Genomic DNA, 121,896 nt, shown 5'->3' with positions numbered 1-121,896 from the left:
AGCTGTAACTAACAGCTAACAACCTCGGAGAGGTTTAACATTCCTTCATGCAAATCTCTATCGTCCAGGTAAATGCAAATTTGCAGTTGCTGCAAAGTTCCTATTGAGACTATGAGCTGTTGACTCTGGCTCCGCAACAAAGTCACTTCCCTCTATATGTTTTCATTTGGTTGCTATTTGTTTTTAAATGCTTTTACTTTAACTATTCTTTATACTTAAACACATTGTAGTTCCATTTATATCATCTTATTCACTTAGACTCCCTTAACAGTCTTATTATTGTGGCTAGACTCTTAAAAGAAACTGGGAGACATGGTAAAATGTAAACATACTGTGTGATACTGTGAAACGTAAAAGGGACAGGTTATGCTGGTGTTCTGAGAAAAATAAGAAGTTAGTTATTGAGATCTGGCCCATTGATTAGAACCACTTATCAACACGATCAGCAGGCGAGGCTGCAGCAGTGACACACAGCTTGTGGGGGCTAGGTACTTGTTAAAAATCGTACTCCTTCTTTATTCAGTTAAATCTGAACACATAAACATGATACACATATTTCTGGATTTAATGTCACAAACACTTTCCGAATACATAATCTTATCTGTTATCAAGAATCAATGTCCATAAATCCACTTACAAATCATAGAGAAAAAGGACACTCCTTAATTCCAGGACTGTGAATCATGATGTGAAGTTGTCTTCAGTATTAAAGTACTACAGTGATAGTTGTATGTACATTCATGGGTGCATTACAAACAGGAGCTACTAATAGCTAATTTGGATTTTAAATGTGCAACTTTACCAAAGTATAAACTATAGGCTAAAAAGAACTGGCTGAAGTTGTAGCCCACGGACCTAAAACATCAAAGCTGCTTACACAACTCATTTCTTGTTCACATCTCATTCAAACCTGAAGTCACCAATCACTTGGTTAATTATGAATCCTTGTAGACTATTTGTACGGTAATTAAAATCCACTTGGTTGCTACTGACTTACTATATATCCCTTTTGCTAGTGATAACCAGTCCTGTCAGCCCCTCTGAAAAAATTAGTTCACAGTTCTTTGTCAGTTTCACAGTTTCACTTTTATACTGATGACACTTTTTGTTTCTAATCTGGGACTCTGAAAACATCTTTCAGAAAATTTTATCCATCCAGAATTGTCTTAAGGACAGTTTTTCAGAATTTCGTAGAGTAAATAATGATTAGACAGAAACACAAATTATAAATCATCAGTGTACATGTGTTATTCTCAGACTCTCTTAGCACACAGCGTCATTCAGCAACTCTGTACTGTGGGAGTCTTGGCCCGCAGCCTTAGTTTAGACAAACACTATTATTAAAGAATAGGTTGTTTCAAGTCTGTCTAAAAATACTTCATGTTTTTTTAACTTTATTATTTATTTATTTACCAGGGACAATGCACAGTTATCAACACTGCAGTTAAAATTCAATGTAAATGTACGGGAGCAAGTTAAATAGCTCATTTTGATCCGTTGTCCCTGTGTCCTCATGTACATTGTTCATGTTAGCCATTAAAACCTTCTTTCCTAATGTGCTTTCAATCTGCGATTTTATCCTTCATCACTTACATTAGTAGTGCATTAGGAAAGGGATCTCTTTTGTGGCCAGTATGAACAGGAAGAATACACTGTTTCAGTGTACATATATGCACCTGACTATTGTTTTAAGACTCAAGTCTTTAAAATATGTGAACCTGTCTTTCAGACCTTCCTTTTGCGTGGGTTTCCCCCGGGCGGTCGCACCATCAGAGACATGAATGCTAAAATTCAAAAAAGTAATTGTTCTTTTCTACCACAGGAACCTCAGGGGGATCATAAAGCAAGACGCTTATTGAGACGTGCCCCCACCCTGAGTCTAAACCCCTGGCCACCATGACCCAGATCAACCCCCTTGATCCCTACCTCCTTGACCCCTTCATTCCTACCTCCTCAACCGCTTCATCCCTTCCCCCTCAACCCCTTCACCTTTTCCTTCCTGCACCTTCTCCCTTCTCGTCAGACGACGTTGCAACCATGAAATAATGGTTTGGTCAGCTGGGGAGTCTCTCCCACTCCTGACCAGACGTTGGCTGTGATGAAATTTTTTTGCGATATCTGTTATTCTGTTGCGTTTCTCTGTAGACAGAGGTCTCTACAAACAAAACCTGGGAATGCTAGTATGGATGCAAATGTTTGTCATGAAAACATTATACACAAAGCATTTTAAAAACAGATGGCCTAGTGTAGATGTTGTTTCAAAGACAAAGGTGACAGAGCTTAGGCGGGGCTCCTAAACTTGAAATGACTTGTGCTAGAGATCAGGGCAGCAAACTCTGTTTTTGTCTTTTAAACCTCTTATAAAAACCTACAATAAAAATAATTTATACTTTTTATTGCTTTAACTTAGTTTTACGTTGTGTTTACATGTTGTTTTAATTTGTCTTGAGTCTGTATTTAAACATGTTTTATAAATCTAGTTATAATAAATTGTTACATAATATTTAGATGCATTGTAAAAATGCCAAGAAAAAAACTGAACTTAAAAAAACAGGCGGTGCAGTTGGGCAACCACACCTATTCTCTCTGCTGCGGTCAGGAAGGTGCTACCGATGCCTCAAGGCCAAAGCAGGGAGGTTGAGGAGGAGTTTGACAAATTAATGTGATTTGATTTGAAGAATCTCCTTTTTACATAGAAATAAAACATTATAGAAATATGGCGTAAGAAACATTAAAGGCAGAAACAAACATAATATGTTTAGGTATTTTTATCTTAATCACAGATGTCTCAGTGACAGAGGGACTGTGTCCAATAATCCCAGCTGTCACAATAAAGCTGTTTCAGCCCTGACAGCAAAGTGTTACGTCACCATCAATCAGTCATCCTCTCTGCAGTATTACATAATCTTATTTACAGGATGTAATATTTTAATCCAATTGTCAACAAACTCAACAGTCCATAGGTAGGAGTAAACCAGTCTGAGACCAGAGAGAGAGAGAGGGAGGGGGGCACTACTAGGATCCAGGGTTGATAAAACTTTTTATTCTGGTCGTACAGCGTGAGCAGGTAAAGCATCATCAACAACACATCTGAGGTTTTTGAGGGTTATGTGAACAGGAAGTTTGACATTTTGGGTACACACTTGTTTTCTTTCTGAGAGTGAGATGAGAAGCTCGGTATCACTTTCATGTTTGTGTGTTAACTACAAAGCTGATGTCAGACATCGTTAGCCTAGCTTAGCATAAAGAGTGGAAGCAAGGGGGAAAGCTAGCCTGACTTTGTCCAAAATTCACAAATACATTGCATGCTGGAATAATTAATTGACAAACAATTTATTAATCTGCCCAGTTTCTGGATTGGTAGCGTTCTCCTGTCCTTCGGGCCTGTGGGTAATAAGCGACTACAACTTCTTCTTCAATAATCTTCTTTAATGGACACCAAGATGCATGACAGTAACTACACATACGTTGTAGCACGATGTCACACTCCTCAGACTCTGTCACACTTCTCTTGCCCCTCCGGAAACATGCAGGTAGGAACCAAAATCTCGGAATTAACAAATTATTATGAAATAATTACTGTGTGCTCTAATAAAGTTAATTCTACAAGTCCAAATAATATTACATTACTCCGTAACATAAATTTTACCACCTTATACTGCACAGTTTCATAAGCACAATAAATTATTCTCAGAAATTAGGTAACCAAAATCTATAGTGTATACAGTAACTAAGGTTATCATCAGTTGCAATTTGCAGTCGGCGAGCACAGCTTTTGGTCTCTGTACAGGCACAATGGTACCAAACATGGCAACCTCATTGTGACGACAACACTTCAGCAAACTGCATGCAGACTGTTCGTCATGAATGAAGTAGCCTGCTTAATAACTCTACAAGGTTTACCCCCATTACTAGGACAGCACCCCTCTAAGTCCTGTCCCTGTCACAGCAGCTGGATTTCTATGGGGGCAGCTGTTGTAAAGTCCTTCTCTGCAACTGAGCAACACTGCCTCTGGGATTAAAGACAATTTACCTCTTACATAACCCCTCTGATTGGAGACTCCAGAAGGGCTTTTTCATCTGTACTTCTGGCCTCACCAAGTCAAAGGAAGAACATAGCTGCCGTGAAACTGTATCTGTGTGGGTTCTCTTCAAGTGCTCCAGTTTCCTCCCACCATCCAAAGACATGCAGGTTAGGTTAATTGGTGTCCTTGTCCTTAGGTGTGGATGTGAGTGGTTGTTTGTCTATGTGTGGCCCTGCGATGACTGGTGACCTGTCCAGGGTGAATCCAATATAAACTGGGATTGGCTACTGAAAAGTCAGAAGCTAAGGAAGAAAAGCTATGTTTTAATGCAATAAACCATCAAAACCATCATAATGAAGCTTATAATGCAACTGAATATCTTCTAATACACCTAGAATGCAATTGTAACTGTAAATCTGATGAAAATAAACTAAAACACATCATACAACATTTTCAAAATATACCACGCAAATGTCCATATTTTGGTAATATTTACTGTTATAAAATGTTTGATTTTTTAAAAACACTTTTTCTGTCCATACAACCAAGTTCCAAATGACAAAACATTGAAATATTGATAAAAACAGTGAGTATTCATCAACATTCCTGTCACCAAAAGCACACCCATGCTTTACAGGCCTGTAGATTGAGAACAAAACTGTTTGGGTCTATGTATCTCCAACGGATCGGTCACAAAATGGCGAAAAACACTGTTCTCAAGCGGCACGTTTCCTCTCTGCAGAAATGTCGAGAGCAGGCAGCGCGCAGGTATTGCGCAATAATCAAAATGGCGCCCGCTGAGACTCGAAGCAACAAAATTTGCGGGTTTTGGAGTTAAAACGGCGGAATTGGGTTTTTTTCCCCAGTAAGTAATTTAGACCACAGCACAGCTGCCGTCGGTAGTGGGGGCGTCTGTTTTCAAAAGAGTTGCATTTCCCTGTCAATTACTCTTTTATTTGAGTCTTTTCTGTACATTCATTAGAAAATATCTACTCGTGGCAGGCTGAATAACGAAACACAATAGTCTTGTTTGTACATTGTGTACAAAAGCATATCCATACAATGACGTACTGAAACTGAACCATTAATTCAATTTCAAGATCAAGATGGCAACACTGGTTTTCAACACAGTCATACTCAAATCCTACAATGAGCATGCGCAGGGGAAGAACTGAGATTATAACAAATCACATCTGTCATATCATATATCTAGTCCAGCATATTCTGTGAGAATATTACAACAACTAAATTAAATTAAACAACAGAATTATCACTCCCTGGTGTTTCCCTTTTAACCATGTTTGACAATGTAGCCTGTCAGAGATGCTGTGACATAACGTCATGTGGAAGTTTTCTGCTGTGACTACTACATGTAAAGGAATCAGCATCTTTGTAACTTTAGAGACTAATACAGAGAGTAAATTTAGATACTAAAACAGTATAAAATTGGAAAGTAATATATGTTATGTATGTTAATATCCCTTAATTGCACACTTGAGGCATACTGCTTAGACTCTTCTACTACTTCTGGGTCATCAAGTGGGGGCACTCTTTCCTCGATGTTTCGCTGATAGGCCCACAACACCTCCAGAGGGTTCAGCAGTGATTCCCAGCGTCCCGGGCTCAGCGACTAGTTACCATCTCCTCACTTAAGGGCCCAAGTTGAGTCTTTTCTCTTCATCCAAAGCCACTGACTGCTATTTTTAGCAGCTCTAAAGAGGTCTTTGACTGCTTGCTGGTGGGCCTTCCCTCGTATTCCCATCTCCCGTAGGAGCATCGATATTGATGTGACTACAAACCCTCAGCAGCCTACCGGTCAGACTTCTGCTTTCCAGCCGCGTTGTTGTGCATCGGCTGCAAGCTTGGCGTACCTCAGCTTCTTCCACTCAAATGCCTCCTCCACTGCATCCTCCCGTGGCACTGTAAGCTTGATGTGAGACTGACCATAGCACAAGGTTTGGTCTAAGGTTGGTTGACGCAATCTCAGATAGGAAGCAGAGCCTCTGGCCTAATAAATTAATGTTAGTGTTCAATGTTGAATCTTGAGTCCTGTCTGACATCTTACAGCGTATCCTCCTCATGAGCAGTTAGCGAGCCACATTCATGTAAAATGTCTTACGCGGCACATCCCATCCGTTGCTGTTTTCTTTTGGCTTTGTGAAGTTTAAAATCTGTACCTCACTGTGTCCCTGTCTTGTGCAAATGTTCCCTCTGTTCCTGGAAAAAAATCAGAGGAGGAATGTTTTGTGTACTTTTAACCCTTCACAGGCCCTTTTGTCTTGCTCTGATCTCTTCATCCCCTGCCTGTGATCTCTGCTGTTGAAAGCAGATCCCGGTGACGTTGGTGCTTGAACGTTCACACACAGACCAAAGAAAACTTCCTGGACAGGATTACACTGTGACTCACAGACGGCCGTTGGGTTTCCCAAAGGTATCTTTAGACTCACGCTGCTCTGCTTTCACACCAAAGCCTGTCGAAGCATTTTATTTGTAACTTGAAGCATTTCCTTTAGGTGCCAAATATTCCCATTAACCATATCAAGAATAAAAGTTTCTTCAGCATGTTGCCATTTCTAATTCATCCAGCTGCAGCTTTGATTACTTGTTTAACTATGTTTAAACTAGTGACTTTCTGCATGTTCAGGATAATTTCAGGTTTAAAGAAACGTTAACTACTAAATCTAACACCATCACCAAAGCCACACATTGCCTAAAGAGTATAATCGTAACTCCTAAGTTCTTATTATAATTCTGTATTTTTGTCTTTTATTTGTGATACAATTGAGAAGTAAGGTACAACAGCCTATTAGAGCCATTGTAGGTTTAAAAAAAATGATTAGGTAATAATAGCATAAGAAAAAACTTTCACATTAAAGTGGTACAATTATGAGAAACAATTCTCAAAGTTACAAGAAAAAAAAGGTTTTGGTTTTGGGGTTTTGTCAAATTGTACTTTGCAATTAGATTTACCAAGAAGGAAATACTTGCCATTTAGGCCACAATCAACATATTATCATAAGCATCAGGACTTTGCAGACATTTGTGCCTAGATATTTGCTGCTTATCTACCACCCCACATAGTTCTACTTCTTCCTGTGTTGTCTGGAGATTTACAGAGACACAGGGGGCCTTTTTGAAACTGCTTGCTCCTCCCACTCCCTACCTACTTCCACTCCGTTTGCGTTTTAATTCGGACGGTCCACCACAAGGAGTGCCATCTAACACCAATGAGAGTGAAGTGGTAGTGGGTTGTTAAACCCTCCAATGCCGAGTGAGCACTGATGCTGGCTTGTTGAAGGTGTGTAACACCCTTTGCTGCACGATGGGGGACCTTTCTTTCAAAGGAGTTTTAAATTCCGAAACTACACTAACATTTCATATCACCATTCACAGGTTATCAACACAGGCTGTACTGTGTTTAATAAAAAATGCTCTTGTCTGATAGACAATACACATGTTGTTTTTACTGAATTTTATTAATACAAAAATCTTCATCCGAAACTAAATACCCTACATTAAACAACAGAATAATAGAACATGGCACAACTAGATACACAGGGGGATCACGCAACAAGCAACAAAGGCATTAAAGAAACATACATTTGAACTGTTTTAAATTCTTCAGACTATATAATGCTTCTATAAAATGTTTGATTTCTTTTGAAATGTTGTATTTGTGAATGTAGGCCTAATGTTTTTTAAATAAGATAAAGAGGTTCGAATAGGCCTTTCTTTTACAATGAATATCAATTTTTTCATAAAACAATATATTTCTTTTTCGTAAATATCTAAAGTCATAGTATAATATTCACAATATAACCACAATTGGTTCATTCGAAAAGCAAAATCCAAGATGAGATCTCACAGTTGTTTCCTTCTTTTCTCCTAGACACAAATGAGCTGCTTTTAATACCAAGATGAGACCTCCCACTTCTCAAATTCATCTCAGGAGACACAACCATATAAAATCTAATTTATGTCTTACTCTGATCAAAACAAGAGATCTTTAACTGATCTTAAATAAGTCTTATATAAGTCCCCTGAACATTGGACCATGAGATCAGACAAAGAGCTCAAAGAAAACAAGGGTATGACTCCTGGGATCTCATGATTCTTCTTAAATATGTCTCAGTTTTCTCATATTGGCCTCAGGAGCAAAAAACTCACCTCTGTCTTACTCTGATCAAAAGATGAGATCTCTACAAATAAGTGTAATTTCAGCCTCCATAATGTGGATCAGAAAAAAAGCTCCAAGATATTTCTCAGTTTTGTCTTATTGACCCCACTTAGGGGTTATTTTACTCAAGTACTTTACTTACGTAAAATGTTGAGGTTGAGTATTTTCTTTTTATGGAGGTTTGTACTTTTACTCCCTTTAATTTTAAATCTTTATTGTATTTATTATTAATTATACGGGGTTCAAATCCAGCTCAGGGAAAGCCTCCAGCATGGTTCACCAAGCATAGACTAATGTAATACAATCAAGCTCAGAGAACATCTCCCCAGAGCTCCCAGCTGCTTTTTAGGAGCAATAAGCAAGAAATTAATGAACTCAAAAAGATATAATGATGAGATCTCATCTGTTACTTTCATTTATCCTGTTGTAATCTCAATTCAGTATCCATTTGTCTTACCCAAGTCTCAAAACCTCTCACATCTCACTTCATCTCGTCCTTTTCTCCTAAGGGGTTTTAGGAGCAACAATTCAGGTTGGAGTGATCTAAAAAAGATACACTATTGAGATCTTTGTGTTTTCTCAAGAGTTAAAGAAAAGACTATTCTGAGCAAAAGATTTTTCCTCTGGGAAGTGACAAATGCTTACACATACACATTTTTCCTCAACATCAATCTTGAATCTTAATACAACTGTTTTTCATTTGATACACATTATAGTGCAGCGGTTACATCAGATCCTATTTACGCTTGTGAGAGGGTAGTTCATCCGAAAGTTGGCCACTGTATTTAAACCCTACGCGGGTTAGGGAGCTCAACTTGGCTGTGAGGGTGACTCTGACCAGAGTTCACTCCGTGTCGGAGTGGAAGTGACGAGGGTCTAGTTTCGGAAAGGCAGAGTGTCCGTTAAACCACAGTAACTTACTCACAATCCTGCCTGCAAAGGAGAGATCATGTGCTGCTGCCAGATGAACTGCTGACTGAGATTTCTCAGAGCAGCATGAAGAGGAACAAATTAGCCTATATTGTAAGACACTTTTTCCTCACTTTCATCATATTCACTGCTGGATCAAAATTATTGTTAGGGACAATGAAGTAGTTGCTGGATAAATTGTATGCCCACTTACTTACTGGTATAGACTGCTGATAATGTGGTGGTGGTGGTACAGTGGATAAGACAGATGATTTGGTGTGATAGACCTGGGTTCAACTCCCCACTGTGACCATCCACCATTGTATTCCTGAACAAGACACTTAACCCCTTGTTGCTCCAGAGGCGTGCAACCTCTGACATATATGGCAATTGTAAGTCGGTTTGAATAAAAGCGTCAGCTAAATGTAAATAATGGTTCTGTCATTTTGTACTGCATCCACATTCATGTTTTTGCCATTGTAGCAACATGGCTCTACTGAAGGGAATATCGGTCAGTCCGCCCTATCCTTTGGTCCACTCTGAAACATCAGTTATTTGATGGACTGTCATGTTTTGTACAGAAGCTATGGTATACAGAGGATGAATCCATTTGACTTTCCCCTGTTATGTCAAACCAACCCCAACCAAAGTGAATACTTTTCTGTGTCTGCTCCCACTCGCTTCGTAGTTGAACATGGTGCTAAAGGGAGGCATCGGGTTTCCCATACTACCTCTGCTGACTCCTTCCACTGAGAAGAAGCAGCGGCTCTACTTTAAGCTACCTGATCTTGGACTCAAGTCTAGCTAGTGTCACAGATGGTCAACGGAAGGAAAACCAGAAATAGAAAGCAGACACAGAGGCCAAACAGTTTTATGGTGTTTTATTAAAAAAAACAAAATGGTACAAGCCAACACAGCAGTCCACATTGGCAAACAAATCCAAGAGGGAGCAGGCAAGAATAAAAATCCAAATAATCCAACAAGTAAATTGAAAAAAATCACCAAACACAGGGAAGGGCTTGAACACTTCATAATATGTCAAAGACAAATTGGCAATAGACAAGAAGAGCACAGACTTAGACACACGATAACGGAACAGGTGAAACTATTTAGGAAAAGCAGACAAACAAGTGGGAAAACACAGTAGAAAGTCAGGTAACAAGACACACAAAGAAGGATCCTTTTATAAGGAAACAGGAAATAAACTTATCCAAAACCATGACATTTTCTTTTAGTCTAGGTAGCATTCGGCTGTATTGCTGTAAGTCTCAGGTCTGTGTGTTAATGTCAAATACCAACAGACTTTGCCTCTACAAACATGGTCCATCATCACCACAGGGGAAAAAAATGTGTTTTGAGGCAGACAGAGAGGAAAGAACGAATAAGGAGATGTGGCAGCTCTTAATATCACGCTGCTGCCAGTGTTGACTCTTTGGGTGTGTTGCGTTTTGGATCGTGTCAGAGGCCTCGTTCTTTTAATGACACCAGTCCGGTGATGCAGCGGGGTGCTAAAGCAGAGGATCATCTGGCAAATATAACACTATGAGGAACAGCCCTGCGATGGATTGCCGACCTGTCCAGGGTGTACCCAGGACGAACTCCAGCCCCCCACAAACCTCTACGCAGGATAAGCGGTTGACGATGGATGGACTATGAGGAACACATGCTTACATGATGGTGAGGAAGGCAAGAGTCAAAACCAGAGAAGGCAATCAAAACAAACAAATCCAACAAGGAGCAGGCAGGAATCCAAAGTCCAATAAACAGGTAAAAGGAAAAGCAGACAGAACCGGGGACCCGAGACATGAAGCACACAGCAACATAACAAAGAACGATTTGGCAAGGAGTGAGTGAAAAATGGCTGTTTAGGGCTGATGAGCGAGAGTGGAAACAGGTGAGCAGGGAAGGTCAGGTTACTGCATGGCTGATGGGAGAAGTGCGAACAGGTGTGTAAATGGGTGGAACAGCCAGGTAATGTGGAAATGAGGGAAAGTCTGAGGGCAGAACAGATAGAAGATGGCAATAAAAGGGCCTGGGGAACCAGGAAAGTGGCTGGTAAGCGGACTTTATGGAAATTACTTTATGTGAATGGTGCATTTCTACTGTTTGCCTTGTGATCAACGTGATGAAGGATAAAATAATTGCAACTGTAACTACTTTCCATGGTCAGTTTACACCTCTGCTAGGTGTTCATAGTCACTAAAGGATAAAGAGTCATTTTTTCAGGACCCCCTGACTTTTCCTTTTAGCACCACAACATCAAGTGCCAGTTGACCAACCTTTTCTCCTGTTAGTTAAATGTCATGCAAAGCTAAAAAACTCTTGATTGCACTCTGAATCAGAGGGCTTTTGGGCGTATTAACATGTCTCCCATATGCATACAGCCAGTGATGGTCTTATATATTCTGATCAGAGATTCGCTCCCTGTGGTTTTGCTGAGGTGACCCAACCAATGAACAAACAAAGTGATGAGAAAAGCAACGCAGCAGCAAGTGGGCAGCCTGTTACATAATGATGGAAAGAGCCAGAAACCAGTGGCAGTGAGACAGTTTAACAGGTGGTCCGTGCAGAGTATGCTGCTGTCAATCATGAAACTGTGATAACAATGATACTTAATAGATGACTAAACCAAGAAATAAAATATTAAAGGGGGGGGTTGTCCAAATTTTCCACAAGTGGGATGATGAAAAATACATCAAACTACTCTGTCAATGAACACAACATTAAATAAACATTTTTATATTCCTTTTCAGTTACAAAGTGGCTCCATAATAAAAAAATTATTTTTAATAATTGTATGCTCACAATACAAATGTTAACTGTTACAGCTGAGGCAGATGGGAATGTAATTAATTTTGCAAGTTACTAACAAAATATTGGACAAGTTGAAATTTTGACATAATGATGAAAAGTGAAGGGATCACCAGAGTTATTATAATTCATCATGAGGGGAACATGATTGTCAAAGTTCAGAGTATTCCATTCAGTATTTATAGAGACATTTCATTCAAAACCAAAACAAAATGTCAACCTGCTCGTAGTACAAGAGGAAAAGTCAGTAGATCATCAACATCGTTAGGATTTATCATCTGGGAACCACGAATGGCGGCGCAAACTGTTCTGCCAATCCACTGAGCAGAGACGTTTCACTGGATAATTTTAAACTTTGGCCAGCTGGTGGTGCCAAGTCAGTAAGATTCATCCTCTGGGAACCACGAATGTTTGCACAACATTTCAAGACTAAGATTTTGACTGTATAATTTTAACAAAAGCTAAGTGGAAACTTCTACAACATATATCCCATGACAGAAACAACATCAGTAGCCATGTTTCCATCCAATTGTCTTGGGAATTTTAAGCGGACTTTTGAAATGTTGCTAAAAAAGAGAGAAAAGGAAACTGCGAATTAGGTACGTTTCCATTAGTTGGTTTGGAGAGAATAAACCAGGCTACGGCAAGCATAGTTATGTCAGTAGTTGAAACAAGACATGGATCTGAGAAAAATGGAGAGAGATCTTCAGGAATGTGTTTAAAGCAGGCCGGACCAGCCATGTCTCCGTGCGTAATCGGAGTAACCGGCAAGACGCAGACTGCGGAAACAGCTGATCGGACTTGAGCTACATGTTCGCTACATCAGGACTTATTCTTCTTATTATAATTTTGCCGTTTCCTCTAACCTTTTCTAAAGCGATACTTCAAAATGTGCATAAGAAAGTGTTTTGTCTTTGTTCCTCTTTTAGTGTACGTTCTTCGTAATTAAACAAAGAAATTAAGCTATGACCAGACAAACGGTCTTTAAATATATAAACAGAAAAAGGTTGCATGAAAATTGACCAAACTCTTATTAAATACTGCTCTGCCTCAGTCTGAGAGGAGAAGAATTATAAATAATTGCAGCAAAATATCTCCTCATGCTACGAACTGAGGACAACCAGTGGAAACTCAGACTAGACAGATAAATATATTAAACAATTGTTCTATAAAATTTTCTAATTATTATTTTCATTGTTATTTTAGTAATTGTTCCTTTTTATTTTTTAATTTCACATTGATGTGGGGTTTTTTTTTAGGTTTGTTTTAATATATATTTTTACTTTTTACTCACACAAACACTTTTACTGTTTTATTTACTTTAGTTGATGAACTATGAAATGAGTTGTTCTTTTGCAATTTATTTGTAGCTTTGGCAATATAGTTGAACTGAATTGAAAGAATTTAAGATACAAAAAAAAAAAGAGCCCCTGCTCTGTTTAAATTTCATATGACATACAAAATAACTTAAAAACTAACTTAAAAAATATAGTGAAATATTAATTACAGTTTTTCCCTCTGAAATGGCGTGGAGTCAAAGTAGCAGAAAAATTGAATACTCAAGTAAAGTCAAGGTACCTCAGTACTGTGCTCAAGTACAGTACTTGAGTATGTATGTGTGTATTTAGTTACTTTCCACCACTTAAATTCAATTACATGCATTAAACCCTTTTTGTTGTAAAAAGTAGATTTTTATGTTGAACTTCTCTACTCTTCTTGGTCTGAACTCTTTTTCTTCTATTTTACTTTGTTGCAAGAAAAGCATTATAGTGTAAAAGGAACAAACAAAATTCTAAACGCAACACTTTTTTGTTTTTGCCCCCATTCATTCTGAGCTAAACTCAAAGATCTAAGACTTTCTCCATGTACAGAAAAGGCCTATTTATCTTAAATATTGCTCACAAATCTTTCAAAATCTGCATTACTTAGCACTTCTCCTTTGCCGAGATAATCCATCCACCTCATAGGTGTGGCATACCAAGATGCTAATCAGACAGCATGGGTGTGCCTTAGGCTGGCCACAATAAAAGGCCACTCAAAAATGTGCGTTTATAATTTTGTTGAGTGTAAGTATACAGAACAATATACAAGTAGGGTACATAAAAATACACAAATAACAAGAATTTTGCCACGGTTAGTCTATATTATGTATGGTTATTTAGAGAGGTCCACTTACGTTTTCACAGCCGTTTTGGTATTGGATTGAGAAATTTAATTTATATAATAGACAACCTCCATGGAGGAATAGTACAAAGAAATAAATGCACTTCACAGTATACTTTTATTTTCTTTGGGATATTTTGCTTTTATAAAAGTCAATCTCCCACATCAATGCAAATTTCCTGTAAACATGGTCAATAATGAATCTGCTGAAGTTTAGCCAGAAGTTGGTGGTGTGCTGGTGGTGTGTAAATGAGGTCAAAAGAGGTGCAGAACAGTTTCTATTAACAATCAAGAATTTGTGAGGAATCATCCAGACCTTTTTTTAGAGACGGTGTCATTTACACTTTAAATACAGTCTATGCAGTTACAAATCGGTTCCAATATGATACAACATGTGTAATATGTACAATTTCTTTCTGAAACAAGGCACATGTTAATATTGCTAAAGGTCGGAGATTTATAAAAAATTGAATTCATCTCTTACAAAGATCTTTAATCAAAACAAAAGTACATAAAATTGCAAAATAATAGAACAGGACATATACTTTATAAACAAAGAACAAGGGGCATCATGTAACAAACAACAAAGGCATTAAGAAAAATATTTAAAGCGTAACATACTGTATACACTGTTTTGAATGCTTTACTATTCTTTGAACCAAATAAAATTTCAACATTATGTTTCATTTTTTTCATAAAATGTGCTAATTGCGGTTTCTTCTCGGACTATTTACCGTGAATGTAAAATTTTCTACATAAAATAAAGAGGTTCAAAATATATATTAATTTACAATCTCAATTCAGTTTTGCTTTATTGGCATGAATGTCCAAGAACAATATTGCCAAAGCTCAAAAGATAATACAAAAGAACAGTTCATCTCATGCAGTTCATTAAATAAAAAATTTAAAAAAACGTAAGTGTGTGTGTGTGTGTAATTTTTTTAAATGATTAAACATCTAAATTAAAAATACTAAATAAAAAATATTTGTAAAAGTAAACGTGTGTTTAAATTAAATATAAAAATAAAAGTAAAAACCGTAAGCGTGAGTACATTGTGAATTCAATTCATACAGTTCATCAAATAAATAAATAAAATAGTAAACGTGTTTGTGCGTGTGGAAGTAGGCTATTTTAGTCTTTCAATCAATATCAATCTTGTTATAAATAAATTACAGGTCGGAGTTCTTCATCCCAACATCACGCCCGTTACGTCATTCTCGTGTCGTCACCATGTCGCAGAAGAGGGAGGGGTGAGAGACGAGGGTGCTCGCTGCTGATTGGTCGGCTGTCCGGACTGCCTGAAGCGGTATATAATCTGTGAGTACAGCTCTGAGCGGCAGCTCGAGGTTTGTGTAGCACACGTGCGGAAGAAACCGGATAAAACGCGTGGAGCAGAGCTGCGAAATGACTGACTGAGAAGCAGCAGGGGAACATAACATATAAACATATTCTCCCCTTTTGTGTAAGACTCCGATAGCTGGAGGAGGACACAGAGAGCCGCATCACCAGGAAATATCTGTGAGTCACCTTCATCTTGAATTCATAACGTTAGGTTGTATAAAGAGATAGATGCGTGAAGCGCATGCGGGACGGTATGCGGGTCTGAGATTAGCACGTGTGTCATCGGGGTGTCGGTTATTACGCTTGTTTTATACAGTAGCTTTGTGTTAACGGTACTCAGTGAGTGCAGGTCTCTGTCCTCAGCTCACACTGACGTGATGGGAGTCGTGCAGTTCACCGGCGGAGGGGGGGGGGGGTCTCAGACAAATTTCCAGTCACACACTTTGACGTCTCTCCATGTTTCCGGCTAAAATCTGCCTTTAGACTGTGGTGGAAGAAGCATTCAGATGTTTTAACTTCAGTAAAAGTAGCAATACCACAGTGTAAAAATACTCTGTTACAAGCGAATATTGGCACCAAACTATAGCCAACTTCGCATTGCAGCACCCATGCTTAATGCATATTATATTACAGGATTATAACAAGTGATGCATTATAAGCATCGTTAATGTTGCAGCTGGTAGAGGTACTGATTGGTAGTTTAAATAATAAAGTATACATCATAATATATTTTTTATTAATGTAAGACATTAATCTAAATCTGCAGAAGTGTAATGTAGCATACAATGGAAATACTCATGTGAAGTAAGTACAAGTAGGCCTAGTACAGTAGCCTGCTTGAGTAAATGTTACTTTCCCCTAGAGATGCTCACTTGATCAAATTTGTCTCCCCAGGATTTATAATGGGAAGACTTAAGTTTGTTGTCCGGGTCAGTTTGGGAATAAGAATTTAGATGTTTTGACGTAACATTTAGTCTACAAGTGAAAAAATGTATTGACTTAAAACGGTATTAAAAGTAAAAAAATATATACGCTACATTATCCAAAACAGCATGAATAAGTAGCATTTTAATGTTGTCATGGTGGAGCTAATTTTAACAACCTAGTTAAATCTAGGTAGTTAAATGTAGACAACAGTGCATCATAATGTACTAACTGAATATGTTTTAGATGTAAAATCTTAATTCAGTGAAGTAATTTTCCCCTCTTACATGTGGTGAAGTACAAAAAAACACAAAAAAGTGAAGACAATGCAGAAGTGTATTAAACCTGCATTCATTCTGGCCTGCAGGGGGTGACATTTTATTGCATAGGCATCTATGACAAAATTAGCTTACTTCTCACTTATTACCTCAGTAAACATTTCACTAATGAGTTTATGGTCTCAATCTCTAGTTTCAAGTCTTCTTTAGCATTATGTTAAGTAAAATAGATAAAGCAGGATGTTTTAGGGCGTGGCTACCTTGTGATTGATAAGTCGCTACCACGGCGGCATATCAGGCATAGCAATGCATATCCGTCCCCAGCTACACCCTCTTGTGTTTCCAAAAAAAAAAAAACAACCCAAGATGTTGGCAGCCAAAATGTCAAACTCGATGGGTGATGTCCTGGTACCTACATCCACTTGAGTAAATGTATGTAGTTAAATTCTAGGGCTGCTGGATTATGGGAAAAATCATAATCACGGTTATTTAACACATACATTTACTAAACTTTTGCAATTAAATGCTTAATTCTTTTAAATTATTATATATGAAATAAGAAAATTTAATTCAGCAGTATTGTCTTTAATTAAACAGCATGTTAGAGGATGCTCAGTGCTTAAGAGGGGCGGAGTGGCTGCCTGGGGTCTCCGTGTATGTGTGCTTAGCAGGTGACATGTAAACTACTGACAACAACTTGTTACGTTTATATAATGCTGAAATCCAACCGTGGTGTTTTGTCAGGATATTCAGTTACTTAAACCAGCAGGGAGTAAGAAAAGAATATGAGTAGAGGAAAAGTCCACTAGCTGCTAATTTATGCAGTGTAAGATGTTTTAGGCTTGAGTTAGTAATAGTGACTAGAAAGTTAGCCAGTCACCAGTGAGTCACCAACCAGTCAATGTTTGTCAGTTTTGATTGATAACGTTGTACCCACCTACTAATCGACAACTTTGTTAGACTGTCTGTATTACTACACACCAGTTAATTCGGTTTATAAAGAACAGTTTCTGCACAGATTCCGGCAGGCGTTTTGCTGTTCAGTGGGCAGATAATTAAAATCTCATTAGCCGTCTGGCTTGTGCAGATGGCAGATGGGCCGTCCAGCCGCAGGATGACTTCAGAAGGGCAACAGTACAGGTGCCAGATGGAGCATTCCTGTGTTTGCTGTTGTGAGTCATGGGGGGCGTCACTTAACACAAAAGACGGCTTAAATTCAAAGAAGTGTCTGCATTAAAATAACAGCAGCAGCTGGATAAGATTTGACTTTGCTATATTTGCATCAGAGGAATATGACTCCTGTGAGAGTCACGTTGACGACTAGGGCCGGATCTTCCTTTGTTCATTCCCCGGACAAACTTCAGCAGCGCTCCAAGACATGGATGCTCACTATCTCACTTGTTGTTTGCCATTTTTCATGAACCCCTTGTTTGTCCCATCCGACAAAACCATGAAAGAAATTACTTTGGCTGGGCGTTGTTTAAAATCTTTTAATAATAGAGCCGACACAACCACCAAAACTGTTTTTTTAAGAAACCTTTTTGAAGCATATACACATTTTATTTACACTCATTTTTATTAAAGAATAGATGACAATTATTTTATTTTTTCAGTAATGGAGAAGTTATAAACCTAGAAGTAAAGGTCACAGTTGGCTCAGCAGGGATTATTTTACTATGTTAATTGCAAAATATCTGGTAAAATTTAAAAACTCTTTGTTGAAATCCTGTATTTGATTCCGAGGTGTTGAAACAATGGCTTGTTTTGTGAATTGAGCTTCTTTTTATTTTTTTAATATGCAGTTATATGATTATGTAAGTGTGTTAGCACTGATTATCCAACTGATCTGAAACGTGGCTTGCATCATCACCCAGCACATATGTGTTTACGATTGTTGACTAATTCACACGCACACACTCATTGTGCACGCCTAAGGAAGAAGTGCGGTGTCATTGTTGTCATACGGTTTTGATAAGTTAATCACGTGATGCGCCTGAAGGATAAACTTTCACTGGCAGTAATTGACTGTTACTACTGCCAATATCTGGCTCATTGTAGAACTTTCTTGTCTTCCCAGGTGTGTTGATGCCGCAAATAAATAAAACTGACAGCCTTTGGTTTGAAAATTACTTTAGCTAATCAAATCTGAGTGTGGCTGCTAGGTTGTAACAAGATGTGGTATTATCTGATTAAGTTTAGAAATCAGTTGACGAACGTTGCAGTGTAAACCCGAAAGAAAAAACTTACCTTTGTTTGCAACATCATTATTATTAGAAAATTTCCTCGTTGCTATTGAGCCATGGAGATAGAGATTTAAATTGTAATGTAAGGTTTTGAGACAGTGAAGCTGAATGGATGAATTCTCTTCTCAGTCCATAAATCTAAGCAGGACACATTTTGTGTCTCTTACTGAAGTTTGTTGCACAGAGTGTAAAAACCTGAACATCAGGTGTGTTAAATGACAAAAAGTTGTTGCATATTTTCACTTTAACTTCTCACCAGATTTGATGCTCCCTTTTCTTGCAGCCAGAGGAATAAACATGGTCTGCAGTATAGAATATGTTTCCAGTTATAGTACATGAGGAGGACAATGAGAGGCAACAACACGAACAGTGAAATTGCCAACAAGTCCTCAAACCTAAAGGACAAAATAGGTCTGATTTTCACAACATGTAATTACTTTTAATCCACTTTGTTATTTAAAATAAACACAACAAAATTACAGTTTCTTAATGAATAAACACAGAAAGCATTGGGCTCCTCTGACTCTCATGACTGTGGTTCTGTACTGTAAATCAGGCGTTAGTCACCTTTTCTTGGCAGATATGCTCAGTACTTTCCAAAAATGAAAGAAAACTAATTATCCTGTCAGTTCAAGGAAAGTGGGCTAGTAGGGTTGCACGTAGTCATGTACAGTGTGTGTGTGTGTATGTCTGAGCTCTCCAGTAAAGTCTTTGGCAATGAAACATACTCTAGGCCGGGCTCTGTGCCAAGCTCTGCACTGCACTTATGTAACCCTCTTTATCTCTCTCCCAACCTCTCTCTCTTTTTTTCATCACTCATTCTGCTTCATTCGTTCCTCTTTTTCACCTCCTCCCCTCGCTCTCTCAGCTCTTGACTGTGTGTTTTATTTCCTGTCTGCTTGTGTAAGCATGACTTTGCAGATTGTTAAAACCAGCCGACACCCGCCGCTTAGCGCCGCTGTACTCATCTCAACTTCCCCCGAGTGACAGTTGACATCGTGATCTATATTATGTTTCACACTTTTCTCGGTCTAAGCCCTCCTGCCACTTTGCCTATTTCAGACACTATTATTAGGTTCTTTTAATGTTTAACATTTAAGAACTTTGACTTCTTTATTACTTGAAAAAAAAAATTGTTGTAGAAAAACCTTTACATTTCTGAGATGAACGTATAAAAAAACACTAAAACTCAGGTCTTTATCAGGGCTATTACTGAAAATACCAAAAAGTTACAGCCCCTGTTTTATATCAGATGGTTCAAGCAAGAAGTTCAATAAAAAATGCAAAAACCAACAGAGTGTTAAGATCAGGTGACACATGACTTGGTATTTCTTGAGAAAGTATTTGCAGCAGAACAAAGAAACCTTTTAACGTCCTACTCATGTGCTTTGGAATTGAGTCAGAGGCTCACATAGGCTATTTACATTTTTTACTTACTGTCATATACATATCAACCATTATATTGAGTTAATCTTAATGTCTTTAGTGATGTGTGACACATGTGTGGCTCTTTATAGACTCTTTATAGGCTAGACAGGTTTTCGGATTAATTTGAAATAAAATGTCATGTCTTTAGGTTCTGGACAATAAATAGTAATTGATTGTATCTCATTCTTTCATCCCTGCCTATGTTCACTCCTTCACCTCTCTTTACCGTCACACACACACACTCTCTCTCATTTCATATGTTGGTTGTGTTGGGAACTGTGATATCGGTCTTTGTTTAGTTGAGGTCATGTTGCTATGTTAAACAATGAGGTCAGACAGAGGTGTGTGTGTGTGTGTGTGTGTGTCTAAGGGGTCAGTGGAAATGTACTGACTGACCATTGTGACCGTTGACATGACTTGGAAATGATTAACTAATTCACCCTTACTGCACTTTCCCAGCTTTAGATAATAGTGGTAAAAATGGAAATGATAATGATGTTGCAGGGCTAATAAGACACATTCTAATAATAATAATAATAATAATAATGTCTTTCTCTTCTCAGTCGAAATGGATCTTCATGATAAAGAAATTATTCCCGGAGAGATTTTTCCTGTGGTGATCATCGGTAAGAAACACACACAAAGATGTCATAATTGCACTTCATCACGTCATTTTGATTGTGCAGTAGGAAAAAGCAGCAGCTTGCTTGGGTGGTTGGAAACTTTGTGCTTTTTTACTACCTTCTCAGAAACACTTGAATGCACCAATAAACAATAGATGTCCATATAGTTTAAATTAGGTTAGGTAAACTTGACAAACATAGGATGTATTAACCATTTTAAGTGCAACTAGACGCAAGGAAAAAATATATTTTTATTGTCTTGCAAATAAGAGTGAATTGAAATGTGAAGTGGCACAGAAGTGAGAAAGGAGGGTTTTTGTCCGGCTGTGGAAAAATGTCTGGGATAGAAGGATCATTATTAAAGTCTTTCTTTTGCACCTTGGCTCCTGGATTACAACATACCAAAAACACAGCGGTGCGTGGAGTTAAGCAACACGTTGACGAGGAAAGCGCTGGGACGAATACTCACAAAGTGTTTACTAATAATTGATTACAGGCTAAAAGCTACATAGTCTGAGAAAGTGTTCACATTAGCCACAGCAGGAAGAGGGAGATGCAGTGTTGCACAAAGTAATGATGTAGAAATTAAAACTGTTTATTTAGAAAGGATTCTCAATGTTAGAAGTGTGTTTACTTAGGAAAACTACACGCTCCTGTGGTCAAGTTCGTAGCTCATCGGAAAAACTACTATGCACTAACCTTTATCTTATGAAAAATGTATCTTATTTTTTTTACAGATTAAAGACAAACAGACAAATTTCAGGGTAACTATTTTGTTACACATTATCACGATTACAACATAATGTGTTTTATTTGTCTGCAAATGAGGTCAGGATTTATTTTGTTGGCTTAAAAAGTAAATGTGTGATATCCTTTAGTCATCGTGAGCAGGCGAGGTTTTACTGCTTCTGTGTGTGTGTTCTTGCTGAGTCATAGGCTTGTTGTAGGGTTTGATATGCAGTATTCAGATTTGCTGAGTCATGTTACAGCCCCGATGAGTTTCATGTCGTATTCATCCAGTGACTGAGCAATGATAGTATATATTTTTTATTTAGCTGTGGCTGTTTGTTACTTCAGAATATAAAATAAATGCAGATTACTGCAGGTAGAAGCATATAAACCAAGTAATAATAATCTTTATTTATTTTATTACCACCTAAGTATAGACACTCTTTGCCAACAACCAGAACATTATATATGGGAAGAATATCATGCCATGTTTGAAACTCTGTCTTTAAAAACTTGACATCCAACAAAAAGGTTTTGCAAGATTCAAACTACATTTTGAGTGCTTGCATTGTGTTTTTAAAAAAATGAATCTCTGCAAACATTACATTATTTTGTATTTGAGTTTTCCTTTTTTACAGCTGTGGCACTTTTTTCACTCTTAAGTTTTTTGTCTCTTTCTCTCTCTCCGTCTTTAAGGTAATGGCCCATCGGGGATCTGTCTGTCATACCTGTTGTCAGGTTACACCCCCTACCTGTCACCTGAGGCATCGCACCCCAACCCCCTGCTGCACAGCAAGCTGGGAGAGCAGCCTCACCTGTCGCTGCTAGAGCAGGTAACACACACACACACACACACACACTCTCTCATATTAGGTTGTTTCTGTTTCAAAAAAAATAAAATACAGTGGTTTCAATTCAATGAAGGATCATAAATGCGAACAGTACCCTCACAGTGTCTCTCCTGTCTCTCCAGGATCTGGAGTTCCTGTGTGAGGGGTTGGAGGGGCGATCGTCCAATCCGGTGGCCGTGCTCTTTGATTCGCTGCTCCTCCCAGACAGTGACTTTGGATTGGACCACACATCTCCGTTGGAATGGCGCTACGAGCCGGAGCGTGCCATCCCTCACCTGGTGCTGGGCAAGGGTCCGCCTGGAGGAGCCTGGCATGTATGTAGCTAGAATAAGCTCACTGACCATCTTTAAAAAAATAAATATATATATATGAGAGAGAGAGAGAGAGAGATGAACCCACATTTCAGGCATCAGCATCATATGACTTTTGTTTTAATTGATAGTAAAATCTTTCTTTAAATTTCCTGGCATGCTAAAACCCAACAAGGTATTTGTATTTGCCCATGTTCCTGAAAACAAATTTACTTACCAGAAATTATGGTAATGTATGCAAACATGTTCCCCCTTGTCAGCTGCTTATTTGCACACACTGTCAATACAATGTGCAACGTGACTGCAGCTTGACATTTGAATGAAACAAGAGTTTAATTAGGTTTAATACCTTTTACTAGAATATATTGACAACAATACAGGTAAATACAGCTGAGTTTTTTGTTTTAATTTATTTTTTATTTTGTGTGTGCTGTTCGCAGGCTATGGAGGGCTCCATGCTAACTCTGAGCCTGGCTAACTGGATGGAGCTTCCTGGACTCAAACTGAAGGACTGGATGAGAGAAAAACGCAGGTCTGTCCACCATAAAACCAGCAGTACACGTGACTCACAACTCTTGTGTGCTAAATACACAACAGGGTTAATAAAATTTGATACACATGCATGACTTTAAGTCGATATACATTCAGAATAAACTTCTCAACTAGCTGATGTTTTAGCTAACTTAAAACTTTGAACTTCAAAGTTTTTTACTAGCTGACAACCTTAAGAAACTTGTTAGCTAACTGACAACCTGAAGCTATTAAAGTGTTCATGACATTGTGAACAAAGTTGTTTAGTGCGCTGATACTTCTGACACCTGCACTTGAAAGTTGTTGCCAAGCTGCCAACTTCAACAAATCTTTTAGCTAGTTGACAACCTGAACAAAAAATTGTTTGGTAGCTCACACTTGTAAATGCTTTGTGCCATGACTATCTATTTATCTATCTATCTATCTATCTATTTATAAAAAAGGGTCCCATGTTGTATTTAATAACACATCTGTGTATACATTTTGCATTTAAAGATAACGTCATGTTTATTTTTTTCCAGAAATGTACGAAACGACCGGGCCACACCAGCAGAGATAGCCTCCTACTACCAACACTACGTTTCCCAGATGTCCCTGGAGCAAAGCTTTGCCTGTGGAACAACCGTCACTTCTGTAACCAGACAGCCAGGCAACCAGGAGGGGTCGCCGCCCTGCTGGAGAGTGACAGGACTGCAGCGCAGAGAGGGGGAAGAGCTGGGAGGTACAGTGAATTAAAACACTTATTAGTGTTACAGCATGTTGTTAAAAATTTAATCAAGTGCCACATATTCACCTCCTGTTTCCTCCTTCTGCTAGATGGTTCTTCAGTTTCGGAGGAGGTGCCTTTCTCGCTGTTGGCACACAATGTGGTGTTGGCGACGGGGACCCACGACATCCCGGCCAGGCTCGGCGTGGAGGGTGAGTCCCTGCCCTTCGTCTGCCACTCTTTCTGGGAGCTGGAAGCAGCCATCTCTCGCGGCGAGCTCGACCAATCTTCAGACCCGGTGCTGGTGGTGGGGGCAGGGCTTACAGCGGCTGACGCAGTACTGGCCGCCCACCATCTCAACACGCCCGTCTACCACGCCTTCAGACGCTCAGTCACTGACCCTGACCTCATCTTTAACCAGCTGCCCAAACTGCTCTACCCAGAGTACCACAAGGTGAGGAGACTTTGATACCTGCAGCTGCTGATGGTTTTCCAATATTACTTAATTAACGTGTTTACAACCTGCAGAAAAGTCACATGCTTGATAAATGACTTAAAACACCTGGTTATTCAAATTATTGGCGATTTAATTTCCTGCTGACTGTACTTTGGCCTCCAGGTTCACCAGATGATGACTCAGCAGCAGTACCAGCCGAGCCCTCAAACACAGGACCACGTCCAGAACCACCATGACCACTCCACCCCTCCCTCTCGTGCCTCCCTCTCTCCATCCTCCTCCAGCACTTCTTCGCCACCCTCCTCTTACCCGGGGTACCTGAGCTTCCCACGCTATAGGGTCGTGGCATTCAGACCCGACCAGAAGTGCGTTCTGGAGTCAGACTCTGGCCAGCGTATGGTAGTCCAAGTCTCCAAGGCACTCGTTCTGATCGGCGCCCACCCCAACCTTACTTTTCTGAATGACAATGGGCGTCCACTTGGCATCAACCCTGAGGAGCCAATCACGTGCCGGAGGAACCCAATTGAGGTTGACCCATTCACAAACAGCGTGGTTGCGGCAGATGGGCCGGGCATGTACGCCATGGGGCCGCTAGTTGGTGAGAACTTTGTCAGGTTCCTGAAAGGAGGAGCGCTGGCTATCGCTAGCGACATCGCCAAGAGACAGAGGCGGGGAGGGGGGGATTTGACCACAGACAGATGGTTGGACAGACGAGTGACCACACTGACAGGAGCAGAGGTTTGTGGTCTGGATTCCTAGTGGGTTTCCTGGGACAGGAAGGTTGAGTCAACTGAAGCAAACCGACCTTCTCTGATCTGATCCAAGCCAAAAGCTCAAGACAAAACAGGAACTGCTGCTGATTAAAACCACGGGGCATGTTCACAGAGAAGAAATCAGACACGCTGCTAAGTTGTTTCAGGGTGTGAAACAAGTGGCCTTCACACCTGGACTGGCACCCTGAAGGCTGAAGCAGCTTGAGAAAACCTACAGAAATACAGACCAGTCATGTGTAAGTTTGATAGATGGAAGGAGGAGAGACAGATTTGTGTTTGGGTCTTTTAAAAAAACAAAGTTACAAAATACTTTTACATGGTTGAACAAGGATTAAAACATTTCAGGAGTGCAATGAGGCAAATAATATCAGAGATTTAAATAATACAAACATTTAATAGAACAAAGTACCAAACAATAATATAAGATAAAAGAATAAAATTGAATAATAAAAATAAAAGTTGACATGTTTACCATTTGATTATTAAAGAATTGTGATGATGATTAGTGAGTAAGACTTTTTACAGTAAAGAATTGATTGCCCTCCAGTGGTCAAATAATGGCAGCACTTCATCAAAATGACCTCAAACGGATCAGCCACATATTTGGATTCTCTGTAAAGCAGCTCTTAAACAGTCAAACACCAGAGTTTATGCCTGACTCCTCTTATTTACATCCTGCGGTAGATTTTTCATTGGTTCAAATCATGTAGTAGCAGTCATAACCTGTAAATACAACTCGGTCACATGACAGTTTTCTAACTTTGTGAGCTGATGAGGACCGACACAAACAGAGGCGGTGAAGGAGATCGAAAAGGGTGGAAAAAGAAGGAATCGAGAGGCGGCGAGGGAGTAAGATGAAAATATGACGCAGCTCTGGTTCGGTTGTTTATCACTAAGAGAGCCTTGATCACTACAGTAACTTCATGGTTAAAGTCTATCATACATGACCTAAATGATGCGCGTTGCCCCAGCCTTGCTCTTCTTAACACGTTTCCATTGCAATATGTGTAATATGTGGGCAGTCGTCTGTTTGCAACACTACACTGTTACACTTGCTGTTTCCAAAAGCTGGTAAAAAGTTAATTCCTTCTTTTTGTTTTATATAATTTTTTACGTATATGTCTGTATATTATGGGTTTGCTTGTTTTGTGAATCTATGGTGCTTTATTTTCCTATGTTAATATACTTTTTAGTCATCTAACAGCCAACTCTACCTACCTGATGTCTTTGTAAATCTTTGATTATGAAAAGATTTCATACTTGACAAGAGAAACATGTATAAATATATTTTGTATAATTCTTCTCACTGAAAATGTTTAATTTGCAACTGTAACGTAAAGGAAGCCCGGCTTCACTGTGAACTTCAATATGAATGACAGATGACCGGCACTGGTATTTAAGCCCTATTTGCATTGGTTTAGTATTACTATTATGTTATTTCCACATTAATATGGAAACAAGAAAAATTCTCTTCACATGAGTAATATTGTGATATATAATGACCATTGTTATTATCATGGACAACTAAGCAAATAACATTTGAGAAGCTGTAATTGGACAATTTATGGCATGTTTGCATAAAAATATTACTTGAACAACCAATTGATCGTCAAAATTGGTGACTTAACTTTTTGTCAAGCAAAGAGTGAATTAATTGGCAGAACGTTTCAGTTCATCCACAGGCAGAGTTGCAGTTTTTTTTTTTTTTTTTATCAGTTTGAGTTAAAATAAAATTGCCTTTTTAAAACACACTACATACTTATTATTTCATGTCTGTTTTTATTTAAGGGTTAATACACATCACTCTGAGATAGATTTGACAACTAATGCCTGAATGCTGATGGTGAAGTCTACAGGAGCCAGCAGTGTCTTAAGACAATTCACAGCAATAGATTTAGTTTCACAGCAGAATAAAAATGGCTCCATCTTTTTATGCAGTGGAAATCTTGTCCAGTCTTTTTTAACGCAACTTGCTTGCAGATGTTTGTTTGAATGGGGTGATTCATATCATCATAATAACTTTCCATCTGTACTGACAGTCAAATCTTTTCCATATTCATTTGTCAATGGGTTTCTATTAAAAGGACTTTTTTCAGAAGACATGTTTTGTTGTGCTTTTTACTCTCTTTTTGGACTTTGCTGTATGTCATTTCTCCTGCATGTTATAATGCAAAACTTAAGATTCAAATCTTGCTTCTTTAGACGTTTAAGGCAAGTTAGCACATTCATGTTCAACATGTGCTTTAGGGGGAGGCCAGTGAGGCAGCACAACTTTATCTTTTATTGTATTTTTACCATATTTCCGCCCTCCACTCCATGTAAAACTAGTTTTTGAATAAAAATGTTACCAGATTTTAACCACAGAAATGTTCAAATGTAGACAAAACCATAAAGTACAGAGACAAACACACAATAAGGAATTCATATCAGTAAGGAATTGTTTTATTAATAATTTAAATGTTTGTTGTTTAATTCATGTGACAGACAGGTGTCCCAAGGCAGATGCAAGATGGTGGGCCTAGCGTTCCCAGCTAATAGCATGGAAGCATTAGTCAGCAGTAGCGCAATGACACGGCAAAAATCAACTTAACATTTTGTTGTAAAAAAACCCCCACCTGATTTTAATATGTTTAGACACAATATGGCACTTAAAGATTAGAAATGACATGTTTTAACCTTTAAACTTGTTAAATTGTTAATACTGATGAATCAATGCAGTTTTAGTGGTCAGTGGAGCAAGTTTTAACTACCTTATACAGTAAGGTCAAGTAGTTTAGTTCAGTGGCTCCCAACCTAGGGTTCAGGCCCCTCCAAAGGGTCACAAAATAAATCTGAGGGGAGAGAAAAAACAAGTTTCTGATCCATACATTCCTATAAAATGAAACAACTGAACACTTAGAGGAGAAAAGTTCCATCCACGACATCTGAGACATGACAATGGAGTAAAACTGGACCAGCCACTGGTTTAATCTGTAACTGATTGTACTTTGTGTGCTTTTCCATGTAAAATCTTAATTTGAAAAGTAACTAGTAACTGCAGCTGTGAGATAAATGTAGTCAAATAAAAGTAGAATATTTCACTAAGAAAAGTAGTGGAGTAGAAGTAGCCTAAAAAGTCGCACAGCTCTTTAGACAGGATGAGATGTGGATTAGCAGTTTGACAACTTTCCTTTGTTCAAGTCCAGATGAACTCTTTTCCTCTCTGTGTGTCGGGCCTGGACCTTGATGTGTTCTGCTGTTCGATCACAGTTTCCTTTAACGTGTTCAAAGAGCTTCAGTTTCTCCTGTAAGGGTTTCAGGGAGCTCCTCTCTGTGATCCTGTGCAGCTTCACCAATTGTCACAGTTCTGTCTGCTTTGTTATTTTAACGTTCTTGATCCTTGTTTGGGGGGTTTAGTTTAATATCTCTCCCTGTGTTGTTGTTTATTTGATTTTGGTCTGTCTACTGTGTTCATTGTCCTTGATCCTGTTTTCTGTCTGTTCCCTGTCTTGTTTGTGATTTGTATCCTCTGTCAATCAGCCTGCCTGCCCTTGTTCTGCCCGTGATTGCGCTGATTTGTATCACCTGTTTGTGCTCCCACCCTGCTCGTTTGTCTGTGTATATCTGTGTTGTCATTTTTGTTTCTTTACTTGCATTTGTTCAACGTTTGGATTATCTTGGGCTTTGGGGAGTCCTTAATTGTCATTTGGCCTGCTTTTCCTTTTGAACTGCCACTGTAAGTGTGTACACTTGGGGTTGTTAAAAAGTTATTAGAAGTTAACCTGCTAAGTTACATGTCCTGCATTTGGATTTAAAATCAGTTACCTGTATGAGGACATAACACAATCCTGACAGTAATGGGTCTGAATCTGTGGTTGTGTGTTTTTGAAACTTGACAGACCAGACACACTGACTGCTGATGGTCCAGACAGAAGAGTTCGAGCTTCTCGGAGTGTAGAGAGCCTCAGACTCGAGTGAAGAAAGAAGGCCGGTTCTAATTCACCAAACTGTGCTTGACCCTTTGATGATCTTCTCTTACAAATTGTAAACTCCAGTATTTGTTACACTTTCCACCATCTTTACAGACAGACTCTACAGAAGCTTTTGCTACCTGACAGAACAATAGGGTCTATGTCATGGCATAAAGTAAATTGGTTAAGCCCCCCTGTTTACATTCAATAATAGTTACTTCACCTTGAATTGTGTTTTTAATAAAAATAAAACTCAGTGTTTGGAGTTGTAGCAGGTTGAGGTTGCAAAGCTCACATTTTCCCTACTGTGGCTGTTCTCTCCTTGGAAGTTGTGTGTTTTGGTCTGATTTTATTGTCTGTTGGAGGATCTCTCCTTTGGGGAAACATTTTTTTTCCTTATTTGTCTTATGAGTTGGGTGAGAGGTGGAGCCTTGACAGACCTTATCTGCAATACAGCGTTGTGTTACAGTGTTGCTATGGCGCCCACTCAATACAAAACAATTATTCTGGACTCCTCTGCCTTAGTATTATCTTTACAAATGCCCAGATAAACTGTAGCATCCATTTTATTTCAATGCTTTGGCAGCATTGATAAAGCCTTTTTTTTCTTTTTTTTTTTTTAAAGGTAATTGGGGGGGATTGACCAACCAATATGGGAAATCATCAAAACATAATCATGAATGTCACTGCCATTATTATCAGAGATCACTGGCAGTATCTTCAGTGGGAGTTCATTCCCAGTGGTAACAGGAAACCGCTTCTCAGTGAAGGGGCATGTGTTGGTATCAGGATCAAAGAATGACAACTTTCCTTTGTTCAAGTCCAGATGAACTCTGATCCTCTGGAGTTTCTTTACTAAGGGAACTGTGTCTGGACCTGGTAGTGAGCATGTTGTGTATTCATCTTTATGCATCCCCATAATCCAGACTGTAAGCGGATGTCTCCCTTCCTCTCTACAGACTCTGCAGGACCCAGTGTGTACTGTCTCCAACCTCAACATCCCAGCTGTGAGTCCCTGAGTTAAAGCCCTCAGAGCCCAGGACAATGTGATAGTAATCAAACCCCTCTGGGTTTTCAGGAAGCTTCTGTTTCTGTCCAAGTCTCACGCTGGTCAGATCTCCAGACAGGATGAGTTCTGGATGAGCAGTGTTTGGGTCCATGATCACAGGAGTGTAGGAGACCATCTCCTTCATCTTGTTCCAGATGTTGAAGGTCAGGTTGCCCAGGTGTTTGGCCTCGTCAATCAGAGCTCCTGAGACCAGCTCTGGATCCTCCAGCAGGGGGCGCTGCTGGACTCTTTCTACTGCAGCCTTGTAGTTGAGCAGGAATGAGACGTCTTCAGCTCTCAGCTCCTCCTCTGTGGCTCTGATTGTGTCTGAAAGAGCTGCTATCTCTCTGCTCAGAGCCTCAGTCTTCTTCATCATCTGACTCTTCTGCTCCTTAAGTAAGAAGGCCTCACCAAACTAATAGGTGGTTGACTCTTGAGAGGTGGAGCTTTGATTAGACCACTTCATTTTATTTTTCTGCCCACTGTTCTTTGTACCTACAATGTGCTTAGGCGTGTTAAAGGATGACAATGTCCAGTAGTGGGAAGTGTATTGTAAAAACTTCTTTTTTTTTTTGTTTTGTGCTACAAAAATGGGACTTGCAAAGCTGTTGAAAGGTTGACCATATTTATGACCTCCATAAAAATGGACCCATTTTATACTCTTCTTTCATATAAATTCAAAATAAGCATCCTCCATTTTAAAGTTGGTGGCACACTTGATTCAAATCAATTGTTTGTTTTTTTTGTTTGTGCTGGTGGATTTACTGTTGTGAGGTGTTATGTCCACCCTTTTAAATATAATGTAGTGGTAAAGGCAAGTCGACATGCAGTACAACACATGGATAATAGCTGAAACTTTCCATGTCATTGTCGCAGGTTCCAAATCTTAACTGATTTGTCATATTGGCTGTTGGCCATAGACACTTTCAGTTATTTAGAGCAACTGCAATATTAAACAAGTTTTAAAGCTTTACCAAAAATTGAAGACTCTTTAAAAATTACACTTACTCGTAAATGTACAGCATTCTTTAACAGTATGAAGATGAAGGCTACAACAGTTCTGATATTTCATCCTCACTGGAAACAGATGCTTTGTTGTGTACAGGTCTTGATGATGTGCTATTACTAGTGTAATGTTTGCTTGTCCCAATAAGCTGCTTTTTATTGCACTTGCTGCGACACAAACTTGTAAAGTGTGACAGAAGCTATAAAATAAAAACAAAGTGAGTACTCAAGCCTCCAAAAATGATGCAAAATTTTGCAATTACTTATAGTAGAGATAAAACATGTCACATCTACACACTCCCTCAAAACGTGCGACATCTGTGGCATTGTGTTGTGTGAGGGAACTACACATTATCGAGTGGCCTTTTATTGTGGCCAGCCTAAAGCACACCTGCATCTTGATGTGCCACACCTGTGAGGTGGATGGATTATCGAGGAGAAGTGCTCACCAACACAGATTTGTGAACCACATTTGAGATAAATAGGCTTTTTGTGCACATAGAGAAAGTCTTAGATCTTTGAGTTCAGCTCTGAGGAACGGGTGCAAAAACAAAAGTTACGTTTTCAATTTTGCTCAGTGTATGTAAAGCCCTGATGTGAAACACTGTGGTGCTGTTCTTTTGGCACAAACCAGGAGAAGGAAGTGACAGGGAAGAAGTGAGGGAGCAGCAAGTTTGGAGTTGGCGGAAGTGAGCGGAGAAGGTCGGAATTGTGTTTGAGCGTGCTGCTGAGGACGAGCGTTGGTATTTGGCGAATTAAGCAACAACTGTGCCGTGAATGTAATTATCATGGGTAAAAGTACGGATGGAGATAGTGATAGTATGCCATGGCAGGATTTAAATAATAACAGGAAAGTTCAACCTATGATGTGGAGGTGAGCCACATGTCCAAAAAAGTGAAATAAATGTGAGAAAGGAGGATGAGAACAAACTGAATGGAAAGTGATGATAACATTCAAAAAAGAAGGGGGGCATTTTCACCCACTAAAACTAACAAAAGCAATTGAGAAAGAAATGGGTAAGGCCAAATATTTGAGTAATAGGAGGCTGCTGATCTTTGCTACAGACCAACTGCAAAGAGAGAGGTTTCTCTGCACAGAAACACATAATGGGGAAAGGATCAGCACTCATATCCCCGGGAATGCAGCAAAGCTTAGAGGTATTATTTATGATGTTCCTTTGGCAATGACAATGGAGGAGATAATTCAGGAAGTGAAAGGAGGGAAAGTGGTGAAAGCCACAAGACTGCAAATGCAAAGAAAAGGGGTGAAAACTGACAGCCTGTCAGTAGTCCTGTAGTTTTAAAGTTTTTATGCCAAAGAGAGTAAGAATGGGACATCTGAGTTATGATGTAAGAGAGTTTATCCCAGCACCACTTAGATGTTTCACGTGTCAAAGAATGGGACACACTGCTGGACAATGTAAAGGAAAACAAAGATGTGCTAGATGTGGAGGTGAACATGAATATGGAAAATGTGGTCAGGATACAAAAGTGAAATGTTGTAATTGCGGCGGTGAGCATAGCGCTGCTTTTGGAGGATGCCCTGTTCAAAGGCAAGCTAGAGAGGTACAGAAATATAAAGTAACTAATCAGGTATCTTATGCTGATGCAGCAAGGAAAGTGAAAGTAGTAAATAGAGCCCAAGAGTCTGAGAAGAGACGAGTAATTGAGGTTTCATCTCCAACACCAAGTCAGAGGCAAACAGAAACAAATCCATGGATAAAGGATATTAATGAAGATATGCTGATTGTGGGTAAAACCAACTTTGTTGCTTTCATCTGTAATACTGTAAATGTGGCAATACAGCAGAAGAAAAAAAGTGATAGAATCAAGACAATTGTAGAGGCAGCCATAGAGTTACTGGGGATCACAGAAGTTGTTGAACCAGACTAATTATGATGGAGTGTCTTAAGGTGATTAGCCTCAATATGGTATTTCATATCCTCCACTGGAATGCCAGAAGTTTAATTGCAAATGGACAAGATTTCAAGAAGGTTGTAACTGATCTGGAAGTTAGACCTGATGTTATGTGTATACAAGAAACTTGGTTAAGACCACATTTGGATTTTGACCTACCAGGCTACAACTCGGTTAGATGTGACAGAATTGGAAAACAAGGTGGAGGATGTGTAACATTTATTAAGGATACTTTAGCATATAGAAGGGTAACTGTTCCAAATGAGTATGAATGTGTAGTAGTAGAAATGTGCAGTCCCAGAGGAAATATCAAAGTAGTCAATTTTTATAAACCGTGCAAGAAATTATCAATGCAAACATTCCATGAGATATCAGAAAGTGTTGATAGAAGAGAAATATGGTGTGGAGACTTTAATGCTCACAATACTCTGTGGGGAAGGGACCATACAGACACTAATGGAGAAGTAGTTGAAGAACTAATCGAGGAGAGATCACTTTCTTGCCTTAATGATGGAAGAGGTACCAGGGTTAATGTTACAAGACATTAAGTTTCTTGTATAGATCTTACTTTAGTCACAGTAAATATGAGTAATTTTGTGAATGGAATGTAAAGAATGATACCAACATAGGGAGTGATCACTTTCCAATATATTATGTAATAGAGAGATGGTGTTTTCATTAAGCTAACTGGGAAAAATTCAGAGAACTTTGTATTCTGAAAGAATAATGATGGAGGGTGATGTAAATAGGTGCGCAGTGACTTCCATGATTAAATTAATGCTGCAACAACCTGCATCCCTAAGGGCACAGTGAATAAGAAAAAGAAAATTTGGAACGATGGATGTAAAAATGAAGAATGAAATAAGAATTTTAAGAAAGCATTTGAGCCAAGACAATCTGATTGACTATCAAAGAAAGAGGGCTATGGCACGGAAAATAATTAAGTCATCCAAGAAGAATGCATGGAGGCAATTCTGCTCCTCCATTGGTAGAGAAGTTAAATTGGGTGACATTTGGGCAATGATCAAAAAGATGAGTGGGAAAAGAAAATCAGTTAAAATCCCAGTGCTGATAGATGGAGAAGGAGAAAGCTGAGCTACTAGGTAAGACGTTTGCAAGTGTACATAGCGGGAGTGATTTAGATGAAATACATAAACAACGGAAAAAGGATATTTTCAGAACAAATAGTGATGGAACTAAGAAAAAAGATGTGATGAATCGGCACTTGACATGGACTTTTCATTACGAGAGTTAAAAAGGGTCCTAGAGGGAAGTGGATATACAGCTCCAGGACAAGATCAACTATGCTATGCTATGTTTAGACAATTACCAAAAGAAGTCTTGGAAATTATACTAAAGCTGTTCAATAAGATATGGAGAGAAGGTGTAATGCCTGATGGTTGGAAAAGTGCTCTGATACTACCTTTTGGTAAACCTGGTAAAGATACAACTAATGCAGGAAACTACAGACATATAGCCTTAACATCGCAACTGTGTAAATGGATGGAAAAGATAATTGTCTGTAGATTGTCATATTATTTAGAGCAAAGAGGACTGCTAAACAAATGCCAAAGTGGATTTAGTGGATAAAGTGGTAGACGCTTTAGTTAAAGTTAGCAATGAGGCAGAAAAGGCGGTTAGTATGAAAGAGTTCATGGCTACAGTATATTTTGATATTGAGAAAGCTTATGATTCAATGTGGAGAGAAGGACTACTGATAAAAATGCATAAAATAGGTATTGGCGGAAGGCTATACAACTGGGTTTTAGACTTCCTGTCTAACCGAACCTTCCGTGTTAAAGTTGGAGATGCTGTGTCGGAGGATTCCTCAAGGGAGCGCTATAAGCCCTATTTTGTTTAACATCATGATAAATGACAGTTTTGTAAATGTTGATAGAGATATTGGGTCATCACTTTATGCAGATGATGGGGCTATATGGAAAAGAGGGAAAAGCATTAGACATGTGACTAATAGCATACAGAGCGCTATACTAAAAGTTGAAAGATGGTCATATGATTGGGGATTTAAGATGTCAGTCGTAAAGTCATGCTATATGCTCTTTACCAGAAAGAGAAATATTAATAACACACAGCTTACATTGTATGGACAAAATATGAAAGAGTGAAAGTATCTAGGATTGTGGTTTGATGAGAAATGTGTATGGAGGAATCATGTTAAACAGGTTGAAACAAAATGTAAAAAGGTACTGAATCTCATGAGGTCATCTGGGACGACTCAAATGAAAATAACTTTATAGAGAAGTAAGTGAAGTGGCTAACTTTTTGTTTTTGGCGCTTTTTCAGCGTTGACGAGACAAAATGGTATCATTAGAGGAGGATCTTTCCTGTCCTGTTTGTCAGGACGTTTTTAGAGACCCCGTTGTTCTGTCATGCAGCCACAGCTTCTGTAAAGACTGTCTGAATACTTGGTGGAGAACAAAACACACACGTGAGTGTCCTGTTTGTAAGACTGAATCTCAGAGTGAAAACCCGCCTCGTAACTTGGTGTTAAAGAACCTGTGTGAGACCTTCTTACTGGAGAGAGATCAGAGAGGTGAGGGAGAGTCTGGTGATCTCTGCAGTCTGCATTCTGAGAAACTCAAACTCTTCTGTCTGGACCATCAGCAGCCAGTGTGTGTCATCTGCAGAGATTCAAAAACACACAACAACCACAGAAATCCCTGAAACCCTTACAGGAGAAACTGAAGCTCTTTGAACAAGTTAAAGGAAACTGTGATCGAACAGCAGAACACATTAAGGTCCAGGCCCGACACACAGAGAGGCAGATTAAGGAGCAGTTTGAGAAGCTTCACCAGTTTCTACAAGAGGAAGAGGAGGCCAGGATCGCTGCTGTGAGGGAGGAAGAGGAGCAGAAGAGTCAGATGATGAAGACTGAGGCTCTGAGCAGAGAGATAGCAGCGCTTTCAAACACAATCAGAGCCACAGAGGAGGAGCTGAGAGCTGAAGACGTCTCATTCCTGCTCAACTACAAGGCAGCAGTGGTAAGAGTCCATCAGCGCCCCCTGCTGGACAAGACTTGGCTGCCCTCAGGAGCTCTGATAGACTTTGCCAAACACCTGGGCAACCTGACCTTCAAGATGAAGGAGATGGTCTCCTACACTCCTGTAATTCTGGATCCAAACACTGCTCATCCAGAGCTCATCCTGTCTGGAGATCTGACCAGCGTGATACTCAGATCGAAACAGAAGCTTCCTGAAAACCTAGAGAGCTTTGACTGTCCCATTGTCCTGGGCTCTGAGGGCTTTAACTCAGGGACTCACAGCTGGGACATGAAGGTTGGGGAGAGTACATACTGGTTAGTAGGTATGGCAGCAGAGTCTTTCCAAAGGAAAGGAGACAAATACTGGATTATGGACACTAGTGTTTTGGAAAGGAAATATACACACTCCCCACTCAAATCCCCCACTGATCTCTCAGTGAAGAAGAAGCTCCAGAGGATCAGAGTTCTTGATACTAACACACACATACACACCTTCACACACACTTTCACTGAGAAGCTGTTTCCAGCTGTTACGTCTGGGAATGAATTCCCACTGTGGATATTACCAGTGGTCCCTATGGTAAGTAAGGCAGGGAGTTTATTTGGTGGTACTGGTGTTGATAATGATGACGCGATGAAAGTTGAAAAAGTGACATGAAACATTAACTTCTACACCGGTGTTTTTCCATGTTCCAAGTGTTGTTAACTAACAAAGACCTGTGTTAGTGTTCTTCAAAGACCATGGGTCTACCATGAATGTATTTTACTGTTATTCATAAGAGCTTTAAGAAACTTTTCTGATCCTGGCGATTTATACTTCTGCGTCAAGTCTATGGCGTAGACTCAACGCTGTTCTTCACTTTCAGGGTCCTCAACCCCTCCCTGTTAACGTCCCTAAAGCCCTCTTTGCATTCATAATGTGAATTTACGTTACGCTAAATATTTTTCTTAAATTGTGTACTTAATTATCCGCCACACCGACACAAATGTAGAAACAACAGGGCACCTATTTTATGCTTGTGACATGATCCAAAACAAATCCTTGTATGATGTGATGGCAGTTCTTGTTTAAATAAACACTTTGAGGCAAGCACGTCTCTTTCTTGGGTTTATTATCTTTTCTCACAGCAACACACCTACTTCATGCAGCCTACTTGTGTGTTAGAATGAATGCAGCTGAGAGAGCCTGTTATTTATCCAGCTTCAGGGTCAAGCATATGTTCTAACAGAGACAAGTTGTCCCCGAAGTCTGAATAGCACAGCAGAGATGCTTTCTCTGTTACATTATACACATTCCTACATGACTGAGTCCAGGCATTACATGAATCAATAAAAATGGTCAATATGAATATATTTGGACTGCTATTACAATGATTAGCTGAGCTTTGAAACCATAAATATAGATTTCTTTACTTTTTAGTAAATCCAGTTCAGAGGAATCCTAAAAAACAAGCATATTGACTTTAGTTAACAATATCATCATCATCATCATAACAAAATAATATAAAGGCCTACACAAATGTCATTAAGCCCTAATCTCTTCTTTTTATTGCCTTTTCTTTAAAACTGCCTAGAAGGCCAGTGTCCTGGAGTCACTTCTCCACTGTTAATGTTGAGACTGGTGTTTTCTGGGTATTATTTAATGACTGTGTCAGTTGAGGACCTGTGAGGAGCGTTTCTCAAACTAGACCCTCAGTTGTGCACCGGGGCCTCGCACTCCTCATTCTGGTCTGGTTAGAGCCACCCTGCGCTGTTCTGTGAAGGGAGTAGTACACAGGATTGTACAAGATCTTCAGTTTCTTGGCAATTTCCCACATGGAATAGCCTTCATTTCTCAGAACAAGAACAGACTAACGAATTTCAAAAGAAAGCTATTTGTTTCTGGCCCTTTTGAGGCTGCAATGGAACCCACAATTGTTGATACTCCAGATACTGAAGTAGTCTAAAAAAAGGCTGGTTTTGTTGTTTCTTTAATCAGCACAACAGTTTTTAGCTGTGTTACCATGATTGCGAAATGGTTTTCTAATGAACAATTAGCCTTTTGAAATTATAAACTCGGATTAGCAAACAGAGCGTGCCACTGGAACAAAGGGCTGATGGTTGCTGATTATAGGCCTCTGTAGATATTCCATTACAAATCAATACAAGTTTGCAGCAACAACAGTCATTTACAACATTGACAATGTCTGCACTGTATTTCTGATCAATTTGTAATATGTAATTTAATATAATGGACAAAAAATGTGCATTAATTTCAAAAACAAGGCTATTTTTAAACATTTCCAAACTTTTGACTGGTAGCATGTAACGTTTATTCAAGTAGGAGATTAAAATTTCTTTTACAAGTGAGGCCTAGCCAAGACAGGGTCAAATAGCAACATCAAACTTAAAACAGGACAACAACGGCAACATTAGGTTAGGGCTGGACAATAAAACAATAACAATAATTATGGTGATAGTTTTTTCAATAACAATATAACAAGTGTTCAATAAATATTCAATAAACGCTTGATTTTATTCATCCTTTGCAAATTAGCATTTGCAAATTAGCATTTGCAAAGGATGCCAGGATCTCTGCTGTGAGGGAGGAAGAGGAGCAGAAGAGTCAGGTGATGAAGGTCAAGATTGAAGCTTTGAGCAGAGATATAGCAGCTCTTTCAGACACAATCAGAGGAGGAGCTGAGAGCTGAAGACGTCTCATTCCTGCAGAACTACAAGGCTGCAGTGGAAAGAGTCCAGCAGCGCCCCCTGCTGGAGGATCCAGAGCTGGTCTCAGGAGTTCTGATAGACGAGGCCAAACACCTGGGCAACCTGACCTTCAACATCTGGAACAAGATGAAGGAGATGGTCTCCTACACTCCTGTGATCATGGACCCAAACACTGCTCATCCAGAACTCATCCTGTCTGGAGATCTGACCAGCGTGAGACAGAAACAGAAGCTTCCTGAAAACCCAGAGAGGCTTGATTACTATCACATTGTCCTGGGCTCTGAGGGCTTTAACTCAGGGACTCACAGCTGGGATGTTGAGAATTTGAAAACCAGAGATTTGTGTACTTTTAATTGAGGTAACAAGCGTTTCATTTGAATGCCTCTCAATGGCCTCATGTCTCCTTTGTGCATGCCTAAGCGTTGTGGTTGTCTGCCAGAAGCTGTCATAAATTGACTTATTGTCCAACTGTTTAAGTTACAGTTTTTAGATCTTGGTTGTTTTTAGCTATAATTTAACTGATGATGGATTTTAGTCGTGGGATGTCTAGATCTTATCAGAGAAACAAGCTTAGCAGATGATTCACAGCATATGTTGTCTGCCAAACACCATTGGGGAAACGCTGACTTTTAAACTGCTTTATTTAGTGTTTCTACTGGTTTTAATCAGCTGCTCCATTTGTGTTGGAGAGGAGGAGATTTCTGCAGATAATTCGGCTCCCGTTAAAAAGGTCTTGATCTTCACTCATCAGAGAAACAATCTGAGCAAATGTTAGCAGCCTCCTCTGGGATACTCATTTTTATCTATTGGAAGTGCATTATTTAGTGTTTTACCAGTTTTATTCACCTGGCCCGTTTGTTTTGGAGCGGAGGAATGGACCAAGTGGAAAGATGTGTATTGCTAATTTCTGTACCACAGTTTAACCTTCACTAAGGTGCTGCAGATATACTCCTCTGAACACACAGCATAGTGATTATTGGTTTGGAGTACAAAGTGAAAGTATCGGGGGCTAAACCCTAAAATGTTAGTTTTGATCCCAAGAACTGCTGTTGTTTACGTTACAACGACTTAAAACATGTCTAACATGATTTTTATTTCTTATTTCAGAGTACTACAAATATTCGACTCAAGTAGAAGTAGGATCACTTGTCTCCAGCAGTCTGACGTTTTCCACTGTAGAACGAGGAAGTTAAAAACAGTTGGTGCAGGAGATGGAGGCTGGTTTCAGAAACAGTCTATGAATTTGGTTTAAATGCAACAAAAAGATCTGACTTTAATTCTTGACTAGATCAGACAACTTAACTACTACTTTGTATTTTGAGTTCTTTAAGATATTTTTACAACTAAAACAAGGAACCATTTAGAGCTGCTCATTTGATAAAGCAGAAAACGTGCTTTTGTTCTATTGCTACAAAGTACATTTAGTTTTTCTTGGGTATGAAAATATTGTTTGGGATTCAAAGATAAGAAGATTTAAAGTAAACCTGGAGTAGGATATTTAAAACATACAGACAACATGAATAACAAACCTTTATTGGAGCCTTTTTTATTGTCCGTTAAAAAAACATGTCTCAACAGGTCTATGAAGGAAGAAACTTTTGTTTCTAGTAGACTTGATTATTGTCCACGTGTCTTTACAGGTCTCTGTAAGAAAAAGGAAAAAAAGTAATGCTGCTACCCTGGGAGTCCTTACTAAAACTAAGAAAGTGGAACACATAACTTTTTTAAATCTACTGTATTTCAGGTCTTTTTTTTTTATGATTTCACTTATAATTTCTTTTATAAATGGCATTTCTGTTTTATTAATTTTGAGTGTTTTAATGCTTAATGTAAAGCAGTTTGAATTGGTTGTGTTTGTGAAATGTGCTATATAATTACAATTGCCTTGTCATGTCTGTAATAACTAATATTAACAATTGCACAAATTTTATTATTCTTTTATCTTTTCATATCTTAATGTCAATTGTATATTTTACATATGTTTCCTGTCATGCAGTACTTGCTCTATCTCTATATCTTTCTACTAACTATGTCCATTGTTAAGCACCAAAACACCAAAGCAAATGTCTGTGTTTGTTTGAACCTGATATTGATTCAGTCTCTGGACAGCAGGTGTCGCTGTAGCTCTGAGTAACTATTTTGGCGCACATTATTTCTCTGAAGATGTAAGATTAAAAGATTAAAACTTAATCTGACCTGACTTTGTTTGAAACTGGTCCTGGTAAGCTTGCAGGTGTGACACAAACTTGCAAAGCATGAACACGCGGGTGGAACCTAAATAGCCAATATGTCCAATCCCACTCACTGACATTGATAACAATTAAAGTCTGAGTACTAAAGCAGAACTCAGAGGAGGCCAGGATCGCTGCTGTGACAGAGGATAAGTAGCAGAGGAGTCAGATGGTGATGGTAAAGATGGAGGCTCTGAGCAGAGAGACGGCAGCTCTTTTAGACACAATCGGAGCCACAGAGGAGGAGCTGAGAGCTGAAGACAAGGCTGCAGGGGAAAGAGTCCAGCAGAGACCCCTGTCTCTGTCCTGGTCTCTGAGTGCTTCAATTCAGGGACTCAGCTGGGACGTTGAGGTTGGAGACAGTACAGACTGGTTAGCTCCAGAGGATCAGAGTTCACCTGGCCTGGAACAGAGGAACGCTGTCTTTCTCTGATCTTGATACTAACACAGCTTCATACACACTGTCACTGAGAAGTTGTATCCAGCCGTTTCCATTAGGAACAAACTAACACTGAAGATATTACCAGTAGTATTGGATGATAATGTGATGAAAGTTGAAAAAAATGACATGAGATAACTTCTTTAGCATTACACAAGTGTTTTTCCAGGTGACATAAGTGTTATGTCATAGTGTTAAGCTATGCATGTCCTTTAAAGACCGCCAACCTTTCAAGGGGCGCATTTTCTTACCAACTATGGTGAACATTAATTCATGTTCCTAAGATTCAAAAGAGCTTTAAATATTTTATATGTAACTTTTCTTCTGCCTGTCTTGAGTTGTGTACTTACATTATCCCAAATGTTTCCAACAATTTTCAAACCCAGAGAAATTGCACTGATTGGGCAGTGGTGACGGTTAGAGAAGCACGCTTGTAACCAGGAGGTTGCTGGTTTAATCCCTGGACCAGCTGGGTGTGGAAAAGTGAACAAGCAGTACTTGTTCTCCCGCATTTACCTCCACTGAGGTGCCCTTCAGCAAGTCCTTAAACCCCCAACTGCTCCAGTGGTTCAACCCAACCAGCTGATCAGACTGTGGTTATATTAGGAACTTTGCAAGTGTAGATGTGATCCGCCTCAGAGGCTTTCTCTCATAGAAGTTCCCCTGAATTAATAAATAAAGGTAAAAAACAGCTTTCTTTTAATCAAGTTAACCAAGTGACATAAACTGTCTCTGACTGACTCTTTATCCAGACAATAAAGATAGATCAGAAAACATAATTCCTGCCTGTATGAGTGTTTCTTACTAATCAAAACGCTGCCTTGGGTGCAGTAAGAACACGGAAAGTTGATCACAGCTAAACAAGAAAAGACATCATGAGTTTTCTAACAAAGACAGAGAGATGCATGACATCAGTGGGCTTTAGAGATTTTTAGTGGTTTAACTTATGTGCTTTCTCTGTGACATAAACTCTTTCTGTACACTGTTTATGTTTTCAGCATAAAACACTTTGATCTGCATTTTTTTGTGTACTGAAAATGTGCATGATTATGTCATTGCAGTAGTTACAAAACACAGCAGACATGTAATCAACTCACTGACTGAACCAGATCCCAGTTTAAAAATAGGACAACAATTAAGATTTATTGTTTATTTATTGTTATACAACGCTGTAGGCTATGTGCACATTGATGTTTTTGTCTCCATGGAAACCAGACTGGCGTTTGATAGGTCCTGTGATTCGGTAAAACACTGTAACATGCTGGTTGCCATGTTAGTCAGACTGGCAGGAGGGCTGGCGGTGCCGTGACTCAGCTTGTTGCCGGGTGAATCAGTAAAATACACTGTGACACTCAAACTGTGAACGCTTGGTGTTTATTATCAGCCGGTTGCTCCATGATGATGAACAGTAGATATGAACTCAGTATGAACAGGGCTCAGGTCTCAGGTCTCTGTGCGGGCGAGTCAAGTTCTTAAACTGGGAAAAACAATTTCTATATGGAGCTGGCTTTGTGCGTGGGCGCTTTGTGAAATAGAAGCAGGAAAAGGCCAAGCACAAACTGTTGAGGGACAGGGGTGTCTCAGTACTTTGTCCATATAGTGTATATACCTATGTGTGGGTGTGTGTGTATCATTATGTTGTGTAATTGTACACAATCAACTAGTTGATTAAGCTCAATGGCAACAAATACGTATAAATCACCTGGTAAAACTTTAAAGATGTAACTTATATTTAAAATACAAATGTGAAAATTACTAAACGAACTTGTTTAAAGATGCAGTGTGTGTGTGTGTGTATATAAATATCATTATGTGGGTCATGTCATGTTGATTGTACCCGAATCAACCAGCTGATTAAGCTCAATGGCAACACACACGTATAAATCACCTGTTAAAACTGTTAAGATGTAAGTTATATATGTGTGTGTGTGTGTGACAAAACTGAAGTTAGGAAGCTAAACCTCTCTGTGGGTACAGAGAAGCATGTAATGGGTAACTGTAGGTTGCACAGGCTCGTGCATCATGTTCACCTGAGCACCAAACAAGCTGACTGGTTCATTTAACTCCAGGTGAAAGTGGGTGATGATGACACACTACTTACCTGCACAGTGAAGACCTCTGTTAGCTCAAACTCAAAAGAAATTAGGGAAATGCAAGATAGACAACAACATGGTCAAGTTCAAGGCAATTACAGCAATTTTAAAAATTAAAAATTCCATAAATATTATTCAATTTTTTTTTTCAAATTGTTTTCTTGTGGCCTTGTAGCAATTGTTCCCTGGCCTGTACTTGTCTGCAGATGTTGGGAACTACTGTTCTTAAGTAACTGAACTGCTCCCTCTTCTTTAAAGAAATGTTTAGGCCTATATAGGCCCTATATAAATTAGTTTGTGCGTCTATATTCTACCACTTTTACATTTCATTCATTTGTTGTTTTCTTTTACTGTTTCTTAAATAGTTGCGTTTTAATAGGTAAAAATTGCAGTTAATGTTTATGTTTGTTTATCTATCAACTGTTTGAGTATGTTTTCTCTTCTGTAAATCTCCGCTATACTTTACTGTTGTCACCTTCTAGTTAAGTTCGAGTAGAGTCTCAGTATGTTCTTATGTTTGGGCAAAATCCTTTACTCTAGTCGTCATAGCTCCGCCCCGCGGGACCGCCGCGTCTGCCACACACAACAAACCTCCTCCAGCTACAGACACGCAGCAGCGTCAATTGCGGCGAACTGAGCGTCTCCCGCAAACGGAGAACCCTTCAAAATTAAAGCCTCAGATTAGCAGGGGGACCTGCAGCTTTGGAATGTCTTTCAATCAGACGTGAAGCTGTAAGATGTCTCCTTTGTCCCACAACAAGCTAATTTTGAGTCTCAAAGTTTCACCAAATAAATGACACAATGAAAGTCATGGATTAGTCATTGAACCTGGTGTACAAGTGAATGTGTTAATGCGCCAGAGAGTCTGTTTTTTCCTCTCCTTATTGTATGTGTATGATCCACACTTTCAGAATGATGGTTCTTTCTATAGAACCTGGTTCCGTGGCTCTGATCTTATTTATAGTCTGCTGTATTATATTATTGTTTGCTGTTTTAACAACCATTCCCAATATAATTTTAACATCACTTCCCTCCAGTGAAGTTGAAATGATTCTCAGCAACGTTATGGCAACAAGGCTATTTCAAGAAGTTGAGCACTTTAAATTGCAGTGTTGGGAGATGTGTTTTTATACATTTATGTATTTATTTATTTTTTACCTACGATACATCATAACGTATTTGCTGATAACATTTTGTATTATTAGTCTGAATGTATTTAAAAGTATCAAATAAATGTAGTGAAATGAAATGTACAATATTTACCTCTGATTTGTAGTGGAGTAGAAGTATAAAGTAGCAGATAATGGAAATACTCAAGTAAAGTACAAATACCTCAAAAGTGTCCTAAAGTACAGTACTTGAGTAATGTACTTAGTTTAGTTTCCACAACTGATTTCAAGCATACTGAAACCTTAACCTTTACCAACACAACAAAATCTCTGTGAAGTGAATGGCATGTCTGCCAGATGAACCCGAAGACAATCTTTCATAGGAGAAAATGGAAATACTCAATTAAAATCCCTAAAAATTCTACTTAAGTACAGTACTTGAGTATTGTAGTTTCCACCACTAATTTCAAGCATACTGAGCCCTTAACCTTCAACATCACAACTAAATGTAGGCTATGTGAAGCGAATGGCATGATTGCCAGATGAACCCGAAGACAACTTTTCATAGCAGAAAATGAAAATACTCAATTAAAATCCCTAAAAATTCTACTTAAGTACAGTACTTGAGTATTGTAGTTTCCACCACTAATTTCAAGCATACTGAACCCTTTAAACCTTTACCAACACAACTACAGTATGTGAAGTGAATGGCAGGATTACCAGATGAACCTAGAAGACAATATTTCATAAAGTACAGAACTTGAGTATTGTTGCTTTCACCCAGTCTAAAAGGAGCCGCACACATTTTGATTGACTGATTGAAGAATTTAATTGTGAAACTCTTGGCCGGATGTGGGACGTGTCACTTCGGCTAACTTGCCGCGGTGTTCGGGGACACACTGATTCACTGTAGGTTAGGACTCCCGTTGGAGTAACTGGAGGAAAACGTCTGTCTCTCTCGTCAAAACTCGCAAGAAAACATCGTGAAATCACTCGGATGCACTTCGTGAAAGAACGACTGTAGAGGTTTTGAATCCCAGCTGGACGTCAGATAAGAGCCGTGGACGGTTTTATTTGGACGAAGTGATTGATCACGGGCTGTGTGTGCGTGCGTGCGTGCGCGTGCGTGTGTGTGTTTTCGTGTGGAAAGCCAAACACGCATACACGCAGTCACAGGTTGACGCTAACGTTAGCTAGCCGAGGAAGCTAGCTGCGGTTAGCTGTGTTCCCCCCTTAAACCCGGGACCTAACCAGCCGGAGCTAAACTTAAAACAACTGTCAGACATTTTTTTTTTCGCAGACAGTTTGCTCGGTGATTCAGTCATGATGTGGTGTGTTTTCGGACGTGTATCAAGTTGGCCGGCTGGTAGTATCGGCTGACTGGAAGCCTAACGTTTGTGTGAGTCTCTCTGCTTCCTCCGACCTGGATTTTTACTCCTGTGTGTTTTCTTCTCCTCCGTTTCCACTGCTGTTTTCGGCTGGCTTCTTTTTTTTAAAGGTGGACTTTGCCCTCGGGGTGTTGTAAATCTCCTCCTGCTATTACATAAAAAAAGCCTATTGATTCTTGTGTTGGAGTATTTCAAAACTTGGCTGGAAGCGTCCTCTCTCTCTGTCTTTTTTTTTTTTTTTTTTTTTGGAGGTAAAAAGTTTGCGTGTTGGGAAGTTGAGGATTTTTCCAAGCCTGTGGAAAAATGGATGCGGGTATAGAGAAGGAATGCAGCGCCTTGGGAGGGCTCTTCCAGCTCGTCATGAACGACATGAAGGTAAAAAGTCTAATTAAATAAACTTTTCTATTCCATCCAAACAATCTCAGTCTGTGTGTGTATGTATATAACTTTCTTGACTGCTTTTGCAATTTAAATTTAGAAATTGATATGTCTGCAATGCATGTTTAAAATTAATTTTCAGAATATTTAACTTGCTTCTTTTTATTCTTATATCTGCCTCTACGTTTTCTTTTCATAGTCTGTCACACATGCATGTTGAGTCAGTACCCAGCAGTTTAAAAAAAAATTAAAATAAAATAAAGCTGAGTTAATGAAAAGGAATGTGTTAGACTTGGAGGCCTGAGTTGGCAGCTCCATTCATTCCTAATGGAGATTTTCACCTAACATTTACACATCCTCAAATATGATATGCATGTTTACAGTTCTTTTTATTATAATTGTTATACTTCTTACACTGGTTGTGTCATAAAGTCCTGGAAAAGCTTAAAATAATACCAAAAACTAGGTGGAATTTAAAATAAAGAGAAATGAGGGTGAGTAAGCTTAAGATGTTTAGGAACATTGAAATATAGGTTATTACTGACTGGATTTAGAATGACTGGATATGAGTGCTGGTGATGATGATTGGGTAATGAATGAGCAGAGGTTAAAACTGGAAGTGGGCCATCTGAGAGGGGAACGGAGCTGGGTGGGGGTGGATTTTACCAGCTGTGTGCTCTTTGATGTTAAGCAGGCTGCCCTTTGCTGCCTGTCTGCCTGTGTTTCACTGCTCTCAGATGTTCATCGTTAGCCGCCTGTAGTTTTCAGTTGGCCCTGAACGCATCTTCGTGTCCAAAATAGCCAGCAAAGGCTCTGGTGTTAGTGGAGTTATTGCTCCAAAGTTTGTACTGACTGGATCCTGACATTGACATGATCAATCTTAGCTTTTCCAAAATACACTGGACAATATTATAAATGCAACACTTTGTTTTAGCCCCCATTCATCATGAGCTGAACTCAAAGATCTAAGACTTTCTCTATGTACACAAAAGGCCTATTTCTGTCAAATATTGTTCACAAATCTGTCAGTCTGTGTTAGTGAGCACTTCTCTGCCGAGATCCATCCACCTCACAGGTGTGGCATATCAAGATGGTGATCAGACAGCATGGGTATTGCACAGGTGTGTATTAGGCTGGCCACAATAAAAGGCCACTCGAAAATGTGCGGGAAAATCTGAGGGTACGAGCATTACCAAAGCCAAAGCCATCAGCATCGAGTAGGGCGGAATGATTTTGGAAAATAATGTAATTGCGAATTTTATTATTATTATTTTTTAAAGAATATTGCAAATGCGGCTTAATATGCAATTAATTTTCATATTCAAAACGGACAAGCAGTAAATCAGCGTATAGTATGACACAATATTACATATCATCAGTATTACAACACAATATTAGATTAAATATACACTGTTCTTTCTTGTGGGTCAGTCCTGTGTTGTGATGCATGAATTGTGTGAATTATTATAAGCAATGGTGGAGAAGTATCAAATTTTAATAATATGAGAAATATAATTTGAGTCAAGTCATGACATTAAATAATGATATATTATCATCAGGTCGGAAGATGACAGGAAAAACACAGTTCACCACGATGTATTTTACAGTAAACGCTCAATACAAAACCGACAGTTCAACCACCAGTTAATGAGTCCTTATCTCAGTTCAAATCTCCTAGGAGTCCATCTTTCTGTAAACACTCAGTTTGAGTTTGGCCAACAAAAAAACAAAACAAGTGATGCCTCTCTTGTTTAATAGACAAGCTTAGAAATTCTCCATCAACACCGGAGTTCCCCTCCGTCGCAGCCTCCAGTGCTGGTGAGCAGCGTATTGGCTGTACTCAGGCTGTAACTCAGGACAGACTGGGCTTTTCAGACATGTGCGTTTGGTTTGAAACGCCATTTCACAGATATTTCCTGAGCTGACTGGTGGCTGTGTGTGTGACGGAGGCGCCGATCGCCACAATACGCTTCCCTTACTGCACGTGTCTGTCTGTTGTGCATTTTCCTGTCCGTCAAAGCGGCAGATGGCCCGACGATTTCACCCACTAATTCCATTCCCTGTGTGACACTAAAGTTTCTGTAGTATCAGCTTCTGTCAAGCTTAAGGCCGTTATACAAAAACAAGTCAAGGTACAGCGTAAGGTGCGAAGTTGATGCCTCGTCTGCAGACTGCTTTACTCTTGGGTGTCATGTGACCAGAGTGTAATCGCAGCCTTTGTGATTAGAAACATTTTGTTTTATCACATCGTGATAATATCACAAATGCAATTAATCGTTTAGCCCTAGCATCAAGTCACTGCTGGAGTATAAATCCAGCGCTCCTTTCTCTGCTATTCATTGGCTCTCACCTTCTTCCATGAGTGAATTTTGAGGAACAAAACTTTTGATGGGACTCGCTGCCTTTTCCAAGATTTGTTGGCTGGACTAACGAAACAATTTTAAGACATCGCTGCAAAATTATGGTGCTCATTTGTCACTAACTAGGAAATGGAGAAAATTATCAGCAGAATAATCAGTAATGAAAATGAATATCAGTTGAAGCCCTAGTTGATAAATTAAGGTTTGCATACACAAACACCAATTATTGGACAGGTTGTAATGCTGAGTGCTGACTGACTTGCTGGAAAACTGCATATCCTGCGTTTCTGTCAAGTTAGCACAAAAACAGATGTGTCAGTTCTTGTGAAATGCATGTGAAACTACTGATGTGGTAGTTCTCCTTTTTTATCATGGGATCAGATTCACAAAACCACTAACCGTCCACTAACTGTAAATGTTACGAGAAATGTTTATCTCGTGGAATCCGGATTTATGTGGTTTTACATTCAATCAATATTCTTATCCGGAACTTGTCTTACATTTTTCCTCTGACGACTTTTCCAAGTCGGATTCACCAAACTCACTAAACTGAAGAAACTCATCATAAATTGCTCGTTAAAGCATGATGGAGGCCACCTGTTCATGTGGATGTGCATGTTTGGGATATTTTATCATTGGCATAATCACTGCCCCTAAAACTACCATATAAGGCAACCTGTTCTGCTCCATTTGTGGGAAGGTTTTTTTCACAAAAAAGTCAGCAAATGTGTAAAAAAAAAAAAAAAGACTTTCACACTGTCGAGCTTCAAGTCCTGCCAAAAAATGGTGAAATAGACTGATACACACACTGAAACCATTTCAACAAGTTTTATATTGAAAACTACAAATACAATTGCAGGGCTCAACAATAACCGATGGCCCGGGGCCAGTAAAACGTAACGTCGGGACAGTTGAACTAGCAACTCAACAGTAAAAACATTAGTCTTAAAAAACAAAACAAAAAAACACACTTAACATACTGCAGTTGTTTTGCAGCTCTTGGCGCGCACCGATGTCCAATCCAGAGTTGTAATTACATGATGGGAGGTTGTCAAATGTTATTTCTCTAATCTCAATCATGCGGCAGCTTCTGGGTCGAAAGTGAAACCATGCAGATGGAACTTAAAGCTGCATTTTCTCTAACGGCCAGCAGGGGGCGAGTTCCATAAGAAATAATGGAAAAATGTTGCTACTCAGCTGATTTATTACCCCAGTAAACATTTTAAATGAGTTTATAGTGTCAGTCGGTAGTTTCAAGTCTTCTTCAACACGGCATGATGTTCATTTAGTATATTACCTTGTGATTGACAAGTCGCTACCATGGCAACCTGTTCATCAGGATAGAGGTGACTCCTGTCCGCTGCTTTGTGTACGTTTTTCATAAATGGCTGTCGGCAGGAGAGAGAGCACGTCATGTTTGAGTCTGTTTAGTATGTTTTGTTTTAAAAGTAAATTGTTTTGTTAACCTTTATTTTTTTTATAATTTTAACTGTGATTACATTTAAAAAAACCAAACCCATGTCGCATTCTGCGCATACCCGCGTGCTTCTGGGAGACGCTGGACAGTGTTTGCCGTGAGATTATAACAATTATCATGGTAATTTTAAATTTGTACAATAATAGTGGTTTAACATTAAACCGGTAATCGTTTCATCCCTAATATGCAATACCTGACCTTTGCACCATAAGTCACCGCTCACCCCACCCTTTCTAAGAACACAGGAGAGGCTATAGTGGCTGGAAGGCTTTGTCGGTTCTTGTGCTAAATAATGCATGTGGTCCTCCATTTCTCTTCTTTTCTATTAAACCAGATGACTACTACTAACGTTACTTGTTCTTCTTCTTCGTATGTATTCAACATAGTAACGAAATGCACTGGACCTTTAAGGCATTATGATACTAAAGGCTTTTCCCCAGCGGAGAAAGGCAGGCTGTATTTACGTGACTCGTACAAAAGGTCGGGACCGCTCTTGAATTTCATTCATACCTAAAAGAAAATTGTATTTGTGGATGCCACAAATTCTCTTAAATCACTCGTTCGTGCAGCTTAAGAACAAATCTGGTTGCCAAAGCGGTTCTTGCAATAGGCCCAGTGTCTTGTTATGTGGAAATAATTGTGACTTATCAAACCACAGATGATGGTTCAGCCTTCAGAAATACAGGATTATTGTGTAACAGTGGATGTTCGGATGACTCACAGAAAACACTGAAGCTCTGCCGTGTGCACTGCTGCCAATTCTTTAAGATTAGATGTCTTGTTTTTTAACAACCCCATTTTAAGACGGAAATGTTTCCGAGTTTTTATCTTCATCCTGTCTTAAAGAGACGGGAAGGTTGCTGTTGTGAGAGGCCACGGGTTTGGTCAGTTCTTGTGTCATTATGATATTAAAGCATTTTGGATGTAACATGATGGAACTTGCAGACATCCTGTGGCGAGGACAGTGAGCAGTACACATGAGTCACTTCTGCTGTAAGATAACGAGGAAGAGGGGTGGTTGTAGTGGATTGTGTGTGTGAATCAGAGCTTGTGGTATCATATCCTGGTATTTCACCAACATGGCACTGAACCAACGGGGGCACTCCTGCCATCTGCCCCACACGCACACAGAAGTCATGTCTAATTAAGTAGAGAGTTGCTGTTCAGATAAATCTCTCCTCAGGGCATCATAACACGCCTGTGAAGATCTCACACTTTGAATCACTGAGTAGACGTGAATGCACAAAGGCTGGTTGCAAACTATAGTTATTTTTTTATTTTATTTACCAAGCTGCTATTTAAAGTAAAGCACAAGATTTTAGGATTGTTGTATTGCAAAGTGTTGAAAACCAAGTATGCCGGCCCAAATCCTCAGTCAGATTAGTTATATTCATTGATCAGATATCACCTGAATTAAAAAAAAAAAAATATATATTTTGAATTCAATTTGGCTCATTTTGTTAACTGAATAATTGCAGAAAAACATGTTAATACTCAGCAAAGTAAGATATCAAAAACTATGGTTTGGTTGTGTCATTATTAACATGATTCTTCAGGCATTTGAAACTCTACACAGCCCTAATCAGAACAAGAAATTACTTTATGCACATCAGATGTGGAGTGCTCAATAAAACAGTGTCTGGAAAAACATATTGCTTGCTTCATGTTTTCTCTACATTGTGCAGATGAATGATTTGTCTTCACAGCAGGTGTAGAAACAGTAAGCGAGGTATATAGGTTTCATATAGGAATTATTATGTAACAATGTAGGGCTCACTTGGTTTTAATATTATAGTATTTAATATAGAAAAACTAAACTGCGATTATAAAATGATTATTGATGCATCTTTTTTTTTTTTCCTATAAAGGATTTCTGGATAATTACTAAGCATTTAATTTGCACATTAAAATCCAAAAGAAACATCTCCTCATTAGCATAAAAGGACTAGTTTGCATCCCTAATTTACTTCATTAACCTCAGCTCCATGGTCACCACCTTCATTTATTTAACACCTAATTGTCAGATGACTCTGAAAACTTGAATATCAGGATGTAAAGGAACGTTATGTATACAGGACGGAGCTGGACACCAGTTTAGTCTAAGCTTGTACCTGATGTTGTCAACCCTTGACAAGTAGGTAAGTTAGCACTAATGACAAACAGCTGAGCTAATTAATATTAACGTTACATAACAGCCAAAAAACATGCTGTACTGGGGATATGTTAGCTAGCGCTAACTGCCTTCACTTTTCCAGCAGTGGGGGAAACTACAGACTTTTATTAACGGACACACTGTGACCTACACTGCACGTGTACTGCCAGGCTGAAACTTACTGCTAATATTTTTCTCAGCTAACTTTCACTGTCATGTTCTTCCGCTGCTCTCTCTGATTCACTCGGCCTCACACACAGAGCTCGCCGAGAGTCGAGTGTCACCATGCTCGCACAGTGTACGAGTTAAAATCATTACTTGCACATTGATATTGATGATTGTGTGACATTTTAGTAGGGTGGTTATTCTTGCGGCCGAATACAGGGGGAACCCTGGTCTGTCTGTTATGTGCCACAGACGGTACCGCCGCTGCACTTCGTGAGTTCCGCCTTTTGCGTTCCGTCAACATTACATTATCAATTAACATTTAAATAATTGTTGTTTTTTTTGACCTTTGTTAATCGATTCAGAATCTTCCATGTCTACATCGCGATGCATCTAAGAATGGCTTACTACTTACAAGTGGTCAGTCGTTTTTAAATCTTTAGTCTGTCTGCGAATTTAGATCTTATCTCCCGGCCTTATTACATCCTGTTTGAACTTCTTGTTTGTATTAAGAAACACTTAACAGCTCGGAAGAAAATCCGGTCCTGCTGCAGCTTCATGAGACCTTAAAGTTCTGCCGGGAGAGACACAGACAGCTTATTGATTTCTGTCTCAGCTATATCAGGAGTGACATTATGAGCTATCGACCTTCCACACTCCTGCATCTCTGCTGTCATCCATCCCTCCGTCCCTCCATCCTGACATGCTCAATACGTCACTTCGCTTTCACTCTTTCACCCTCATCTTTTCTCCCTGTTGTCCGTCTTTCCTTATTTTTCATTTTTCTCCTTCTCCCCACTCCTACTATATATATTTCTCTATCCACTCCTTTTCTTCCCTTTCCCTTCCACTTGTAGTTTCAGCTCCCCCTGATGTTCTTGGAGATTTGATTAGTGTTTGACAGTTACATTTATTCTCCTTGTTAACTCCTCTTTAAAGAAAAATGCCACTCAAAACAACCGTTGACCCGCCCTCTTTCCTTCAGAGTGTATTAAGTGGAAATGTGGGTGTGTGTGGTTATGTGTTTATGCATTTGTGTGCGTACGTGTTATCCATCCTGTACTGAAGGTGAACTTAGACGGCGCGCGCGTGTGTGTGGAATAGCAAATAGCTTTCAACTACGAGCTACAGACGTGTTAAGTTTCTACATGGGCACACACACACACACACAATAGTAAACAATTATTGACTGCATTACTGTTTAATAACCAGTCATGTCTATATATAATAACTGTGTGTAGTTATTTTGACTTAATAAACTGTGTACAATTACATTAAACACACATACACAAAAGCACACCTTACATCTACAGCCTAAAATGTGATGTTATCAAGGCTTAGTCACATCACCGATATTAAAATTTATAGTTCCTGATAGTTAGGTGGGGGGTGTGTGTGTGTGTGTGTGTGTGTGTGTGAGAGAGGGAGCGGTTGATTTCAAGGAAGTCTCACTGCTGACAGGAAAATAGGCAGCCTCATGTGAATATAGGCGTGGACACACAAACCGTGAATGCGCTCACTTTGCTGCAAAACTGACTACGCATATTATAGAAACGCACACATTATAGAAATACACACATTACCATATAGGGCTGTGTGGTATGACAATGTATTTAGTTTGACAATAGAAAAACGTCTATGGTATAAAATTATGCTCTATCGTACTGAAACAAATTAAGTCCTTTTTTTTTTTTTTTTTACGTGACATAAAGGCAATTTATTATTTTGGCCGGTAAAAAATATGTTTGGTGGATTTTTTTCCATCTACCAGTTTCACTGGCTGGTGAGCCAAAAAGTTAACTTCCACCTTGCATAAAATGCCATCTTTTGAAGCCATACTAGTTGATTGGTAGCCTATTGTTATTTTTATTGTTGTTATGGACAAGCAAGGTTATCTATTTTATTTTTTCTTGTTTCAAATAACTCTTACTTAAAATAACTGGGAAATTGTATCAGATCCTCCTCGGGCTGGACGATAAAACAATAATAATTATCGCAATATAATTCTTTTCAATAACAATATAACAAATGTTCAATTTTAAATTCAATGTTCGATTTTATTTACTCACAAAAATTTTTAATATGTTTATTTTGTTGAGGAAAAGGGACTGAAAAAAGTTTTTACTTAATTTTTTGCATTTTTGTTGACAAAGATTTTATCGTAATTGGTTTGAATGTTCTACCTCAGATTTGGCAAGCGATCCATTGTTTGGCCTCATGCGTTTACCATAAAGAAGAGTTTAAACCGCAATTCTTCAACTTTCACTCAGGAGCAAAAATCAGCCTTTAAACTCGAAAGAAATAACAATACGTGATAATAAGATATATGAAACTTTTTATTGTGTTAACATTTTTGCCCATATCATCCAGCCCTACATCCTCCTCATCCTAATTAGTTCATCATCACGGCTAGTATTATATGGGGAAAGACTCCAGCTTGTGAATTTTTTATATTTGAATGAGAGAGGAGGAGTGAAATAGTTTAGTGACCAAATAAATTGTGGCAAACAATTTTGCTGCATTCAGTTTAATTTTTTGATACGTGTGTTGAAAGTAAACAACGGAAAATTATTTTGTTAACTTTTGATCAATAAACTGACTTGAAAGATCTCTGCGAATGCTTTTTCCTTTAGTGGTGAGTCGCAAACCTCCTCCAAAAACGACAGTCACAAGTATAAAACGAGAGTCTCTTTAAACAAGTCACTTAACTAGCCTACACTAAAGACTCTAAAGAAGCAAACAGAGGAAAAGAGAGGCTGCACGTCCAGCTGATCAGACGCAGCTGCAGCCAGAGGGTCCGTGAGTAAAATCAGCTGATAGCTGCTGCACCACAAATGCGTTTAATTGATGTGATGGAACGCAGTGATCGATTTGTGACAAGTGATGTGAATAGCAAATAAAAAGTGTTAAATGATACTAGAAGATGAAACCAACGCAAAGCCAAGCTTGTGGTGATAAATTTACAACAGTGACGAACATGCCTGAGGCCGCAGCCGAAGGTTGCTAAAATAACGCATGGACTCTGCACATGCAGGTCTTTTTTTTATAATGGTAAAAGAGACATACTCTTTCTTTCGATTCCATTCGATACCATTCAAAAAGTCTTTTTTTGCTGTGATCTGGTTACAAAAAGTATTGATTGAAGTACTGGTTCGACTGGAGACGTTTCATTTCTACCCGATACTGGGCCTTTTTGGTTGATACCATGAAGGTATTGAGGAGCAGTACCCATGCCTTGTGTTCTAGTTCACCAAGACATGCTGTTGTTGGGATGTTAGCTATAGCAGCAGGAAAATCGCTTACCCTACATTTATGATGCAGAGAAATTTACACTGGGATATGAAATGACCTATATCGGGATATGAGATTTTGGCCACATCGCAGAGCCCTATTGGCATACACACTTAGTTATGTAATTTCTGAGTGTTGTGCTAGCTGCTAGGGATGAAAGAAAGAGGCGATGATGTGTGAAAGGCAATAAGACAAGGGGAGGAAATACAGAACAGAAGGAAGAACATAAGTGAGAATGAAAGGAGGCAGAGGGGGAGGGATAAAAAAAAGAACTTTTATGTCTATAATATCATGTGAACCCCTTATTTAAAATGACCTTGATGTTTGTAATGATTAAAAAAACATTCATAGCCTTACCCAACAATATGTTTTGTGATTAACTCCGTTTGTACAGACAGGGATGGTAAATTAAACAAAGAATGATGTAATGCTGTTCATTAAATTTTTCTGTCGGCTAATCGCATAGATGCTTTCAGAGAGCAAAGATTACAGCTAGAAGGACGACGTTAGGAGAGGGCATGGGTGATATGATGGATAACAGTTAGGATGACGTGTAATACGCACGCTGTCGAGATGGATAAGCTTAATGGGAGTTGTTTTCTAAATGCACACAACAAATAAATCGTTTAAGATAATCGTTTATCTTGGAATATGTTTAGTAAAGCTTTATCTGTAGTAAAGAGATCAGGACTTGGGATCTCTGTGGATTATGGCAAACTAATGGCTGCAAACATCAGTTATGCCCTTCAAATACAGCTAAAGACGGCTGCCTTTAGATCAGACCGATCCATCCTGATGTGTTCAGTCCAGAAATGCAGACTGTGGAGGATCCAGCTCATTGACTGACCTGAACTGTGCATTTGGAGAGTTGGGTAGGAAGGAGGAGGGGTGGATGAACATGAGTCAACAGGTAGAGAGAGATGGAGGTGATGAGGCAGTATGGATGACTGCAGTTCAGTAGAGGGTGTGGATTTATAACACACACACACACCCACACCGATATCACAACCCACTGATGGAGCTACACACAGTAGGTACCACCTTTTGAGCACTGAGGTTAGTTTTATGAACTGATGTTTTAGAATTAAAGTAATTGTTAGTTTGTGCTTTTAAAAGGCAACTTTTTAATCAATGAAAGTTGATAAGTTAATTCCTATTGGGTATAAGTTTCATTAAATATGGAAATAACACAAAAAAAACTGGATTTGGCAGATTTTGATGATTCTGCAGAAGTTTAGTGGCAGTGATTTTCATCCTGAGCTTAGAGTCATATTAATTGGAGACACAGATGAATAATCAGTAAGAGATTGAGCGACACAGCTGTAGACAAAGAGATACACAAATGGTATGCAAAGAAAGCAAAAAAGAAAAGTCACGTGGAGATCAGCCGTTTACTTCCTCTTCTCCACATGAACAGGAACCCACAGCAAGACTCTGCAAAACAACAAATAATAGGGAAGACAACAGGAGAAAAGGAAAAACAGAAAAAATGACTGTTGGTCTGGTTAAAAGAGTTTCTGAGTATGATTTAGACATAAAACTACTTAAATCTCCATATTCATAAACATTCACTGGCATCAGATTCAGTCAGATTCCTCCCACAGATTGGTCTATAAAATGTAAGAAAATGTGTTTCCCAAAGCCCAAGAGGACGTTTTCAAATGTCTTGTTTTTTTCCACAATTAAAATATATTCAGTTCACTGTAGAGGAGTAAATAAGCCAGAAAAGTTTAACATTTAAGAAGCTGGAATCAGAGAATTTGTGGTTATCACCTATCAAAATACTTGGTAATGAATTTAATAGTTGACAGCTAATTGATAAGTGTTGCAGCTGTAGTGGGGAAATAGTTAAGAGTGGCTTGAATTCAACTTCATAAACCAGCAACAGACCTCAGAAATTTGTGGCCACCGAGATGATATTATCGCAGATGCACAGTCCCAAATTGATGAGCACATCAAAGATTCTTACTCGTCTGTCTCTGTGATCTCATACCTGAAACTGACGAGCGTGCAGAAACAGATTTCTTTGAGCTGTGGGTTGAGATGTGCGTCCCTAGGACTGGAACATTTGGGACTCTTAGCAGCATCTCAGCCCTTATTTATGATGTGTTTCTGATGTGTAATAATTTGAGACAAAGTAAATCCTGTGTCATCAAAAGCAGAAAAATACTAACTGGGGGGGGTAATGCTTATGTCTTAGGGGTTTAAGTTACTGACAGTGAAAAGTAGAATCCCCAGTATAAGTCTATCGGTGGACCGTTGAGGACTCTCTCTCCCCCCATTTTCTGTCATCTCTCTACTGTCAGCTCTCATGTAAAAAAGAAAAAAAAACAAGCATGAAATTCCACCGAAATTCTTAAAATACTAGCTTAAACAATCTGCTCACAATTCTTAAAGAAGACCCGCTGTTGTCACAATAGCTAATTGTCCTCGTGTAAGGTATTCAAGGCCTCCACTATCTGACCCCGGCCTCTGAGTAAAATTAGTTGAATTTGGAGACTGAAAGAGTGACTGTAAGTACACATGCATGTGACAAACTCATAGCTAATTATGTGTTTAGGTTATCATGATGCAGCTCCACAAAGTCTGGCTGCTGCTGTAGAGAGACGGAGGGAGAACTGATTTCTTTTACTTCTAAGCCTCACTGCAGGCTCCAGGGCTTCAGTTTTCACCACAGTTTTTTAATCTGGAAAACAATTGATTGAGCCTGTCATCTAAGAGCTGACTTTCTGCCTCACAAATATACTAAACTTTGTGAACTTCAGTAGTTTAAAGAGAAGAAAGCAGTGCATGGCAACCCAGTACACCATGAAATGGAGTGAACAAAAGCAAAGCAGAGGGGAGAGATCTTCCTGCTGTTGCTGTTAAAGAAATGATTGAGTTATGTAAGAATGATAAGAGGAATGAGAAGTCAATACTCTCCTGTCTGTTTGTCTCGGTAAATGAAAACCTAATTGTTTCACAGATAAAGGACCAGGCAGTCCACTGTGTTGTACCTGTAGGACTTCACTGAACATACCATTAACCTGTTGTTGACGCACCCTACCTGTCTGCTTTCTCTTTTTGTCTCTCTCTCTTTGAGTCAACCAGCGTTGCTCAAACATGGCGTTAAACAAACCATCAACCTGCTGTTTGAACAGTCCAAACCCCTCGCGCCCTCTGTTGCTTCAGCACATTTGCACAGCGACTGTAGGTCTAAAACATAATTACCAGGGTAGTGGGCAAAATGTTTTTTTTAATTTTTATATGTATTTTGGGTGATATAGTCAGTGTATACTCTGAGCCTATACATTTGTGAGCTGTTTTTAAAGATTTATCTCTTCATTAGGAACAAATAGGCTCAAGGCTGAGAGCCACAGAAAGAGTAGTGAAGTCATAAAGTATTGAGAGAGGTACAAACATGTTAATGTTTATGGTCTTTCCATGGAATTTCTTTACAATAAGGACAACAAAGAAATAACAGGCCAATTAGATACAGATGTGGATACCCAAAGCCTAAACATTGTTGGCTCTTAATAAATGGAAAGTAAAACAAGTTAGTAGTGTAATCCTCTGTAGTGTGAAATTGCCAGGTTACACTTTCAAACTGGTTTCAAAGGAATCTGCAGCATCGCATTCTTTTTGGCAAATGCCTTCTCCGCACCGTGACACTGAGTGATTTATGATAAGAGGGTCCTCAATATTGCCATACACCACAAACCAGGATATTTCCCCTTCTGCAACCAGTTAGTCAGTAGTGGTAGATGGAAATGGTTTTCCAAACAGTCTACAGGGTCAACCTGTTTCCGCTCGAACAGATTTCAGATTTCTGTAAGATGCATTTAAAACGCACTCGGAATTACCCTCTAATGACATGAGAGCTTATTTATTTTTAATTTTCAAAGAGATGGTTTACACCATCAAAGGAGATTTGCTTTGTTTCTAAAGAGGAAGTGAACGTTTAAAACGCACCAGCATTTTTAGTCCCAGCGTATTCTTATCGTTTGGCTGCCACACAGTGAAAGTGGCAGGTAAGTCATGTAGGAATCATGCTACACATGCTGCAGAGACGCTTAGAGGAACTGACACATACACCTCTCCCAAATCTCAACATCGCTTGAACGTGTTAAACTCAAATTGTACAAGTATAATCTCTATTGTCTCTGAATGACATCCATGCGTTTGCTAACGTATAGATAGAGAAGCATGTTCCAGCCTTGATGCTCTCAACTTTCCTGAGGTTGAGCTCTAAAACCGGTTCATTTGAATTTGTGCTTTGAACCAGTTTCCCCTGAAAAATGTTTTGGCTCTTCTCTCGATAATACCCACACCTCGCCAAACTGTTATCTGATTATCTGGAAGATAAACAAACAAACAAGCAAGCAAACATTCCTACAGAAGCAGCAGGTACTAAGCAGTCAGCTGAATGCATGGCTGCACATGTAAAGGTAACACAGAAAGCTGCAGAGTACACACTCATTCACACACCAAATATCACGAACACAGTTAGGGATGTACTGATCCGACTTTTTCAGTCCTGATACTGATACATTTGCTTGGCAAATATTGCAAGTAGCCGTCAAACTTGTTAGCGTACAAGAGTGAAATGCCTCAAAACTGCTGACCCCTTGTGTTTAGCTTCCTCCATGCTGTGTTAGCTCTCCTAGCAAAATGTTCATGTCTACCGGTGCACTGCTGACGCTTTGTGTAGAACGCTCTTAATTGATTGAATAAATTGGCCCCGTAGATCAGCCTCATTGTCATAGATACTCGATCCCGCTAATTGAGCCGGCATCAGGGTGATATCTGATATCAGTATGTACAGCGTGCTAAATGCAACAGCCCAGCTGTGTTGTAACCTTAACAATGCAATCCTTGTTAGCTAGGTTTAGGGCTGGACAATAAAACAATAACAATAATTATTGCGATATAATTTTATATAATAAATGGGGGAGGAGGTTATACATTCACGGCCATAAAGCTAATTTGAATTGAGAGAGAGGGAGAGCTGAGTAAAGGAAAAAAAACTTTGAAAACAATATGTGGCGGTCAGCGTTGATATTGTGGCAGGCGGCTGCAAATAAATAAATGAATGTATGGGAAACACTGGGCTAATCAAGAAAATGCTCGTCAGATAAATTGATAATAATAATAATAATAATTATTAGCTGCAGCCCTATTCCACTGATATTTGAACCTCCTACCACAGCAGTGTTACTGCCTTTCCAGCTGACTGACTGACTGATGTATTACCAGCTCAGTGGCTGACTGACAAGTTGACGGAGTGACTAAATAAGGTCTTTCTATAGTCAGTCGGGACTCCAGAAAGGTCAACAGGGCACTATTCTCACTTTCCTGAGATGTCACGCCAATCCCACCTCAGCGCTCTGTCTCGGTCTTTTATCTTTCTGTCGGTCAGTAGAGCAAGTCAGGATTATCATTGTAGGATTAGGCGCTGATGGCAGGTGACTACACACACACAGACTATATGTAATCGTATACCTGGTCATGCCGTCTGGTTGACTAAGCAGATAGGATAACAACTCTGTATATCTTCTATACATGGAGAGCTCAGTCTCTGTGAATAGTTTACTGTGTCATTGCTTGTGGAGCATGCACACCATTTCCACTCATCTTAAAAGAGTTTTAGGCAGATACCAAAGCTGGTTATGAAATTTCTACAAAAGAGCATATCAATTTTCCAAGCCCAACAAAGCAACCAATATTTATTTTTGAGAGCCTGGGAATATATTTAATAAATATTTGGTAATATAACTCTATAAATTACTTATGATTCTTCACTTTATCAACGTTGTCGTCATGGTGATGGCACAGTTGATAAGACACATACCTTTGGTGTGAGAGACCCGGGTTCAATTCCCACTGTGACACATCCACCAATGTGTCCCTCGTTTTGGATGAAAGCGTCAGCTGAACGAGTAAATGTATATGATGTAACCATCATATTAGGTACAACCTTTGATTGATATTTAAAAATCTGAAACACAATACTGGCCTATAGTAATTTTTTTACATGGCAGAAATCTTTCATAAGGATCCCTTAGAGAGGTCATATTATGCTAATTTTCGTTTTCATAATTTTATTTAGGGGTTTTACCAGAATAGGTGGTAATTAATTTTCAAAAAACACCATTCTGGAAACTCACAAACGGCGAGGATCAGTCTCTTTTCCAATGACTTGTGCTCCACATCGTGCACAAAAAGTTCAAGACAATTCAACTTCGTCGGCGGGCGCATGCGTGAGGCGACCACTTCACCTCACTCTAACAGGGACACTTGGTACTGAACATAGACTGTTTATGTTGCTCCCTGATAAAAGAAAATGTTTCTACTGATACCTGTTCAGAAAAAAACAAGAAAACCGATTTATTTATGTTTACCTGTTGCTCAGAAGTTGTTATGTCTGTCTGTTATGATGATATGATCGTGGCTCTGGACTCTTGTTTTAACAAGCTAGATAAAAGGTAATTCGGTGGCAGATAGCTTTGGTTTTGTATTTAATTTAATTACATTAATGTTTAAGTTGAGATTTACAAGAAATATTTCATTGCTACTGTGTAAAGGGAATACTGCTGGTAAAAAGCACCTTATTTGTTTAAGTGTTTGCAAACCACATGTTATTGCACTTTTGTGTATAGAAGTACTTTTAAATTAAAAAAGCTAAATACACTACTTTAGAATTCATTATTTAATTTTTTGCTAAACAATGCGATTAATCGCGATTATCAATTTTAATCGTTGCCCAGCACTAGTTATAGGTTAATTGTGACCAAGAGAATTGCAACTAAAACAGGCAACAAACTCAAATCCAAGATAATCAAATACAAAATCAAAGACCCAAATGTCCAGTCACTACCTTTTTGTTACGGTTTCTTCTTCGGAGAAAGGACGGCTGTTTTGTTGGCAGCTGTTTTAACCCTCTGGACACCTTCAGTGACCCTTGTGGGCCCCAGGACCCCAATTTAGCAACTGCTGTTCTAAAGCTCTTAGTATCAAGCTGCAGTGGACTCTCAGACTCTGTCTGTCTGTGGTGTTTTCTGCTAAAACCACTGCTGGAATATTTTGTCTGCGACTGACTGTGAGATTCCTGGCAGTCACAACAAATCCGGACAGAATTTAAGGTTTAGGCGAGAAGTGCAGAGGGAACAAGAGCTGCACTCACTGGAGTACAAGCGGCAGGCATTTTGTAGTGTATGTTCTTTGCGTGTCGCTTAAAACTCCTGTCCAGGGCGACTTTCAGTGGCTGCTCAAGTAGGCTAAACTACATTTCTTAGATAGTCCATTGTAACTGTAACATATTGGGAAATCATAACGCTCCTAAACAATGCTAACAGACAACTCATGACCCACGTACACTTTTGAATTTATGTTGTGCATATACTAAGATGTTTATTAAGCTTATTTGTCAGTAATTGTTTGATTACAGGTTGCACTGACTTGAAGAAAGAACCAAACGTCCTGTACCGAATGTTTCTGGCCAAACACATATCTGTTACACCTTTTGAACTGTGTAAAGCTGATGATACACGGGGCAACATTTTGAGCAATGTTGCTGGGCAATCTTGCTAGTGGCAAATCTGACTGAAGTCTGATGTTTTGAACGGATAGCGGCGGTGCGGGGCGAGTGGTGAGGGAAGGGGATTACGGTAGTTATCTTTAGTCATTACCAATGACGGCAATGTTGCCCTTCATGATTGCTCTAAAAGTTGCTCTGTGTATCATCAGCTTTAGGCTTGTACCATTAAAGTTGTTCTTACTAGGTGTTGCTGGAGTTTTGACCTACCCTTTGGGCAACTTATCACCAAGCTTGTCCAGTCCTCAAATATTTCAAACATTAGATCTATTATAAATAAAACTATTTTAAATGTTGGAGATGCAGAAATTGTTGTACATGCTCTAGTTCACGTCTAGATTATTGCAACAGTCTTTGTTCTTATTTTAAAAACCTTAATGTCTACAGACTGTCAGGGTTTTAACCAGAACCAAGAGTTGCAATTATATTACACCTGTTTTAGCCTCTGAACATTGGCTCCCTGTTTGTTTTAGGATTGATTTTAAGATCTTATTGATTACTTTTAAGGTTCTCCATGACCTGGCTCCAGATTATATTTTAGATCTTTGAACTCCTTACAAACCTTTGCTTACTGTGAGATCTTCGGGCAGGGGTTTCCTGTTTAAAACTAAGAGGGACAGAGTTTTTGCTGTCAGGGCACAACCTGCTTGTGGAAATTGGAGCCGGTGTATTCATTTTAGTCTTATCTAGAAACACACTTTCATCAGAAAGCATTTCCTGATTTTATCTGAGCTGGTTGTGTACTTTACAGTTTTCTTTCTCGATTTATCTTTTCTTTCTTTCTTATATTTTATTTGTTATATTTTATTATTTATTATTCTAATTTTTCTATTCTGCCCCTCACGTATTTTATCAGTCACTGTGTTTTTCAAATCATCTCCCTCTCTGTGTGAAGTACATTGATTTAATAAGTGCACTAAAAATAACGTTTCGTATTTATTATTATTATGAGACCTTTTACCTTCTTTATGGACCTTGGAAGTGGGTGAAGTTGCCGGAAATCCCTACTCTCCTTCTGACATATAAAGAAAAAGCAGACAAAATTGTACATACATATAATAAGATGCCAGTTGGAGAGCACAAGAGGTACAAGACATTTGATTCCATACAAGTCCAGGCTGATTTATAGTCAGTTTTCCACACATGGATTTTCTGAACCATTAATACGGCTAACACCCCCCCCCGCCCCCTATGCTTGAAATGAGGTTTTGGAAAGATTACAATATGTTATGAATGCCTTCAATTGAAAACATTCTATTATCCTATCTAGAAATGACTTACTGCCTGAAATTTACCATCAATCACTCAATATCAGCCATTCAATAACCACTAATGGTTTCATCTCCAAAAGCAGAGCTTTCCATACAAATGCTATAAAATGGTTTTTGAGTTCAGCTTACCCTGAATGTACTTCATCTTAAGTTTTACTTGTCAGCTCATGTCTCTAAATCCCAATGTAAATTTAGTTCCAGCCTTAACCTACTTTGTCCCCTTTGGGATCAATAATTAAGTTATTGGAATGTGATGCATTTCTATTCATTTCTTTCCTCTCCTATTTATCCCAGGTTCACTTTGAGTTATTCACCAGAGGCATTCAGCCGTTCACCTGCAGTATTTCATCACGCAGTGCCGAGCCCCTGCTGCTAGTAAACCTGTCAGCCCCATGCTGTGTTCATGCCTGGCAAACAGCTTCAGCGGTGTGGAGCTAAGAGGCTAATGTTAGTGTTAGGGGTTAAATCGGTATTATCCCCTCTCTGGTGGACAGCAGATACAGAGGACAGACAGGGTGATGGGGTTTGTGAAAATAAAGAATGAGAGAAAGTGAGATTCAGCCCTTCATTCCAGCAGGGCTTTCCTGCATTTTTAATTGAATAACCAGAACACCGCACCAGCAGCTGTTGGTCACAGATGTAACCCAAGGTCAGAGCTGCAGCAGAACCAGACTTAGATTACATAATCAATCAGCTGCTGTTACAAAATGCAGACATAGAAACTGTTTTTACCCTCAACGGGAAGCGTTAAACACCGGGAAGATATTTTTAATCTCTGCAGAAGAAATAAACACAACATTTTTCCTTATGTAGAAACTTTGAACACCTTTCAGTGATATAAAAGATTTTGTTATTTCTGTTAAACTGTTGCACACATTTGTACATCAACTGCCTTTATTAGTGTGAGGAGATTTAGAGTTTATAGGATTAGTCGATTGAGCAAGATTTCACATTAGGTGGTTCCAGCTTCTCAATTGTGACTATTCACAGCTTTTTATACATTTTGGCTTCTTTAATTTCTGGCATTATCACTCTGGTGTTTCTTGTTTATGTCCGAATAGAAAATATTTATGAAAACAAGTGAAATTCATGCCACTGTGGGCTTTGAACAGGATTTGTGGCTCAGTAGTGATAAAACTGAACGTTAAGATGAGCTCAGAGAAAAAGCGGCAGGTTCATGGAGAATCAGTTACAGCTACATGACAACGGCATTGGTTTTCTTGTATTTGGCGCTGCTTTCTTTTGCTTCCTTCTATATGTTTGTGGCCGGCCGGAGAGACCCAGCATCTGTCCTCATGTGAAACCCAGAGAAGCCAAAAATAACAGTCAGCTGTTGTTTGGTTTTACGCTATTCAGTGCTGCTGTTGTTGGAAGCTGTAAAAGGAATCTTATATCCTTTATGCACTAAAACATATGCGGGTGTTTTTAAACACGAGTAAAGCCATTAAAAATAGGCGATCGAGTTTGCCTTTTTATTTTTCCCCCCAATTAGTCGCGTTTGGACTGCGCTGGAAAAAGGGGGTTAGTAAACAGTAAAAAGCAGCATGGAGCAGATATAAAGCCACAGCTGACAGACTGTTAGCCTAGCATGCTAATACTACACAAACATGGATGAGATGCTTTTAGACATCCACAGATGAAAGAGTCGTCCAGGAAAAGCTGGCAAGATTAGCGTGTCATGTTTATATCACTGCCGATCGGAGCTGGACCCGATCAATACCCGTGACTACTGCGGAGTCATTTGACCTGGAAGTGAATGCCCATTGTACCGTTCACACTGAAAACAAGAGCCAGACGTTAGCAGGTGCTAGTGTTTTGTTTTTGTCCAGCAAAAAAAAGGGGGCTTTACATTGATAAGGAACACGAAGATAAAAGAGAGCAGCAATCAGTCGATTAGTTGACAGAAAACTTTCTTTCTGCATTGATCAGCTGAGCTCCAGTAATGCTGATGTTTGACTCCAGAGGCTAATCTTTCCTGAACTGATTTCCTGAACTGATTTCTCCTCACCACCTGAATTAACAGAAGTTCATTAAACTCAATATAATTATTTTTTCAGTGGGAATTCACCAGTAAACAGTAAAATATTATGATAAAGTAATCAAATATATGTAATTTTGACTCTCCATCAGTTAGTGTTGTATCCAAACATTGCAGTTCTGCACAGAGAAATACCTGACGAGTTCAGTTCTAATACTTTAATAATAGCGCTCTCTCCTTCATTAAGGTCATAAGCTCTTTAGGATTATTGGTATGAAATGCATATTGTTACAATTTTGGGTTTAATATCTCAGTTAAAACTCTGTTGTGGTCAGACTTGTGTAATGCTGTCTGAGGCTTAATGTCATTGATGTTCTGTGTTTTCTCCAGGCCAGTTATCCTACGTGGGAGGACTTTGTAACCAAAGGAGCCAAGCTACAATCACAACTCAGGTAACACACACACACACACACACACACACACACACACTCTTAATCTCGATGTGTAATAATTGTTTCTCTAACTGATCCCACTGGCTGCCAGATCATACAACAACTACTGGCTTCTAGGGCTGTACCTGAATAAGAATATTTCCAAGTCAGCTCTGACTCAACATTATAAATTTTGCATTTTCACCTGTAGGGCAGCCGCCCCAGACTAAACTCTAATAAAACTCTACATGTCAAGACTCATGTTTTAGTGCCTTTGGTCATCATCAGTGACATAAAAAAAATCAGATTTGCACCAAGTCAAAGAAATAAAAAGTATGCATCCTGGTCATAGTTCAGTTTTACAATCCACACACTGCTGAGCGTGTGTGTTGTGTTAAAATAACATTACTGCAAAATGGTGAGAAGTTTGTCTTTGGTAACAAATTGTGTGTAGCATTAAAATATTTTAAACAATAACAGCTCACAGTTCTTGTGCCCTGGGGCTTTCTACTGGGTGCTGGCCAGTGGTTGACTTATTGCTGAACTCTGCAAAATGTCACCACCAAACATATTCAGGTTATTGTTGCTGAACTTTACATGAAAGCTGCTGTGTTCTGTCACACAAACACATGCACCCACACAGTGACCCAGTATTTGGCTCAGTGTAATAACAGTATAATGGCTGTGTTTCCCAGTAGGCCAGTTTACTTTTGATAAGCATCACTCTGCCTGCTGCAGCCAGTCACAGTCTATTAGCCCTGCCAGTCAGCCAGCTACACACACACACAGACACAGAGATGCAGGCAAAAATAGGACATCCATGCTGTTCAAACCGCTCTGTTTAATGCTACTCAAAAGATCTCCTGGGGATAATTTGCACACATAAACACACATTTGCTCCACAGTTGTTTGTTATTGAACTGTCATAAAAATCAAATGCCCTTTTTAAATATGAAACATGAAAAACATTGATGTGTCAAGACTTGTTAAAAAAAAATGTTTATAAGCAATTCAGTGATCATAATTATTAAGTACTAGTGCAGTGCCCCTTAAGAGGGGCCTATGTGATGCCTCCATACCTTTTTTAGCAGTATAGTGCTTGGTCAAAATGTGTGTCTCACATTGATTTCACCTACAGCACTAATAACTCTAAAACAACAGGACAATGGCGGAGATACTGCTAGCTATTCAGCGCTTCCTTAGAACTTCATAAAACTCTTTACAACTCAGTTTCATCACATTCGTTTCTAACGTACATCAAACCTGTGTTATGACTAACTCCTTTTCAACAATTCACTACCACATAGGATAATATAAGCTCCCGCCCCTGCGTGCGTACCCCACCCACGTTGTTGCTGAGCGGCTCGCGCTGTACTGTAGTTTATTCATTCTGAACGTGACGCGTTTCCAAATTTTACCAAATACAACATTTCACTCCCTTGGGTCTCCAGCAGCACACCCACTACATTTGAAGTCGATCGGATGTTTCTCAACATTATGAAAATACAAAACGCACACAAACAATCAGAGATTTCTGCCTTTATTAGAGAGATGATTTTCTAGACTTCTGGCCATTCCTCCCAGCCCAGCCTCTGGGAACCCAGATCTTCACCAGAGAACAGATAAATTGTTTAAATAGTTTATTGTCAAAGAGCTTCTGTTGTGGCTGAAACTAGAACAGGACTTCACATGATTCACATGTAACCTGTAGACAAATCCTAAGGCTCCAGACAGAAACATTTGTGGTTAAATTTACATAATTGACATAATTGTGGCCTAAAGGATGGACTGGAGTCCTCAGTGTAGAGGGCTGCAATGGGATTGACATCCTACAGGACACAACTGTTGTGGGTGTGGTCTTTATCTTTGTCATGGGATGAAATCATATAGATGAAAATATGAGTGACTCTAACTATCCACGTAATTGTGTTTTGTTTCAATCAACAGATGCTTTTTGGTGAAAAGTGTCATTGTGAAAAAACAAATTAAATGAAAACACCTGATGTAAACTCTGTAACAGTGAAAAGAAGCAGGAAGCTATAACATTTCATATGAGTTTTAAAAATGTTGGAATATTCCAGGGTTATATATTCTGTTTCGCTTTCAGTCAACATAGTTGTGTCGTTGGATACATTTGATACAGTTATTTGTACATAATTATTTTTATTTTAGATCTGATAAAGTTGTCATTTTAGCAGCACTTGCATCTTTTTAGCATTAATTTTCCCCTGTTGCATTAGGCAGAGTAAGTTTTACTGCTTGAGGTGGGAATAATTACAAATTTAGCTCATGCAGCCTGATGGGGGACATTGATAAACAGCCCCAGTCTGACCTCTAGTTAAGTACCTGCACTTTAAAGCAGCATGTACCAGCTGAACAAAGACAAACCAGAGCTTGTGTCAGACTCCAGTGGGGTTTCTAGTGTCTTGTTGAGGAATGTGGGACCGTGAGTTTTCCCGCAGCGCCACCAGAGTGTTCAGGCAGCCGGGGATCATGGGACGGCAGATCAAACATGTCTGTGGAAACATGAGACCATGGCAGTGTGCTTTAATTTTATGTTTGTTGTACAAGCAGTATTTATTTTTTTTTACCTCAGATGTTACAAGTGTTTTAGTGTCCTGTGCCTCGTTGTTCTTACTGCTAGGTTTGTTGCATTGTTGGCTCATCTCAAGGTATTTTTGTTATTTTAACATCTATTAGTTATTTCAGTTCTTCCTTACACACAGTGCAAACTTCAACTTTCAAAAGATGATGCATACTGTGTGTGTGTGTGTGTGTGTGTGTGTGTGTGTGTGTGTAATATGAAAAACAGTTTCCACTGAGGTCGGACCAGCACACACTTGGACACCGAGACACAGACTATTGACAGCAGTGTCATCTGATCTTCTTAGTTAGGTTTTCAGGGTAATGATGATGTGTTTGTGTGTGTGTGCACAGCTACAGAAACAGACCTCGCTGGTAATGTAATGTGTGTGCGCGTGCACATTACATTACATTCCACACACACACACACACAGAGAGAGACAGACAGAAGGTCCATTGATGATGATAGTGTGTGTGTGTGTCAGAAGGTCTCCAGTTGCACTCCTAACACTGGCCTTTGAGGGCGACTGGCCTCTCACGTGGCTCCACAAACCCTGCTTCCAAAATAAAAGTCCTTTATTTTTCCTTTTTAAAGCCAGGCAGAGGTTTGTTTATGATGTGTCCTCTGCAGCAGACTGTAATCTACCGCCTGCTGTGTTTCTTTGATTTTAACCAGAGAAGTTTTGTTATTTATTTATTTAGCACAAGTAGGAGGCACTCCCATTAATGGGATTGTATAGCATATTCATCATATCGAATATGTAGCATTTAAAGTACATTTGAGATGCTGCCAAGTTCTTGGGAGTATTTTATGCATTATTTCACTTGATTCGCTTGATGATTGGTTTTGTATAAATCCAGATTCACTCAGAATATACATAGTTATATAATATGTGTATGTAATGGATTCAGTTAATAGATGTATAATGTTTGTCTGTTGTCTTCAGGACGACCCTCGTGGTGACCGGAGCCTTCCTGGACGCTTTTCAGAAGGTGGCAGACATGGCGACCGGGACCAGAGGTAAAAACACACAGATAGATGCAGTTAGATTTTGTTCTTGGCTATGGGCCAGGCACACCAAAAGGAATATCATTCTGAGATTAGCCTTGTCCGTGTCTGTATGTGCATCCTTTAAGTGAACCAAGAGACATGTTTCCTTCCTTCCTTCTTACTGTGTGATCTTTCACTGTGTCTCTCTTTTTATTATAAATAGTGAAATCACAAGGGAACTAATTGGCTCTATTAACTCTCAGTGGACCAGGGTGTGATTGTAATATACTTTATAGTCTATATTATAGTATATGATACTCGTGATGGACATTGAAAGAAAAAGGGATCAAAAGTGATGTGGCAGAACCAGAAATAGTCTTGGCGTCTACATTACACACAATGCCGGTGTGTTACGCTAGTAGCTAATGGAGCCTGGAGTCTCTAGTCTTCGGCAGAGATGAGGAGGCTTTAAATACAACTGTAAACAGACTTTAATGTGTAAAATCAGTTCACTTCCCGTTTAATTTGTCATCTGCTGTAACAGCCTCCACGCCTCTGGGAAGGCCTTCCATGAGACGTTGGAACCTGGCTGCAGGGATTTGCTCCCATTCAGCCATAAGAGCATTAGTGAGGTCCACACCGATGAAGGCCTGACTCACAGTCGGCGTTCCACTTCATCCCAAAAGTGTTGGACAGGATTGAGGTCAGGGTTCTGTGCTGGCCTGTCCAGTTTTTCCACACCAAACTGGGAAACCATTTTTTTATGGACCAGGCTGTTTGCAGACGATACAGACGAAAAGCGCAGTATTGTCTAAAATATTACTTTGTGCTTTAGCATTAAGAGCCTTTGTTTTAACTCAAGGCTATATTTGTGGACCGAGATGGTTTATCATGCTTTCAGTGATGTCTTTTTTTTTTTTTTAAACCAAATTAAGAAACTGGCCTACTTCAAACAGAACATATTGTCTGCTGTGAATAATGTATTGATGCAGACTATAGACTCTATATAAATACATGGAGGATGTAGATGTGGACTACCAGTGTATTCAGACCTGCAGTGATTGTGTGTTGGGGCTTTAAGACAGTCAGCTGGTGGTAACACGCAAGTCAGTTGGTATTTAAAGGAAATCCAGTTAAATGTGGGTGTGTGGGAGGTGAATTATGGCCACTCCCCTCCATGGAAGCCTCTGCAGACCTGCTCTGTCATGTCTGAGTGTTGATACCCTATGGGGGTAAATCGAGTTCAGTATCATTGTAAATGCACAGTGTGTGTCACAGATATATTTTACAATTTGTAAATGCAAAACATGATCCACAGATGGATTCAAAATCCACAACAAAAACTCTCCATGATCCATAAATATAAATCAGTACTTGAAAACCAGAATTTGAATGAATGCCAGAGGATTTTCTTGCACGTGAGGGTCATTCTACTTGTAGATTGTTTCGCATTTGTTTTAAGCACTACCAGCAAATGTAAATGCTCCGTATTTGTATTACTCCTTTCTAGTCTTTGCAACCACTCAAAGCGCTTTTACACTACATTGCGTTCACCATTCACACACATTCATACACTGAGCCTAAGTGCTCAAACAGAAACTAGCATTCACACGCATTCATACAGTAGTGGAACAGCCACCAGAAGCAATTCGGGGTTCAGTATCTTGCCCAAGGACACTTCGACATGCAACCTGGAGGAGCCGGGGATTGAACCGCCGATGTTTCGATTAACAAGCAACCCGCTCTTCCTTCGGAGCCATAGCCGGTGAAAATTAAGTCTGCTAATCAGAGGTATTGCTTCTATGTGATGTCACGTTTCTTCAGTAAGCTTTCAAAATAAGAGCTGAAATGTGTCAGAACGTGTACATCATCTACTCTGCGTCTAATCCTGTGTGGAAATTGTTTGTGTTCATGATAACTTAAGTGCTGAATAATCACCCCCCTTTAATAGTTTGGTTTGTGAAGTGTGCCTTTGTAATACTGTTTTATATTTCAGTACTATGTATGCTGCAATCTCTTTCTGCTCTTGCTAACCCATATGGTCTGGAAAGATTGGAGATTGTTTCATTTTGCTCCGTCACCAGCGGCTGCATATTCAGCACACACTGACAACTGACCTGGTATACTCTTATGCGTTTTATATGTATGTGATTTTTGCAGTAGTAAAGTAGCATTCTTTTTAAGGGTATCCTAATAATTTTAACTCAAAGTATAGTGTCCATCAGGTTGGGCGTTGCCTCTGCTCTTCAGAGAGTAGTCCGTTAGAACTGACTGACTGAAGACAAGCCATTGAGAGTTTGTGCTTAGCCTGTGTATCTAGTACCTACCAATCTTTCAGGGGTTCAGGCAGTAAACCAAACAGCCACCCAAATTTATTTGTAGATTATAATTGTAGATCATGAATAGTTTGTGGATTCCGAATCTATTTATAGATCGTGTTTCGTGTTTACAAATTGTAGTATACATTTGTTTCACAGTCTGTGCATTTACAATGAGATTTGCATTGAGTTACCCCCATACGACACACATTAAGAAATAAACTGTAAAGATTTAACAGTTTGTTTGTTTTTTGGGGGGGGGGGCTGTGCAGGTTGACACTTAGATGAACATGAAACACAACCTCTAATAGCACAAATTGAGCAGACTGCAGATAAATAACAGTCAGTTAAATACAGAGATTAATGTGAAATAAGCAGCTTCAGATCACATTGTGCATCGCATGACATTAACTTACGCATAACTAATGCCTGAACATCTCAGTATCATAAGGTATCATCATGCATCTCATGTCACAAGACGTACAGTTAAACACCAAATTTCTACAGCCCACAGTCACACACAGAGCAGTCAGCACCTACAGCACGTGTTTATCTCTTTGTTAAACTTGCCTCATTTTGTGGTTCGACAGAAAATTGATCAACTGTCTTCAGAATCAAATCTATAGAGGATATTTCAAAATCACCACCAAGTGACATTCAATAAAGAGTATGAAGGTTAAAGATAACACAGCTGTTTGTGTAAGCATCGGCTGCTTCAGGGATTCAGATAGTGCTGAAACTGTTAGTCAGTTAATCAATTAGCTGACAGAAAATTAACCAACAAATTGATTAAAGCAAAAATGCCAATCACTGTCTGGTTCCAGCTTCTCAAATGTGACGATTTGCTGTTTTATATCAATACAAATTGAATATCTTTCAGTCTTGGGCTGTGGGTTGGACGAAACAAGACATTTGAAGATCTCAGAAATTAAGCTGGGTATTTTTTTATTTTATTTAATTTTTTACTATTTTTAATCAAAAATAATCTTTCTCCATCTTCCCACTGGACATTGTATATTTCCTTGCAACACAACATTCATACTACAAAATGCTCCAAACCTGACAGAAAACTTCAAATAGAAGAACTCCACAGAATAAATCACATCTGTAAATATAGTGCATATAGCTCTTGTTCTTATTTTTCTACTATATATTGTTTTTTTATTTCCCATTCTATTTTTCTACGTGTTGTGTTGGATCAGTAAAGTCTGTTTTATCATGTGACATCTTATCTGCTTCTTGTGTCTTGTTTGAACAACTTGAGTATGTGATATCATGGATCATCCCATTGGTTTTAAAAGCTCCAACAATGTTCAGCCTGCGCTGAGAGACGAGTGTTAAACAGGAGTTCTTTGGTAGAAATCCGTTTTGATTCCTATGATTTAGCTCTACTTGGTCCTGGTCCTTGGTCCTTAACCCTTCCTGGCTCTGCAGTGGACACACAGCCATTTGTTAGCAGTTAGCTCAGTGGGGGATCTGAGCGATATGACAATAGAAAAATGTCTATTGCTTATGCAAATTAATTATGCTCTATCATTCCACATACTGCATGTTGACCTTGATCACATTCCGCTGTTCTCTGTGTGTGTACGCATCTGTGTTGTGTGTTTGACGGCTGCCTCCCTCTCTTTGGAAACCTGCACCTGTGCGGCTGACTTGCAGACTGAGTAGTGCTCAAATTTGTTTGTGTTCTCTCAAATCGTTTGTCGTCAATATACTTCAATGCTGCTCCTCCTCCGTTCTCTCACTCAGCTTCTTCAGCCTGTCAGCTGCTGAGTGTGAGGGAGAGGGACAAAAGAAAAATGGAACAGCTAACTTTAAGAAGGGCACTAATTACCTCTATTCTACTACACACACACAGTTACACTTTTGTACAGTACACTGCGTTGACAAGTCTTGTCAGCATGTAAAAACACTTAATTCTTTCTCCCTTTCAGCCCCTCATAACACCCGCAGGGGACACTCTCTGGTGTGTGGGGGGGTGTCAGAACCGGTCTGGTGGGTGGGTGTGTGTGTGTGTGTGTTTTAAGGTTGGTTGTGATTGTAATGCCATGTCATCATTTTTATGTGATCTTAGAGGTTGGGAAATGCTGTTTGTCAATGCACAGTGGTACTACACACCTGGTGTGGGAGTTTCTCTGTGAGGGAACCTGCCAGAACTTATTTCGGTGTCAACTGACTTTAACTGTCGTTTATCAGTGTGCATGCCTTATAGACACTGACAGCTGCCTTGTGATCTGTCAAAACTTGTAACATCAGGAACTGAACTCAGGTGCAACAATTGAGAATCATTGAATAAATGGGTTGGCACCTCACTATATGTCAGACCTCTTGCAAGTTTACACCCCCTCAAGGTCACTTAGGTCTACTGATCACTTCTGCTTATCGCTCCAAAAACCAGGGGTGACCGGGCTTTTTCAGCAGGAGCCCCTAAACTATTGAAAGAGCTACCTCCACAGGTCAAAATGGCCCCTGCCCTTGAATCTTTTAAATCCCTTCTGAAAACTCACTCAGCTATGTGGTCTTCTGTTGTTTTTATGTGTTCTGTGTGTTTTATGTTTTATTTCTTGTGCGGCGCTTTGCAAACCTGTGTTTTTTAAAAATGGATTGGATTGGAATAAAAACACTTGTCATTTAGATATATATTAAAGCCAGTGCACACTTTGATGCAACCAAAACGCTAAAACTTTATGGGCGTAATTAAGTCTTAGACACAAATGGACACTGCCTTGTTTTTCCTGTTGCACACCTTATTTTAGAAATGGAGTTTGTAGTGATGATGATATTTACATTATGAGAAAAAAAATTGCGGTAGGATCGTTTTTAATTGTTTACAGTTACACTAAATCTTTGTGGTGTGTGTGTGTGTGTGTGTGTGTGTGTGTGTGTATATATGTAAAAACACGTTTCTTTCCCATCCTTGGCATCCACCTTTTTTGTGATGGCCTTTGTTGTTATGGGTGCCTTTTAGCCTGTGGTGATAACTCTGATAATTCACTAAATCAGATATGGCTGAGGTAGGTAGAGAAAGGTTGACAAACTTATGCTCTTACTTTAATATTATTCTCATAACATCATAAAATAGACATGGATATTATTATTCAGATGCTCATTTCTGAAAGCAAAAGTTTTTTTTGGTCATGCAAAGTTACATCTTTGGTGTGTCAGTAGATCTTGATCTGAAAGTTTAAAGGTCTTTCAAAGCTGGCACAACAGTTGGCATACATTAATGCTTGTACTATTGTGCTGTCATTGTTTTGCAAAATTTTAAGACGACCTGTCAACTCAGATTCCTCAACTCTATAGGGAAAGCACGTAACTGCAAAGATGGTTGTCCTGCTCTTCCCACTAGAAAGCCAATCTTCTGCCTTTAACAGCCGACGCGGAAAACATATTTCAGCCTATCGTGTGGTTCCACTGACGTAAGGGTCTACTATGTAGGCGTCACTATTACCACACGTGCATAATAGAAGTAAAACTGGTGGGGAAAATGCAGTTTCAACCTTATTTTGGATTTTATTGATCAGATTTTACTGGTGATTCTATGCATGCAGTTATTAAGTCCCACTGACCAGTGAAAGTGCAGTTATGACTCTCTCCATATTCATGCAGGTAGTGGCCTGTTCATGTTAGCCAGAAATAACTGCTGGAGGCGTTACCAAGATGACTACCGCTGAGTTTCTACTTTTCTAGAGCATTGACTGTAATTGTACTGACTTAATATATTTAAAACACTCAAAACTAGAAAACTAATGTCTGTAGATAATTGCAGAAGTCAGTGATAATGTTCAGGAGTGATGACTGGATCGGTATTGGGAGTTAAAACGTGGCATAAGTCTTGACACAATCAGCTGATTTTTAAAGCAGGTTCCTCTTGTCTCTCCTCTGGTGATTCCCACATGACTGTTTTCCCCAGCAACCAAGGAACAGTTGACGTCTTTGGCATCATGGGGCTTTCAAAGAACACACACATACACACTCGGATCACAAGACGACCCACTGAGTGCTGAATAGTTGTAATTTCCTACGGTTGACTTTGTGCATGTGTTTTGGATTGCAGAGGCGAGAAGACAGTTTGCTCCGTCCCGACTGACTGGTCAACTGGTCAGTTAATCAATAACAGGATCAATTTGAAGATTGAGTTGGGGGCTGTTGAGGTTAATGACTGGAGTTGTCATGGCAGCCAGTCTAATTCTGATGCAGGATGGAATCGATATAATAGTTTTAAGAGTAGTACTTGCACACAACTTCCAACGTTTCAGTCCAGGCTGGATGTTTGAATGTGACCATCAGGTAGACAAACGGGTAGATTGAGAGGAAAAGAGAACGCAGTAAAGTAGTCTTTGTGGTACAACCTGGAAGCAACAGGAATTAACACACACATACTCACACACGCTTTTCTGAAAGGATCGCATTATGAGCTGTGAGGAGGAGAGTGAAGCTGGAAAATCTGGGTTTAGTAGGACGGTGAACAGTTCTCTCTCTGTCTCTCTGGCGTTGTGTCTTTGGAAAAGGAGGGAAATTGTAAATGACTGGAGCAGGTTTATATTTTCCTCTTCCTCTTTTTCCACCCAGAGGAGTTTGACTGATGTTAGTCGAATCATTCACATTTCAGATGATTAGCACGTCTTAAAAAAGAGTTTACAAAGTAGGCTTGGGTGGTGTTACGTTATACCAAGGTATTTAGACATCCACGGAAGGAATGAGGTCAAAAATACAGACGCTCCTCTTTCTTTCTGTTGGCCCTTAACGTAGGCGTGTGATGTTGCATAAAACTGTCTGACAATGCGATAACCCCTTTCACTTATCCAGCAGTTGGTAAACAATGCAGAACAGCTTTAGCTGCAGCCTTTATTCCCTGGCAAACTGCAGCCTACACTGTGCATTTACTGATAAACATTTCCTCATTTTCCTCACTATGCACACAAAAATGAGCTACCAATCGGTGATAGCAAGTGATGGGGATAATGTTATAAGGCTAGTAAACAAGAAAAATGCCTCTGCGCCTGTTTGGGAGAATTTTGTATTTAGCCCTGATGCTAAAGGTGAGCCAGCCAAGACGGATGGAGTTGCATGCATTTCATCTCCATTCAGCCCGCTGATGTGTTGAGTCCTCCAGCAAGAATCTATGGAAGGAGGTCCATAAAGAAATGTTTTTCCCAGTTTATTGTGGAAGAACTTATCCCATCCTACTGAACTGGAACGCTGATTGCAAACCAGACCTTACCTCCCAACAGCAATGTTGGACCTTTCTCGTGCTATTGTGGCTGAATGGGAACAAATCTCTGCAGCCAGAAAGTCTTCTAAAAAGACATAAGGCTTTTTGAGCAGCAGGGTACCCTGGGGAGAGTTTTACCACTAGTAGTGCAATGGGGCAATGTTTTATATTTTTGTGCATAAGCTTGTGGAAGCCTGTGCATGATCACACTGGAGACATGAGAGACATTCCTGATGATTGTTTCACAGTTGATGGTAATGTGCCAAAGAAAGGTAGTGTTGCAAGCAAAATACAAGGAAGAAGAAGACTGCTAGTTATCAAACATGGAAGGAAACAATGCAGGTTTTGCATATGTTTTGTGAGGATGGAAATGCAGTTAAACACGTAGTTTATGATCTACGTAGTTTAGGATCTACGTCTTTTGGTGAGAAACGCATAGGCCATAGTTCAGAAGTGAAATGTTCACCTGTCACACATGTGGGTGTAATGGTGTCTGCATACTCTACACACCAAAAAAAGTGTGCTTTATGTCACACTTCTCTTTTGTTTATGTACTGATAACCTAAGAACCTTAACAGATCATTCATTTAGCTTTTGCAGAGCCATGAATCAACAACACAGTGAAACCAGAACAAAACAAAATGTGAGAATCAAAAACAAACTTGCTCCCACACAGATTCTGTCTGATCTCGTTAGGTTACATTTTTTCTCTGAAGTCATCTCTGGTCGACTCTGAGCTCGATTAGACATGTCTGAACACAAACTCAGCAAACGCCTACAGTGTTTAGCACCTGGCTGCAACACACACACACACACACACACACACACACACACACACACACACACACACACACACACACACACACACACACACACACACACACACACACACACGTGTTGTAATTCATGGGTTGCTAAATAAGCATATTTACGCCATTAAACAGGGCTTAGCAGTATTCTGTGATACTGATTGTATAATGCTGGCTTCAATGAAAATGATGTAATATTTAGCCGTAATGAATTTGTTGAGTTAACCAAACGTACACGTTATACCTTGAAAATTAAAGGATAATTGTGGTGTATTACGAGTAGGGTTTTATTATTGCAGGTGGTTTGTTTGTATTGCAAGTCATGGTTTTAGTGATTGTTTTAGTGTCTTATTACTCAACATTCATCACAGTTTCCAGACCCACCTCCAACTTTAACTTTGACTAGGTCAAAGTGAGCATTATTACCAACATCTTACTTTCACTTTGACTCCCAAGTAGATGATCTAGAAAAACTGTTGGTTAGTTTCCAGCCTGTCTGATCGTGTTTCTTGGGGCATTTTGGGGGGGGGGTGACATTGCCATGTTGCACAATGTTATCACACCGTTATCACACCTGATAGACTGAGGAAAAGTTAAAGGTTAGGGCTGAATATGAAATAGTTTCATAATTGCAGGAATATGACCTGACTTTTTTTCAATACTTAAATGTGTGAAGAATATGAATCTGACAAGAGATTTAAAACCTTTCAGTTAAGATACACATTTGAATCGGTGCCCAAAAGGCAACCAGCTAGAAACTTGTGAGAATAATATCTGGCTCTTTAGCGACTAGCATGTCAGCTTTGTGTTAGTGTGAGTTTGCCACTGCTGCAACAATCCATTGCCAATATAAAAATATTTATTAGAGCATCTTTTTAAGAAAGGTTTTTTGATTTGATGTTTTGAATGTCACACAGCGTCGTTGTTATGGAAAGAACTTTACTGTCAACTGAAATAATCTCTCATGTTTTTAATTAAATAAAAACAAAAAACCTTTAACCAGACAGGATTTAACACAAACACACGTTTTAAAAATGCTGCATTTGAAACTTCTACTTTGGTTACATTAAGATAATGTCAGTGTCTTCAAGACTTGAATGTTCTCTGAGCTCAGAGCAGTGACATGGAGGGGAAGGCAAATAAAACAAAAACACCTCACCACACCTTAATGTTTAACCCACGCCTCATACCTGAGAGCGTGTGTGTGTGTGTGTACCCATCCACCTGCTGCCACGTTTCTGCTCATGTTTGTATGTGTGGCAGTTAATGTTTTGTTTCTGAGCAGTCATGGCATAACAGGGGAGGATGGAGAGGGAGAGAGAGGCAGAGGTACAGATGCAGGACAATGAAGGAAAGATGGATAAGAAACAGGAATGAGAGATTGAAGAGAGGATGGATAGTGGTGGATGGAGGCCAGACTTTAAGTTTGTGGGAACAAAGGAATGGAGAGAAAAAGGAGGAGAGCTGCTGCTTAAATACATAGAGGAGGAGGGAGGGATGGAGTGCTTCAAACTTGTGTCAGTCCAGCTTCATTTCCTGTTAGTGAACAACACCTGAGCTTTCTCTGCGATTGTTCTTTATTTTACATAACTCAGCAGTGACTCAGCGTTGCAGCCTGCGTGCGTGCGTGCGAGAGAGAGAGACTGCCCGTTTCCTCTCTGTGCAACTCTCAGATTTAGATATTCAAATGTGATCTCAGTCAGTGTGAACTCGCACACTTTAGACTCTTCAGTGTAAATCTGCTTTGTCACTTAGCTCGATTCTGTGATGGAACAGAGTGATGTGGATAAAATGAAATGTCACTCTGTGGTAATCATATTAATAATTTCCAGTCTAGGACTCCAACTAAAGATTTATTGGTTAATCTGCTAATTAGTTAGTTTAAGTGGGCGATATCCGATAGCAAAATATATCCGATAGCAAAATTGGCATCGGACGATGGGGGGGGGGTGGAGTCAGTGGTTGAGTCAGTGGTTGTCTTATAAAGGCATATGTTTCCCACATAGATTTCACTTGATAAAAAAGTTGGTATTATGTTAAAAGCAGTGTTGGGCAAGTGGCTCAGAAATTGTAATAAGTTACTAGTTAATATTATTTTACTTATTGCTGGGTGATGCTTACGTTACTATATTACTTTACTACAACACCCCCCAAACAAAGCAGGCGCTCCTGATTCCCGACGACAGTGTTCTTTGTATCTTCGACTGTCACACAATAATGGCAGTAACGTTACTTACAGCTGTCAAAATAACACCTCTCTAGCTTGTTCTCCATTTGTCCTTGTAGCTCTCTGGCTAACAGATGACTTGAACAACATAAGGTCCGGTGCCGCTGACCTGCAGCACAGTCCCACATTCATGTCAAGGGTGGTGCGTTCACAGACGCTGTATCTGAGCATTGCTTGGATTTGTAAGTTACTGTAATGATATTACTGTTTTGGAAATAGTAATGTTACATTGCTAGTTAATGGGAAAAGTAATATTATTGCAGTAACGCGCTACTGAGTAACACGTTACTGCCCAACACTGGTAACAAGACGCCAATATGTGGATATTGACCTGGTAAAGCAACGGTGAACTCAGGAGTGCAGAATTTGGTTTTGATCGTTTGATAGGATACATCGTTAACAAGCCAGCATGATGCAGGCAGCATAAAAGCACTGACACACAATTTACATACACAGATAAATGTACAAATTATTTATGCTATCTTCCACTTCTCATACTTATTTGTGATCCTTTCTGTGTATATTTTGGATTTGCACTTTACAGTTCATATTTGTATTCATGAATCTCTAGGCTCCTCACGATTAGATTCGGATTCAGAGGGCTATGATGCAATAATAAAAACTTTATCTATGTATATACATCAATATATTGTATTTCTCTACATGATTTCAAATGATTGACATTTCTGCATCAAAATATAATCTTTCATTCATTCCAAGCTACCCTTTAATACTCTCTGGTAAAATGACTTGCATTGTGTACATTTGTTTTTTTCATCTTGCTGATCTTTTGTTCTCACATTTTGTTAATTTGTTTATTTGCACTACTTTGTCTCACAGCATTTCACTCTGGGGATAAATAAAATTCTATTTTCTCATATCTTAAAAGTAAAAGTCTGTTTATTTCTCTCAAAGACGCTAAAATGTTTTGATTATTATGTTAGATTTACCTGTAAATGACACATTTCGCATGTAAATATGTAAACAGTACTACACGATACATACATAGAAGTGATTATTGTGTGTGTTTGTGAGAGAAGAAAGAGGTTCCCACTGTGGGAGTTATCCTTCTGTCAACATTCATGTTTCCTTCCAAATGTTGCACAAATCTGAATAAATGAAAGTTGGCAACAACTTTATATGAACCGTATTCCGTTACATTAATTGTTTAATAACACATCCATAGTTCCTATTAGCCTGTAAATCATCTTATTACTGCTTCCTACTTCGACTGGACTATAAATATCTCACAGACAAAAATTTTCCCAGCAAATGACTGTCTGACCAGGAGTGTAGTATCTTTAGTCATACTGTGATTAAATGGGACAAACTAATCAGAAGTGAGCCAGTATGAGAAAGGAAAAGTCCAGCCCTACCTCTGACCTAGTTTGGCTTTAACAGTAGTAGTAGTGGCATTAATATTCTCCGAGTGGACTGCTGGAAATAAAACTGTGTGTGAGAGAAACTTAATATTGTTCCATCGAATTAACAGCGGCTGATTGTGAAAAGAGCTGGTCTCTTTCTTAAATAATTTATTAACAAAATGACACACACGCACACTACAGCACTCATAAGATACACGCTGGTTGTAGTCTCATCGCTTAAAGTGAATGAGAAGTAGCCCCATGCTTACTGTTTCCTTACAGTGTGAACAGTTTCTATTATAATGTAAAATTAAAGTTATGTTTACCCAGCCTCTTAAAGACAAATACATGTGCTAAAGCGTGTTATGTCATCAGCTGGCATTTTATTTTGTAGTATCATTGCTCCAAACAGAGCTTTATTTTGAAACATCAGTTTATTTTTCAAAATAAAACTCATCTGATTGTTGTGGGGTTGTTTTTGTTTTCCAGGTGCCACCAAAGACATCGGCTCAGCACTAACCAGGATGTGTATGAGACACCGCAGCATTGAGTCCAAACTCAAACTGTTCACCACGTAAGACACATGCACACGCACACTGTAGCATCGCATGTGTTATTTACTAGGGAGGGATGACAGGTGGGAGGACATGTGAAGGTATGAATGATGGTGTGCTGGCAACTACTTCTGACAGTATGGGAACTAGATGCTAATTTCTCTGAACTGACATAATGCTCATACGCCTGACAGCCAGAAAAGCGCGTGTGTTAGAGAGAGCAGGAGTTGCTTGTCCTGATTTCACCCGTCATTACTGTCACTGTTGCAACCCAACAGCCGTTTCTCTGTCATAACTGTCTGATTTGATTAGAGAAGCTGTCAGATGATGCACGCACACACACAACGTAAAGCTTTTAACTTTAACAGTTAACTTTTATGAACCGAAAACACAGACAACATTCACACACACAGACAGGCTAGATAAATTTAGCGCAGTTGAAAAAGCTTATTTAATTGCACTTCTTAAATGTACACCATGCAGCGCATAAGAGTCACCTCTATCCTGATTGACAGGTTGCTGTGGTAACGACTTGGTAATCACAAGGTTGCCACGCCCTAAAGCATACCCTGCTTTATCATCTATTTTACTCTAAATGGGACCATGGACCCATAGACTCATTAGGAAAGTATTTGCTGAGGATATGAATCAATTGAGAAGTATGGTAATTTTCTTATAGACTCTAATGCAATCGGACTTCTTTTTGTAGCCTGTGGAGTCGCCCCCTGCTGGCCATTAGAAAGGGTGCAGGTTTTAGGCACTGAAGCATTGGCTTCACTTTTCAGACCTGGAGGTTGCCACTTGGTAAAGACCAAAGAAACAAGAGCTAAAAGAACGAGTGTTGGACTTAGATCCATCAGGTAACACAATCACGACTCCAAATGAATTATAATGTTGCTCTGTAACTGCAACTTCAGTGGCTCATTTGTTAGCTCCGACGCCTCACAGCAAGAAGGTCCTGGGTTTGTTTCCGGTTTGGAAATGTCTGTGTGGAGTCTCCCTGTGTTTCCTCCAAGACGCTGGCTTAGAACTGCAGTTGGTCCAGTGGCTGATGGGTTAAATGCAGAGGATTTCACAATGTGTTGTACTGTGATATCAACTTAAAAAACTATCATAACTTGTTGCCGCTGCCCGCAAGTGGACAAATAAATCTCTTTAAGATTAAGGTTCATAGAAATGTTGGAGGGGATGATAAACATACGTTACTGATTTGGAAATGAAAAGCTAAATGCATGTTCAGGTTATTACCCACACACACACACGTATTGTGCAATTGTCTGTTGACTTTCTAAGAATTGATTTATATTTGATGTGTTAAACAGGGACATATGGACTAAGATGTACAAAACATTTCTTATCATGACTGCTTGTGTTGCTTCACTTCTCGTACTTGTAAAGCTGTGTTTGGTGCTTCCACATATCAGCAGTGAAACTAGTGTGTAAAAGCATCTAATGTTGCCATTGCTGATGATCAAAACTACAAGACCCAGTTTTAAAGAAAAACCTGTCTTGGTATAAGCTGCATTGATTAGCCGATGAATTATTTATGACACTTTTTTGTTAATCAATTAATTGTTCAGGTCATTTTATTAAGCAGAAAAGTCAAACATTCTCTTCTTTCAGCTCTCAGATGAGAGGATTTGCTACTTCTGTTTTTATATGATTGTGAATTTAATATCTTTTCAGTTTACTTTAATCAGTCGGACTAAACAAGACATTTAAAGATGTCAGATTCGACAAAATTGGGACATTAGGACTTGCAGTTTTTACTGTTTTCTAACATGAATAAACTAAATTAGTGAATTTGAAAAATTTAAAATGGGAAAATAAATAGTAAAAAAAAAAATTATTCCTACCCCACCCACATGATAGAGTTGAACGCAGCGATTGAGTGAGACTTTTAATCTTTTTCTCTCAGAGCTCTCTCAGAAAGTCTTATCACACCATTGGAGTTGAAGATGGAGGAGTGGAAAAAAGTGGCCAGTCAGCTGGACAAAGACCATGCTAAAGGTATGCTAACATGCTCACACACACACACACACACACACACACACCTCTGAACAGACACAAACCATCCTTCACTGCTGGCATATTCTTATTTGTTTTTTTAGAGTACAAGAAGGCCAGAGCTGACATCAAGAAGAAATCGTCAGACACCATCAAACTGCAGAAGAAGGTGAAGAAAGGTAAGAAGGGCGCTGGTCAGCTCCAACATCATCTTCATCTCACAACCAGCAGGTTTTCAGCAGCACTGAAATGAACACTGCAACAATAAAATTGTCTGTGAAGTTATGTTATCACGCAGTCCAAAGCAAAAAGAAGGTAAAGAATGGCATGAGTGGAGCAAAGCGTGTTTACGTCGGAAGAAGAAGAAGAAGCCACCTGCTGGATATTTAAACCATCTTTCACAGAGTGAGATAATCCTCTACAGTAAACGCGAGGAGTCTGTTTTGATCCTGCCCTCATTGTGCTGAGATAAGTGTTTTCAGATCTCCGCTGTGTTATGTTATAATCTGCCTCCTGCCAGTCACCTGACACCCAGAGGGAAGAAATAATCCCTCAGAAACATGTTTCTTTGCCAGCACAACTGCCACATCCATGTTTTATGTGGTCTTGTGTTTAAGCCAGAAAAGTAGGTAAATTCTTTCTGTTTGACTTTGTTTTTTTACGGATCCCATTTGGCACATTGGAGATCAAAACCTAAGCTTACCCTGCCAGTATAATTAAAAAAAAAAGAGTAATGTTACAGATTATTTTTATCCGATTAGTGTTAAATATTCTACTTTATTTTTTTTTACTTCCGGATTTCAGAGTCTTTAACATCCCTGCTCCAGTAGAGGTTTTGTCAAATTCAGGGTTAGTATAACAAAGTGATCAAACAATGGGGTTGACAGATAACAACAGATAACAGGATGGGAAAGAAGACCTGATGACAGATATACCTTAAATCAATACCCCAAAAGCCAATCACATGTTTGTCAGTACAGATTGTCTGCCTACAGATAGTTTATAGAGTATTTGTAACATTTAAACAGTTTATCAGTTGAGATTAAACAGTTTAGCTGATTCACAAATAAACTGTTTTCTGATATCACACCTCTGTGGTTAAGGCTCGATTAGGGCTAATGTTAGTGTATTCATTATAAGATTATAGTATAGGCTGCTATATAGCTTAAAACTAGTACAATAATAATTCCAGTTTGCCAAAACGGCGGTTTAATTTTTGTGAATTGTTTTATACATTAAAATAACAATAATAATAATACATTACATTTATATAGCGCTTTATCATGGAAACATGGAAAGTGCTTCACAGTGAAGTGGGGGGGGGACTCACCTCAACCACCAGGAGAGAACTGGAACAGGTGAGCGTCACATAGAGCCCAGAGAACCTGATATGGAGAGGGTAGAGGAGAGTACACCAAAAAAAGTCCTGGGATGCCAAAAAGTAAAATGTAGTACTGACCTACTGCAAGCACAAACAAATTAAAGCCCAGAAACTTTAAGCAATGGCCATGAGTCACCCATCCTGGAGGACAATGATGATGATGAATTTGACCTAGTTACCCACAGTGTTGCCAGAACAATTATCACAATGGCTTTTATATTGTGAGAAATAACAGGAAGTCATCTCTCCCATTAGCTCTAGCTTGGAAGCGGAGCGTTCAGGTGCAGTCAAAACCAACGTAGCACCTGGTTAATAAATCCAGCGCCAGCTTCATGTGTAAAATATTGCGGCTGTGGATGGGAGAAGGGGTGACTGCTGGAGGCCAAAGAATTCGTATTTAAGTTTATATTCTGCTTGCTCAACTGATGAATTGCTTTTGAACACATTCGGAGAGGATTTGAAATTCTGCCCCCCCCCCCAATTCTGATCATTTTGGAGCTCGCTAAGACCTTTTTAAACTCTGCTCAACCTGTCGTGCTTTGGGACTTAACTCTTGAGTTCATAGCAAACGCTTGAGGCTAATGACTTGTAAAACAATGAGTTTGTCCCACTGCTATTATTTGAAGAGGTTTCAGATGGTTGTCTTGTTCAAGGTGTCACTATTTTATGTTAATATACTCAAATTATCTGTTGTTTTTTAATTGTGGAACTGAAATATGAATTGAAGATGCTGATATCTGAGTATTTCTCTTTATCTTTGATGATTCATTACTGAATTCAGACCGTCTGAGCAGCTTCTGTGCTGTGAGGCCTGTAGTGAAGTCTGTTGCACTCTTGGCAGGCACCTGGGCCACACCTTTCCCCTCCATCAAAGCGACATGCCCAGTGGTTGCCATGGTTGCACCTGGCCTCACCTCGATAAAGACTGCAGATGGCCATATATGGTAGAAATAGAACGGAAACGCCCAAACGCGTGCAGAGACACACATGCATGCATAAATACACACACCCCACAATCAAAATGAAACTTTGAGGGCTTTACACAAATATCCTCTTCAGTCCTCCCTCTCGACAAATCCAATACGCAAATGTGCAGACACTGAAATAGTCCGTACACGTATCACACACACACACACAGACAGACACACAGTCTCAGTGCAGGCCCGCCCATGGTAAACAGAGGGATGTCTGATGTGGGTTTAACATCTCTGAACATGTTTTCTGCTACGTGCCTCATTTTTTCTCTTTCTGACCCTTTTACTGTCTTTTTTTTTTCTCTCACTTCAGTCATCACAACTTTTTAGCACAAACTAACCAGAACAGTTTTAAGGCATTTAAACGTTAAAAAAAAAAAGCGTATGGAAAAGTTTTTTTGCAACTTGGATGTTGGATGAAAACACTGTACTCAATAAATGGACTGAAATGTGAATGGCAGTTGTAGCGTCTGCTGTTATGTGGAAGAAGTTTCCTTTAACTGTGTGTGAAAAGTAAAACGATGCTGATAGGTCAATAAACAAACAGTTAGACAATCTGATCCACAGATTGAGGTAATCTAAACGACTTTATTTGTAGGTAAAAGTTGAAGCATTAGGTGGATCTGTAAACTGTAATGGATGTTTACATTGGACTTTTGGAGTAATCATTTTACAGTCTTATTAGGTTCTAACCTGTTCCCAGCTGTTATCTTAGTGAGTATTACTACTCAGACAACTTAAGATAAATACAGAGGTTGTAAAAAAACCCAGAAATATTCAAATCAAAGAATGTTCTGATTATATGTCCACCATCTACAAGGACTGTAAAACTCAGAGACAACAAGTAAGCAAAAGAAATGCAAAGACAGCGACACATCCACAGCTCTACATGTTGTCACCACAAAATTGACACCACACACACACACACACACACACACACACACACACACACACACACACACGCGCCTATAAGAAGACTACTTTTTCCTCCGCAGTGTACCAAAACTGTTTCTGTACACTCACCAATCGAGGCTTCACATTGTAATTATCCCTGCTGTACACTGCTGTGTGTAGACACCATATAATAACTAAGGACAGACAGAAGGACCAAACTGCTGTAGCTGGTTAAAGAAAACTTCCCTCACTGAAAGCCCATTTTTATCAGCTGGTGACTGTTTATTAACTTTTTGTTGTCTTGTGGTATCTGAATCTCCAAGCTCTTTTCTCAGTTCACTTGAGTTCATTCTCCTTTTGTTGGACTGTTGCAAAAACATATATAGTGTAGTAGAGTTTGAATGAAAATGAAAAACCTCATAACCGTAAACATCTGTTCCATCGCTAATCATTTCATGTGATTGTGTGTGTGCTCTGTCATTATGTGGTGCGTAACCACTTCAGATAGGGAATCTCCAAATGTTTAGAAAGAGAGAGAGGCGTGATGGGAGGAGAGTCAAGGTAATAGAAACCAAGACATAAAGGTGCTATTGGTTTTTCCATTTGTCACACACGCTGTTACTTTTTCAAATAACATAATTTGAATTCATGACAAATAACACATGATATAAATTCAAAAAAGACTTTTGCATCCTAACCCTAATGTTAACACTGCCATATAGTCGCTGAGACGAATGGACTGAAGGCTGCACATACACTGCAAACACTTAAAAGATGCTACAGCCACATGCAAATTATACACATAGGAGCTTTAATAAAATATATTCAATACAATAATCAGAAATGATTATGACATGTTCTGCTTAGCAATCTATAATTCCCGTCACCCTTGTGTTCAATAAGATTCCTTTTATTGTCATTCAGTAAAACCCAAAAATATGTGAAGCATGAACGAAATTACAGCATGTCTTAAACATACAGGTAAAAAACACGGTACTAAATAAAATAGAACTCCAAGAAAATATATATATAGATACCAGATAACATCAGCCTCCCTGTACACACACACTTGTGATGTATATGACTTGCATAAATAAATAAATAATATTGCACATTTGCATGATAAAGCACAGTTGTGTGTTGGTGCGTTGTTGTGTTCTGGTCTGTTTGCAGTTCTGCAACGTAGGCTGTGGTATCTCCTGCCTCAAGGCAAGAGGGAGAACAGGCTGTGACAAGGGTGAGTGCAGTCACTCAGGAGGCTAGTGACTTTGGTCAGTAGACCCTTTTGGGCCAGATCCTCAATAGGTGTCAGTGTGTCCCCAATTGTCCTTTCTGCTGACCTCACTACTCTCCTCGGGGCCTTTTTGTCTGAGGTGTTTGAGCTCTCATGCTAGAGAGAGATGCTACTGGTTAAAATGCTCGCTATGGTACCCTTATAGAAAGTGGTGAGAGTAGTTGGAGTGAGGTAACCGCAGGAAATGTAGACACTGGTGAGCCTTTTCCATTGGTGTTATATATAGGTTTACTTGTTATTGAAGTTGTTGTATATTTATGTAGACTTTATTTCCCCCCGCTATTACTTGATCCATTAATCTTTACCCGTGTCATTATAAAGTCAAAGAGCCATGCAGTCTTCTATTCTAATGTTTATAATAATGTAACAGCATCTTTTTTTTGCCTGCAAACATTGAAAACTCCATCTTCACTGTAAATATGATGGTTTACACCAAACACTACATACCACTAGATTACTAGGTGGTAGTAGTATTAGTAGTTGTACCTGATTCTCTGGAAAAAGACAAATAACCATTCCTGCAATGAACACTGGGGCCTAAATCAACTAAAACTCAAAAGGTTGCTCTACTGTTAAAGAAGTGGTATTTTGCTCATTTTCAAGTTCAAAATCTTAATCAGGGGTTGTTCCAGAACAGGTTTACATGGTTTAATTTTCCAAAAACACCATATTTTTGTCATACTGCACATTGCTGCAGCTCCTCTTTTTACCCCGTGTTGAAAGCTTCGTTTTAGCTTTGGAGTGATACATCTTGTCTCTACATGATCTTTGTTGGGAGTTGCACATGCGCTGTTCCTAGTTAAGGACTACTAGCCAATCAGAAGCAGAGAAGGGCGGGTCAGCGAGAAACCGGTAAATGGCTTTGTTTCAGCTGTACATGTTGCTGACCAGCTTGGCAACATAGACTGGAGCAAGAGTTTCAGAGTGGTGACTTATTAATCTGTAACAAATATATATTTCATCCATAACGTTTAACTGAGCTCTGTCTCTACATCACAGTAACAACTTTGTCCATTGACTGCTTGGAAGGGAGAGGAGAGGTGTGTGCTGCAGCTCAGTGTTTTTCCTCTGGTGTTTTTGAGGGCATGTCGGACTAGCTGTTTGGCGAGCGTTATATGAGGCGCATTTAGCTTTCATCCCTATGTAGTCCACGGCTAGACTACAAACAAGCTGTTCAAGCAGTTCAGAGTTTTTTGTGGGAGATGGGAACTCCCTTTGGGCTGGACTTTGGGCTTTTTCACTTTGCAAACCTTCTCCATGTGGCTTCACAGAGAGGAGGAGGATGACAAGACGAGGATGGAGGGAGGGGTTGAAGTCATCCTCTCCATGACTCCACAGCGGTTACTGTGGTTAGAAAGATACGAGGAGAAAGATTGAGTGAGAAGAGGAGAGTTTTTTATATGTATGAGACAAAATGAGATATAAAGGGAAACCCCAACACCAAGCATAGGGAAAAAAGGAAAGAATAAGGAGGTTAAAGAAGGGATGGGTGGTGATGTGATTATCTTTTTCTCAAGTGGTTGTTTAAAAAAAGGGGGAGGGGGGTGATCGAGGGAAGAGATGTATGGCCCTTAAGTGGAGAGAAACATGAAACAAACAGGAGAGGAATAAGGGAATGTAGTCGATAGGAAGAAAGGGGTTGAGGATGTTGAACAAGGAAGAGTGAAAGTACGACGAGGAGAAGTTGAGTGACAGAACTTTTCTTCTCTCAAAATAGAGAATTTGAAGGACAAAGATGTTGAGAAAGAAAGTTTGGAAGAAGTCGAGCGAAGACGAGAAGAAGAAAAGAGAAGAGGGTAAAAAGTTATTGTAGAAGAAGGTTAAGATAAGTAGAGCAGCTGAAAGATGAAAAGAATTTTTTGCAGGAGGACGAAAGACAGAAGTGTGAGGTGGAGAGAGGTGAAGGGAAGAGGTTAAAGGAGGTGAAATGGGTCAAATGTTCTCATGTTTCTCATTCTCTGCGTTTTTTGCACGGCTTGACCTGTTTCCACAGAAACCCATTTATTACCTGAACTAAAGTACATAACCACCTGTCTGACATTTATGACATTATGAGTGTGTGACGCAGATGATCTACACTGTTGAATGAATAAGGCTTTGAAAGCAGCTTAAATTTAGACTGTCGCACTGAGAGCTCTGCTATTTGGGAAAATTAGTCATCATGATTAAAAATATTCTGTAAATTGCAGGAATCAGAAGAAAGCACATTAAATATCACCGCAGCAGTTGTTTCATTACAAACATCCCTAAATGTCATATTTTCTATATAAATCTGCATTTTTGTGTCAGCAATTAGGATTTTTAATATTGTTAAAATCAGCCAAACTTCTATGAATTATGTATTATCTGACAGGTGTGTTTTCCTGTCTGTGTGTGGACAAACATTTAGACCAAAACTCTCCCTGAAACCCAGGTGAACATCATTTATTAGCAATAATACATTTATTTATATATATATTCAGCATATTTGTGCTAATTATGTTCAAAATGTATAGTTTATTTACCTCAAGACAAGAATAGGTATCAATTGTGTTCTATTTAACTTAAGAATAATTGTTCAAACTACATTGAATAATTGGAAAAAAAGTATAGTGGAGCAGATCAGGTAACTTCCTAACCTCTGTCTAACCCCTGTAGTTGTGTGTATGAACACAACATGAACTGGGTGAGTGTTAGATTCCCTCTGAGACCACATGCTGAAGAAGACTGCGGTCATCATCTGAAGCATCTGTAGGAGCTTTAGACGGAAATACCCACCGACCAACACATAATCTCTCAGAATAATCTCTCTGAGCAGCTTGTTATCACTGTTGGTGATTCCTCATTTATCCCAGCCTGAGGCTAACAGCTAGTAGTGTGGGTGAGGAATGCTAACAACTTGTTTCATGGCTAAAGACTGCAACTAATGAGGTACTGAGGGGTTTTAACTGTTCTACTCTTTGTGCCTCAAGTCAAATGCAGTCGCTCTGTGATGATCTCAAAACCAGCAGTGTGTTGTCAGTCTATCTCTAAGTATATTCTGACTTCTCAGCTGTGAATAAACCTTTAAAAACCAGCTCACAAATGTAGAGTTTTATTTTTAAATAACATTCACAAAACAGCTATAAAAAATTTTGCGTTTGTAGGGACTATTTTGGCACAGAGTAGTAATATCAGGCTTTGAATACACACATAATACTTTGTAGGAAGTTCACTTTTTGTTTGTTTCATGGACATTTGTTGACAAGCATACAATGTGAATCAGACCTTGACTTCAAGTTCTCAGTTTGAATAAACAAAAGAGGGAGACCTGTGTAATTAGCATGAGTAGCGAGCCGCCAGGGTTAAATGGACATATATAACAAAAAGTTGCATGTGAAGACACTCAAGCTTCATCAGTGGAAAGCAGAAGATGGAAGACGTCACAGTCGTCCTGGTCACATTGTTTGATTGACAGATCATCTCTGGGAGGTGTAGTCCAGAGCAACAGCGATGAGATAAGTGCCTCTCACAATAATTGTCAGGTTACATGTGTCTGATTTAAATAGAATTAAATTAGGATTAAGTTACTTAGACTTTGGCTAATGTGAGGCATCACGTTTGTTAGCTTTTCAGTCACTCCTAATATTAACTGCCAAGTCAGACAAATCACCGCTTTGAGAAAAATACCAGATACCCATCAGATGTTTTACCCACTACATGATCTCTTTGTCAGAGTCGGAGAGTGATAATTAAACGAACTCGTAACCTGTTTTGAAACAAACATGAGGTGTTACTGCAGTATATTTCTCAGCTGATGAGAAGAAGCTTGGTCTGAACTGTGTTTCACCTTTTGAACAGAGGAGAATGAGTTGACTCAGTGCAGAACGGAGCTTCTGAGTTCGGGTCTTTGTGTTTTTGTGGGTGGCGAGCCAGGGCCTTGTAGAAACACGCTGCCTGTCTGTGTTTCCACAGACGTCAGGCGGACTAACAGCACCCGACATTGAGCTTCTATTAACAGCGTGGAAATTATCATCCTCTCCATGCTCCCACACACACCTGAGTGAACAGGTCGTGTTTAGGTTGAGCTTTAGGGCACAAAGTCTGCAGTGTGTGTGTTTGGCCTTGGAAACTGCTTCTCACTGTTTTCCAGAGGATTTACTGTCTGTGTCTCTGTTTTTCTGCCTCTCTCTCTCTATTGTAGTTGGAAAGAGGTTTTGTTTTTACCATATTTAGAAATTAGAAAAATATCTCAAAATTGGAGAAGAACGATTCAACTGAAATCATGTGAACAGATACGCCCTGAGATCAGCTCCTGAGACTTTGCTTGTGATCAGGATGGTTGTAATGTTTCAACCAAAACAATCACGCTGTTCTCTTGTGCCAGTGGGAAACGGTGATGGATTTAGATTCTTTGCTGAAGTAGAAGTCACAATACTCCAATGTAAAAGTACTGCATTCAAAAGTCAATGCACTCATAATGCAGCAGAATGGCCCCTATCACTGTTGTATGATTTGATGGTTATTTCTGATCATCATGTTGGCAACATTTTAATGTTGTAGCTGATCAAGAGGGAGCTGATTTTAATTAATATATGTGTTTGGGCAGTTACTCTACTAAAAGTACAATATTAACATAAAGTGGAAGTACCCAAGGACCCAATTAAATGTAAATGAAGCCCTGAATATGAAACCATGATAGAAGTTGCAGTGCTGTGAAACTCCTCCCTGTTGGTGGAGCTCGCCAGTCAGTCCTGCGCTTATTTTTAGGCGTGTTTCCACAGGCGGCGTGTTTCCACAGCTGGGTGGTCTGCAGGTCAGAGCTCTATCTGTCTTCTCTACCTGCAGATCTGAACCCACCAGGCTCAGGCCAGATCAACACTGTACCACACTGTTCAACTCACTGTCACTGTCTCTCCACATGGCTCGAATACATGATTCCTGTCATTTAGAAAAGAGTCTGATTAATTCAGCTGCTGATTGTTTTGTGCTGATATTCAGATAGTTCAGTTTTACTTCAGAGATTCTCCGATTGCAGTTTTCTTGGTCGGTTTATAAATATATCTTAAAGTCTGACCTGCACATTCCAACTTCTGTCTCTCCACACTATAATTGACAGTATACAAACATTTTTAAAGCTTTATTAGGATCCCCATTAGCACCAACAGAATGACTATTCCTTCCTGGAGTCCATTCAATTGTATGTTCATAATAAAACATCAACTATTAAATAACTTTTATATTTTCTCCAAAACTGCATCAGGTTTCAGAATACTGTATATTTTATTTGATTTAGATTAGCGTTCTATAACGATCAAAACCGCTATGGTACAGAATGATCTTGGCACCAAGATAGGTGTGTTCAGTGTTACTTTACCTGGTCCGTACACCGTGTCCAAATCTTCTAAGGTAATACCAGATAACATCTCTCTCTCTGTTTCTCTGCAAAGTGCTAAAAGGGGTTGCCAAATATAGCCTGCTTAGGCAACTGTTAATATACCTGGGCTGTCTGCACAAGTAAAGTGCAGGGATACACTGCTTATTTGGGCCTTACAGGTATTAGAAACTTCCACAGCAATGACATGTTTTAGCATGTTTGTCTGTGACAATAGTTGGTTAGTAGTTGTGCCGTGCAGCGCAGCATTCAGAATTGTATATATGAGACTGACTGGCTCTGGTCACCGGTCATGGCTGATCAAGCTGAAAACCAACCAATTCTGGTTTATCTCTATTTTACCTTTCCATGATGAAATGAGACATATTTACTTTCCAGGCAAATCTGATGTGTTTTATTATGGTCTGGCTCTATGGATGGCAAAGACTGAATTATCTCAACTATTTGATGGATTTTCAGTTTGTCCAATACTTTGGTTTAAACCTGCAAAACCAACATTCCCATCAGCCTCAGCTGTACTTGGTGTTTAGGGGTTATTAGTATACGTTAGCATGCCAACATGCCCAATTAAGATGGTAAACATGTTAAACATTGTACCTGCTAAGCATCAGCATGTTAGCATTTTTATTATTGTATGTGCATCTTGCCATAGCAGCATTTAACATTAGTGCAGCCCCTCAGACCCACTAGCATGGTTTTATGCTCTGGCAATGGTAGTTAGAAGAGAAGTGTGGAATAAACTAAATGGAGAGTTTTAGGAGAGTTTAAGGTGGTGACATCTTGTGTAACTGTATAGCATCAACATACAGATGCCAAATATCCATTTTATCAATGTTGTAAAGATGTTTTTCAGTTGCACTGAGTGATGTTACCCTGTGCTGACAGTGTAACATAATCCTCTGGTCATTCTGGTCCAAATGCTCTTTCAGAGGGATTTTCACTTTGACAAGTCGGTCAGATTCTAAAGGAGATCCTGACAACGCTGAATTATTGTTGTCGTCATTGCGTTAAAATTGTGAGATTTTAAATGTAAAATCACCTTATGCTCTGTTTTTGCTTATTGTTACTTGTCTTAGATGTTTTAAGCTTCTCTGTATAGAATAATGTATGTGCAGAGTTTGACTCTAGAAGAAGTTTAAACTATCACGTGTTGAACAGAGAAAGTTTCTCAGCGCTCCCCTTAGGAAACTTGAAGCCTCCAGTGCACATACACTGATAATGGACTTTTCAGTGAAGTAGAAGACATGTAGTAAAGTAAGCGTATTGTGGCGATCTGCACTGCATCACACACACAGCCACCAGTCAGTTCAGGAAATATCTGTGAAACGGTGTTTCAAACTAAACCACAAGTCCAAAAGAGGCCCAGTCTGTCCAGAGTTACAGTTACCAGTGCGCTGCTCACCAGCATCAGAGGCTGCGGGGTCGGGGAACTCCGGTGTTGTTGGAGAATTTCTAAGCTTGTCTATTAAACATGAGAGGCATTGCTTGTTATTTTTTTTTTTTTTTCATTGGCCAACTTTTGAATTGAACCTCAAACTGAGTATTTTTTGTTTGCTTACTGGGATATAGAAAGATGGACTCCTAGGAGATCTGAACTGACATAAGGACTCATTAATTGGTGGTTGAACTGTGGGTTTTGTATTGAGCGCTTACTGTATAATACACTGTGGTGAACTGTGTTTTTCTTGTCGTCTGTAGGTAGGCCGACCTGATATTTAATCATATTATTTAATGCCATGACTTTACTCAAATTATCTTTCTCATATTATTAAAACTAGATACTTCTTCTCCACCATTGCTCATAATAATAATTCATGCATCACATGAACAGTGTATGTTTAATCTATCTAATATTGTGTTGGTCATAGTAGAAACTGATTTACTGTTTGTCCATTTTGAATAATACAGAAGGTAAAGAACTTAAAAACTAATCTCATATTAAATCGCAGTATTGGTAAAAAAAAAATGCTATCAGATTATTTTCCAAAATCGTTCAGCCCTAGTTTTTGGTCCAAACACTGAAAATGAATGACATCTGAACATGTAACTGGCACCTTTGTGTTGAGTGATGAGATTTGTGTTAAATCTGTCATGAAAGAGCCACGAAATGTCTTCCATCTGCAAGTGAGATGGCTCCAGAATCGTCCTCTGGTTGGCTTTGTAAAAGTGGTTTCTGTCTAAGAAAGACTGGAGGTTTTTGGAGTAGTGAACTGGGTTTTAGGATCATACGATGAGGCTGGTCCGGATCACATGACGCGTTGGTGGAGTCCAGTAAACAATGTAGTAAATCACATCAGAGAGAGAGAGGGGTCCCATCTCTGTCCCAGTCTCTTTCTCAATTCAGATTCTTTCCCTCTCTACATGTCACTGTTTACTCAGTGTCTCAGATTCTTTACAGGCACAAAGTTAATGAATGAGCTATAAATATGCAATAGATCACATGATCAGCCAAATTAATCTAGATACATTCTCAGACAGATTTTGAGTATGTACTGTAGTGTATATTTTATATTGCACATTTAAACTCAGCGATAAGCGCTTTGAGTATCTATGATAAAGTGCTATATAAATGTAATGCATTATTATCATCATAAGGTCAGGCAGCATATGTGTGACAAACAGCTGACCCTCAGCACTGTGTGTGTGTTGTCTCTTTTTGCTGCCTTACTGTAGTGTTGAGCTGCCCCCTGCTGGTAGGATCTGGTTATCACAGTCTGAGTGCGCAGTTTGCTCCTCGTAGTGTTTGTTTCTGATCTAACACTGTTGTCGATGTCAGATGTACAATCATCAGGGTGTCGGGGTTTCAATTAGATTTATTTTAGAGGGTTTCTTTGTCTTCTTTGCTGATTTAAACTCTTACCATCTATGATTCTGGTATGAATGTCACATTTCATTATCACAAAGTAGAAACCTGTATCTGTTTCAGCAATAAGTTGTGGAAACAATTCTTGAATTACTTTTTTTTTAATCAATTTTAAAATTTCAAAGCATATTGGTTTAGACAGATTTTAGTTTTGGACATATTGTCTCCTTCCTTTTATGTTTAGAGGCCCTTACTTGTTATTTAGATTAAGTCCTTTTGTAGTCTTGACTAATCCTTTTTTCTGTTTGTTAGCTGCTCAAATATTAAACTTTCCAGCCTATTAAAGTTCCGCATGACTTGCTGTCAATTACAGGAATAAAACAACAATCTTAGGAAATAGTCTTATTTATCAAATACATATAAAATCTGAATCTTTATTTTTATATAACGGAGAGTAAGATGAGGCAGCTGGATATCTGATGCTACTTGTCTGTGTTGTGACAGAGACTGACGTGTACAGTCTGAACAGGTACTTTTAATTCCTGGATCTTTATCAGTTCCCCCTCCTGTGTGTGTTTCTGTAGGAAAGGGAGAGGCCCGGGGCCAGCTGGACAGTGCGCTGCAGGACGTCAACGTGCGTTACGCCGTCCTTGAGGAGACGGAGAAGCGAGCCGTGTGCAGAGCGCTGATTGAAGAAAGAGCACGCTACTGCAGCTTCGTCAGCATGTTGAAGCCTGTGCTGGTCAGTGCTGCGTGTGTGATGATTCATGTCCACCAGTACAGGCCTGAGGCAGCCTGTAAAGCCTTTTGATCTAGAACAACCACATTAATCATTTGTGTGCATGTGTAGGACCATGAGATCAACATGCTGGGTGAGGTGACCCACCTGCAAACCATTCTGGAAGATCTGACCAACCTGACAGCTGAGCCCAATAAACTCCCACCAGCCAGCGAGCAGGTACCCTCCTCTTCCTCCCTCCCTCCTATGCTTTTCTTGACCTCTGACATTTCCTGTAGCACCACCCTCAGGCCAAATGTTACATTTTTAGCATATTCTTCTGTGCCTTAGAGCTCCATTGTTGTCCAAACACTTGGTGACATGTTCCTTCATTACCACGAACACCCACTGTAGTTTATGACTCTAATGCGGGACGTGTATTAATCCACTGCTAAAAATAATAAACAAATGCACTATTTTGTCCTGTTTGAATGACATTTTCTTAAATCTACAGTGACCAGCTGTTTAGGAAATGACTGAGCCTTTTAAGAAATCAAACTATATATTTAAAGATCAAAGTCTTCGGTAGGGAAATCAGAAAGTATAGTTTTTTTTCATGTGAAGAACACTGGCTGATCCTAAAGCAGCACACCCAGAAACACAGAGTCACCAAAATTGTTGTGTGTTTTTTGTATTTTTTCTTTTCTCAGGTGATTTTGGACCTGAACGGTTCAGATTTCAACTATACCTATCAGACGCCTCCAGCTTCTCCCAGTAACACTATGTCCAGGAAGAGCAGTATCAGCAGGTAACGCACACGCAAACCACAGCTGTTACTGGTTTACTACATACTGCACTTCTGCTAACAGCATTTCTAATAATGTCAGTCTGTACAGCTGCTTTCTTCTTAGTTTACTACTCTGTTTGCATGTTAATAAACAACGACACTGTATCACATCAACAACTTTTTTTGTGTCGTACCGTAAACAGATTAGTACAATTCAAAGTGCTTCACGGTAGACTGACAAGCCGAAAATAAAACGGTACCAATGTAAACAGTAACGAGAAATGTAAGATTAAAATGTAAATAAACATGAGAAAGAACTCTTATTAGGGCTGTCCCCGACTAAGGACTTACATAGTCGAATCAGAATTGTCAAGTGCTGTCTATCGTTGACTGATCGTCGAATCATATGTGGATGTTTGTGAGGGGGTGGGGGGCACACGGTGGCTCCGCTTTAATCTTAAGAAGCTGCAGGCAGGAAAACGGCATGCATGTCGCGGTTCCTCGCAGGTCAATTTCAAGTACTATTGAAAAACGATATAATGTTATTTGTGTGGTTCCTTATAAATGATCCGAACGTCCCGTGAGGTGATGACAGCTCTGCACAACACTGGTGAAGCTGGTGCTCTGTCTCTCTGCCTGACCAAACACACATACACGCTCCCCTCCAGCCAGTTTTAAATGCAGTTTTAAAACGTTCTTTCTCAAACAGAGAATGGGGGTGTGGTTAATAGTCGGACTTAATATATTACCATGAAAACCAAAAACTGAACGGCTGGAGTGTTCGCTAACGATATGCTGTGTTAACATCACTACATTGTAATGTTTGTTCCACTTTACTGTCTGGCAGGAGTAGCTGTTATCGTATCATACAGTCGATGGTCCTGTTATGCACTGCACACGATAACTCCCTCTACATGTTATAGTGCACTTTCTTTACCGCGGGGGTTTGGTGGGCGCCTCCGCCGGTGCATTGGTAAAACGGCTGTCAGTAAAATGCATGTTGCAGACTGCATATAAGACGGTGGCAGGTGAAAGTGCGACGCCTTTCCTGTCATCTGTCCTCCAACACTGCACGCACAAATGCCTCAATGAACATGAACAGCACACTAAACCAAGAGGAGGAAACTAAAAAAATGAAATGAAGAACCCTCTGTTAGCTAACTTTCTGGAATAACTATGCTAGCTAACTACACCTGGCTAACTACAACTTAGGGTAGTTAACTTGGCTAACTACAAAGACAAACCAACAATCAGACACAGAGAGACATACCTACTGTAAGTTCCAAGTAAATTACATGATAAATTGGTTAGTTAGCTCACAACGATGTTTATCGGTTTGATGCTATGACTTAACGAGGCGTGACGGCGTGACATTTTTTTTAACGAGGCATTACTTAACAACTAAGCAACCTTTGCAACTTTGAGCATAAAATTAAGCTATTTGTCAAAAAATATTTGGCGAACTATGAGGGTAATCAACATTGTAAGGAAATGACTCCGAAATAAGAAATATTGTAGAAATGTCAAAATACACTGGAGGGGGGCTGTAACGGTTTCGATTTTTTCACACACTTTAAAAATAATTATAAAAAGCTTTTTTCTTTTCACATTTTTATTTACAGTATTACATGTTTATCATAATCAGGCTGTATATTTATTTATTGGGAGAAAACCCGGTAGTTCTATGTAAAATCAGACATTGAACACGCCCATATCGCAAAAATGGTATGATCCTCCTTTCATTTCTCTACCCATCAAAGCATCGAATCTTGACCTTTTCGGGATCAGCCCTATAAATGATAAAATAATGTTTTTGTTAAATTAAAAAATTGTTTTTGTAGAAAAACATGTTTGTTTCTCAATGTAAGGTGCCTGTTTTGGTGTTGCATCACCTGATCAACTTTAAACGGCCAAAACTTGGTTCAAAAGCAATTTAGAATATTTGTAGTCTCTTTTATGTTCAGTGGAAAAAGAGCAGCAATTTATTTTTTACAACCAAACTTCTTTAAAAGGTTGTTCTTTATTATTTAATTTTGACATTCCAGTTAAGTTTTTATGTGTTTTTAAATGTAGGGTTTGTGTGTTTTTCTAGTAACTACCAGTCTGGATCAGTGAGGCACGTTCCCTCCTTGGACTCAATCAGCTGTGCTGTTGATGGAGTACACATCCAGGTAACACACACACACACACACACACACACACACACACACACACACACACACACACACACACACACACACACACACACACACACACACACACACACACCCACCAGACTTATTCTGTAGTCTATTAACTTTTTGCTCATATAAAAACCGGGCATTATTTATTATTTTTTTAGGATTATTTTGCTATCAAAAGTATGAAAATTCATTAGATGAACTTTCTGATGACACTTTATTTGTTTCATAAAATGTCATTACATGTTTGTTGGTTGTTTCAACTTGAAGCATACATTTGATATACACTATAAGGCCAAAAGTATGTGGACACCACATCCTCGAGTGTACCTTTTTGTTTCGGGCTGTCTTTCCCAGTTTTGCTCTTAGTTCCAGTGAATTGAAATCTTAAAGCTAGAGTTTGCAATAGTATTTTCGACAGTAACGTGCTTTGAACTTAAAGGCAACAATTTGTGGAAGTTCCTTTCTTGTTTCAACACGACAATGCCCATAAAGCCAGGTGATCTCATCCCCATCCAACACCTTTGACTGTAAGCCAGGCCTTGTAACATCAGTGTTGGACCTTACTGATGCTCTTGTGGTTGAATAGGAGCAAATCCCTGCAGCCAGGATCAACATCTAGTGGAAAACATGAAACCAGAAGAGTTGAGGCTGTTACAGTGGCAGATTAATGCCATGATTTTTGGAATAACATGTTCATTTAGGTGATCACATACTTTTTGCCATGTACTGTACGTCAGTGATACTTAACGAATGATCTAATAAAGCCAAGCTAAAATAAATAAATGTATGCTGTTAAGCTTCAATTCCACTAAAATGCTAATTCTGTTTAGGCATGTTTAATATCTTAAAGGCCCATTTCACTCACATACAACACTCCCACAACCCCACACACACTCTGACCCTTCTGCCAGCTCTCAGCACCCAACACCTCCACTTTAAAATTACACTGTTGGCTTTGAGGATCCACGAAATAAGAGCTTTTCACCGTGAGAAGAACTCCACACACAGCTCTAACCCTCTCCTGTGTGTAGCGCTGCTCCTCCCCCTATCTGCTGATTGGCTGTGATGAAACCGGGCGGTCCCTCAGCGAAGGGAGCTCCCCCTCTCGCCTCGGTCGTCAGGGCAGCCGCGGTCACCACAGTTATGCCGCTGGCCATGGCCACCACCCTGCGCTGAGCCGCCGCGTTAGCCGCAGGGATATGACCACTGTGAGAAAAAACTATAACTATTACATTCCTCCCAACCCGAGTACCGTCCTGTGTTTTTACCGTGTTGTAACCGTCTGTCTTCCATCGGTTTAAATCTGACCATCTCACATTATCTCCCGCTGCTTTTACCGTGTTATTCCTCATGTTTTCCATCAGCTCACACTTGGCACTGATTTTATACCCTTTGCCTTTGTTTCCACCTTATTTTTCTCCAATTTCCTCCGATTAAACCTCATATATCTCTAATCCAGCTCTGGTTTCCTCCCATAAAATCTTAATTTTAAACTCTTGATCCTATTCAACACAACATTGTACATTTGTGTGTGGTCACATGTACAGTAATAAGTGTTTGCCTGACTTTGTGTATTTATGGTATATTTTCTGCCTTATCTTTTAATGCGTCATGTCTGTTTGTATCTATAATATTAATCTGTTGTGTTCTCTCTTTGACTCTTCTGATACATTATGTATCTCTCAGTACAAAATTTGACTAACTAAATTTAGTAGATTCTTAAATTTTTGGTAAAACTTGCAGCTGATTTTTTTCTTTTTTAGCGTTCAACCTTCTTAATAGTCATTCATCAATCATTAATCAGTCAATAGTGATTGATTTAATTCTTTTATTTTTCTTACTTCAAGCTAAATGGGGCGTCTTTTTTTTCTAAAGTTCTTAAGCAGGGGTTGTGCGCTAAAGCCAGGAACTTGACCTTAAATCATTGTGGTCTGCTGGTAGCAGACTGCTTGAGTGTGAAGTAGAACGATAGTCAAGTTTCAGCTTTACAGCTTAATCTATACTTTTATTTTTGAGGCTATTTTTGAGGTTATTTCTGCGACAAGCTAGGGCTGGACGATATGGCCAAAAATGTTAACACGATAAAAAAATCATATCATCCGACATCCGATAATTATCACGACAAATCATTATTTCTTTAAGTTTAAAGGCAGATTTTTGCTCCTGAGTGAAAGTTGAAGAAACCAGTTGTCTTATTGTGGCTTTAAACTATTCTTCATGGTCAGAACAAACACTTGATGTCATGCAGTGGATCACTTAAGAAATCTGAGTTAGAACATTCAAAACAGTTATGATAAAGTAACACACATGCATGAGTAAAATTAAAATAATCAGCAATCTTTTCCTCAATAAAACAAATATCTTAATAGAAAAATGGTAAATTCATTCATGAATCAAATTAATTACATTTATTGAACATTTGTTATATTGTTATTGAGGGAAATTATTTTCCCGCCCTACAACAAACTAATATTTACATTTATTCATTTAGCTGACGCTTTTATCCACAGCGACTTACAATTGCTTTATATGTCATAGGTCGCACGCCTCTGGAGCACCAAAGGCATGTGTCTTATCCACTGCACCATCAACACCCTTAATATCTGCTGATACGTCAGGTTTTTTCAGTCTAGCTTTAACAATTATTTTTATTAGCAATTTTGTTAAAAAGTTACTTTCTCTATTAATTATTTGTTCTATAAAATGAAAATTGTGAAAAATGTTAATCAACATTTCCCATATGCTAAGGTGACGTGTTTAATTTGGTCCCATCAACTATATTTATTTATTAACAAGATAGTTAGTGTACAATGATATAAACCACAGAAAATATGCAAATCCTAACATTTAAGAAGTTGGAACTACAGAATGTTTACGAATCATCAATCGACACTTGAATACTTGACTAATCATTTCAGCTTGTTATTTTGACTAAATATGTTGAAACGGCTGCAATATATCAAACAGCCTGAAGGGGACAGTCAAGCTGAACTGTTAACGAGGCGTTTCCCCTTTTTTTTCAATAAGTCTTAGTCAATCTATATTATCAATATGTTACTCCAAACTTTCCACATTTGATCACGTCATCCCGCCCTGCAGTCCTCAACCAACAGTCGTTCTGCTGTTCAGTATCTCGTTACAAGTCTCTCTCCTGTTACCAAGACACCCACTCTGTTGTGGACATTTGGTGTAATTTCGAGGGTGTTAATATTACTGTCAGTGGTCCTGTGATTTCGGAGTGTTTTCTTGTTAATCGATGATGGAAATATACCAAGTTTGTTTGACTTCAATTTGAAAAGTTTATTTCCAAAGTTAATTACAAGGAAGATGAGCAAAGTGCATCACATAATAACTTTAAAGTGATTTACTGGAAGTCTTTAGAAGTGCCTCATTAGTCAACTGAGGAGTCTTCTGAAGTCATTTAAAACCACCATTAATGCTGTGTTGTCAGTTACTGATTTTGAAAGACACGGCTGGTGATATTTTTCTTCAACAAATCACACAAAGACCCAAATCAACAATCAACGGATCCTACAAACAACTACTATCTAATTCCTCTGTGCCCTAGAGCTCTATTGTTGTCTGAAAACTGATAAAATCACAGTTGCGCTGGTAGACATGTTTTGTCATTACCAAGAACACACACTGTACATTTCAGTCAGTCCCACAAACCCCGTCCTGCTGCCAGAAATACTAGAGCAGCAAATCTGCTGCTGAAAAACAATCCCAAACCAATGCATTTCCTCCATTTTGAGTAACATTCAACAACAGTGAACAGCTATTTTAGGAAATGGTCGAGCTTGTTTTTGTAAAGTATGAAACTATATGAGCTGTTTTTAAAGAATTATGTCTTCAGGATCGTAGGGCTGAGAGCCACAGACTTAGAGTATTTAGTTTTGATCTTTTTTGTGTTTTGTTGACCGTAAGAACAATAAAAAGCATTTTAACGGTTTTGAAAATTAAGACACTTTGGATCCAAACTCTTCAGTCACAATTGGTTATTTGTCTTCGCCAGCAGTCACCTTGTGGAAACCAGCTTCTTCACTTGTTGGCAGTTTCTCTTAAATACCTGTTAACTTGGAAATCTTAACTTTTCCCATTGAACATAAATGAACAAATCGAGTTCCAGTTAGCTATAGTTTGAAGCTAACTGGGACTCTTCAGTGACAAAGGCTAACCAAGTCAACAGAGCCTTTCCCCTTAAAGAAACGGTTCCCACAAATGGACAAAACTAAAACTTGAAATCCTTAACTTTTAAACACCACAGAGTACAAGCTGAAATACTAACATGTTGTGTTTATGTTCATAGACCTGCAGCCAATATGGAAGTCCCACTTAATACAGCAATTGCAAAAGTAATCAATTAAAGAAATTATATATTTTTATGAACAGCTGACATGGAAATATATGTTTGTCGGTGACTTTTATTTAATGTGAAATGATCCTAGCAACCTCTTTGTTACCTGCTGCTACAGGTGTTGCACAGAAAAATACTTTTATGTGTGATGAGGGACTTCTATGATGGCTCCATGGGATTATATTCTGTGTACTTTGGTAACAATATTGTCGTTTACATTGACGGTACGTGCTCATTAAATTGACTCTGACTGGTTTATTTATCACAGGATGGACTTGGCTCTACCAATCAGCTTGCGGCTGAGGGGTGCGGAGCGGCAGAGAACGGCATGTTGGCTCCGCCACACAACGCCTACACACATCACGGAGAGAGAGCTCGCGCCATGTCTGCGTCTGGGAAGGTAAAACACACACACCGATAATACTACTTAAACTCTTCTCTCAATCCTTTTGTTTAAAATTAAAGAAGGACCTGGTTTCCCCTCTCATCTCCTTCTTTCCTCGTTTCCTCTCGTCTCTTCTCCTATTCCTTTTTTTCTGTCCTCTCCTTCACTCCTCACCTTATATTCTCACCATGTTTCCTTTTATCTCCTTTCTTCTCATCTCCTCATCTTTGTTCTGCTACTCTCCTCACTAGGGCTTAAAGGATTCATTGATTAAATTGATTACTAAAATTCATAGATGCAAATTCTTTGCATCGGGGCTTCATTTAATCCATATAACTATATAGCACACTGTTTCACACAGACATTTATTACTGTCGCACATCGCGCTTACGCTGTGAACACGACGTGATTATGATGGAGCTGTTTGTAAAGTTGAGTAAGGAGAGAGACAATAGCGATGGATAAAGAAGAAAGTGTCCAATGTATGAGATTATTTCAAGCTAAGGCACCCGGTGTTCTGCCAGCGGAGCACAGACAAGGTAACAGCAACTTTAGCATTTCACTGAAATCATGATTGATTAAGTTGAAGACTAGCTAAAGTAAGCCTCAGACCTCAGCTGAAAATGTCCACATGTGCGAGTTGTACCCCCGCAGTAATGAGTTAACTGGGTGTTGGGGAGCTGCACCTTTTAACTCCCCTCCAGCTCTCTTTGTAGCTCAGACAATCCCTGCTACCTGCGTGTGCTAATCCATCCTTTCACCCATATTCTTTCTTTATAATTTCTATCTTTATAATAACAAACAGCAGCTGTTTCGTGTGTAGGTTCGCTCATTTCCCGTTTCACATTTCACGTGGGTTTTCTTGACAAAACGTGGTTTGGAGACCAGCGTCTGGTGACAAAGCCGCTGTCAGCTCGTCTAGTGTGTGACCCCCTGTCACCGATCAGTCACGTAGTGTGAACGCCACAATGACTTGATGTTGACAAGTTATGTAGTCTGAATAGCACAACCGTCGGCCGACGCTGAAAGTCGTGTAGTCTGCACGAGCCTTTAGTATAACTTGAATAGCACTCATGTGATGTTTGTGTTTGTAAAGCAGCTGTCTGGTTGTTGGTTTGTATTTTTACGGATCATGTATTTATACAGTATATGTATTTGTGTTTATGAAACCCCAAGTATATATTGCAGATTTATGAAGTTATATACAGCATGTAATCTAAACTAAACAGCAACTAAACCAGAGGATTTTTGTACAGCATAATAACACACATGTAATGATAGTATCTCAGAAACTGCAGCTTAACAACAGCGTCTCTCTCATATTAACAGAAACGGCTAACTAGTTTAATCAGCAAAATACATATGTTTGTAATCACAACTCAAGAAATGTGGACATTTTTTAAAACTTTGTGTATAATGGAACTTAATGAAATCTTAAATCACAAGCTCAAGAAACTCAAGTGGAGCAAATGTACAGACATACAAACTTAAGAATAGCCTATTGTAAAACTGATGGTTGTTGTTGGTCTGATGTTTGCTGTATGACACACTATGAATTTCCGAAAGGACCAATAAATATCTATCACCTATAAGCGTGCACAGCTGATCCTATTACTGGGGTGGCGCCGCAGCAGCCGCCAAGCAAAAGTACTTCTTAAACAATGCATCGGTGAATCGTTAAAATAATCTATAGAAGCTTCGAGTACTAAAATCATTGTTAGTTGCAGCCCTACTGCTCACCTTGTTTCCTCCTCTTGTGTCCTCCCTTATTCTCTCTGGTCGGTCATGTTAATTGGAAAACTGTAAATTAAACTTTTTATAAATAACCCTTTTAATAAACTGTATAACCTGATCCTCTCTTTCTCACAGTCGTGCTCGGCCCGGGATCAGCTGGCATTGACATTGGGTGCGTTGAATTCAGACGCCCCGAGGAGCAGCAGGGACTCCCTGCACTGTTCCAGCGGCTACAGCACCCAGACCACCACCCCGTCCTGCTCTGAGGACACCATACACACACACAGTTAGTATACACACGCACACACACACACACTCGCACACACACTTAATCCTTTGTCCCTGTGGAGACCTCTCATGTATTCCCTAGCCCCTTACCCAATCCTTAGCCTAATAGTAACCTGAACCCTAAAACCAAGTCTTTTTGTCTCCACAGTGACATGAGTCCCCATTGGTTAGTGTGCATTCAAGTTAAAGTCGCATGACGCACACATAAACAAAACAAATTTTGACTACATTTTCATGTCTTTGTGCATCAAAAAGACGTCTAGTTTCCTTCTGCATCCAGCACTCATACAAAAACGGGAGAAAATACAAATGAGCTTCTGATTATGCGCTCTCTGAAGCAACTATGAAATGTCTGATCTAAATAGAAATTAAAGAGGCAGCTTCACCAAAAAACAAGTCCCGACAACATGATTATAAATATGAATGAGCTCTAATCCCAGTAAATCATCTGTATGACTGAGCCTCTCTGCTGTCCCCTGTTGTATATCTCTGATTGAAACTGACTTTTTGCTGACTTGTCTGTCATCTCAGTTGTTAACTAGTTTCCTCTGTATTTCTCTGTGTTACTGGTGTACCATCTCCTCTCTGGTTCTCTGTTGTGCTCTTTCAGTAGTTTTGTGTTTCCTTGGCTAAACTTCATTCCTTCTCTTCCAGCTGTAAAGAGAGATCCTCCCCTCTATGGTAGGTTTCTGACTTCCTGTCTGTTTATGAGCCTGTCTGCCTTCTTATCTCCCAGCTAGAGTCAGGGTTTGACTGCATGTCATCGCATCACATCTTGCTTTACATTCATTTATCAAATCTATTTAGGCTCAGTTTTCCAGTTATAAAGAAAAAGTAGCAGACCGGTTAGTAGGGATGTTGTGATCATGTTTAATGACTGATCCAGATCTGACTCCTTTAATATTGTGTATTGAGCCCGATACTTATTTCAACTAAATGTTGATAAAATATGTATCTGACACATTGAAATAACCTGACACACCCTATGTTTCACATATTTAGCAGATTAAAACAATTGATCAATTATCAAAATAGTTGCTGACTAATTTTGATAATCAATCAATCAGTTGACTAAATGCTTCACCTCTAGACATTTTGCAAACTATGAGTCACTTAAATCAGTCCTCATTTGGATTTTTGTAAATGTAAAAAGTCCAAATTGATTGTAGCTAAAAGTAGCTGCGGCTGCAACTACCGTTATTAATTAGTTTATCAATTACTTTTTTTTAAAAACTAAACAATTATTAGTTTAAAAGGTCAGAAAATAGTGATAAAAGTGCCCTTCACAAGTTCCAGAGTGACGTCTTCAAATTGCTTATTTTATTTGAAACCCAAAGATATTTTTCATTATATTAAACAGAAAAGCAGCAAATCCTCATATTTGACGTGTTTGTTTCATAAATAAATTTAATGTCTCCTCTGTTGTCAAAATTGTCATCTATTATTATTTTGGTACTAAACTAACGTCCCTTATTTAAATGTGTTGGCTGCTGACATGAATTTCTCTCAACATGAGTATCTTATAAAATGTTAGTGTTAAAACTTTGATGGTTCCTTTGTCCTCAAACAGTGAACCACAAAAGTTAGAAACAAACTGTGTGTGTTTGACCTTTTTATAAAGTCGTACAGTTTTACGTCATTCCCATAAGGTGACGTCTGTTTTAAACATTGTTACTCCTGTTTGTCTGTTTGTGTGACTTAAAAGTAATTGTGTTTAAAAGTAATTGTTTCCTGTTTCCACAATGATGCATCTCCCTAATTTTTCATACACACACACACGACCAGCGAGTCACTGATGTAATTATGTGTTCATGCTGCTTTTGTCTTTCTGTTGACGAGATGAAAACACTTCATCAAATGTCATCAAGATAACATATAATAGATATCCGGCTAAATGCAGAGCACCAACTAATATTTTCTTTGTCTCTCTCTTTAGTGGACTACGAGACCATCTCTCTCCACGGAGACGCAGACTCCTTCTCCTTACATCACCTCTCTCACGGCAACACACAGTCAGACTTTGACAAGTCCTCGACCATCCCGAGAAACTCCGACCTCGGTGTCCAGTTCAGGAAGTTCGCTCAGTCTAAGCGCCCCTCCTCCACAGTCAGCCTATTGGCTGAGCCCGAATTAACTGGCAGGGTTGTCCACCAGCTGCCGTACCAAACCGCGACAATCAGGCGCAAACCGTCGTCCAAGCCGGCGTTTCGCAGGGGCACGATCAGCGGGGGGGTTCCCATCCCTATCTGCACCCCGCAGGTTCCCCCTAAAGCCATCGGAGGAAATGGTGGGAGTGACGAGAATGTTTTCACAGCGCCCTCTGCTGTTGGAGCAGGAGGTTTAGGGTACAGTAAACTCTGCACCTCCACACAAAGCCTCAGTGCCTTACCGCCTCCCTCTTCATCCCCATACTACCAGCTGGTCCCAGGTCAGATGCCCATCCCGGTGCCTGTACCCACTGTACCCTCCCTGCCACCAGAGCGCAGCAATGCCAAACAGTTTCAGCAAACACCACAGCAACAGCAGCAAATCAACCAACAACTTAACTATCAGCAGCAACAGGGTCAACTGCAGCAGCACAACCAGCAACTGCAGATTCAACAGCAGCAGCAATATCATCATCTGCAACAGGTTCAGCAGCAGCAGCAACTACAGCAACAGGTTCATCTTCAGCAGCAACTACAGCAACAGGTGCAACAGGTTCACCAACAGCTACATCCACAGTTTCAAGAGCAACATGTTCAACATCAGCAGCAACTACATCAACAGATGCAACAGCAACTACAGCAACAGCAACTACAGCAACAGGTTCACCAACTACAGCCACAGTTTCAAGAGCAACATGTTCAACTACAGCATCATGTTCAAGAGCAACAGTTTCAACAGCAACTACAGTCACCGTTTCAACAGCAACTACAGCAACAGATTCAACAGCAACAATCACTGCTTCAGCAACCCCAGCAGCTGCAACATCAACAAGATCAGTATCAACAACAGCTGAACCAGAAGCAGAAACAGATTCTGTTCCAGCAGCAGCAGGCCCAGCTCCAGCCCTCTGCTTCCCAGGTAGAGCCCTCCGGTCTGGGCCACAGTGATCACTATCAGCCCCAGGCTCCTCCACCCTGCATCCAGGACCAGAACCCGGAGCAGCTGAGCCAGGAGGGAGGAGGAGACATGCTGCACCAGATCAGAAAAGTAAAGCTCAAAAGGACCATCACCAACGACCGCTCCGCTCCTCTCCTGCCCCCTCCAACCAATCACAAATTAGGCTGAATGACTCATTTGTTTTGCTTCCCTGCCGGTTAACTGTTTAGTTTAATGGGTTCAGCGGCCAGAAGTGTCAGCACGGACTGCACAGAGCAAAATCAAACAGACTTCCTGTTAAATACAGATGGTTAACTGATTTAATCGCTGAAACTAAACGTGTGTCTTATTTTATTTTCTAAAGTTCTGCTTAAGTTTTAGGCCGTTTAGGTTTGTTTTAAACATTTTTGAGACTTTGTTGTCATTTCCTGTTGCTGCAGCGACCCTCTCTTGCCTTTTTTTTGTGTTTGCATTTTGATTGTGCATAAAGTTTTTGTCTGAACCATAGAACTGTTGATTGTTTTAGTAAGCACTCACTTCCTGGTCAGAAGATCGTGGTAATTAGCCTGGGTGTGTTTGATTTGCCTTTTGTCGAGACTCCCAGAATGGTGGGGTTTAGTAATTAGTCAAGTAGCTCCTCTATATTACATGGTTGAACCATGGTGTCTGGAGGTTTTAATTTGTTGGTTGTGGGCCAGTGTCGGTCCGGTGAGTGAATGACATTTCAGTCATCAGAGTTTGATTTATTCTTGGTCATCTCAGAGACTCAAACACCGAACTTGAAGGTCACGACTCTGGAATAAAACCTTGACAGGGTCTGTAGATTGTAAATATGTTAGAACAACAGCAGCAGGTTGGATGTTTTGCTTAAAGGCACGTTGTTAAAAGGTCACTCACTTTCTTTCACCGCGTACAGTAACTTTAACTGAATATAAGTCAGAATATAACAGTTTCCGCCACAGGGAAGGCAAATGGTTCCACTGAGATACTGTTTGTTGAAAAATGAGATTTATTTGCAACTTTTAGAGGCAACACTGTTTTAGGAGAAGGTGACAATGGATGACGATACCTGAGAACATAGCGGGCTATGAGAAGAAGAACTACAAAGAGAAGTAGAGTCGATCACAGCTGCTAATAACATTCAGGTCTGTGATGGTTTAACGGCGGTTGTCAGCAGTTACAGGGGACACGCTACCATGTTGGAAGACTTTATTGAACCATCTGCTACCAAAGAAAATACACTTTTTAGATATTAATGAATGTAAATAACTAGAGACTGAACACAAGGTTTTCATATTTATATTTGAAAACATTGGCCAACATAAGCAATTATTTTGATAAAGAACCCTTTAATTTGAGAATTGTGGTTGAGGTATGTACTGAGTAGACAAACTATGTGATGGAGACACTTTCTAAATGACCACATACATGTTTTTGGCATTGCTTCTTACTTACTGGCTGACATATACCCAAGTACATTCACTTTAAGTTGCATTAAATGATGTTTGACTTCTATCAATTGTTATGTTACCAGTAGGAACACTAACGACACCAGAGCCAGATCAATACATCATTCAGTGTTAAGTTAATGTGGATATATTGGTGCATCTGTATACGTGTCGGCCAATACATAGTTTGTCCTTCTGAAAGCACTGAAAAATCTGTTCTTATTTTTGCACTGTAAAATATCTAGTTCAGTTCATATCTTGGTCACAAATATGTATTAACTGCATTTAACGGTTCCTTAAAACATCTGTTATTTGATAGACACTTTTCCTCACTTAGCATTACAGTATCGCCCACAAAACTACTGTTTCAGTCTAAACAACACTCATTTAAAAAAGTCTTTGCACAGAAACAAGCAACAATTATTCCTTTATTAAATTACACAGTTACATTTGATCACTTAAGAACATCAAGCATGTGGTGTTTCTTGAATTTGTTCTTAGGGCTGCAACTACTTGATTAATCTGCCAATTATTTTGTCAATTAATTATTTTCTCTTTAAAATATTTCCATCACATGTTCCTGAAGCCAAATGACATTCAGTTTACTATTGCATCAGATTAAGAAGCTAAAACTAGTGAATTTTTAACCCTTTCGCTTGAAAAAAAACACAGCAGATTTACTTTCTTTAAATGAGCTGCTTAGAGCCAATCAGAGTCCAGGATTGTGTGTGTTTGCAGCCAACTTTGAACTTTAAATGAAATTATATTTATCTACAGAGTTTAGTTGGGCTCCAGTAGCTGGTTCTATTTTGGATCCTGTTCCAAGTTGGTAAAATATTTAGAGCTGTAAATTTCTTAATTCTCATAAATCTCCTATTTGATATGTTATCTTCTCTATATCTTCTTTGTTTTTTTTTGTTTTTTTACAAAACCTGATTCCAGATTGAGTCACTGCTCACATCTCAGATATTTTCAGTGATCAAATACGTTGATGACTTTTTCTCTGGTTGGATAAACAATCAGAAAACGGGGACGCGATTTCGAAACATGGATTCGATCAACGCAGCTTTATCTTAAATCTGCATATTTCTTCAGCAGCAGCAAAATAATCCCCCTCTCCCGAACGTGATATCAGACTGAATAATCACGTGAATGGATTTAGTTGTTATAAAAGACGTGTTGCCTCTAAAAGTTGCCTGTCAAGTGTCGACTTTATACGGTGAGCCGTCAGAGCATGCTGGGAAGCAGGACTGTAGCTACCGCTGAGGTCATGTCCTTGGTAAATAAGAGTTAACTAGAGCTCAATATATATTTTTTGTTTTTTTTATGAAATCCAGTAAACATTTGGTCTAAAACAGTAAAAACTAATGACAACTTCCCAGAGCTGAAGTCTTCTTTTGTATGATTCTTTTGTCCAAAACCTAAAGATATTCAGTTTACCATCATAGAAGAAAACCAGCAAACCTTTTCATTTGAAAAGCTGCAACTGGTAAATTTGGCATTTAAAAAAGTCTTAAACGATTAATGGATTCATCAAAATAGTTTCTGAATTAGTTTTTAGAGCAAAAATGTTAAAATGTGACATTTTTGGCAGGAAATTAAAGTTAATAATAAAAGCAATTTAGTATTTTCCACCAGAATGACTTACCTGAAGATATAAATACACAAAATGTAACAGTTTGGTTGGTCGTTCATTGAACATTTCTTTGCCGGGTGGGGCTTTGTGGTCTGAACATGCCCTGCTGGGAAGATGTCTGGCAGAAACCAGCTGCATGCTGGGAAATGCAGTCCAGTCTCCGGTCAGCTGGTCGTCCTCTGTTCTCAGAGAAACTTTTGTGTATTTAGGGATTTCCTGCAGCTGATTCAAGTGTTTATATTGTTGATGAGACAGAAACCCTGCCTTCTGATCAGTCTGAGAGCTTCTGATATTCAATAGATTGATTGGACCCAAGTTGTGTGTGTATATAGTGTATTAGTGCTTCTATTCCTGGGAGAGATCTAAATCTATATATAAAAATGTATGTATACATATCCTGATTGTATTTTTGTTGATTTATTGATCAGACGACGTGATCAGATCTGACACCACCATCGGTCGTCACTCGTCATATTTTTGTAGAAAAGCTTTAAAGAAGGAAACACAGTGAACTTCCTGATGTTTGAGGATCTGAAACCTGATTGGATGTCTGACTGTCGAGAAGCAAACAAAGGACTAATGGACGACATGAACCAACGGAATGTAGAAATGTTTTGCTCTTCATCTTTTGATGTTCGCTGTGGGATCAATAATAATAATAATTGATTCATCAATTCTGGTGGTACACTTTCTTTGTATCCTGCATTGTTGGTGTCACTAGCTGGAGCAGTTAATATTTAATCTTTACTGGGATTAACTTGTTTCACACTGATTTACACAAAGCACAGATTATTTTGTTTGGGATGGGGGACTGACCTAGTGCCAGGGCTGGAAAAAGTATTATTGGTTCATCTGACAATTATTTTCATTATGATTATCCACTTTATTGTCTATATAAAAGTTGTACACAGTACAATGTGTTCTCTGCATTTAACCCAACCTAATTGGAAGCAATGGTGCAGCGCCGGGGAGAGGGTTAGTTAGGTCCGGGGCCTTGCTCAGGGGAACCTTCGGCAGTTGTCTGTGCTGGACTTGAACCAACGACCCTCTGGTTCCCAAGCAAAGTCCCCATAAACTGAGCTAATGCTAGTTTATCTATAAAATGTCCTAAAATAGTGAAAGGTGTCACAACTTCATGATTTCCCATCTGCAAATTGTTTGTTAGTTCAAAAACTATAAAATATTTAACTATTCATAAACAAACATTTGTGAACAGCAAGACGATGGTGTAATGGAGCACAATGCATAGGATGCTGGTATGAATGTTTTTGTTATGTAGATGAGGTAGCTTGAAATCTGTCTAATTGTACAGTATAGGCTACAGGTAAATGTTCAAAACATTATTGTACAGTGATTTTTCCTGACACACTCTGGAGTTAATCAGTTATCATAATTTACAGATCATTTTTCTGTTGATTCATTAATTGAAAAAGAGTTTTAGCTCTATTTAATACTTTTTTCCAACCTCCTTGTTGGAAAGTCCTCTGCCTCTTTGTTGTAATGCTGCCATCTGCTGTTCACTTCAAGGTTACAAAACCTCAAGCTGAGATTTGGCTGCAGGAGTAAACTGCTGTAGATGATGGATGGATGAATAAACATAACTGTAAAAACTTAGGAAAATTCATGCGTGAAACACATTAATCATTTTAAGGATAAAATCAGAATTACATAATTTTCAGTGGGTGTTTAGATCGAACACAGCCCAGAATAAATACAACCAGGGCTGCAGCAAGTCATTATTTTCATTATCAGTTAATCTAATAGTTTTATCTATAAAATGAGGGAGAAAAAAGTGAATAATTCCCTGTATTATTTCTACAACACTTACTCATGATGTTTGTTTTATTCAACCCAACAGTACAAAACCCAAAGGTATTATATTTATGATGAAACTGTATATGACAAAGAAAATTAATGCATTGGTGTGGATGTGTTGTCTCAGAGTGAGACAATGAAGTCCAGGAAGTTTGAGTAAAAGACCCATGAGTTTGAAGATCTGGAAGATGCCCACTGCACAGCGGTGTGTAAATATCATCACTGCATTCATTTTATCTTTCACTGCGACCACCTCAAGGTAAACAACAGTAGAAATTAGATGTTCGTCTTACAATGTAGACTAATATACCAAGAATCTAGATTTGGTTTTAACAATAGGGACATTTTTTGTTGGATGACTAATATGCACAGTTTTGTACTTCCTCTCTCTTTTCTGGCACATGCACAAATTGAAAAACCTTCATTTATTTGCTTATATAATCTGCCCAAAACAGGAGTTTTATATATTTTTGTTTTATTCTGTCTAAAATCAATATATAAAATTTACATACATTAGTGTAACAAAATAAATATTTAACAAAAGATTAAACAAGTCATTGTTTAAATCTGACCACAGAAGCCATTACCTTAGTCCCTTGGGCTTGGCTTGGGAACCAAAGGGTTGCCGGTTCAAGTCCAGTACTGACCCCTGAGCAAGCCCTTGAACCACTACCTGGTCCCTGGGCATGGCACACTGCTCCTAATTAGGACGGGTTAATTGCAGAGAACAAATTCCACATGCATTGCACTGTGTGTATAAAATTTTATGTGGCCAATAAAGTTGATTATCATTATTAGCTAGACTGATCCTTTGATTGTTCTGTAAAAAGTCTGTCTGAACACATTCTCAGGATTTTGACAGACTTAAGACCAAAGTTTTACTCTGAGGGGCTTTAAACATAACAGACCAAGTTCTGTTGTGAAGTGTGAACACCGCCTGAAAAAACCCCCCAGACAAAACAGAGAAAGGAGGACGCAAAGTTAAAATCACAGCAGGTTTCCCAATTCTGTTTCCTCTTAAACCTGCAATAACTAATGTATTCGGCCACTTCGGAGGCACAACACTGACATATCATCATCTTTTGAGTTCATATAATTTACACATCCAGCAGTTACAGAGAAACATTATCATTCATTTGGAGATGTGTTTGTGGCACCTGATGAATGAGAGTCCAATATACACTCTGTTTTAAGTCTTCACCTCTTGTGGGAAATATTGGTCTCTTGAGCTCCTAAATGTGTCAGTGTGTTCACTAGCTAGTCTCTAACCGTGTCTGTCTGCTGTCTGTTGCTGAGCAGGTAGTGAACAGTGGGGTTTTAGAGCTTTTCCCCTGAAAACAGCTGCCTGCTGCAGCCGAAAATGACGCTATGAGAGCACTGACAATGAAACAAAGCAGTAAAGACGCAGTCAGACAGATAAACGTGACCTGAAACTCACTATAACAATCTGACTAGCCAAGGCTAGCTGCGTTTTCAGGTAATAATTCATATAATGAGGAAAATTGTTCATCACTAACTGCGACACCATGTAATTTGATACATTATTATAGTAAAAAAAAAAAAAAATTATAACCACTTTAAGTTAATCATTTACAATGTGTTTCTTTTCTCTCTAAATTAAAGTTTTTTTTTTTTACACAAATCAAGGGTCTAAGATTGAGTATGCTGGACAGACTGTAAAGCCCACTGAGGCAAATTTGTATTTTGTGATATAGGGCTGTATAAATAAAACTGACTTTATGTAAATTCTGTGATGTAACATTGCAAAGCTCCACCCACAACATTCAGGACACACGTTTCTCCGCCTCAGATCTGTTTTGAAGCAGAGGAGCTACACTTTGTGGTTAAACCTCCTTAGTGATTACCCACGATCCTCAGGGTGTAATTTAGTCCAGGGTGGGGCACCACACCCACCCACACTGGGCCTACTGGCAACAGTAAGTTACGATTTGTTCCCTCTGTCATCATGTGTTGTCACAACATGGGCTGCTGCCAGAAGATGTTCATCACACACAGACTGGGACGAACTTGTTGACCCTCAAGAGTTGTTTTTGGATTGTTGGATCAGTGGGACTGTGATGAACCTCTTCCTCCTCCGAGCTGGTTTGCATTTAATGCTCACAAAAACTGAACAAACATCTTTTCTACTGATCATTTCTCATGTCCCCCAGCTAAAGGCTTTATTTTATCAGATGGCGTTAACATTACAGAGGAAGGTGGACAGTTAAATAATCACTGTTCATTGTTCTGGACAGCATTTTAAAAATCAGAACTTGCCTGAGAATTATCACTTTTTAAAAACTTTTCTTCAGTATCAAAGTAATCAAGTGACAGTTTTCTGCACATCCATGGGTGCACTGTAAAAATGCAACTGCTAATGGTTAATTTGTCTACTTTTAAAAGTGCCAATTTGCCAAAATATAAACAAATGTAGGCTAAAAAGGGCGCTCGAAAGTGAACACCAGTACCTACAGATAGCTGACAACATCTGCTGAGCTTTTACCGAGTCTTGCTCTCCTGATAATTGTTTCTGTCTGGTTCCCGGACAGGCCTATATGTGGGTGTGTTAGCATGTCTAACTTTTCATATATATTTTTGGTGGGAATAATACCAATAATAAGAAAAAAAAGGATTGTAGTCAAAGTAGACAGGAGCACAGTTTTGTGTGAGAGGTTTTTCCAGGATTCAGGTCAAAGTTGAACATGATATCAACCGCAGCGGGCGAGAGACTAAAGGAGTGACTCAGCACTCGCTCTCGCTCTCTTTGATCACCTCAACAACAATTGTTTAGGCTTTCTTTATTCGGCCTCTTCTTTCTCTCGTTCTTTTCTTCTCTTGTCTGTTCTTTCTTTTCCTCACCCGCCATGTGTGTGTGTGTGTGAGTCATCTGATGCTCGTGGAAAATGAGGGTTACTTGGATTATGCACACACCTCCTCCCTCCAGCAAATCAGACGTTATTATGTAGAGATCAGATGGTTCACAGTCTAGCAGCGTCCATTTTACATTTAACAAAGAGAGAGAGAGAGAGAGAGAGAGAGGTGAGTCAGTCCACATCTAAGGTGCTTAGTCATTGTCACACATACTGATGCTGTCACAGATAAACACTCTCAGTGTGGCAGCTGCTAGATGAGTCAAATTACACGTCACTGTGACTCAGCACAAATCTGTGTGTGCCAGGTGTGTTGCACTAGTGTTGCACCAGCTGCAGTTCCACTCTGCACCATCAGAGGGCACAGTCGGCCACAGCAGAGGCGACCTTACTACCAGTGTGTGTTTATTCCCACCTTGAAAACAGTTACATCTCTTATTTGTTTCTAATAAATATGCTAAGTTACTAAACATGTACAACTTTAATTATCTGTTTTATATTATCCAACTTCATCTGCAGGTGTTTTCAGTGGCCACTAGCGGTGCGGCTTTAAGATTGCAGCGAGGTGTGTACTTGTACACATGCTTGCTTGAACTCATGAGCGAGCATAATCGTAAACACAGTCGCTTTCATACAGAAATAAGGCAATAAACGCAGAAACGCCAACGTGCCAGCTGTGGCTTTTATCCAGACATGTTCAGGCTCTGTTACTTCAACATTCCCGGCTCAGACAGCGCAGTGAGCCACATTTTGCCACAATATTCCCGGAAAAAAAGGTGAACAGCGTCTATAGACAAACAGGGAGACAGCTTCTCACAACATTCTGGAAACTCAGGTTTCTAACATTTTTATCAGCTCCAGTTTGAACTAATCCATGTTTGTTTCATGATAACGTTACACTGACTGCATTTAGCCGATGTGATACATCGTCGTTAGCTCGCCTGCTGCTTTTCAGTAACCAACATTACTATTTATGTATCTTTGTGTATTTTCACAGCCTAATGTATTGGATCATAAAAAAAAGTCAGTGAGCTAGACTGAATATTACAAATGAGATTGTTGTCACACTTTATAACAGTTAGACCTCAGTAAAGTAACTTTACTGTAATGAATGGTTCTTCTACAGTGTTGTTGTCCTGCGTCGTTATTTTGCAGTATTGTATATTATGTGGGTGACTTAAGTTACAGCTACTGAGAGGGAGGAGAAGCTGTGTACCTGAGTATTGGTAAAACCACAATAAATAAACAGTGGTAGATCCATGCTAATGTATGTTAGCTGGCTGCTCCTGCCTTGCATCAAGGCTAGCACAAACAAATCTCTCCACATTTGCTTTGTAGGGTGTTTCAAAACTTTTGACATAATACCGGTGGTACAAAGAATAGCAATATGGATCATGTTAGCTGGTGAAGTTATGTGGAAAGCCATAACGTTACATATATATATTGCTCATATTGACTCTAACGTGACTCCGTGTTTCTCCTTTCTTTCTGATGTTCACCGTTTTCACCAAAATCATCGGTCAAAATTGGTCTGATGGGCTTCAGCACATAAACCTTCATTTTTGTTTTGTATCCTTACATGGAGTCTGTGTTTTGCTGTGAGACGTTGTTTTAGGGCAAGGATTCTCTGCTTCTGATTGGTTAGTAGTCCTTAACTAGGAACTGCGCATGTGCAATTCCCAACAAAGCTCATTTAGAGACAAGATGTATCACTCCAAAGCTAAAATGAAGCCTTCAACACACAGGGTGAAAAGAGGAGCTGCAGCAATGTGCAGTATGACAAAAAAATATGTTTTTTTTAATAAGATTTTGAACCTGAAAATGAGCACAATACCACCTCTTTAAGACCAGCTACATAATTTAAATGCTGTCCTTAAGTCATCGGAAAATAATAAAAGCATTCTGCATCTAAAATACTTCAGGTACATTTTCTTAATAATACTTCTGAATTCTTACTTGAGCAGTAAGCAGCTATCAGACCTTCAACAAAGACAAATATTCACACACAGTTCACAAGTGACTGGACAGCCACAACATGCAAATTTCAGGGGAATTTCAAGTTAGGGTGCTCAGTTCCAGCTTCAGTTTACAGCCAAACTCATTAATGTGCTTTTCTGACACAGAGTTTACCTTCATCAGAAAAATGCAGCTTCTGCGATTTAGATATTGAGATTTTTATCATTTTTGATTCATTTACAACCCTAATCATTACATTTAAGTGATAACGTCAGAACACCATCAACTACAAGTGGTGGACAGTAACTAAGTACATTTACTCAAGTAGGCCTACACAAGCACTTGAGTATTTTCTTTATCTTTTAATCTCACTTTCTACTTTATTACATTTTAGAGGGAAATATTATCCTTTCTTCTCCACTGCAATTATTAAAATCTTTGCAAAAAATCATATGAAGAGATTATAAAATATGATGCATTGTTAGAGATTAAACCCCCAACAGTTTATACAATTACAATTAGTTAGTTCCTCGTTAGTCTGTTGATAGAAAATGTAGTTATTGGCAGCCATAAACATTTCATGATTCCAGCTTCTCAAATGTGAAGATTTGCTGCTTC

At 39.2% G+C, this 121,896-nt stretch overlaps 2 protein-coding genes and 1 long non-coding RNA gene across 6 annotated transcripts; all 3 read left to right on the top strand.

The window, feature by feature from the left end:
- The first annotated feature begins 11,078 nt into the window (after positions 1 to 11,078).
- On the top strand, positions 11,079 to 27,381 carry osgn1 (oxidative stress induced growth inhibitor 1). 3 transcript variants are annotated; one of them, XM_038696930.1, is made up of 8 exons: positions 11,079 to 11,166; positions 20,864 to 20,926; positions 22,349 to 22,485; positions 22,626 to 22,817; positions 23,255 to 23,346; positions 23,867 to 24,066; positions 24,162 to 24,505; positions 24,671 to 27,381. In XM_038696930.1, exons 1-8 carry the CDS (start codon positions 11,094 to 11,096, stop codon positions 25,265 to 25,267), a joined length of 1,698 nt encoding a protein of 565 aa, XP_038552858.1. In that variant the 5' UTR covers positions 11,079 to 11,093; the 3' UTR covers positions 25,268 to 27,381. The 3 variants fall into 3 exon arrangements, with proteins under 3 accessions (XP_038552858.1, XP_038552861.1, XP_038552860.1); XM_038696933.1 differs by lacking the exon at positions 11,079 to 11,166 and adding an exon at positions 15,268 to 15,403; XM_038696932.1 differs by lacking the exon at positions 11,079 to 11,166 and adding an exon at positions 15,420 to 15,604.
- Positions 27,382 to 28,799: 1,418 nt separating this feature from the next.
- On the top strand, positions 28,800 to 29,508 carry LOC119885473. Its single transcript, XR_005441348.1, has 2 exons — positions 28,800 to 28,996; positions 29,160 to 29,508. It is a non-coding gene; the product is annotated as an uncharacterized LOC119885473 (long non-coding RNA).
- A 16,153-nt stretch (positions 29,509 to 45,661) lies between these two features.
- On the top strand, positions 45,662 to 115,311 carry mtss1 (MTSS I-BAR domain containing 1). Of its 2 annotated transcripts, XM_038695706.1 has the most exons (14): positions 45,662 to 46,546; positions 67,207 to 67,268; positions 70,778 to 70,851; positions 83,247 to 83,331; positions 85,230 to 85,321; positions 85,423 to 85,497; positions 98,602 to 98,759; positions 98,868 to 98,975; positions 99,446 to 99,543; positions 101,615 to 101,693; positions 106,331 to 106,462; positions 108,317 to 108,467; positions 109,124 to 109,150; positions 110,406 to 115,311. In XM_038695706.1, the coding sequence occupies exons 1-14, from the start codon at positions 46,475 to 46,477 to the stop codon at positions 111,740 to 111,742; spliced, it is 2,550 nt and encodes an 849-aa protein (XP_038551634.1). In that variant the 5' UTR covers positions 45,662 to 46,474; the 3' UTR covers positions 111,743 to 115,311. The 2 variants fall into 2 exon arrangements, with proteins under 2 accessions (XP_038551634.1, XP_038551635.1); XM_038695707.1 differs by lacking the exon at positions 109,124 to 109,150 and having other exon boundaries at positions 45,663 to 46,546.
- The last annotated feature ends 6,585 nt before the right edge of the window (positions 115,312 to 121,896 follow it).

Source organism: Micropterus salmoides, unplaced genomic scaffold (assembly GCF_014851395.1).
Source record: "Micropterus salmoides isolate LMB-PRFRI ecotype aquatic unplaced genomic scaffold, ASM1485139v1 Ms_hic_scaffold_4, whole genome shotgun sequence".
NCBI lineage: Eukaryota > Metazoa > Chordata > Actinopteri > Centrarchiformes > Centrarchidae > Micropterus > Micropterus salmoides.
Note: the sequence above shows the minus strand (reverse complement) of the source record. Positions and strands in the feature narration are given on the sequence as shown.

Excerpts from the sequence above, each read along its gene's own strand:
- osgn1 (XM_038696930.1), top strand. The coding sequence starts at position 11,094 with ATGAGGGAAAGTCTGAGGGCAGAACAGATAGAAGATGGCAATAAAAGG. Across the intron at positions 20,927-22,348 it reads TTTTCCTGTGGTGATCATCG|GTAATGGCCCATCGGGGATC; the intron begins GTAAGAAACACA and ends TCCGTCTTTAAG. Across the intron at positions 24,067-24,161 it reads AGAGGGGGAAGAGCTGGGAG|ATGGTTCTTCAGTTTCGGAG; the intron begins GTACAGTGAATT and ends TCCTTCTGCTAG.
- mtss1 (XM_038695706.1), top strand. The coding sequence starts at position 46,475 with ATGGATGCGGGTATAGAGAAGGAATGCAGCGCCTTGGGAGGGCTCTTC. Across the intron at positions 85,498-98,601 it reads GCAGAAGAAGGTGAAGAAAG|GAAAGGGAGAGGCCCGGGGC; the intron begins GTAAGAAGGGCG and ends GTGTTTCTGTAG. Across the intron at positions 101,694-106,330 it reads TTGATGGAGTACACATCCAG|GATGGACTTGGCTCTACCAA; the intron begins GTAACACACACA and ends TATTTATCACAG.